We start from the raw sequence: 140,797 nt of genomic DNA, 5'->3' as shown, positions 1-140,797 counted from the left end.
TATTCAGAGATGCATCTGTATCTGCATCTGCATATGTACATGGATTTGTTAAATTTGTCCTCCTCCTTGGAGTTGTACCTTTAATCTTTTTTTCCTCAGAAAACCGGCTGTACCTTCAGTTTGCTCGTCGTCTTCCCCGATCAGACCTTGGCTCTTTATTATTTCATTCCCACCATTATATTGGCGCTTTCCTACCTAGCTCCTGACTCTCTCTCTCTCTCTCTCTCTCTCTCTCTCTCTCTCTGCAACAGAACAAATTAAAGGGAGTTTTCCCATGCATAAAATATAATCTTTCTTCAAGGACCGTGCCGTTCTTCTTCGTTCTCCTTTCCATGATCTCCTTTGATTTCCTGAATATCGTGCTAACAGAGGAGGACCGCAGCATAGATAGCCAGAGAATTCTCTTTTACACGTGTGGGCTACTGTATGTATCCATGCATGCAAGTCGTTATTCTCCGATCCGTCCACTGATTCCTTGTTGACCGCACTTGGTTCCTCTCCATGTATCATCCAAACAAAATTAGCAACCGAATCGGTTCGTCGAAAAGAAATCTGTTTGCCACCTTTAAGCTAGCCAATTCGATACTACTAGTACCACAGCTTTTTAGACTAACAATAGTAGAGATCGAACTTCACATATATAGCACCAGCACCAGCACCAGGACGGTAGCGTTACCTCAGATTTTATATCAGACAGCGGGCACACAAATTATAAACCGTTGAGACCAACGGAGGTGTAGCTATCGCCTGGCTTCCGGTCCGGCCGGCGACCCTGAGGACCCTCGGCAAAATCAGTGGTTAAACTGTCACTACTATTAAACCCCTTTCACTACTTAGTTTCAAAACTCCTTTTACTGCTAGTTTTAGGGTCGACGGTGGGCAATAGATAATGATAGTCGAGAACTATCACTACTGACTCGGTGGACCGGTAGTGAAAGGAGTTATCACTGCCGGCTGAACGATTTGACCAACAGTGATACCTCGGCTGAAGTCTTCGACCGGCAGTGATTCATTGGAATCACTACTGGCTGAAGATTTTAGCTAGCAGTGTTTTCCCTCTCCTCCCTCCTGACCCCCTCTCTCTCTCATCTCTGTACTATCTCTCTCCTCGATCTCTCTGTCTCTCTCTCAATATATGTATACAATGATACATATATTTACTGTAAATCAATAATAAAAGTACATTCATTGATACATAGTAATTAACACATATTACATGTCAGACATCGACAAACACATATATACATAATAGTTCTTACAGGTCATCCCTAAAAAGTCGGTCAAGTTGAGCCAGTCCAGTATCTCTCTACCTCTCTCGCGATGAGGACCGTGTCTCCGCACTTACGACTGATGGTGTGTGTACGTCCGGGGACGCCGGAAGGCCAATGGTGGTGGAGCGGAGGATGCGGCCACGCCTGGTCGACTGCAGCATCGCCTATGCTCCAGACTCGCCGGCGTGTCAAAGACATCAAAGTCTGACGCCTAAACGTCTCTATAGTTTGAGCCTTTGATCTCCTCCGCAGCACACTGATGGGCCACTCTCTCCTCTTTCTCCTCCTGGGAACGCTTACATTGTGCTGCTTCTTGCTCCTCCGCAGTGCACAGCTGATGGGCCAGCCTCTCATCCTCCTCCTCATGGACACGCTTACGGGACGCTGCTTCTTGCTCCTCCTTCTTGTCATGTATGTGCCTTCCTTCTTGTTGCATCCTCTCTACTAGAAGGTACGGTATCATATTAAGGTCTCTCATATGTGGACAATGTGATTGGTTCATGAAACTCGCCGTTTGGATAACATATTCCAAGAAGAACCCGGTCATCTGTTCTTGAAGGGCATGTATTTCTGCAAGTTATAGTACACTTGTCCATAGTTTGGAGTATTGCGTTTGAAAAATTGAAAGAATTAGTCCTTGAACACGTGTAGAAATTGAAAAGAAGTCACTGATATGTTATTTCATACCTCAAGATCATTGAACCTAACAGTGTCTATGTCCGAGATGAATGCGTGCATGAAAGTAAGAACATAAAGTGCATAGAGATTGTTGTTGAGTGGCTGTCTCATACACTTTCAGAGGAAATGATTCGTCAGTCGAATGAATTGAACCTTTTTATTCAATAGGAAATGCAAGACATGAATATGGATTATGTACTGAAAAGTCGGTTTTTACATCGTATTGCTTCCTGAATGAAAAGTGGATAACACTCTTTTTGCGGTATCTTATGTATGTCCTGTACGTGAATGTAGATACAATCGTCGAGAAGATTAAATGACTGAGTTAACATGTTTAGCATGTCGATGAGGTGTTGGTAAGTCATTTTATCTCTATTTTATGAGTCCAAGATAATGATCTTGCTCAAGTCTGGGTGGATAACAAAAAGGATCCAATAACAACTGCAGAATATATCACCATAGCAAATTATTACTAGAATTGAGTTGCCCATAACATGAAAATGCCCTAATGCGCAAACACGTACTTATAGTTGTAGGGTAAGAGTATGACTTTATTGTATTTGTGGTAAAATAGACACTTCAATAAGTAGTCCTTGGTGAAGTTTGAATTACTCGTTACAAGTTTCTGGTTCAAAAACCCAGGATCAATGAATTCTACTATCTTATAAGTCTTGTTCGTATGCTTGGATCTCCATTCTACGAAACAGAGAAGTTAGCTATGCAATTTCAAAGTACAAGATCATATAACGTGAATTATATGCATAAATCACTTACAAAGCCCACGCTCTGACTATAACCACATCGAGGACATCTTCCTTATACAGTTTATACAAATGAAAGAATTCCAACCAGAAGAAGTCATCCCCATTGAGGAAATATTCATTTCTGTATCTTACAGGGAACGCCTAAAAACCATATCTGGACTACTCCAAGTACCACTGATGTAATTGGTGCATAAGTCTTCATCTTCTCTACCAATGTATTGCCCTTTTTGTACGATCTCAGCTTCACCGTGCTCGATCCAACAAATATAGTAAGGCATAAAGTCCCTTGGTATCAAGTGAGAATGTATCTGCTGGGTAGTGAAAAACTGTTTATTGCTCTCGCAATCGATATATGAATAGTATATGTATTGAGATTGTGTATTTGACTTGTGCGCCACGACTTGTACAAGGAAACAATCCATATTGTTCTTGTACTCTGCGCTCACACACCCCGTATCATACATCCATCTTCTGTCCATCTATAATTATATAATTATTGTAAATCCAAATTCATAATATTTATAAGATTTTGCGATCACCAACAAATAAATTACCTCATAATTTCTTAACAATAATTGATCTAGGTTGGAGGAGCCGCCTTTTGCATGTTTTTATGTCCACTTCCGATGAGTATTTGTTGGTGTCATCTCTAGATTTGTTTCTTATTATTCAACCATTTATTTATGACTCATTAAGAAAGCATGAAAAATAAATACGCTCATACATAAAGTTTATATATTAGAGCTTGCTAATTAAATAAAATATCAAAAATACAATTGGATCTTGCTACGTAACTAAATATCATGGCGAAATTTACTAATTCATTAAAATCAAAATAAGAGATAAGATCAACTTTGAGATAAAATTTTGAGTTAAAATGCTAAATATAGGATTTAACGTGTAGATTTCAACTTACTTTAGCTCAAGAGGCTTTAGAAGCTTGTTTGTTGTTTAAAAAAAATCCAGAGTTCATTTGCCCAAAAATGAAGAAAATTCAAATGAGCAAATGGAGATAAAAGAAGGGATTTTGTTTGGATAGCTAGAGAGAGCGTTCATCTACACCTTCTTCTTGAACAAAAATGGGCTTGAGTAGTGAATGAATAAAATGGGGAGAAGGAAAAAATAGGTGTTATCATATGAGAGTTTGTGAAATGGGAGAGAAAGTTCTGATCGAATTTTTTGATAGCTCGAGCTTAGAGAAGGTGGGGAAGGAAGGCATTACTGCCGGCTCATTTAAACAGCCGACAGTGATAGCATACTATCATTGCTGGTTAGTGGATTAAGCTAACTGTGATGAGGGAGCAGGGTATCACTGTCGGCGCAATCCATCAAGTAGTAATAACACTTACCACTACTGGTTCATAAGTCACGATAATTGATTCTTCCTACGTGATTTATGAATCAACAACGATATCACATCACTATCAGTTTATTAGAAACCGATAGTGATATGGCAGCATATAAACCTGGTTTTATAGCAGTATAGTTAATTTACTTTTTGGTAGCATAAGCCACAACTATCAAAAGGGTCCTTATTATTTTTGGAAAAAGAAGGGGTCGTAAGGATGTCAAGCATTGGGGGCGTATGGATATATCTCGTCGACTTCTTGTAACGTGCCAAATAAAAGATTAACTTATGCAAGCGAGCAGAGCGTAAGTTCCTTTGTCAAACACCCATCCATATCATTTTTTTTTTTCTGAACGAACAACACTCATCCATATCATGAAGTAAGGCGAAGCCTCACTTATTCTGTTGGCCAGCATATATATGCACCATGAAGATTGCATCAGTTTCAGCACTTGTTTTGGTCGGATATATATTATCTGCATGGCTTTCATGAGTGTAGGATCAAGATTGGTCGGATATATATTCTCTAGGATCAAGATTGGTCGGATATATATTCTCTCCATTGTCGCTTACCCCAACGTAAAAAAATTATGAGGGACAAATGATAATCGATATTAGTGAACGGTCTCGTACCCGTTATTCTTATCGTATCACTAATGATAGATTATTAGTGACAGATGATAACTCGTTAATAATAAAGTCATTAATGACGGGATGTAATCGTGACCCACCACTATTAACTAAACATTAGTGACGGGTTGCAATCTTGACCCGTCACTAATGACCAATGAATATTTTTTTATTCTTTGGAAAAAATCAAAATAATATTTTTTTTCACCTGAGCCATCCCAACGCAGGCCTATCTCATATGCTTCACAAGCCACGTTTTTTCATATTATTTTCAAGTTTACGTTCTATGGGAATCAAAATCATGAACTCCTACTCGCGCGTGTAGCCACCTTACCACCTCTGCTATCATATAGATGTGATAAAAACTAGATATTTTATTCTTTTAACCTTCTTTACCGAAGGTTATTAGTGACGCGTCATAATCATGACTCATCACGAATGACTAATTTTGCCAAATTTCGTCGAGGGTTATATTTTCATATGTGACTCAAAGTGCATTTAATAAAACGGGTATAACTTTTGCATACGGACTCGGATTTTGACGTTTTTTTACTCTACGAACATCTAAAAAAAGCTACATCCGTTTCTCCCTAACCTCGTCGGGTTCGGAGAATTTTTTGAGGTCAAAATGGATTGGAAGATTGAGTTCTCACCTCTGGAAGTTTCTACACCGTTTTCGGAACGCCCGTTTGTATCCATAGCCGCCACAGCTTATATCAAACTTGAGCAGAAATGTACAATGGTTTCTATTCTAGTGCTTCTGAGGTGGGAAAAACTAAGAGAAAATATAAAATAAAAATAAAAAATATTTGCGAATACCGTCATTATTGACTGGAGTTGGTCACTAATGACTGGTATAGGACGACCCGTCACTAATAACTGGATCATTAGTGACGGGTCAAGTTGTGACTCGTCACTAATGACTAGCCTAGAATGACCCATCACTGATGACCTAGTCATTAGTGACAGGTCACAATTTGAACTGTCACTAACGATTGGCCTAGGACGACCCGTCACTGATGACCTAGTCATTAATGACGGGTCATAACTTGGTCCGTCATTAATAACTGGTCTAGAATGATTCATCACTGATGACCTAGTCATTAGTGACAGGTCATGTTACGATCTGTCACTAATGACCACTCATTAGTAACACGGGTCTATATCTGGTCCCGATCAGAAAGGACATTAGTGACGTGTCCTTATTAGACCCGTCACTAATAGGACATTAGTGACGCGTGTTGAGCAGTGTCAGTAATGTGGTATCTCCTTTGCTGGTTTCTTACGTAGTGTACGGATCACATAGCTGGTTAAGATTAACAAGTAATCAAACCAGATCTAATACAAATTGTAGAACCGAGATCAGTGACTAAAAGGAGGTTAATAGGCGTCTCAATATATTTCTTTCAAAACTGATGGTCTTCTCCTATTTGATCACCAACGCACCTTAAAACTTCAGCAAAGCAAAAACTCGTACTAGTGAAACTATTTAAGAAGGGAAAGTCCGATGTAACATGACTCCATGAATGATATATTACCCATAGATTTTATTTAAGACCATTACATATGTCTTTGTACATAAAAACTTACAACTTTGAATCAATATGAGTTATCTAGAGAAAAAACCCCAAGTTGATGGAATAGAGATGAATTCAATACTCACTTATACATATATGTGTGCAAATTTTATACCTCTAATAATAAGGAGAATAGCCTCAATAAGGTAAAAATATTAAGCTCAAACAAACAAACAAAAATCGACTTGAAAGCCGGAAAGACTTGCACCCGAGGCAAGAGACTCAAAAGAAGGAGACTAAAAGGAGATGAACATAAGCAAATACGAGAAAATAAATTTCATTAAGTATAGAGATCAGCTATAGTTTAAGCAGATTATATAATATTTTCCTCTCACAAAAGCTCTAACTTATTACAAAGGCTAAGTCTATCTTCTTCTCTCATCCAAACCTATCACAAGGCTCTCAAATATCTAGCTTAGGTCTTCCCTACAACCCTACATCTCTATTTATAAGCCTAGGGAGGTAGCTCAACCTTTAAGCTTCTTTGTTCCCATAATAACCCGTGCTTACAGTGGCATCCTACCTACCGTCGGGGCATTATGGTCCATTTTCCGCTCCATCCATCGAACAGTCATGACACCTTCACAACATAGCTTTGCCTCGACGCTAGCTCCACGTTGATGCCACATGCACTTCACCCCTCCACGATTTTGAGACCAAACTGCAAAACTGTATTGCACGCATCTCAAAGCATGACTCACAACTACTTACTTTGACCTCAAGAAAGCATCCCAATCTTGATCGTCGATAAGTCTCTTCCACTCTCAATCCCTCAGGTTGTCATATCACTTGCACCGGTATCCTCTTCACTTGACTTTATCAATATATCATCTTCATCATTCCTTTTAAGCTTTGCTTGACCTCCATGTGCACAGTTTAGATCACTCTCAACTTCGCTTGGCCTCTTCGATCGTCTGGCACCAAGCACCCCGCTCGGACCCGATCATCTTGTCGTCGGCTGTCAAGTTGCGTCCATCACCTACATATCATGAGACAAACAAACATGTATCTCCAAAACACTATGTAAACTTATCAGAAGTTAGTTCAAATCAAATCCCTATTGAAAAAGACAATCCAAAGAAAAACATGAACGCTAGATGTTCCGATGTGTAGTCTCTGAATATCGGACCATCTGGTGAGTACAATAGTTCCTTCTCTAGAAACCTCTTAGAAAATCCTCTGGTGAGTATCAAATTTATCACCGGATCATCTGGTGAGAACAATTGCATCATACCTCATTTTGTAACATCTCTGTTAAATGATCTGATGATGCCTCTAGTGCTCACACAGCTCATCATCGGACTATCCGGTGTGCATCTTCTCTCTGGCACCAAAAACAGACTTCTTTGGAAAACTGTCCGGTGTTCACATCCCCTGAACACCGGACCATTCGGTGCAACATTCAAATTTTACCACCAAAGAAAGAATACTCCTGCGAGCACTGCCTCTGATCACCGAAGTATCTGGTGTATACAGTTTCCTACACACCGGATCATCCGGTGAGTACAATTTCTCTAGACTCAGAAACAAAAACAAAAACTTTATTTTCTTTTCACTTTAGGTTAGACATGATTGCATTTACAACATATAGACATGCTCAAGCAATTTCAAATCATCAAACCAAATCTACAAACTTGTCAATCACTCGTCACAATAAATTAAGGCACATTTTAACTTAGTTTTTTAATGAGAAAAATATATATATCAAATTCATTGCTTTTCGTCGGATATGAGCTCAAGTGGTATTGACTATCCAGTAGAGCTGAAGTTAACCAAAATAGAGATGCACTGGAGCTAAGAGATTCTGACTAGACTTTCAGTATCGATACAGCCATGCTGGACCACAAGATCGATGGGAGCTAGGTAGCTGCAGGCGGAAGCAGGGAACCCTATGCGGAGCCGAGACGACGATCACGACTTGTGTACATATTCGGGGGACATCGACACGTGGTCACGACGCTGATGGAGTGCGTGATCTTGTGCTGCTTGCGAGCCCGGACAGCATGCATGGTGATGGAGATCAGCTTCATTCTCTAGCTTGGATATCGGAGCAGCTCGAATATGACATCTCAACTGCATGATCATCATGCCCTTGTCCGGCTCGATGGTGATTGCCTTGGTGAATTATATAGATCATGATACTGGGAAGGTGATATACGGTGATCGGCCGGTGATACTACTGCCTACTACCTGTTAGTCAACGTTCATATCCTTGTGTACTAGCTAGTAGTAGCTAGTACTGGATGCCATATGTGCATGATTTGGCGTGGTTATTGTTGCCGAGTCGGCAGCGAACAGATCACGGACTATCCTGATTCAATTTGTATCAGTTTCGTAAGGCTGAGCCCAACAGATTTCCTTCGGACGAAAATTTCATCGTGAAGAAAATTTCGTTTCCTTCAGCGTTTCAATAGTTTCTCTTCACGGTTCCCTTTACAACAGTATTCTCAGGGTCATTCCCTTCAAAACGGGATTCTCTGTCCTTTCCCTTCGCGATTTCTCTCAAAGGGAAGCTGTTGGAGATGAGAGAAAATAAAGGGAATAAGAACAGGGAAGGGAAGGTTTTGTTTTTAATTCCTTGGAGTCAAATAAGGTATAGGTATTTCATCCCTAGCTTGCATTTTTTTAAGTTTAGATTTAAATTTAAGGTTAAATTAGGGTTTAAATGTGATCTAGGGATGCTCATGGTTCTCGCCATTTAAATCATAAAATTAGCTCAAATTTGTTGCCAATATTAATTTAATTGTGAAGATTCACATGTGTCGGTGTATCAAGAACCGGGGGTCCCTGAGTCCCGAGGCCAGGCCAGCCATCCGCCACATGGCGCCATCCCGCGAGGTCCCTCCTGCGGGGTGAGGAAAGTTCAAGTCCCGGGAGAAGGTAATCGGGGTCACAGTCTGTGGTTCCCAAGCACCCCCGTTCCCCGATGATCCGCGGAGTTTAAGTACCGGGAAGAAAGTGCTCGGGGAGGTGCCCGGTCACCCCCGAGCGCCCTAGTCCCCCGACGATCATAAGAGCCAAGTTCCGGGAGAGAGTGCTCGGGACTGCGTGTGGCAGCTCCCGAGCGCTCGGTTCCCCGAGGATCCGCGTAAGAGTGCTCGGGGCTGCACGTGGCAGCCCCCGAGCACGCCGTTCCCCGAAGGGTCGAGCAAGAGTGCTCGGGAAAGAGTGCTCGGGGAGGTGAACAGTACCCCCGAGCACCCGGTACCCTGAGGACAAGGATAGGCATTCTTGGGAGAGAGTGCTTGGGGAGGTGAACAGTACCCCCGAGCACTCGGTGCACCGACGACCCAGAAAGGCCCCCGAGGCACCCGCCGATGAGGTGTCAATCAGTCAGAGGTCCGAAGCCGCATTTAATGAGCGTGCGTGGCCTGACATCCCCAACTGCCCCCGCCGCAGTGTCAGTTCCTGCCATGTTTTGGCAGAGAGGCGTGGGGCTATTAATTGCACGAGTCCCGTCCCATATCATCTGGCGTGTCTCGGGATAACATCGCCAGGATCAAGGCGTTCCGTCTGCCGCCCTGCTGTGGCAAAGGAACAAGACAGGGCGGGCACGTCAGGTTGCTCTGCGGTTGCCCGGTGGGTCCTCTCTACGGCGCCCGTTGCCAGGGCATTTATGGTGACAGGTGACCAGGCGTGCGCCGCGTTTTCCACCCCCCGGTTACTTCACCCAGAAGGAATGATGATGCCTTTCCCAGTCATGGCGTCTTGGAACTTGTGCCCCTTCCTTCCCGTTCGGGGCATATCGCAGCCGGTGAGTAATTAAAAGAGCCGGCAACACAGAAGAGAAAACAATCGAATCCAAGAATCGAACAAGAGACCGCAAGCAACCAAGCAGTGAGAACGGAACCATAGACGAACACAACGCACAAAGGACAGTCCCTGCCCAAGAACAAGGAGCCTCAAGCTCTTAATTAGACAAATATTTTTGTAACCAGCACATCCTGGAGGGACTTCCTCAGGATAGTTATTACATCCATACAGGAGTAGGGTATTACGCCCCCGTGCGGCCCGAACCTGTCTAAATTCCGGTGCATTTACTTCTCTTTGCACTAGATCATCACCCCCACCACCAGCCGTTGCATTTACTCTCATTCATTTCTCCGACGAACTTATTCAGGATCATCCCCCGGTCGAATCTCTAAAAATGGGTCTCTCGGGATCCCTGCGACAGGAGTTAATCCTCCGACAACATGATTCTAACATTATATTTTAAAAATGTGGCTAGAATTTGATGTTTTTCAGCCTTAGAAGGTTTCATCATGAATGAGGATTTTTTTTTCTCTAGATCTAGATCTAAATTCATATTATTTTGAGCCATAAATTTGTGCCAATGTAGATTCAATTATGTAGACATATTACAATCATAACAAGCTCATTTTTTCTTTTTAAAAAAATATTTTTTATCCTGATTTTCAAATTAATTAATTAATGTATCTAATTTTGTGGTTGAAGTTAAAGATGGACAGAACACGGATGTACAATGCGTCGAGATATGGAGAAATATACATCAAAAGACTCTCTGCTTTTATTGAAGCCGCCGAGAATGACATTATGACTAAGAAGATAAAGGAAATATACTGTCCATGTTCTGACTGCAAGAACCAGAAATTGTGAGACAAATCAAGCATAATCAAATCACACTTGATCTAGAGCGGTTTTGTTGAGGATTACAAATGTTGGTCCAATCACGATGAACAACGTACAAGCGAACCAAACGAGGACATCGCTGCTGATCAAGTGGATGGTGATGATGAGGGAGCAGTCGAAGGCGACACTGATGATATGATGGATGATGATACTGATTTTGATCTGGAGGAAATGCTGCTCCACGCAGAACCGCATGTTTTAAGGGACACGAGAGGTTTAGATAATTTCGGGACATTAAAGAAGGCATCGACAGAACTTTTGTATGAGGAATTGAAGGGCTGTGTTAAGGAGTTTACGGTATTGCATTCGGTGCTTGAACTTCTAAGGTTGAAGACCAGTAATGGATGGTCAGACAAGAGTTTCTCGAATCTATTGAGTCTCTTGGCAAACATGCTTCTGAAGTCTAACTCCTTGCCCACCACCACTTATCAGGCGAATAAGCTTATCTGCCCGTTGTCATTGGATGTGCAAAAAATACACGCGTGTCCAAACCACTGTATCCTCTACCGTAAAGAGTACAAAGCCTTGGATAAATGTTAAGTATGCAATGCGAGTTGGTACAAGAGGAATGATGATTGTGAGGACAAAGATATTTCTGCCAACACGAAGAAGAAGAAGAGTAATGCTGATCGTGGCGAAGAAGACACTTCTTCCAACACGGAGAAGAAGAGAAGAAGTCCTGTGTTGGTGATGTCTGGTGTGTTCATAACTTGTTCCTCTAAAATAATATTATTGCATATTTCTATGTAACAAAAATCCAGTTGTCGAGTAAGTATTATGGAGCCTAAAAAACCAGAAGCAAGTAGGTCGCTCCCAATAGAGGACGCCCCGGCACAGAGGCCGCTCCCAATAGAGGGCGACCCAGCACAGAGGCCACTCCCAATAGAGGACGTCCCGGCACAAGATGGGGCGGATGCAAGCAGGAGGTTGGATAGGAGCCCAAGCCCGCACCAGTCGTCCTCCAACAGTGGCGAAAGCTCGGGCTTGTATCACAGCCCGAGCCCTGTTCCGTGTGATCAGGAGATCCAACGTCAGGAAAGTGACAACGACTACGATCCCGCTGAAGAGGTATTTAGTTAAGTCAATGTATTTTATACTTCTTAAATGGAGGAATATATTTTATTTATGTCAACTCTCCTTTTTTTTCTCTAGAGGGTGAGGGTGCAAAGATCTTCGCGTAGATCATCTGCGCCACAATATTCTGCGCCACAACCAACCGCTACCTCTGTGCCCGAAACTTCGGGTCCCTCTAGGCCTACGTTGAAACGAAGAAGGGGTCAGCGTAGCGGAAACAAGTTGTCGTCCGGCATTTACACAATAACACATGTCGGTATTGAAGGAGAGCCTGTTGCACCTCACGAGGCTTGCGCTAAATTCCACAACAGTTGCGGATTTCTTGTCAAGGAGTATGTCCCAATCACTATAACTGATTGGCGGTTGCTGCCAGGTGAGACGAAAGAGTTCCTGTGGGCAACATTGCAGAGAACCATCCGATTCCCCTCGGGAACAGAGGAAGCAGCCAGACAGAATGCATTGAAAACTATGGGAAAGAGCTTCCGAGGCTGGAAGAGTGAGCTAAATAAGGAATTCGTGAAGAAGTACCTGGTACCCTTTAATAAATTCGGAAAGACTACGCCACACCAATGGGCAGAGTTTGTTAGGCAGAAGACCACACCTGAGGTCATCAAACTAGGTGAATCGTTCAAGCACCTTGCGAAGAAGAACAAGCACCACCATCACCTGGGCTCGTTTGGGTACACCCCCAAAATTCCTAATTGGAGGAGGCAAGAAGAAGAGGCTGCCCGGGCTGGGAAATCTAACCCTTTGGAGAATTGTGATGAGCGAAACAGGAATTGGGTCTACGCTCGGTCACAACGAACCGAGTCTGGGGACTTAGTCTTTAATAGCCCCGATACCATGGAGGTGACCCAGACTATCTGAGGGATTGCTAATGAAGGGTCTCTAGAGCACGACAGGGAGAATGACCTGCTTACCAAGGCCCTGGGGAACAAGGAACACCTGGGTCGCACTCGAGGCATCGGATCAAAAGTGGGCTAAAAGCATGGGTTCCCAGATGCCGCGGGCCAGTACAAGATCCGTAATAGATATAAGAAGACCCTAGAGGAACAGATACAAGAACAGATCAAGATCCAATTCATGAAGATGTGGAATGAAAAGGAAAATGAAAGGGCGGTATTAATGCTGATAGAGCAACCAACCAGCCCAGGCTTTCAGAGTAGTGTCGGGTCCACGCATGTTGATAGCCATAGATATCATGTGGATGATATCACAGAGGCTACCCCTTGCATTCTACATGTTTCGGTCAGAAAGAGAGACTTCATTGTCGAGGCTGCCACTGGCCAGGCCATTCCAGGCTGTGTGTTTCACACTCAAGATATTCTGGTCAGTTACGCCAAGGTACAAGTCGACTCGGTGCAGCCGGCTTTCATGAAGTACAAGCTTGACATTAGCACACCTGAGGGTATCCAGATTCTCGATGAGGCTATTGACAACTTCATTCTGTGGCCCAAACAGGATATCATCTTCAGTCGTCAGAAGTCACAATTGCCAGCGTCACGGCTGTCCCAGCGCACAGCATCTCTGCCTCACGCACCTCCGCCCCAGAGGCAACCCTCTCTGCCTCAAGCACCTCAGCCTCAGAGCTAAGTCTCTCTGCTTCAAGCACCTCAGCCCCAGAGCCAAGCCTCTTCGCCTCAGGCACCATCGCCCCCGCGCCAGGTATCTCCGCCTCATGCAACTTCGCATTGTGATTCACCGTCTACAACTCCGGCACCTCCACTTCCAGCGTCTCCGACTCCGGCATCTCCACCTCCAGCATATGCGCCTCCAGCACATCCATCACATGAGCATCGGAGAGTACCTAAAATGATTACCCCATACGAGAAGACTCTACCTGATCCGGTGAAGAGGTGGCTTCTATCCTCAAAAGAAAAGACATCATCCGCTCAAGAATCTCCAGCGAAGGGCGATCTTGCGAAAGAGACCGGCAAAACATTAAGTACCACTCAGATGAATTTCTTACCTACACCGGATGTTCCTGAGATATATGAGCATGGCAAGCCATTTCTGTCACCGTTTCAACTCCAAGCAAGTTCATGGGAGATGAGGAAATTCCACAAATGGTACATGAGGGCATGTCGCGTGGGGTTCTCTGTAATCACTGCTTCTGTCCCCGCTAACGTTTATCTAAGCAGAGACTCCTATCTCATATTGGATTTTAAGGACATGCATGCTTTGTTCTGCTACAAAAAACTCGACATCAATCTCATAAGCGTGTGGTGCCTGTAAGTACCTACAATCTACCCCTACGTTCATATATCTACCAATATATGCTATAGAAGCTAATGACTAGTGACTTGATCTGTAAGATGCAATTTAACGATGCGGAAAAGTTGAAGAGGCCCATTGGATTCATTAATCCGCAACGAATTTTTCAGCCCAACATGGTCGTGAACTTGAGGACTGATGACCCCCAGATTAAGAGGAAGAGTAAAAAGGATAAAACAAGGGTTCTAAAAGACTTGACTAAATCAAAAAGGCTCGAAATGTCAGCCTAAATAGGAAGGGCTATGCTAGAAATGCAGGACAAGGACTGTATCTTGGCTCCCTACAACTTTAAGTAAGTGTGATACGTCATGAACCTAACATAAGTATTCAACTTAGTTGATCTATCAAAAATCTAACATAAGTATTCATGTAGCGACCACTATATTTGTATAATGCTGATACCGAAATCGAGCAGACTCGTGGTTCTTGACTCAGCCGATTTCTAACAAAAATCCTACCAAGATTTCATTGACGTTATACAGAGGTAAAATAAATCCCCATACATAAAATTCTTATAAATCATTTATGAATTGATAATTAATTATTGGCATTTGAGTAGGGCCTACAAATGATACGTAACGAAAGGTGGGATACACGATATGGCCAGGCTAGATGCGATGACAGTCCATACATACTTTCCGGTAATAACACACTTCTAATGCTTGCATCTCGCTATTTATGATGAAGAGTCTTATTGAATTAACGAATACGTTGCGTTTTTATTTGAAGTGCCACAAGCAAGGTTTCAATAGCGTTCTTTGTGGATATTATGTTTGCGAGTTTCTTAGGGTAAACAGGAGGTACACAACGAACCCTGAGGACGTAAGTCATCATTGCGCATGCACATTCTTATTTGATTATATTTTCGTTATCAGTAATGTTTTAACTCTTTTAGTTGTGTTTTCAATCCAGGCACGGATATTCCAAAATAAAACCGACCAATCTCTCACAGACAAAGATATCCAAAACGTTCAACGTGACATGTGCTGGTTTATTATGCACGAAGTCATCTACAAGAACGGCAGATTCTTTGATCGCGGATGCGAAATAGCTAACCATCCTAGGCTTTGTGAGTGGGAGAAGAAAGACTTTTAGCAATATAGGCTTGTGATGTTGTAAATATTATTGTACTTGTGTTAAATATTAAAATTTGTGAAATCTGTGATGCCATGGAATGCTATTGATATCTGTGATGTTATTGAAACTGTGTGAAATCTGGAAGAAAAAATATATATTCTAATTATTTTTTTTAAAGAAATACATACTACAGGCGGTTTGTTAAGTCAACCGCCTGTGAAAATGTATTTTCACAGGCGGTTGGCATAAAGAACCATATGTGGAAATAAATTTTCACAGACGGTTCCTTATGCCAACCTCCTGTGGAATACATTTCCACAGGCAGTCAATTTTGCGCCTGTGAAAATTGTTCATTTCCACAGACCTTCGTTCCCAGATGGGTGCGCTAAACGCCTGTGAAAAAGTATTTCCACTAGCCTATACAGCAGTGTTGTGTACTGTGTAACTCGCTCCATCAGCTTGAGGGGCTGAAATAATTTTTTTTGGGGGGGGGGGGGTGTCTAGAATACCAAGGAGAACTGTGTATCTGTATTAAGAAGACTTCGAAACGGTACAAGCGGCGATACAACACGACGCGCTAGAAACACGAGAGACCTATACTGCAAAACTAACACTGAGGGAGCAGGAATATATACAAAATCAAGTGTGCATGCATGAACCCTTAGTTATTAAGCTGTAGCCCAGCCACGCATGCAAGCGGCCAAGCCATGCCCATGCATGCGTGGCTTGCGTGCACGCCTTTCTGGCGATGGCAACGCGACGACCGAGCGAGAGCCGGCACAGGCGCGCGCACGCCTTTCTGGCGATGGCAACGCGACGCACAAGTCCAACTCCAAGCGGCGAGGGGAGGCAGAGTAGAGCAGACCGTCCGACAGCCGGCACTATAGCGGGAATGGCGTCCACGTAGGTCGATCCGCACTATAGCCGGCACTATAGCGGATGGAGGCCAGCCCAGGTGAGGTGCCTCCGTCCGTCCGTCCACCCAGCTAGCGCTCCTGTAGCTCCCTCGGCTCGGCCAAATCGAGAGGCTGATGCCTGCCTGCCTGCCTGCCTGGCGCGACAACTGGGCAGGAAGGAAAGCGACTGTCGACAGTGTGTGAGTGTAGCCGCCGCCGGAAGGGACAAGCATGTAGCCAGCCGCGCTACGCTCCACGCGCGCCGATGCCCCGGTCACGTGGCAGGTCGCGACGCCCCACTGGTTTTTGGCTTCGATCCGCACCGGCGCATGCACGCACGAGGGGGTAGTGGGCGCGCGCGCGGACGCGACGAAAACGCCACGCCCTCCTCTCCGTCGTTCGATTCCGCGGCCGTTTCCGTTCCCAGACCGCACGCGCGCCCATTCCGCTCGGCTCTCGGTTCTTCCTCTTCTTCTTCTTCCCATCCATCGCCTCCCTACAGGCAAAGGCAAATAGGCAATCACTATACTACCGATGGGCCAGCTGAGCCGGGCTGCTGCTCGCGTGGCCGACCGACCGCGGCGGATGCCCCTGTCTCCTCCGCTCCATCAATCGCGCCACCCCAAACCACAGTTTTGTTCCGTTCCGTAACTGCACAACCTTCCTTCTCTCCATCTGCCAGACATGCAAGCAAGGCTCCTTGTCCGTGCGGCGACAGACGATGCTGTAGGTCGGGGCGTCGATCGAGTGCAGTCGTCCGACCAAAAGAGGCGAGAGAGAGGGACAGGATTAAGCGTCCGGGGTTACATACAGGATCAAGCGTGGTACTAGTAACTAGCGCCATTGCCCGCGCATAGACATAATTCAAACTTGGTCTATTATTACAACGTTTCTACCTGTTTGATCGGGCGCTATATCATCATCTCTTTTATCTATTTCATATTAATTATGCTTACGCGTACACTTACTCGTGTTTTTATCTGCTATTCTAATCATTTTTTTTATTTGGGTTGGAAGTTCACACTCTATCATCCGCGTGGCCTGCCGACTGTGTTTTTCCCTGTCACTTTTCTAACGCCACGACCTTAGTTACATGATTCAAGCCTAGTATAGCGGAGCCCATATCCTTCTATATCGATTCGCTCTTAGCGTCTCCGCTCTGCACATCAATAATTTCATCGGTGTTCCTTATCATTACCAGAGATTGCACTTTCACCGTATCCAATCTGCTCAGAGGGCAAGTTGACACCATGACCTTCAACTACGGGGTCCAAGCCAGGCGCAACAGCGTGTGTATCCTTCTTTACCGATCCTTGTCTACTCGATGTCGATGTCAGAGGCTTTTTTTGGCCAATTAGTAATATAAAGATTAACATGCGATATGACAGCATTCATGCTCGACCGACCACCGATATGATCACTCTGCGTGCGCGTCAGCATTACGTCGTCATCGATCATAAATTAAGCTAAACGGCCAAACGTAACACCCATTATATATCTTTTTTTAGAGGACCCGCTACCTAAAAATGAAGGACCAATCTAGGAGGCACACGAGTGCTCTAGGCCCAACTAGCACTCGATTCTTTTTTCCTGCTAGATGCTGATCTAACGGCATATATGTTCTTCAGCGCTCCATCCGCTGCCACCACCGGACCATCCCTCTAAACCCATGGGATATTGGCAGAGAAGCTTCACCGGAGATGGAGAAGAAGAGGGCCGACCGTAGCGCGAGTCGCGGAGCGTATCTGGCACGCCAAAAATGGGTATTGGCAGCCCGGAAAGTAGTCGAGTGGGTTTTACAAGTTAATCCTCGGAGTTGCATGCACGTACGACGTCCATCTGCTAGTCTGGCCAGGCCCAGCCAGCAGCTATAGCGATGTGCCATAAACACGACGCGTGACGACGGACCTGACGTGACGCCACGATCCGCACGGGATACTGCAATTATTATGCGTGTCGGTACTTCATTTGTTGGTATCTACTGTACTGTACAGCAGTATATACGTGCCACCGCTCACCAGGTACTAGTAATAGAAACATCGATCGTGCGTGTTATATGGAGGCCAGGCCGGCCGTATACGTACGTACATCTATCTGCAAGTGACCCATAACTGTTTCGATGTGCCCATTCCTACATATTCATACTTTTTTTTTGCGAGAACTATACGTTTAATTAGCCATATATAATTCGATTATATATCCGTGCAACATCATAATCGATCCCCGTATACACAATCGATCAAATTGATCGGTACGTATCTACTCACGACAAACTCGATATTGGAATATATGCTCATCAGATCATGTGAGCGGTGGTACAGATTAAGGGCTCTAGCTTTCCAAGCAAAAGCGATCGACAAATCTTTTCGTGCATGTCGATGCAGCTAGCACTCGTGTGTTGATGGCACTGGCACTGGCACTGGCACGCGTCGGGACGAAGGACGTGGAAACCCATGCATGCAACTAGTAGCATTATTTGTAGCGACTGATATCGATGGGTCGATGTACGTGGCACGCACGATGCGAGTTCGACGGTGGGGATGGAGACGCACGCTTGCAAATGCAGCATGTGCGTTTCCAAAGTTGCATGGAAAGCAGAGGGCGAGCTCGACACCTAGCAGCTTTGGGCCGGCCAGTCCTTGCTTGGATCGATCAAACCCTCACTTACGTACGGCCAGATTCCCTCTCGACGTCTGTCTGTGTGCAGGTCAAGGACAGTAATGCCTTGTACGTGACTACCGCTGCACGGAATAGTACGTGCAATGTGCGATGCGATATTTTCCCCTTCGCCTCGCTACTCCGATAGAAATGATTCCAAATATTTGGATGAATTCATCCATCTCCAATGCTAGCTGCAATCATTAATATATATAATCGACTACAGTCCATCCTGCGTCTACTCACCTTATTAGCTTGCTCGGCCCAGCCTCTAGCGATAACATCACGTACGAGTCCAATCTTTACGATTGTCCTCGCTAGCTAATCCTTAATTTCTTCACCCTAGCTGTAATCATTAATATATATAATCGGCTGGATCCGCAAGTTGTCGTTTTCTCTTGCGTGTGCGCATGCATGAACACAAATTTCCTATTAGGCCATACGGATGTAAGATTTATCAGAAACATTTATTTATGTTAAGATTCATATTGATAAGATAGATAAAAAAATTATAGTGATATATAAAAGAATCAATTGATAGATAAATATCATATAAGAATCATAAGGCATATAAAAGAATCAATAAATAAATAAATATAGATAGTAAAGATAAACGATACATGTATATTTCATCCCGCTACGTGTGACGTCGGGTACGTACATGCATGCATGGTTGAATTTGAATCAGTCGTTCGACACTTGAACCTAGCTACTTTTTTGCGAACTTTGAACCTAGCTACTTGCATGCAAAGTGCCAGAGAGCAAGACTATTAGCAAGCAAGCACTAGCTTGTTTTGCATACAGCAGCTAGATCATACAGTATATATATGGAGCTGATCGATCATACACGACAAGTAGATTTACTGTTGTGATATTAGGATGCAATCACAATAACGCTAGTGCGCGCGCGCGTGTCCAAACTAAGCCGCACATGAAGTGCCTGAAATGACACAGGTTAGGGTTCGTGTATGCAAATTGGTAGCAAGCAAGACAATTAACATATGCCGCGGCCGGCCATTAATCGGTAATCTAGACCGTCGAAGCAGTGGCGGAGCTTCGAGAAAAATTGAAAAGGAACCAGCTTAAATGTCACATGCTTAGATAACTTGTTCAAAAGAAGCCAAACTAGTATTTGCTAAAAATTAAATAGCAAAATTAAGTAAATTTTCAACAATTTTTCTTAAGCAAGGGGGCCATGGCCCACCTTGGCTACAATTCGCCATTGCGTCGAAGCCACTTCCACCGATTGGAGCAGCCGCCGGTGCTTTCCGCATATAGACCGACCGACTAAGCCATGCATGATTAAGTACGTCCAAGGCATGCATAGTAGCTAACAAGAGTTTGGTTAGATTCTCAATGATAGGTTCTGGAGAACTACTCTCTCGATCGTCGATGCACATCAATATGAGAGGTGGAGTGGTCTATTTGTGGTAGAGCAATAGAAAGTAAGAGAAAAAAAATACTAACTTGTGTATGCGTTGTGGCAGTAGTCGATAGGTATATATAGAGAGAGAGAAAACCCCGCATGATTGAGACATCACCATTAAACTCTCAACTGATGGACCATCCCATGTTGCAAAATTACAAAAGAAAACCGCACTGTGCAAGGCATTTTTTCTATTCATCCCCTCCATGTATGCTAATAAGATAAAGGATGTAACTCTATTAAAGTTGGTTTTTCTCTATCTCCACTAGCAAGATAGTACTAAAGAGGAGCATCTCCTTTGCATGGTTGGACTTTAAAATTTTCAAAAATTATAAATTAATAGGCTTGGTCCATATATCTAATGCTAAATACATCTATCTATCAAATTGAGGCCAAACTTAGCCATATGCTAATGTTCCTCGTCATCCTATGTAGGACCAAGGAAAGCGACTTGAGCAGGATGAATAGGAGCCTCGTCAAATTTTTGGATGATATATCTTAATCTTTCACCCAACATGCCTCAAATCAAAACACGGAAGCTAGAAATCGAGAGAAACAAGAATAAGTCACACCAAACATTTTTGAAAAAAACTGAGAAACCAAGTTCAAATGTGCCTTGATTTACTTGTAATGAGTGATTGACATTGTCATTTATTTGGTTTGATGATCTTCGATTTTGCATGAGCTTTGATGTGATTTGAATTGATTTGATATTTCATTTGAGCATATTGATTATGGACTAATTAGAATTAGAGTTGGAGATATTTGTTTGTTTGTCTCATGGTGTGCAGGTAATTGATGCAATTTGGCGATCGACGGTGGGATGATCGGAGCCAAGCGGAGTGCTTGGTGCCAGACAATCAAAAAGACCAGGCGGAGTCAAGGGTGATCCTAGCTGAACACGTAGAGGTCAAGTAAAGTATTGAAGGCGGATGGAGACGATGTGTTGACAAAGTCAAGCGAAGGGGGTGCCGGTGCAGGTGACAAGGCGGTCCGAGGGATCGGGAGCGGGAGAGACTTGATGACTGTCAAGATCGTATGATGGAGTACACGTATTGACATCAAAGCACTTGCTTAAGGTGTAAGCAAGGTGGTGAGTCACGCTTTGAGAACCGTGCAGGCGGTTTTGCGGTTTGGCCTCAAAACCGTAGGAGGAATAGAGGAGTATATGGTACCATCGCGAAGCTTGCGTTGAGGCAAAGCTAAGTCGTGAAGGCACCGCGATCATCCGATGAATGGAAAAGAAAATGGATCAAAATACCCTCGGTGGTAGGTAGGAGTGTACTATAAGAGGGGGGTATTTTGGAAAAAAATTAGGAAACTTAGGGGCCAAGTTTTCTAGACTTATAAATAGATGAGTAGGGCTATGGGAGAGTTTAAACCAGCCACTTGAGGCCCCTTGTGTCACCTATTTGAAAGTCTTAGAGCTAAGGTTTTAGAGGAGAAACGGATGAGTGCTTAGCTTATATAATATGTGAGAGTTTTGAGAGATAAATATTTGTAATCCGCCTAAAATAGAGCTTACCTTTTTGAGTAATGAAGTTTATATTTTTTGCATATGCTTGAATTCCTCTCCCTATAGTTTCCCTCTATTGGTTCCCATGTAAGTTTACAAGTTTTTTGGTTTTCCTTTTTTATTTTTGTTTTGGTTTCTGGGCTGAAATTTCTTATTGCTAGAGGCATAAAAACTCATATACAAGTGTATGTTCATGGATCTTGAGTACCCTTGACTCTAGATCATCAACTTGGAGAGATTCTTTACCTGATAATTTTTTCTTTGAGTTGCAATTTTTCACCTTTTTAGGGTTGTTTTTCTTGATGCTAGTGGCTTAAACACTCACATATTCATGTATTTGAGCGGGTCTTGGGTCTCTTTGCCACTAGACTATCATCTTGAAGGATAACCTTATCTGGTGTCCATCTTTTCTAGTTTCTTTGAAAGTTGCGAGTTTTTTAGCACAGAGACACATGGAATGGTCTTGACTGAAATATATGGTTCATATTACATTCGTGGAGTCATGTTGCTATAGAACTAGTCTTCTTGCTTTGTCTCTCTGATTCTTTTGCTTCTGCTTGAGCGTTTTGAGGTGCGTTGGGTGAGAAATAGGAAAATACCATCTATTTTGAAAGAATTTATTGAGACACCTATTCACCCCTCCTCTAGTCGTCATTCTTGTTCCTACAAGAATATAGCTCCAATGGATGGATTTGAACACTAGGTTCCATAGAAAACTAATCCAAATGTCATAGCTCACAAAAACTTGCAACTTAATAAAGAGACACTTAGATCCAAGACCTATCCACTAGGTGAAGAAACTCTCCAAGATGATGAATCTAGAGGTAAGGATGGTTCAAGACTAACTCATAGATGATTATTATCCCTCTAGCAACAAGAAGAAGTTTAACATGATAAAAAAAAAATTAGTTCTCCAACAAAAACGAAAATCACAATAAAACCGAAAAACTTGCAAACTCACAAGGGAGTCAAGAGAAGAAAACTAGAAGAAGATGAATACAGGCATAAGAGAAAACATAATTTTCATTACTTGTAGAGGAACGCCCTATTTTCAATGGATTAACACCTCTCACCTAAACCATAGTCTAAGCTCTCCCCTCTCTCTTCTAAAACCCTAAAACTCGACTCTCAAATGGCTGGCTCAAGAGACTCTCACAACCCTACCCTCATATTTATAAATCTTAGGAGCTTCCTTTGATGTCAAGTTTTCTAGATTCCTTGCCCCCAAGTAATCTAGATTTCTTGCTCTACAAGTAACATTCCAGATGATGAGACATGTACTCTGTATTGCAATCTCAATCACCGGTAAGTCTCTCCCGCTCCTGATCCCTCGAGTCATATTTTCACTTATACCGGCATTTCTTTCGCTCGACTTTGTTAACACGCTATCTCCATCCATCTTCTCACACTTTGCTTGCTCTTCACGTGTACAACTAGGATCACCCTTGACTCTTTTCGGATCTCCTTGATCGTTCAGCACCAAGCACCCCGCTTAGCCTTAATTATCCCGTCGTCGACTGCCAAGTTGCATCCATCACCTACACATCATAAGACAAGCACATAAGTTTATCTAACTCCATTTCTCTTCATCTCTAGTTAGTCATAATCAAAATTCTCTATCAAAAGCTCATAAAAAATCATGAATACTAGATATTCTGGCATTAGCAGTAGCACAAGCACCAGAACATCTGACATGTACAACCCAATTTCTCTCATCGAACCGAAGGAACACTTCTAGAAAATGCTCCAATGAAGCATCCGGTATTTATAACTTCAATCACCGGACCATCCGACGTGTATAATTCCATCTTCCATTGAACCGAAGGAATTCTTCTGGAAAATACTTTGGTGAAGCCTCTGATGTGCACAACTGCAAGCATTGGGCCATCTAGTGTGTAGAACACTTGAATCTTGACTTATGAGATACTCTAGCGTCCATACTTTCTCTATCGTCGGATCATCTGGTATGTACAAACGCCTTCTGAGAATGATTCGGCGTGAACAAGCTTTTGAGCGTCGGAGCATCCGGTGTGTCCATATTTTTTTGGACTTGTCCAATTTAATCCAATCTTTATCCCGGTTTTGTTGGTATTTTCATGTGTTGCATCTATAAAACCTACTAAAATATATACTTGATAAACATATTAGTCACATAAACTATATTATCAATAACTCATCATATATAAAGTAATATACATACCAACTTAGTTTCTCATCCTATATAAAAAAAAAGAATGCTCAATTACACATCGGAGATTTTTTTTTCCCTCCTCTTTCTTTCTGAGTGGCAAGCTGCTGCTAGCGACAGACAAGAATACAAGATAAGAGGGATGAATAAGCTAGCACGAGCTGCTGCCTAGCCTTTTTTTCGATCGGATTGAAAGGTACTAGCTACCCTCTTTCATGTTCATCATCCTGTTGCAACCAATGCAACTTCGGTATCGAAATCAAAACCAACTTCATCTCCTATATATGCTTGAAAGGCAATCGATCGAGATGCTGAAAAGTCGCATTGACACGTGAAATTCGAACCCAACATATGCATGCATGCATGCATGTTGGAGTATCATATCGTAGCTAGTAAATGCCACTGCCTTTAGTGAAGACGACGAGTAAACAACGATGGATCGTGGAAGACAAGATTAATGAACGAGCGAGCGAGGAAGGAATTAAGCAGCATCTCTGGTGTCCTCTGACATATGCATGCACCGATGGATCGCACGGCGGGTCCGATTCCGATATATATGATGGATGGATGGATCGTTTGGAGCAAAAGGGTGACGAGACGAATAGCACAATAGAATGGTATCGATCGTCGTCTAGATTGACCATGACATGAGTGATTTCGTTATAGTGCGCGGCCGGCCGGCCATTCTTGCTCCCTCCATGCCTCCATGGCGCAACGACAAACAAGCTAGCTAGCTAGGACTCAAATTACCTGGCGTCAGCAAACGGCCAGACATGCGCGCGTGGCGTCCATTCGTCGTCAACAGCTGCACCGAGCTAGCCGTCAGCGGGTACATACATGCATTGCATGACGTTGTATTGCTAAGCTAACCTCACCCAGGGCCAGGCCTCAAGCTGCATCAATCCATCGGAGATAGCTGTCTCCTCCCACCAATTCATACGCTTGAATTATATCATCGGAGCAGCCATTCAAATTCAAGGCTTGATGATGCCTATGCGTGTGAATGTATATTCAAAACAAAAGGGTAGCTTATACTACTCATGGCGCATGCATGACCCATGCCCCGATCGAGGAGACTTACGAGTGTAGGTTATACGGATCGATTCCCTTATCTCTCTCTGGTGTTGTGAATTACTCCATGTGGGACAAATTAAAAAGGGATTGGCGCCAAGAATATGACGCATGCAAGGCAGATTCACTCTTTCTTTGAAGACCAGAATGGATGGGCCATCGGCTCAGGGTATGTCATACGGTATATAGTTGGGCCGTTCAATGCATCCCCGTTGAGCCCTCTTCTAAAAAAATGCAGGCCATTGGTGATGGGCTGCTACCGATCAGTGTGTCAGCAGCCCCTGGCACGAGACTCACTCTCGAGTGGCTGCCAGCCCCTGGGTTTTGCATCCTTTGTCTGTGCCAACACTGGACAGGAAATGCTACTCAGGTAATTAAGACATCACTTGTCATCAGTGCCGATCGATTACGCGTCCTACTGACAAATTGAAGGACAGACAGTGTGTTGTAGTAACACAGACAGAATTGAGAAACCGATCGGATCGATCAGGGTGGGTCGACGATCGAGTGCAGGGCCGGCGAAGGCTGCTGCTGCAGTAACTAGCTAGTTATTCTGACCGTGCCCGGCGAAGGCTGCTGCTGCAATGGTCTCCTTCTCGACGTGTCCGTCCTCCTTGGGGATGATGAGCCCGTACCCGCCCTCTTTCCTCTTGTACAGAATGTTTACCTCGCCTGCAATACAATCCAGATGTATATGTGTAGGCCGTCATAAGCAACAAGACGTACTCATAAATCTGCGTCAGTGCTGTACAAACTCAAGATAAGTACGTACTAGCTAGTAAAGCAAGCAATTTAATTACCTGTCTCCTCGTTCCTGAAGGCATAGAAGTCATGATCGACGTTCTCCAGCTGCTCCAGCGCCTCGTCCACGGCCAGCGGGGGCATCTCGAACACCTTGGTGCGCACCACCTGCAACGCAATGCTCTTAGTTAGATGGAGACACAATAAAATTGCTGCGGCAGATCAGTGGATCGATAGTAGCAAGAATCAAAGACGTACCTTGGCGAGGACGTTCTGCTCGTCCTCTGCCCCGACGGCCTCCACCAGGTCCTGCTCGGCCGCCGCCTCGTCGTCTTCTAGGTCCTGCTCGACATCATCCAAGAGGCCGGCGGCGTCATAGGTCCAGTCCTTGGTGCCCTTGAGGTGGCGCACCTCCGTCTCCTTCTCCTTGATCTTGCGGAGCTTGCGCTTGATGATGGAGGCGGCCATGTCGATGCTCCCGTAGCTGGACTCGGAGTCCTCCTCGGCGCGCAGCACCCCGTGACGCTTGCTGAACAGCGTGATCTCGCAGCGGGAAGTCTTGGGTCCCCTGCCGAGCTCGCCTCCCCGGGCGGAGAGGCGGACGTCGACCTCCCGGACCAGGTGGCAGTGCTTCGCCACCGCCCTGCCCACCTTGTCCTCGATGTGCTCCTTCAGCTTGTCCGTCAGCTGCGCCACATCCATGCATTCCATTCACTCCCGGACGTCGTGCAGATACACTACACTCTACGGCAGTAGCTAGTACAACAATTCTACTGCTATGTTGGGGGCAGGGCCAACAAAACATGATAACATATGCAATGCAGCTGCAGGCTGCAGCCCAGATGAAGAGAAGAGAAGGGAAGAGATGATTCGAGCCTGCACTGTGGAAATTGTTGGAAAGCCAAAGGGGTTGATGAGCAGAGAGTAGCCGTGGTACCTTGACGTTCCTGCCCTGCATGATGAGGCGCACCGAGGAGAGGGAGCCGTCCCACGCCATCCGCACCGACACGGACACGCCGCCGCGATGGGGCTCCGCCGCCACGGGCTGTGCGGCGAGCGCGCGGCCCAGGAAGCCCGAGCGGAGGGGCGCCGAACCAGCAGCACGGGCGGAGGAAGGCTTGGGAGCGAGCGAGACACGGTGGTGATGGTGGCTGTGGCGGGTGATTGCTGCGGCGGGGGGCATTGCAGTTGCCATGCTTCTTCTTTCCTTGTTTCTTGCAAGGATGCTGCCGCTGCTACTCTACTCTCCAGACTCTGATGAGATTGTACTCTGGCACACCCTTTAGAGAAGATGGGGGACAAGGGATGAACCGCTTGCTGTAACAACTCAAGGGAGAGGAGGACGAACAGAGTTTTATTCAACTAAAGGGAATGGATGGATTCCTTGAATCTGCTACAGAGACAGAGAAGGCGAAACCTAGGCTCTTGGCGTGTGTCCATGTGTATTGGTCTTATCCTCTATCCACTCTCTAGATTTTTTCACTCAAGGACAAGCCCGTGGGGACCCAAACCCGCCCGCCGCCGCGTTTTGCATCCACTACTGCATTTTTGACAGCAACAGGGACGGGTAGATTTCGCTTCCACAATACTCAGTATCATCTTGCTACAACTACGACGCCAGGACATACTATAGTTGATCAACAAGATTGATTATTCGCAAATCATTCCCCGCATGAAGATGGAGCCGGCCTAAAGAAAGTACAACTTTTTGGTTCGGACACATAAATGAGGCACAATTTTACATTCACCGATCCCCCAGAGGCAAGAATTTGGTCCAGTAAAAAAAGTCGCCTGTTCCGAAATCTAAAAGAGCATAGCAAGCATCTGATAATTCCTCCTTCCATTGTTCCAGAGCTGCCCAACGAACACGGTTGTTGAGCAAACCAACACACGGCCTCTACTCACTACAGGTACAGAATCAATTTTGGAACCGTCCCGTCCCGCCTCTAATTCTTCTCTTCGATGCCAGCAAGTCTCTAGCAGCACTATCTGGAACAACTATGTAAAGCTAGCTAACCTCCTGTCCCTAGGGACTCGGAAACCGAGCAAGCAGGAAAACAATTCAATAAATAAAAATCACCGGATATTTTGGTAACAAAGGGACAGGAAAAAAAAAAGGAACTTTACAGATCCCTGAATGGCCATTATCTGGAAAGACAAGCCTCCAATCCTGTCATATCCAAAAGCCAGAGATCCATGGCGGCTTGACACCTGTTTGCAACTGTTAACTCTGGCACTTGCCACAACAAAACAGAGATGACGATGACGGCTCGGCATTCTCACAAGCTCAGCAAGAACTTGAAAATGTCACTCAGTGATATTATGCCTTCCACACGCTTGCTACCAGCTTCCACAATGAAGACTCGCCGCACCCCTACCAAGAAAGTAAAAAAGGTCAGCTTGTTAACTGGGGAGTACATCTTCAGGCAGCAGTAGCATCCATGACCACATGTACTTACCAGGGTTAGCCAGTCGCTCCATCACTTTCAGCAAGGGATCAGACCGGAGGCACATCTGGCATCTCTGCCCGTTAAAAAATCCAAAAGGTGTATTAGCATCCTGTCCAAGCTGCAAAGCCTGAAATTGACAAAACAAGAGGTTGAGACACAGATCAAACCATCTGGACAGAGAAAACGTGCATGATTCATGAGACGGCCCAATTTCGAATTACATAACAGAACCAGTTCTAGCCACTCGATGTTGTTTCACTATTCTGTTCATCTTTACCTAGTTTACATTTTACCAGCAATGGGCTGTTATCAATAAATCCGTGTCAGCCACAAAAAATAAGAATTGCGATTGGACAAAGAGATAGAAAATTCATTATAGATGGAGCAGACCACATAAAGCTAGAGAACGAGCCGTAGCTCGTTTGGCAAAGTTGCCAGGTGAGTGACCGAGCCCGCCCGCGTTCGAAGCCTGCCTTCGGCACGGGTGCTCACCAGGGGGTTTGCTCCAAGGATGGGTCCCGGGCTAGGGTACGCACATGCATGCGCGTTAAGTAGGATGTGTGTGCTCGCACACTGAGTTTAGTGTGTGTTTAGGACGCGCATGTGTGCATGTGGGGCGTGAGTGTGGTGTGTGTGGGTCGTGTGCATACTCAGTTGTACCCTAATAAAAAAAGAACACAATGCTACATGGTAGCGAAATTTTTTTATTTCTTAAACCTTTTAAAAATAATATTTTAACAATAAACCCTCCTGTAATTTATTTCCAGATCTAAACCTTTTTGGCCACTACTACTTCAGAGACTACATGCAAAGGCGATACAGACATGCATCTGTGCGCACAAAACAGAGGGTTGGTTTGCCTATCAATTTCGCTATCAGATCAACTATTTTTCAAACATGCTTACAGCATACATGTGTACTGTGGGTATTGACATCTATTCTCATGTCATACACAGAGAACATTGTGAACTAATCATAGCTCCACAAAATAAACGTTCTAGACCAACACCTTTTTCCATCTTCCAAATTACCAGCTCTTTCCAAAATAATTCCTCTAACCAAGTAACCATATTGCCAGAAAAGGCCAACTAACGCAACTATAGGTTTAAGGCTTTCAGACAAAAACTTGTTCAAGACAGGTATTGTATAGCAAACCTGATTAATGGTCATCTCATCAAGGCGAACACGAGTGTAGACCTTGTCTTTTGCTAGAGCTGTTATGTCACTATAAGATGGAACAAAATCGATGAATATAAGGACAAAGGAAAGGATCACAAACACAGCCAAAGAAAAATATGAATATATGCGAGTGAAAATGGCATACCTTCTGGAATATGTGTCAAGCAGCGAGTCATTCTCATCCACAATCGGTATTGAGCTAACTCCAGCTGCATGAAACAGTGAGTAAATAACAAGAGTAAGAGATTAGTTTCGCAACATAATAGAGCCAATGCCCAATAGTCACAAGTTAAACGGAGTTTCAGTGGAACTGGTGTTGAACTTCAGTATTGGAGTAATAAACAAGAGCTGCCTTGGGAAATGCAAGAAAGAGCTCCTTAATGACTTCTGCATTTTCTAGTTTTAGTTTTCAGTTGCAGTAAAATGAACAGAGAACATACCTTGAACCAACAAGTTAAGGGCAGAGCTAAGTGATGCATTAGGTCGCAACATAACCAATGGACGGCCATTTGGATCGCCAATTTTTGGAAGCCAGGAACCCAGCGGAATTGTGCACACTGGTTGGTTCAGTATAGGCAAATTACCAGTAGAGTTTTTAAAATATCTACAGATACCTGCAAAATGTAAAAAATGTTAAGATATATTGCAACAAGTTGCTTATAATATAAATAAGTTCCACTCTTCATACAGATACAGTGGGAAACGTACATTTCAAAATTCCAGAAAGGGATGCAAGATGCAACAGCTGTGGAAATGATCCATCTGATGACGGTGAGTAAATAACTGGAACTGTCGAAATGCCATTTTGCAATATCTTTAGAGCAATGTCCCGCAAGGAATCATAAGGCGTGGCCTAGACAACAGATCCAATTCAGTACGAGTGCATTTGCCACATAAATCACAGCAAAATTGAGCTTAGCATAGTGAATCAGGGATGGGAACAATAGAAAAAGGAAAAGGAAAAAGAATAGTGAAAAAATTTCAACGCAATAGAAATCATCAACACTTTAAAATGAAGGTTACACAAACTCTAAAATTAAGGAATTCACAACAAACTTGTATCAAAATGTTAACCCTACACCTACTCAGCCCACTTCTCCCACCTAACACTCAGCTCAAAGCCCACCAGACACCACCCCATATCACCATTTTCCCCCTCCTCTCTTACCCTACTCAACCAGAGTAGCCGGCGGCGGCCCTTCTCCCTCATGCTACCCTTCCTGTATCATTCACTCTTGATCTCATGCACTCCACCTCCCTCACAGCCTCTCATGCCTACTCGTCTCAAGCTGCTGCCGCTATGCTTCCTAAAGCTGCGACCGACAACACCAGTGAACCTATGGCAGGATCCGGCAGCAGCGGCCAACCTAACTGTTGCCCACGTCAATACCCTCCCTCCCCATCTGACTAGAGGAGCCATGGCGCCCATCCCCCAACGCCGAGAAACTAAGCGACTAGGTGAAACTGTGACAGCTATAAGTGTGAAATGGTGGGTGGCAGAAACACCCACTCATACATCACTATTGTTAACCACAACCTGCATACGCAATCAACATCATGTAAAATATAATTTCATCCTTCGATATGCGAGCGTCAGATTGTCAATTTCGTGACAATATAAAGTCTTAAACTCAAGATCCAAGTCGTCTGATTCAAACTGCATACAGATTCAGAATTCAATTGTCAACCACCACCAAAAATGGGCACCGACTTACATGCACCAGATGCTGTTGTGGTCGCCACTGACCCTCGTTTCTTCCATAAGTTTGCCGCTTAGCCTCTTTCCATGCAGATATAGTGTGTGTTTCAAGCTGTTCCTCTGTCAAGTTCGAGCCATGAGTTTCAAGCTGCAACGAAACCAGAATAGTATAAAACAATTCAATTGAAGTAACATCAAAAAAATATTTTTTAAAATAAGATCACATCACAAGAATCTGATAGCTAGTCTGTAACAATTTCGTGAAATGAATAATAACCAAAAAAAGTAAATCGAAATATCCTATACTCCACAGATACATCACCTGTTCATATGAAGCACAAATCAGTCGAACAACATAACACTGAGTATAGTAAAGCATCAACATGCAACCATACGATCTACAAGTGAAACAAACTCTAATACAACTAAACCAAACCAAGATTGGGAAACTGCTACATCTTGCACTGGCCCATATAGAACTCTTAACATATATTTTATGAAAAAGATATGGCTTTTCTGCTACAAACTTATTGAGCTGTCAAAAGGTTTGACAACGCATATTTGAGGCCAGCATCATCATGCATATCTTCGGTTAATACATCATCATCATGCATATCTTCGGTTTGCCAGCATGTTCACTGCTGATCTTCAAAGACCACCTTCTAAAAATGGTTGTTGGTCTTTTTCAATAACTTTATTTCCATATTTGAGGCCTACTACCAAGCATTTTGAAGGTAAAGAGAATTGATTTTAGTATCAGCATGATAGTCCAATCCAATTTAACAAATTTTGCAGAACATAACACAGCATAAAAAACCTAATATTCCAGCATCCCATAAAATGAAAAACACATATTCAAGTTCCCAATATCTAAAAATTGGCACGCACATGGTTTGAGGCATTGCCTAGGCGACAAGGCGCTCCAGGAGACCTCGGCGTCCCCAACACCTAGCCCAAAGCAGTGAGAGGGAGGCTGGGGGGGGGGGGGGAGGAAGAGCAGGCGGGAACTGACCAGCAAGGCTGAACACCCCGCCGGCTCCAGCGCCGGCACAGCAGCCCCTCAGGTCAGAGGCAGCGGCAATCGATCTGGAAGGGGGCGCTGGCGTCAGTCGATTTGAGGGGGTTCGCACAGTGAGGTGCAAGGGAGCGAGAGGGAGGAGTGGCGGGTTGGCAGCACAATGGAGAATGAAGGGAAGGCAAGCGAGCAAGAGAGAGAGAAGCGAGGAGCGTGGCAGCGCTGAGCAAGCCTGGGAGCGGCGCTGCACCTGGGAGGAGATATCTACGGGAGGGGAGGCACTCGTGGGCTGGCTAGTGGGCTGGGCCACCAACCCCCTCCCTTATCCCCCTTTCCCCTTTTTCTTTTTGCTTTCTGTTTTTTCTTTCCTCCTGCTGCTGCTGTTTGGCTGTTTCTTAGGCTAGTATGGCGTTGCCTCGCATCATGAGCGCCTAGGCGTTTGGAGGGGGGGGGGGGGGGGGCTGGGTCACCACGCCTCGCCTTATCGCCTTAAAAACCATGGGCACACATGCTTATAGTTCATTGGAGTTCCTAAAAAATGGGAACATTCTTGTTCATCCAAGCTATGTTTAATTGGTACTAGCAATTGGAGCTCCTAAAACACAGACATATATTCTATTCGACTGTAAGCATGATAGAAGAAAACCAAGCATCAATGTAATAAAAGATTTAAAGAAAACTAAGAGCAAAGAATTAGAGCCAAAATAAGTTACCTCTCTCAATATAAGTATAAAATCCAATGGGCTCAGAAGGCCAACAAACTGACCTCTGTATGAATCCCACAGAGGAGCTACAGGAATTCCCTGCAAGGTGCACCAGAAATGAACATTTTTCCAACTTGACGAGTATTGATGGTGAATGTAATATATAACAAAATCAACAACGGAATCACCACTAACAGGAACCCAGAAAATAACAAATTAAAACTTTGTTTGCATCTAGATGACAGCTAAGAAAGCATCATAAGTATGCTTTGCCTTCTGATAAGCTATCTATGTGGAAATAATAAATGCAAAAATGGTAGAAAGATCCAATATGTCCAACCACTGGGGCCAGAACACAGCTCTCACCTAGGGAAACTAACAGAAATACAATACAGGAAGCAATAAAGACAGTAACAATTGAGATCACTTAGTTTGTAAATTTTAATCATGTTCATGGCACTGACTTGTATTACTGGCAGAGAATAGCTGCATATCTAAGAATTTAAGAGTGCAATTTTCAGTTTTCCATCAATTACAGTGGGAACTCAGCTAAGATAAATTAAAGATGCCCATGGAAAAAAAATTACGATTATATGACACTTCTCCTAAATGTAGCCAAAAGCCAGCTAAGAACAGAGTCTAAAATGCAGGTGACACATCGTACTCTTATGAATGTTGCATTGTAAGACACAGACAGAAGAAATAATGGAAGTGTGCAGACTCAACCAAAAATACAGAATTGGAAGAGAGAAATCATGTAAGATTGAATACCTGTTCATGCAGGATATGAAAAGATTGCTTCACAGGTAAATTAATGTCCAGAGCAATGACCTGAATTGGAAAATAATAATAATGACTTAATAGGAATAAACCTTACACCAATAAAAATTCTTAGATGAGCAGCTGGTTCTCCATACCTTGCCCGAATCGGGAAGTAAATCATATCCAGTATGCAAACTCAGATACTCAGAAACCTGACACCTAGAGATCTGTATGGAAGCCTCTGAAACTCTTTGATGACCATCCTGAAGGGCGCCATCCGACAATGAAACCTGATTGTGAAGACAAGGAAGGTCATTGTCACTAAGATGTTATCCCTCGTCAAGAAGTCACCATTTTATTTACCTTCTAAGAAACATTGGTAGAATCACAAATAAGAGATTAAACATATAATCACCAGCCAGGCATACATGGATTTTTGGGTGCACATTATATAATATGCATTTTCATATGAATATCCAGCAAAGAACAGAGTGTGTTTATCTCTTGCACAAAAGCACTGATGATTGAGACTCCATCCTACCCTCCCACAGAGAATATCATGTGTCAAGAAATCACAACGATGAGATGCTTGCATATATCAGAACATTTGAATGCTTTAGAAATATATCATCCAAACCACCACCATCAGATCACAGCAAGAACAGCTAGCCCACATGATGTGGTCATTCACTCACATGTCGATCAGAGATTAGCATGTGCTTCATCAAGTATTATGGAATTTCTAACAAAGATAAGTGATCCTTACCGTACGCTGAAAATTTTCATTGTCCACATCCATGTTCATCCTGCTTCCAGGTGTGCTTGGGCTCAATACTGTGTTTATTTGGTTAATGTCCCTTGTCAAGTACAAAGTGTTAACCACCCCATAGTCTCCTGTTATAGTTGGTTGCCGCTCATCATGCCGCCACTCCCCGTCCACAAAGAACTTGTACTGCGTATCAATAATCAAGTAAGAAAGTTTTTACACTAAAAAAATGTAATGTCACGTTTATGGGATGCACACTTTATTCACAACAATAAAAAAATTATACATGAGAGCATACAGATAAGTTTGCATGGTATTCAAATGTTGTAATATATACCAAGTTCCAACACAAAAGAAAAAAAAAAGACATGTGAAGTCCATGTAGTTTACAAAATTGCAATGGATAAAAAGAACTACAAATAGCAGTCTTGCCAAGATAAATGGAGAAACATGACCCAAAAAAAAACTAAACAGTAAACAATATACAATATAAGTTGTTAAATAGCATGGTGGGTACAGGACAACTGTAAAATAGCTAAATAAAGAAGGGCACCTGGTAAACACCAGGAGACAGGCTGCAAATAGCTTGAAATACGGTGGGACAGCCTTCAACAGGAGACATTGGCAAATGCTCTGACCACCTACGACAAAAGTGTGGCCGTTAGGTGCACAGTAACGACAATTCACGGATGTTACGAGTCAGTGATTGGCGGGAAGGCGGAAAGCTAAGCAATTCCATCTTTACGTCATCCGAACAAATAAACAGATAGGTAGCTGTTTAAGGGAGCTGCATTGAATGAGTAAGCCCTAGGATACTATCATGCATGGCATCAAGATAGAGTGCACAGAAGATAGAGTGCACAGATCTATATACTGACCAGACAGCTCCCAGCAAGGGAGCTGAGAGAGATAATCCATTCATCAATTGCAGGAAGCATAAGATTAAACCTTAGGAGGAGATCAACTATGCATATATATACAAACTGAAGAGATTCATTTGGAAACCAAACCACACAGCAGGCGATGGGACACCCATCAAACTAGTTGGCACGATTCGTGGCAGGGGTGAACATGCTATCACTAATACAGTTGGAATTGTTTCGAGAAACTAGTGCAATAACAAACAATTACTCCTACAGTAGGGCAATAACAGGGAGGAGAATGATGGCAGTAAAACGCAGGAGCATAAGATATCATACGACCGTATAAATGAATAAGTAAATGAATAGTGAGAAATCAGCCAACCTCGTAAAGGAGCCTGATAAAAAGACCCTCTTCCCGCCGTAGGGCCAGACGAACCTCGTTGGGACGGTGGCTCCACCACTGCTGACGCCAACGCCCCCGGCGTCGTGGGCGGAATCAGCGCCGTGCGAAAACATGGCGAGTGGGCGCGGAGGGGGAGCAATCGGAGGGGAGGGGATCGAATCCCCCCAGGCAGGAAGGAGCAAACCCTAGAATCGAGCAGCGCGAAGGAAAGGCACCAGCCGCGACGGGATCCTCCACGTGCGGCGCGAGAGGGCTCCCCGCGCGAGAGAGATCACCCGCGCAGGCCCGGGCAGCCGCCGCCCCTAGCCATCCCAGCCGCGCGAGACGAGACGAATCGGCGCGGGGAAACGAGGCGAGATCGAGACGGAAGGCGGGAGGAGGAGGCGGGAATGGCGAGGACGCGGAGGGCAGCGGCGAGGTGAGCGACTGGGATCCGGAGATGCGAATGCGGCGAGGCGATGAGGGAAGAGGGCGGAGACGAGAGACAGAGAGAGAGAGAGGAAAGGAGAAACTTCCAAGGGTTGGAAACGAGGCCCAGCCCCCTTCCCCTTCCCCTTCCCCTACCCACGGGATCTTCTGCGCTCCAGCTGTGTGCGTCCGGGTCCTGTTGCTTTGCTTGGCTGCCCTGCCTGGGATATCTATCCGCCTTGTCCTTCCCTCGCTCAGGGCAACAATCGTGTTCTCTTAGAGTGTTTATCCGAGGCCTGATTAAATTTTTATTATAGTGTTAGTGAATATTATAATAATATTGTATAGTATAAATTTTTAAAATATTTATTAGAGAAGTTACTATTTTTAGTGTAATATTATGTACAGTACTCTATATATTTAGAAATAGAACGTTGTGGACGAAACTTAATTTTAAAATGAAATATTCCCAATGTAACCGATGAAATATTTGGTAGTATAATTGTCGGTGTATCAGGAATCAGATGTCCCCGAATCCCGAGGCCGAGCTAGCTATCCGCCACATGGTACCATCCCGCGAGGTCTCTCCTGTAGGATGAGAAAAGATCAAGTCCCGGGAGAAGATGCTCGGGGCCACAGTCAGTGGTCCCCGAGCACCCCAATTCCCCGATGATCCACGGAGTCTAAAATACCGGGAAGAAAATGCTCGGGGAGGTGCCCGGTCACTCCCAAGCACCCTAGTCCCCCGACGATCAAAAGAGCCAAGTTCCGGGAGAGAGTGCTCGGGGCTGCGTGTGGCAGCTCCCGAGCGCTCGGTTCCCCGAAGATCCGTATAAGAGTGCTCGGGAGAGAGTGCTCTGGGCTGCACGTGGCAGCCCCCGAGCACTCAGTTCCCTGAAGGTTCGTGCAGGAGTGCTCGGAAGAAAGTGCTCAGGGAGGTGAACAGTACCCCCCAGCACTCGGTGCCCCGAGGACAAGGATAGGCATTCTCGGGAGAGAGTGCTCGGGGATGAATAGTATCCCAGAGCACTCGGTGCCCCGACGGCCCAGAAAGGCCCCTGAAGGGCCTTTCGATGAGGTGTCAATCAGTCAGAGGTCCGAGACCGCATTTAATGAGCGTGCGTGGCCTGACACCCCCAACTGCTCCCGTCACAGCGTCAGTTCCTGCCATGTTTTGGCAGAGATGCGTGGGGTTATTAATTGCACGGGTCCCATTCCGTGTAATCCGGTTTGTCTTGGGATAACATCGCGAGGATCAAGGCGTTCTGTCTGCCGCACTGCTGTGGCAGAGCAACAAGACAGGGCGGGCACGCCGGGTTGCTCTGCGGCTACCCGGTGGGCCCTCTCCACGGCACCCGTTGCCAGGGCGTTTACGGTGACAGGTGATCGGGCGTGCGGCGTTTTTTCCACCCCGGTCACTTCACCCAGAAGAAATGATGACGCCTTTCCCAATCATGGTGTTTTGGAACTTATGCCCCTCCTTCCCATTCGGGGCATATCTCAGCCAGTGAGTACTTAAACAGCCGGCAACACAGAAGCAAGGGTGAGTCCAGACGAACAGGGGTCGATACGAACAACACGAAAGAAGCACTGTGAGCAAGGTTTAGCACAGTTCCAGCAGAAGAACAAGAAGCTTCAAGCTCTTAGTTAGGTCACAATTTTTGTAACCAGCAACATCCTTGAGTGACTTCCTCAGGAAAGTGATAGCATTCATACAGGAGTATGGTATTACGCCCCCGTGCGGTCCGAACCTGTCTAAATTTCGGTACATTTATTTCTTCTTGCACTAGGTCGACACCCCCCCACCGGCCGTTGCACTCATTCCCATTTATTTTTCCGACGAACTTATTCAGGATCATCCCCGGCCGAATCTCTAAAAAGGGGTCTCTCGAGATCCCTGCGACAGGAGTTAATCCTCTAACAATAACAGATAAAATATCACGGGTATATATGATACCGATCAAATAACAGTAATTTAGGAAAAATTATTGCCACAACATATTAATTGCAATATGACTTAATTTATTTCTTTAGCTAATTTTGGACATTTGCACCTCTTATCTTCCTCGAATCCGCGCTTCGCTACATTCATCCACATCTTCATCAAGGTGTCTTGCTCGTGTCACGGCATAGTTGTTGGCCTTTACGATTGCTACCGTCTTCTCTTCCAAGAACAACCCAACATCTAGAACAAAGTCGATGTCTCAATGACGAAGTCCATAAGTACACAACAATGAGAGTTTGGTCTGTAGGAACGGACTGTGGTGATACATCCCTTTATTGTTAAGCTTTACACGAGACATTCTTAATTATATATCCTATTTAGGATAATGAAGACTTGGACGGCATGAACACTATAGTATCAAAAGAATTGAGCTCCCAATATAAACATGCACATGCTACACACACATGCAATTATCAATCACCGCATTTGTAACAATGATGCGCTTAACATCATGAAATTATATTTTTCAAGCATCTATTAGTTACGCATACTGAAATAGTTTTACAGCACCAAGAATAAAAGCTGAAAGATAAAACAATAAATAAATAGTTTAGTACATTATGCAAAAAAATAACATCGAAACGTATCATTCATTACATCTAATAACGCCTTATGCACTCAACAACTTCAAATAAAACTCTAGAAATATTATCCTTACATTCATTCCTGCTATACTTCCCCCCTGTATTTGATGTGAGACTAAAAGCACATCACATGTTAATATCAAGATCAAGAAGAATAGTAATTAGACACGTTTCGATCTTATAATTACACCATACGATAAATAAAATTTACTAATTTGTTACTTGATTCATTACATGGGAAATAAGAACTGCATTAAGAAGTAAGTTATTTAATAGAGAAGTAAGACTTCAAAAATTTAGACTAAAGTTATCTCAAAATTATATAACGTAATTTTTTTTAATATTGAAGGAAAGACTAAAATAACATTTTTTTTTTACACGAAGGGATTATAACGTAGTTTAGGGTTTGTCAATGATCCAATAAAAACCCTTTTCTCTTAGTAAAATGATAATTTTTGGACAAAATTTGACTTTTGTTTAAGGCGTGATGCTATCTCCAACCGAACCCGTCACGGTTTCTGTTCCCTCAACGCTCTAACGATTTCTCTTCGCAGTTATCGTTACTAATGGATTCCTATCTTTATCACCTTCCAACTTTAGGATTATCTCTCTCTTTTTTTTTACAAATTCTTTAAAAAGAGGCTATTGGAGAATGGTAAAAATAAAAGAAAATAAGAATGAGAAAAAATGGAAAAGAAATGAAATAAAGAAAATATGATAAGATTATGGCCAAGGGTTTCCTTTCACGGCCCAGATTTCCGTCGTGAAGGGATTTTCGTTTCCTTCAGCGCTTTAACAGTTTCACTTCACAGTTACTGTCACGAAAGGATTTCTAATGTTATTCTCATTCCCTTCAGGACGAAATTCTCTCTCATATTCTTTCGTAATTTCACTTAAAGAGAAACTGTTAGAGATGAAATAAAATAAAAAAAATGAAAAATGAAAAAATAAATAAAATAAAAATAAAATGAAGAGAATATTGTTGAAGACTGTCTATGTCTGGCAACAAAGTGTCCGTGTTCCTTCCTGGTTCCCATCCCTGTTTTGATTGATCTCCCATGATACGGCACAAATGGGGACAGGGGGAGCTGGTCGTCCCGAGGACGCATAGCTTACTCCTCCCCGTCTCTTTCAATCGTGCTCGCTCGCTGCGGCCGCCGCTGGAACATGGGAGTGGATTCCATCGACGGTCGTCGATACTAACGAGGCGACGCCGCCTCCCCCGCAATAAAGCACCCGCACCTCAGCTCCCACTCATTCCTCTCCCTTGCACTCGTCGCTAGTAGCAGCTATTCTTCTCGCTCTCTCCGCTGATCTCCCGGTCGAGTCAGCCATGGTTGCTCCCGTCACCGCCGCCGCCGCTAGATCGGCCATCCTCGCCTACTCCCCTGCCCGTCGGGTTCAGGTCGGGAGCTTTCTTGGACAGTTCTTCTAGTGTTCCTTTTGTTTCATTTCTTGGTTGCTGCTGTAAAGTTCGGATCTTGATTCCGAGAAACGAAAGCCTTGCTTTTTCCTGTCACTGTAGGGAATGGATGCAGTGTCGTTTCGAGTATCGGCATCTTTCGTCAGGCAAAGAGCAAGCTCTCCATCAATTCGGTTGCAGCGGATTCCAAAGCGCTTTCAGGTGTCATGTTCGGTACGTATCGGTAGCATCTTTGTGTTATTCCATCCATCGCACTGTGCAATTTAGTTCATTTTGAATCTTTAAAGATGGTGTGTGGATTCAATGTTTCTCGACAAGCTTGTTTGCTGTGGCAAAATGTGAGCTGAGATGAAATGCTGGCTGTTCTTCCTAGATGCATGGTTGCTGAACGGGGAGCTCGTTTCCTCGCTAGCTGTGCTTTCTTATATCAGCTATGTTCTGATGAGTTATGCCAAGCACTTCAGTCTATTATTCTTAGTGTAAATAGTAAAAAGGGAAGCAGAGAAGGGTGTGCGATACATATTTGTTGTGTTGAAAAACTTGCTTGTATTCTGACCTGATATACTGCTGAACCATTATCAACACCTTTTGACATCAAGCGCACCATTAAATCATCCTGCACTTATCTTGTTTCTTGCAATAACTGCAGTACTGTAGAATGTCAACGTAACAACAATTTTATGATGGCAAACTCCATACAACTAGAAAGATGCCATTTGATGGCAATTTCTTGTGCTAGTCTCTGCGAGAGCTTCTCAGCTTGATTGTAGTTTAACTTTGGGCCATTCGAGGAATGCAAACAGCTATATCTCTTCACTTCAATCTACCTGTAAATTTTCTTTTGAGAACAACTAACTGAAGATTTCCAGAATGTTATTCTGCTTGTGACATCGCAAAAGAGCCCGAGTTTCTGAAACTATAATTAATAGGGAAAATTATGAAAATACCATCGCAAAAGAGCCCGAGTTGAAGAATACCATCGGAAAGCTCACGAGTTGGAAAGTGCCATTGCAAAACGCTGAAAAATGCTACTGCCGTTTATTTCTCCATCCAACACCTTCGCTAGCTGGTTCTTTTGTGAAAATACGACAACCTTGCCCCTGGCAGCTCCTCCCGTTCTCCATTCTCTCCCGTCTCAATCCTCTGCTCTTCAGTCAAAGCCCCACACGAGTGTCCTTTGCTCTCCGCCGCTCCAACCTGGCAAAATGAGGTCGTGAGTGCTCCAGAAACTCACGCCTGGCCTTCCCGTTGCACGAGCCGCCGCGAGTCCATGCCGCGCATGTCTTTTTCCTCAAGTCCGGCGGCCAAGCCTCATCGTCACCGGAGTAGTCCGCTACAAGGGGTGGCACTTCGTCGCCTCCTTGGTGGTGGTGGAGTTCGGGGAGGCACGTAGAGTCGTAGCTAGAGGCGGCCCCGACACGTCTCTGGGTAGCCCATGTCGCACACCACCGGTCCACGCTCTAAGCCTCTGATGAGATCCCGTCGGTGTCCCGGGCATACCATGACTTCCAGAAGAAGTGGAAGCCGCAGCTCGCCTCATTCATTCTATGTTCTTGATTGATGTTGCAACTCAACTACAGCCCGGCTTAAAAGCTCCTTTTTTGCAAATTTACGCTACTGCAACCTATTCTCAGTTTGGGATACATGTAGCGGAAACACTCGTAAATCATAACGGCAATTTTCTCTGATGTGTTGCTATGTTCATGAGCTTGATTTTGAGGTGAGGCAGGTTGAATTGCCATTGGTGTGGTTCAGATTTCATCACTGTTGTTCTAGGCATTCGATCGAATAGGTCAAGAGTGTCCCCTCGCCGCGGTGCCGTAGTGAGTGAAGTGCTCCTGCGAGAAGAACCACGCGCTGACAAGCTTCATCCTCAGCACTTTCAATGCGCTGGAGACCCGTGAGCTAGCATCGTTCCATCGCGTCCTCACCATCTCGGTGTTCGACACCAGCCCGCTGCACAACCTGTCTAGCGGCGAGTCTGCATCATAGCCGCCCATTCTCCCGGACGGCTTTGACGACACAACGCGCGGCTAGAGCGTGGTCGTGAGCTGGGCCCTGTAGGACGAGGTACTTGCTCACTTGGCCATGGGTGGGTTCTGGATGCACACTGGTGAGCTGCACGCCAGAGCTCGCTGTCCAGACGAGGAAGGTCAGGAAAGGAGATAAAAGAAGGGTAATAATGGCATTTCATATCTCTAACGGAGCCTTTTGAACAGCAATAGCATTTAGCAGCTCACGTCGCGTTTTGCCGCGACTTTCCAACTCGTGAACTTTCCGATGGTATACTCCAAAACTCGCTCTTTTGCGATGATATTTTCATAATTCTCCCTAATTAATACTATGTAGCTATAGTTTGAAGATTTTACACGAGTAGTTTTTGCACCTCCTAGTCTGACGGTGAAACAAATTACCACGGTAATCATGTGATTCCCATCTTTCAGCAATTTGCTTGATGCCTTTGTGCTATTTCTTGAGACTGTATAGCCAGTTTTCTGCAGTATTTTTTTGGTCCAATGCTGACAAGTGTGGTGGGTAGCAGACCGCAGTACATGGTCAAATGCTTATAGTATATCTCTGCAAACTACTTTGCTTAATTATATATTGTTGACAAATGCTTATAATTCTTGAATAGGCTAAACAAGAAACCATTGAGAAGGTTTGTGAAATAGTGAAGAATCAATTAGCGGTAGAGGAAGGCACCCCTATAACAGGAGAGACAAAATTTGTAGACCTCGGGGCTGATTCACTTGACACGGTAATTACTTGGACTCATGTGTGGTTGTTTAACATCATCCAACCATTTTGACTACTTGAAAATTGGGAGTAATATATATTAATTTTTACGGTTGTAAATTGTAATGATCACAATTTGCATCGTCAACATCAGCCCAGGATTCTTCGACATGCTAATGGCAATGAAAATTTCCAGATTCTGCGGTCGAAGTGGAACACCTTTTATTGTCGTTTTGTAGATAGCGTGATGTTCCCATAGTGGATAATGAACTGTTCTCTGTCTTGTTGTCTTCTCCCTGAAACGTGTGTCCTAATCCCTGGTTAGTTGCATACTGTTGTGTATTTAATGTAGGTTGAAATTGTGATGGGCCTTGAGGAGGCATTCCAAATCACGGTGGATGAATCTAGCGCTCAAGTGATCCAGACGGTGGAGGACGCTGCTGCTCTTATCGACAAGCTTGTGGCAGAGAAGGGTGCTTAAAACGACGCCATGGTTCTGTGCGATTAGTTTTGCGGGCACCGAGTTCACCTACTTTGCTCTCTGGATGGTCAATGGTTCCTTGCATCCTCTTATGCGTGCTGTTTAGTTTTGGGATCAAAATAAAGTCTTTTGCGCTAGAGAGGCAGTTGTCCCCCCTGGAAATTTATGAAAGACGAGTACTCCGTTTATGTCACTCAGAAATGTGCTGCAGTTCAGCACAGAGAATTCTCAAATTTCATCCATAATTTCCTCGTCAGGGATACTGATGAGTTTGTCTCAAAAATGCTGAATCCTTTTGTCTCAAAAATGCTGAAGGTGATTTGGCTGGGTTGGTTCCCTGACCTGACCCTTAGCGGCAAGCAAAGCCCAGGGGAGGAGAATTTTGTGTCGAGCGGGCCTTGTGCGTAGTGGGCCGAGGCCTCGCTTTGTTCTCATCCGGGCCGTGGCTGCCAACACAGGCCCCATTGCTGAGCCAACCAAACTGGCCCAATCCACCCCAGGCACAGAGGGGCAAGGAAGTAAATTGCCCACGGTGCACAGAAACAAGAGAGTCGTGCAAGCTGGAAACCACAGCAGCAACTCTGAATTTTCCACATACAGAGAGTAGTGTTGGTAAACCCAGACAGTCGAAGAAACTGTCTTGTTCCACCTCCCTCCATCCATGAACAAAGCCTCAAAACATAACATGCCGTTAGGACTTAGAGGGTAAGGTAAGCTCTAAGCTAGCTACCGTTAGGAGGGTAGTTTTGTCTTTCGTCACCCAAGCCCAACTGCTTCCAATTTCTTTCAGCTGCCTGCTACTGAGACGCCGCTTCTTGTTTCAGATAGAATCTTCTTGCCATCTCCTCCGTCACGTTACTGCACACACACAGATGGAGAAAATCAACGGGAAAGGTTGAAACGAAAACCATGTTAAGCAGATTGGTTTTCTGCAATAGACGCAAAGAGAAAAGCTTGCAAACCTGTCAGCTGCTTCCTCTTCACTGATAAGTGAAATATTTTTCGACGAAAGCAGGTGAAAGAAGTTCGCAACATCACCTGTCTTCAATCTCTCGTAAATATTCTTTAGGAACTGGTTGAATTCCTGTGGTTCCTGATCACAAATAACCACTGTAAGCACAGATAACAGATAACAAAGTGGCAAGTGCACCGGCAACTGTCGAATTTTAAGGGGCAACATTGCTTCCATGTCTATGTGATCAGAGATCACTTATTGCGCTTAAGAGTTATAAGCAAAATGTTCCAGGCCTACTGAAAGTATATGTATGATAGCTTACCGTCAAGTTTGAGTTGCATGGATTTAGTAGCTTACCGCAACAGATGACAAACATGCATGTTCATATGCGTTTAAGGGACGAAGCTGAATAAACAGAAAGGGCAATACTGCAACAGATGGCCACCATGTAAGGAATATTACCTTTTTCTTGAGCAGCATCATAGGTTTATAAGCAGTGGGTGTTTTTAAAGATGATGAGAAACAACCGACCAAGCATGCTAAATTACCCATGTGGCCTTAAAAATGAATCTTAGGATATTGGCTCACCTAATTATTATGCCCTTACGAAAATAACATTTAGAGTGATTACCTGCTCAATAATGCAGGCCTTACGCAGAGCAACAAAACATTCAAGTGCCTTTTGGTAATTATCCCCATCCCGAGAGTTTTCTAACAAAGCTGTTGTGTATTTCTGCATCTCTTCAATTGCCTTCTGAACCCACGTTGAGTTAGATCTCTTTGCCAGCATGGCTTCAAAATCTTGAACAGGATTTAAATCTCCGATCTCCCCGACATCCTCTGTTTGAGGATATAAAACTCCAAGAATCCCATCCTTCTCTACAGAAGGCTCTTCTGTTGATTTAGCTTGATCATTTCCACCAGTATATGCCAGTTTGTCCTGCGTTCGTGCTTTCTTTTTCTGTAATCAATTAGACAATTTTAATGATGTAGCAGCTTGACAGATTGGACCAAAGTCGATCAAACAAATGTTTGAATTTAACCTTGGGGTTCTCCTTCAGCTCAAAAGATTTGCCTAAATTTTGGATTAATGGTGTTTGATGATCAATGACAACAGGATCAGGTTCTGTTATCCTCTTTAGACATCTATCAAGTGGCGGGACATTTGCATCTGGCTGCTTTGCCTTTAGATCAAGGTAACTGTAGAATCTCTGAAAGGGAACAATGCACCATAATCAACAAAACAAGTTACATACAGAAAAATAGCAAAATAAAAGCGACAGAGGGAGGGAGAGAAACTGCCAAGTGATGGAGAATCAAATAGTGCAACTATTTAGTGAATCAAACAACTATATAATCTCTAAACACAGGTCAACTCCACGCACAAGATTCAATGGTATTGCAAAAATGTTTGATTATTGTTAGATGAATTGAACTGCAAGTCCTTTTATATGAAAGATAATCCTCCATCCTTCCCATGCCCCTCTTGTGCCATAAATACCTACTGCTATTGTTCTTAACTTCTTAATTCTCTAAGGTTGGTCAAACTTCTCTTTGGGATGGCAATTGATGCAGAATGGACCCAAAAACAATAATCATCATTACTATTTGACCTTGAAATCCATTTCCACTTTTAAAGGAGCATAGTAAGTCTTAGTAAGTCATCAAAACCTACATCAGTGCGCATCTCATATCATGATTTTTGTTGAACTAAAAGGAACAACCACAATATTTCTCTACCAGATCAAAACCTTTACTGAAGATACACCTATGAACCAGAATGAAAGGAACAAGTGAAAATAAGACGAAAAATAGCATAACATATATAGGCATTCCAAAAGAATGAAGAACAAAATAAATAAATTCGGTTTTGTTGCTAGTGCATTGAGATGTTCTACGACAAGAAAAATACCTCCAACACGGGATTCGGTGTGAAATTAGGCTTGAGGACCTCCCTTCCAGCTGGTGCTAGGTCTAACATCTTCACTAGATTATCTGCAGCTTCTTGTTGTTCTTCAGTGGGCTGAGATGATGACGGCAGGCTGCTAAAGGATCGGAACTGAAACTCTCTGATGTCCTCAGCAAACGGGAGTACATTGAAGTAAAAAGAATCTGGCTGCAGCGCAAAGCAAAGAACTGATTGAGCACACACAGTCTTCCATCAAAACTTTCGAATACAGACCATATAAACAACATACTTACAACATTATTCACTGATGAAATGTTTGGCGTCAGTACACCAAAAGCAACATTCCCTTGACCTTGCCTCCACACGCATCGCACAATAGCAACCTTGTTCATTTGTTGCATTGCTCTTGCTATGGCAGAAACTGCAAGAGTTACTTTCGTGTTTCCTGGTTCAGATATAAAGGAACATACATCTTTCATAAAATGGTGCCTGTCAAAGTAGAGAAAGAGGAAGCATTACTGGCACACAGCCATGAACGTTAAATGATTGACCTTGAAAACTCCAAATAGATATAATGTACACCAGCAATGTACAAGTTTTGTCGATATAGTCCTCATGACTGTAGCTAAAATGGAATAGCAAAAAAAAAACAACATTTAAGAATATATCATACTTGGTCTTGAGACTTATCTGAACGTACGCTAAATCAATAAGAAAAAAAAATCACCAATGATGCATCGGGGTAGTACAAGAACAGTTTGAGGATACATGGTAACAAAATTTAAGGATAATGTGTGCCATAGATTAAAAAAAACTAATGATAATGCAGAAAGCACAATAGCAACTACAAACCAGCAAGTGCCAAAAAAAAATGTAACCTCGCAAAAAAGAAAGTTAAGGTTTACAGCAATACCGCAATATGCTGGATCTATCTGTAAAGCCTAGAAGCTTCACACCTTTCTCTGGCTTGAACTTGACAGCCTCCCATTCGGCAGATGATATAGGGACAACCTGAGGACCATAAAGATACCCTTTAATTCTCTGATCTGGTGGAACAACTTTGTCTGGTTCGATGACACTTTTGTACTCATAGTCCACTTTGACTTCATGAGAGGCAAATTTATCACTTGGAGGAGCCTTGTCAGAATACTTCTTCAAAGTGGGGAATTTCTCCTCAGATGTTTTCTTATAGACCCATACCTATTTACAAGGGCATCCAAATCAGCCATGATTATGAAATATGTATGCTAATGAGATCCTCTCAAAGCTCTTAGTCTCAAAAAACTTGCAAACTGATGGACAGGTGTCGAATTAGTCTAAACTCTTGTAACTAATGGAAACATTACACGGAAATGATAGAAAACCGCCTACCTTGATTTTAAAATTGGAGCTCACTTCCAGATCTCCCCTGAAGACAGTAACTGGAAGCACATTTCTTGTCTTGAGAGCACCTAAGAGTGATGTTGGGCTGTCAACCTGGACCACCTTTGCTACTGATTTATCTCTGAACTGATACAGTAGTCGGTCATTTTCTTCCATTACAGCATTATGGACTCCTTGTTCTCTGAAGACAATACAGTTCATCTTAATATCATGTCTTTTCATCTGGTCTGCAATGGTGTCCACCTGATCTTCTTTAGTCCCCTCGGGTGGATCTCTTAACGGATGCTGTGCACTGGTGATTAGACAGAGACGTTGCTTCCCTTTGGTATTCCCAAATTTCCTAATCAGCATATCCAAACCAACAACAACAGCATCCAGAACTTTGCCTTAGTCAAGGAAATCCAATGCTGTTTTTGGTCAAATTACACAAGAAGACCATATTTGAAACAACACCACAAGAATAATGTAAATTAAATAACATACATATATACATAACAACGACAGAAAAAAATTCAAGAAGCACGTGAAAAATCAGTTTGGTACCGTACTGTCCAACCCAATAGGCAGGAACCACTACATAAAGGACCAAAAGTGTTAAGTATAATTCATTGATGTCAACATAACATAGGGAACTACTCAAAATGCAAGCATTCAAAGATGGCTGACCAAAGAAATGCTACTTTAATTCTAACTGTGTACATATGATTTAGCTATCTAGCACATATAAATTTAGGCTATATTAAAAAAGTGAAACCAGAAACTTACATGATTAAATAGTAATCATTATTACACGAACAATCAAACACTAGCACCTACTGCCATTTCATGGATACAGTCACCAGGGACAGTTCCCAATGGAAGGTTTTGCAGAGCACGTGCTGTCCCTTCATCTACAACTTTAATATCGTGTGCAACCATCACATGCTTATAGCCCCCAAGTTCCTTCGCAAGCTCATTGCACGTTTCTGAATAGATCAAGGGAAACCAAGTCCGTCATTTTTAACGTTCGGAAGCAATAAATATAAAATGCCGAGAGTGTTCTTGACTGATGTACAACAACAACAACAACAACAAAGCCTTTCAGTCCCAAACAAGCTTGACTGATGTACAAGCAATGAAATTTTGAATATCGATGTCTAACTAGAACCCTAAAAGGCTTCTAGTGGGTTTCATCTCTAATTTGTTGGATCTTGTGGGTTTCATCTCTAACCTACCCCAACTTGCTTGGGACTAAAAAGCTTTGTTGTTGTTGTTCTTATTGACGACAACGATGATGACTTGATCAGAATCTCCACCGATTCTAGATGCATACCAAAAGAAGTATTACACTGTGTGAACCTTTCCCATTGTAAAGCATACACATGCTCAACGTAACTATGGGCAGTTTCATAATAAGGATACCTTGAAGTGACATAATCAGGAAATATAGTAGGACGAATAGGTTTCTTGTTCACTCTATCCTTCCATAATAGCCCATACAATAGCAAAAAGATGTGAATTAATATATTGGCAACTGACTCTGAAGTGCTCTGTTCAGCATGAAATGCTGATATCATGCTGATTCCTACCAAGTAGAAGCTAATGTCTCAACTCATGATTCAAGTGCACGAAAAACCGGAATCCTGTCATTGTACACAGTTTTATTCTCTGACTAATTTATCTGAAAACACACTGTTTCCATACCTTTGTATTGAAAAGAGAGAATTCCCAGTCAGAGAATGAAAAGATCATATCTAAATTTTCCGTCGTTAGTAATAAATGGTTATAAAGTGTTTACAAGACAACGGTCCAGTTGCAACCCCTTCAAAACAGAAAAGGTAGCTCTATTGACAGTTTACAGAATCTAATCAAAATACCAACACATAAGATTCGAAGTACAAATAGAAATAGTTCATGCAGCTGGCAATAACTAACCTTTAGTCCCAAAGAGTACAATACCAACCTCATCGCTCCTGTTATGAACTAGCTGCAGAAAACAGAGGTACACAGGAAATTATGTTGATCTGAGATGGTTTGCCCGTGAAACGACAACCCCTAGCATTTGAACTGAGGAAACTGGATGATACAAATGGAAGAACACGTGCTTGCCTTCTTATGCACAAGAGTTGAGCATATGTTCTTGACCTCCTGCAGCACCCCATGCATTGAGGGCCCAACATCCAATAGCAAAACCATTGCTTCCTACGAAACGATTACGTAATTAGCAAGAACATAGGTATTACTACCAGTACCAGAAAGAATAAGCCCATTCACGCAATATTGAAAAAGAAGTTCCGAAAAAAGTCAGAGAAAAAACTCTTTAATGTGAATACTTTATCACACAATATTTTTCCTGAGGGAAATATGGCATCCAAATTGATAAAGATAACACAAACTTGAAAGAGCAATTCCATAGTTCTTTAGATTATAAGCTATGTTATCCAGATTTGTGCAGCATGCAAGTGGTCAATTTTATGCATTAGTTATCACTAGTTCAACTCATAGCAGTAGTTAGGGAATCATGCACTGCACCCCTGTGGTGCGAACAAAGAGCACGCAGGATCACGGTTAATCCTTACCATTTTCTAAGACACGAACTCTGACTTGGGCATTAGATTCGGATGGCCCCAGAAACTTTTTTTTCGCTCGATCAAACCCTAGAATAGGTGAGGGGATTTATCGCACGTTTTGAAGCCAAATGGCTCGCGCATTATTTGGAGTCGAATCAGGAAAACACGGGACTCCCCGTGAAATAAATGGGGGGTTAAGACGAAAGAGCGCACCTTATTGCGAGCCATGGCGATCGAAGGGAGGGGAGAGAGGCCGCCGGAGAGAAGAAGAGTTTATGCTGCCTCCATGAGAGCCCACCCGAGGTCCGGGACTGGGAGAATAGGGTGGGAGTCGACTGACGGTGAAGTAGCTCAAGTGAGCCCAATGGTCGGGTCGGGTCGGGTCGGCCACAGGGAGACGAGAGGAAGACGGAGGAGGCGAGGAAGACGACTGCGGACTGGAGTGTGGTAAAATAAAAGAAAGGAAAAACGCAAAAAAAAAAAAAAAAACCGGAGAGTGGGCCCACTAGAAAAAAAATTGTGTCCGTCAGAGGCCCAGCTCCTCCAGAGGCCCAATCTCGTTGCCGTCGCCCAGCTCCTCTCCCTCCCTCCCCCTCCCGCACCGCACCGCACCGCACTGGAGTCACCGAGGAGAGGCCCGACCACCGTCGAGAGAAGGCCTGAGACAGAGGGTGAGAAGATGATCCTGGCGGTGCTCTTCGCCAACTCCGACGGCAACATCCTCATCGAGCGGTGCGCCCCCCTCCCCCTCCTATTGCTACATAGATCTCATCCCCTGCACGCGTTGCACCCTCCAGATCTCTCGCCTCTCCAGATGAGATCTGCCAATTCAGTGCTGCTATACGCGTACTTGATTCGATGAGTGATCTTGTGGGGTGTTGGAATCCGCAGGTTCCATGGGGTTCCCGCGGAGGAGAGGCTTCACTGGCGCTCGTTCCTGGTGAAGCTCGGATCCGAGAACCTCAAAGGGTCCAAGAGCGAGGAGCTCCACGTTGCTTCCCACAAGTACGTATAACAACCCCCCCCCCCCCCAAATTTTACTGGCTACACACCAGATTTACTTACTTTGCTGCAGCCCGAGTAATCTTACTGGCTGCTCTTTCGGTCATGTTATGAACTTGTGGTCGCTATTGATGGAAATTGCCCTTATCCTGATTGAGATCCGTGCTGCTGCAAACTAGTGTTATTTGATTAAATACATTATGCCCTGTGCATAGCGCAGATCTTATCATTCCCTTGTTGAGAATTAGAGTTCGGATGCTTGGTGCTTTAGTCCATGCTGAGATTTCAGGTGCAAGGTGGTTTAACTATTACTCACAGAAAGAAAAAAAAGTTGGTCTAACTATAGTCTATAGTTCCCAACTTAACTCTTCTTCAAGCCCGTCTCCAGGAAACATATATCATGTCTCAGTGTTACTGCTACGCTCATGTTGCACCCTTGTACTCAACCTAACTCTTTCTATCCTGTTGGTATGCATTACACTATAAGTTCTTGTTTATGCTTGTTTCTACGCTTTTGATTGTGCTAGTGGCTCTGAGGAAATCTGTCTTTGTTAACTGAAATGGCAAAATGCTGTCCAACAATCAACAACCAACTAATCTGGGACAGTATGATACTGGGATCAACAATTAACAACCGAGGGATCAACTGATTACAAGATGGAAAAGAAAGAACTTTTCTTCGATCTTCTAATCTATCATTCGTGTTACTTCCTATTGATAATGAGCCCAGCAAACCTCATGGTGTTGGTTTCTAGAATTAACCTTCATCCATCCTTATAGTCAGCCATGTGCTGGAGGGATAGTGACAAGTGAACTAAGGTACATGCATTTTGAATGCTAGTCCCATCGTTGCCATGACTTTGGTTTTATCTTTTGTCATGTCACTGAATCATGCTTATCCCATCCACTACTACCTCTACTAAATTATTTTCTCACTCAAAATAATGGAGATGGTTGGTCATCACTGTTTATTTTTTACTCTATCCCAGGTCGGTCTCTATTGTTTATACAATGATTGGGGACGTCTGCCTGTACATTGTTGGCAAGGATGAATATGATGAGCTTGCTTGTGAGTGTTGAGTTTCTGATATTATTCACCTTTAAGTGGTCTTCTGTTAAACCTTTGTCTACCATTATTTCAACTTGAACCTGCCACCATTGTAGTGGCCGAGGTGATCTTTGCGATTACATCGGCAGTGAAGGATGTCTGTGGAAAACCTCCTACTGAGCGCCTCTTCCTTGACAAATACGGGAGGATCTGCTTGTGCCTTGATGAGATCGTTTGGAAGGTAGATCGTCAACTCAGTTTTCTGGCCTCACAGTTTATATATTTGCCTGTACTCTGGGTGTAAGTGTATAACTATTGAACACTTTAAATTGATCACAAACTGCTTAGCTTATCATTGAGTGATGATATTATGTTAAACAATGCCAGCTCTGTGCTTTTTCCTGTCTCAAAGTATATATACAACCATCCAATGTAAACAATGCTCCAGCATCTCCCATGATCCCATTTTGACCTAACTTACAAGCACCATATCTGCCCTGATGTTCAGTGGCAATGTATTGCCTTATGTCTATCAAACTTCACGCTGCGATTCATTAAACTGCTAATGGTTTTGTTCTCTTTATCTTCCATGATCTGCTATCTTTGTAAAAAAAACTCATGTTATCTGACCGACTATCTGTGTTTATCATTCATGCAGGGTCTGCTTGAGAACACGGAGAAGGACAGAGTTCGGAGGTTGATCAGACTAAAGCCCCCTGTTGAGCCATGATTTTCATCTTTGTATCTTGTGTATTTATGTTTTTCAAACTCAAACTCATTTAGGCAAAATTTTCAGTTTGCTTCTGCCGATATCTGTACTGTATCTACAATACTGTCACTTCGATCATCAGTGGATTGTGTACATGACATTGCAAAGGATAGCATGATGATCTGTGAGTCTGTTGTGTTGTTACATGACTGCTACGGCGTTGTATTTCTGCTATTGCAGTTGATACACCCCGGGTATACCCCTTACTGCTGAGATGGATATCATCCTACTACCTGACGCATTCTGGTTTGTAGAACGATGTCCTGGAGAAACGAAGGTTTCAATTTTCGAGTATCATGCATCGTCCATTCATTTCCAGGGATATATGATGCACCTCCGAAGTCCACGTAATTACCCGGTAGGTCTCAAATTTTCACCCCGTAAGTACTTTCAGTGCCTCATCTATAGTACAAACTCAACTGTCATCTATTCTTCTTTGTGCAAAACGGCACAAACAAAATGAGTTAGGAGGACAGGAAACTGCAGGTAGTACATGAGCTAGGCATCATACTGATGGTGCTGGAGTTGAAAAACTACTGCATTACAACCCCCAATCCTGCAGCTCCTTGTTTAAATTTGTTGTGCAGAGAACAGACCAGCTGTAATAAATACTGAAACATATAACACAATCTGATGGAGACGAATTAGATCCCTACTAAATTTCAACAGTTTGAAAGCAGTATGTTAACAGCCAAGTTAACTCAATGTGCGCAAGAAGGAAAAAATTGTTCAAAAATATACAATGCCTTCATCGAGATAATAGTATTCGAGATGTGGCATTCAAATTTCAGATACAAAACCATCATTCTAAGCTTGAAGAACCGCCCAATTATTTTCAGGGTGCCTACACCTCCCTGCTAACTTTGTAACTCATGGAAGTTCTGTAACGATATGCATTCCAGTTCTCTTCCTACAAACTATAATGTCAACCAATGCATTAGCATGGAGTGTGTAGAGCGGATCATGAATCCAACACCATCCAGTTTCCTCATTCATCCTTCTTTCGGAGCATTCAACAACTGAACCCATAGCAACTATGTTCAGTCATCCGGCAACAACCGTTGATGAACTGTTCATCTGCAACCATGAGACCAGATCATCCCTTGAACTGATGAAGCTGCCGACATGAGACTCACTTGGACGGAATGGCACCGCCATTTGCTCAAGATGAGCGGCGAAAGCACTTGCCAGCCCCTGCGCGAACTTGTGGGTGCTGGACCCAGTGTACACGCTGAAGGACTCTGGCAAAGCCTTTTGCTGCACCAAGCGCTCTGAGACGGTCTTCATCCAATCGTCGAATGCTGTCTTGGCTGCACCAACTGAGAGCGACCGCAGGTCCAGCGACCACTCTTCATCCTTTCTGCTATGAAGCTTGGAGTACAAACCATAGGTCTGGGCAAGATGGAAGACTTCTCTTGCCCTCTGAGGAGGGAAGCCATGGTTCTGGCATATGTCGATCAAACAGTTACAGTAAGGCCGGCGAACTTCAGGGGCTGCAGCGTTCAATATGCCCTTTAACTCTGCCTTAAGATCGTCAACACCCACCTGGGCATCGCCGAGCATTCTGATCAGCTTGACCAAGTTTTTATTGACCCTTTCCAGGGAAGCAAGCACCATTTCCATCTCCTCGTCGCCGCTCAGAGCCACAACAGAGAGCAAGCACCCGCACAGCCGGTCATCAGGCTTGAGACCCCTCTCCAGCCCCGCCTCAAGCACCTCCACTGCGTGCTGTATCCTCTGTGCCTTCCCCAGGCATTGAATCACGATGGTGTAGCTCATTATGTTGGGCTCTATCCCGCCCTCTAGCATCTCCGCAAACAGCTGGAGCGCACGGTCAGCGTCCCCGTTGCTCCCGTGGATGTTGATCATGGCCGTGTAGCTCCACTTGTCCGGCATCGGGACGTCACGGCATTCTGTATCCTTCATCTCATTGAACAGCTGCTCGGCTTCGGCCACCAGCCCTACATCGGCGCACATGCTCAGCAGCGTATTGCACAGGATGTTATCGGCGGGCAGTTTCTTCTCCCTCATCTGCTCCCAGAGCTGGAGGGCGTCACGCCCCCAACGCGCCCTCCCATAGATCTTGGCTAGCGCGGTGAGCGTGCGCGCGTTGGGCTCGACACCCTCGGCGGTCATTTCCTCGAACAAGTTGCGAGCGAGGCCGGGCTTGCCGGTCTTGCCCAGCGCCTCAAGCAGCGCGTTATAGACGAAGATGTTGGGCTTGACGCCGACCTCCCGCATCTCCTTGAAGACGAACTGGATGCCCTCGTAGTCACCGGCCTCGCCGAACATCTTGGCTAGGACAGCGAAGGCGACGTGGTCGGGCTTCCAGCCACTGCCCCTCGCGCGGTCGAAGAGCGCGAGCACCTCCTCCTTCATGCCGAGCTGGGCGTAGACATCGAGCACTGCGGAGTAGGTGACCTCGTCGGGGAGGACGCCGTCTGCGGCGTACATGCGCTCGAACCACTGGACGGCCTTGGCGAACTGGCGGCATCGGCGGGCAGCGGTGATGAGGGTGGAGTAGGTGATGTTGTCGAGTGGCACGCCGGCGTCGAGCATGTCGAGCGCGAGGCGCTCGGCGTGGGGCCACTGGCGCGCGGCGCGAAGGGACTTGAGCGCGACGTTGAAGAAGATGGTGTCGAGCGGGAAGGCGCCATCGGGGAGCGCACGGAGCCAGTGAAGGAGGGAGAGGGACTTGCGCCATGAGGGGTGGAGGTAGTTGAGGAGGAGGAGGGCGTCGGAGAGGGAGGGCGGGGAGCCCATGGGGAAGAAGGTGTCGAGGGTGGCGGCAAGGTCGGCGTCCTCCGGGAGCGCGCGGATGGCGCGGAGGAGCGGCTGGAGCGGGGCGGAGGAGGGATGGGCTGAAGGGGAGCGGCGGCGGTGGCGGCGGAGAGAGAGGACGGTGGGCTTGGGCTTGGAGGGGTTGACCCAGGTGGGCTCCGGGGTGGGGCGGTCGGTAGTCGGCGTGGGCTTGTCGTGGAGGAGCGTGCGGGAGAGCGGCTGGAGCTGCTCCGAGAGGGAGGGCGAGCCTGTGCCTGCGGTGGCGGAGGAGCAGAGGATGGTGGCGGTTGCCCTGGGCTTGGGCTTGAGGTGGGTCCGCCTCCGCGGTGGGGTGAGGAAGAGGAAGGCGGAGGCGGAAGCGGGAGCGGCGGTTGGTGCCTGCAATGGCGCCATGGCCAAGACGGGATGAATGAATGGATGGCGGGGAGGGGAGGGGAGCGGGGGCTGGAATTTGGATGGGTTGTGCGCGGTGGATAAATATTCGAATAGGATAACGTACGTATAGCGTTCGGTACCTATAGATATATTTATAGGTAATATTTAATATCTGATCGATACATGGAGTAAATATAGATAAGACGTATTTATATTTATGAAACTCGTTTATTTGTGAAACTAATTTGACAGGTGAAGCTAATTATTTAGTCTCTCTCTCCGAACCTGATCCAACAGCCAGCCACCGTTGTAATACCCCAAATATTAAGAAAAATAAATCACAAAAAGTTTAGAAATAAGATAGTTATCACGTGAATTTTCAAAGTGAAAAATTGATTTTGAGAAAAGGGACAAAAGAATTCTCAGCTAAAATAAATCTCTTTCTCTGATAAATAGATCACACCAACTAACTCACCACCTCCTCTTTCTCTTTAGCTACAGCTCCACTTCCTCACCCTTCCCTCGTGCCACTCTCTCCCTCTCCAACCGAGTAGCAAGGACATGCTGTTCCCTCTCCTCCCTCTCTAACTCTCTCATTCTCCCTTAAATTTCTTCTTCAATAACAAGGATTTGAGGTATGCATATCACACAATTGAAATACCTAGCTCCTTAGCTACACATCCACCCAAGTTTTTCTTGCATGCATGAAATTTTGGACGAGTTTCAATCAATTTCGTCACCTTTGCTCCAATTAATTTACAGCCGCAGTATTTTCCTCTTTTGTGAACTTTCCCCTCCGATTCTTCCTTCGTTGAGCCGCCTTGGCCGGAGCTTGCCATCGTCGGAGACCTCGAGTCCATTGGTTGTTGCCTCGGTGCAACGAAGCAAGGAACAAAGAAGAAGCCATGAAGAAAAGGAAGAAAAGAGAAAGGAGATAAAGGAAGAAGGAGATTTTTTTTATTCCGTCGGCTTCGTTCTAAATTCGTGGTTTACGTTGCAAAGGTAACCTCTAATTAGTCCATAGAGTGTGGTGGATTAATTTGGATAGAGTTTTTTATCGTCAAAATTCATAGCCGGTAGATCGAGTTGGTACATGTTAATTATGCCGATTTATTCATCAAATTTTGGGGATTAAACGGCATAGAATCTCAATATGGTGCCAAAATGAAAGTTGTAAGTCTTGCTGATGTCTTTTCGATTGCGCTGGTCTCGTTCAATTTGGATAAGGGGTTTGGAAGTTATCACCGAAACCGTACGTAGTCTTGAAAAAAAAAACTACGCAGCAAATCTTCTTGAGCAAAGTCCCGTGCTTGTAGCATGTCCAAAGACTCCGGCAACCCACAACATCCGGGTCAATCCGGAGCATCCAGGTTGGCTTAGAAACCAAAATTGAGCACCCCTGCCGGAGGTAACCTCGGAGACCAAGATCAAGCCTAGACTATAGCTAGATGCACACTTACTACTCTCCAAGCACTAATGATATCCTTAATCTTCAATTAAGAACTTAGAAATCAACTCAAGTGCTCTCTCTTGCTTTTTGATGACACACACAGTGTATAAACTCCTCTGGATCGCAAGTATACGGAGTGAAACCAAGTGGAGGGGTATTAATAGGCTAGAGATCCAAATTATAGCCATTGTCTAACCAACCATTTTTTCTGTTAACATCGGATGATCCGGTGAGTATCTCCTTACTTACACCGGACAATCCAGTGAGTACAAACTTCCATTTCCTCTGTGCCAACTGTCATTATCCGTTACTGTTGATAAATGGTCCGGCGATAACATTCGGTGAACACATACTCAACACCGGACTATCCTGTGAGTGCAACCCAGCAAAAACTGACATTGCAAATCTCTCTATAAAATATGCTTCGGTAATGATTTCACTGCCATCATCGGACTATACGGTGGGTTAACCTTTTCTGTACTTGCATCCTTCTCTGGTAGAAAAGCTCCGGTGAGCATATGTTTCTATCATTGATCAATCTGGTGAGTAGAACACCTTCAGTCCAACCAAAAACACTCCTCTCTGAAAATATTGCTCTGGTGATCCATTCTAGCTTTCACTATACCATCCGGTGAATGAAGTTTGTTCTGCTTCAAGAAATTATTCTCTGCATGAATTTGTCCGGTGTACACACCATATTCACCGGACCATCCGTTGAACTGAGCTTCAACATTTTTGCCTTGGAATCGCCTCTACAAGAAATGGTCCGATGTATTCATCATTGCATCACCGTATAATCCGGTGAGTTAAACTTCACTATTTCCTGGGCAATTCCACCTCAGCTGAGAATAGTCCGGTGAACTTACTGCACTAGCACCGGACCATCCGGTGTAACACTTCTAACAATTTTGTACACGTGTCACCCAAAAAAACATCCGGTGATTTCTTAGACTTCTACATCAAAGCATCCGGTGAACCTAACATCTTTCTGACTAGATGAGCAAACAAAGCTGCGGTGAGTAGATTTTTTGCATCACAGGAACATCCGGTGAGGGTAAAATTCTCTGAGATCATCCAATTCAAACTTTCTTGAGCTATAACTTCTCGACATCTCAACCATAAGCTTCTATGAGCTACCTAGTGTTAGAATTTCACAAGTGTGCATCAAACCAAATTTAGACTTACTAGGTTAAGCTACAACTCTTAGCCCCTCTATGATCAAATGACTAAAGAAAAACAACTTATACTACTCTAAGTGTCCTTCATCTCCTTTGTGATACTTAGAAATAGAAGATCCTTAATCTTGATGAACATATTCTTTGATCGTCCACAAAGTTGCTTTAGGGACCAAGCATACCCAAATATCATTGTGAACTAAATTTTTGATACCCTTCAAAATAAATTATTAGTCACAATGATATGGTTGTCATTAATCACTGAAATACTTACCACTTACCTAGGGGCCTAGATGCTACAAAACCCCGACAAGATCAAGTCCGTCGATCATATGAGATCCATGACCAGGTTAAAGGAGGTCAAAAAAACTAACATGATGCGTAAGAGCTTTGAACAGGTTCATCTCAAGGCTAGGAGAAAAGAGGTTACCACTCTTCAAACTTCTAAACAAAAACAACCACTTAAAATGGATGTCAGAGGCGGAGGCCGCTTTCCAAGATCTCAAAAGGTACCTCTCGTCGCCTTATGTACTGACCGCTTCTCAACCAGACGAGGAGCTTTTGCTATGTTTTTAGCTACCCTTAGGCCGCTAGCGCGATTCTGTTTGTGGAGCAAGAAGGTCTTCAACGACCAGTATACTACGTTAGTGATGTCCTATATGACGCGAAGGCTTAATACCCACAGACTCAGAAGCTGATATACGCAATACTGATGGCCTCTCGCAAACTCACACTACTTCCAGGTCTACAAAATCAAGGTAACCTCATCACTCCCCATTTGAGAAATTCTCCATAACAGAGATGTGGCAGGAAGAATAGAAAAGTGGGTAGTAGAGTTTGGAGAGTTCGATATTCAATTTGTCCCCCAAACGGCTATCAAGTCCCAAGCACTGGTCGATTTTATAGCCGAGATGTCGTCCGTCAAGCCCAAGTAGGAACAACAACCAAAGGTTTACGAGCACTGGACCATGCACTTCGACAGATCCTTCACACTGAAGGGAGCAAGGATTGGAGTGGTCATGACTTCACCGATCAACAACATTCTCAGCTACGTAGTTCAATTATGTTTTCTGGCCACTAACAATATTGCAGAGTACGAGGGCCTCTTGTCCGGAATGCGAGCGATCTTCGCACTTAGGATAAAGTGTTTGATAGCAATAGGGGACTCGTTACTGGTCATGAACCAAGTACAAAAGGAGTTTCAGTGCTCTGATCCGATAATGGTGGCATATCTCACTGAAGTGAGAAGGCTGGAGTGACGCTTTATCAGGTTCGAGGTCTAGCATGTCTCTCGCAAGGACAACCTCATGAGCTAGTCCGTCTAGTTTCTTCTCGCAAATCTGTTCTGATCGGAGTCTTCAAAGAAAGACTCACACGACCATTCACTGCGGCTTTGAGCCAAGGTAAAGGGGAGGTTCGCTTGGAAACATGGTACCGGAGGCAACACCTTCTTTGGTGTCGTTGACCTCAGGTGGCTATCATGTGGTCCCCTGCTCGAATTCGGGTACGAACTGGATGGATCAGATCTTAGACTACCTTCAGAATCAAGCAGTCTCTGAAGATGATGCGTCAGCAGAAAAGGTTACGTGGCTAACCCGAAGATACTCCCTGATAGAGGGACACCACTGACCGCCAAAAACGTTGATCACACACCTATCATCTGACATACCCCGGATACATTGTCAAGAATAAATGCTCGATAATATCAAATGATTTTACGTAGTGGGTTACGTATAGGATTTAATTTGTATTAGTGGTATTAGATGGAGTTAGATTACAACTCCCGTAACGTGAAATCCTTGTAAATATGAGAGGTGAGTTGCTATTGTAAGTATAAGACCATCTCCAATCATATTCACTTCATTTTGTTCCTTTCTCTGTTCCCATTTTCTTTATTTTCTCTCATCTCCAACAGCTTCCATTCGAGAGGAATCGCGGAGGGAAAGAAGAGAGAATCCCGTCCTGAAGGGAATGATTTTAGGAATCCCGTCGTGAAGGGAACCGTGAAGAGAAATCGTTAAAACGCTGAAGGGAACGAAAATCCATTCGCAACGGGATTTTGATTCCCAAAGCAAATCCGTTGGGGCTGACTTAATGATATAACGACAGTCTCCTGGGGGAGACAACGGTTCTGTCTGGATCCGTGTATCAGCGTGTTTGGATATGACAAATTGGATGCAAATTCCTATGGTTTAGTACAAGTTTCATCTTCGAACTGTTAGAGAAATCCACTGTTGCAAACAACCCCTAGATGGTACAAAGCAATAGGGATGACTAAATTTGGCCCCTGTTCTAAAACAAAATCCTCTTTTGGAAGCATGACATGAACTTCTGTTGAAAGTGCTGCAGTTACAATGTGCAACACAGCGTAGTAGTATCACTTTTGGACGCCGGCACCCCATCCGAATTGTTGCTATATGCAATTTACGGTGATTAATTGATTGGAAACAATTTATAGCAATTTCATACTATTTTATTTTTAATTCTCTCTAATAAACTCGATACATCATGTTTACTAAGGATCCAATAAATTTTATTTATCGGTAAAGAGAACCCTGATTACGATGTCCAAAACAGTGTAGTAGTATCATTTTTGGACGCCGGCCGGCACCCCCATCGGAATTGAGCAATGGCACAAGAGCCGAATTGTAATTGTGTGAGCATCAAGGATTGATCTTCGTGGCGTCCATGATGTTCTTGCCCTCAAGCTTACTGGACAGGACCAGCTTCACGTACTCCTCCACACTTATGGTCTTGTAGCGCGCCTCGCCGCTTCCGACGATCTCCTCAAGCGGCCCGTACGTCCCGCCGAACTTGGCCACGTGGAACGCCGCGATGGACACCCGCTCCTCACGCGGGTTCACCACCGCCCTGTGCTCGATGCTCTTAAGTACCTCCCGTTCGTCAGCACCTCGATGACGTCGCCGACGTTGGCGACGAGGGCCCCTGGCAGCGGCGCCACGGGGATCCAGCCGCCATTCCTCCTGATCTGCAGTCCGGCCACGGGGCTCACCTGCAGCAGCAGCGTCAGCCCCACGGCGTTCGAGTGCGGCGGCAGGCCCAGCACCTTGTCGTGCGCCCGCGGGCACGGCGGGTAGTAGTTTATCCTCACGCTCTGCGATTCGGCGATCCTCTTCATCTTCTCGGGATCCTTCGCGCCCTGGTTCTTGGCCATGATCCTCATCAGATCGGTGCCCACCCTCTGCACCTCCGCAGAGTTTCGCTCCAACGAATCCCTGAAAGAAACAATATATATGATCTTCGTCCGTGATGCATGCACAGTCCTGTAAGTTTCTTTGTGCGCATCGTTCTGACCGCCGGCTTGATGATTACCTGAATCCGGAAGGCTGGGAAGGCCAGAACTTGAGGTCCCGGTACTCGGCGGAGAGGAAGAACATGTCTGCCCAGTCCAGCTTCTGCTCCTCAGAGACAACGAACGCCTGGCCGTACCATTCGATCCCGCCGGGCTTCTCCGCGAGCGGAAGCTGGAAGAACCCCTTGAGGCTTTCCTTCACGCCGTCGATGACTTTTGTCAGGTACCCCGTGGTTGACAACCTGGAAGAAGCCCCAGTCCTCGCAGGTGGCCTCCTCCTCGCCGAGCCCCGGGTCGAGCAGTCTGCTGAGATCCACGACGGGCACCCAAGTTGCTTCGCCGCCGTTGACGACGGACAGGACGGGGGCATCGGTCTCGCGCAGGTAGCGGTCGAGGACGGGCGGCGTGAGGTCGCCGGGACGGGCGGCGAGGTCCTGCAGGTTGGGGACGGGCAGCGAGCCACCCAGGCTCCGCGGCTTGGCTGCCATGCTGCTTGGATGCTTTGTTGGTTAGGTGGCTTACCTCGCGTTTTCTGCTTCATTGATTGATTTGCCGACTGACTTATTATACTATAAGTGGGTGACAAAGTGCAGATGATGGATTTCAGCTGTCTATTTATCCTAACTGATATTCATTAATATGTTGATTTTTCTTATATACTTTTGATTTTTTTAGCTACCAATCTTAATGTAAATAAATGATTTCACATTCCATGAACTATATATTATTTGTGATTGATGAGCCGCAGGCAGGTACGTTTTGTCCCGATTGATGACCGAGCTAATTACGATTGGTTAGCAGCTAAATTAAAGCGAGGTGCCTACTAGTTCATGTGTGGCCTCCATTTGGCTCCAAAGTACGATCGTGCGAACCAAACATACTCTATTCAACAGGTTGAGGGTGATGCCTTTGTCCCAACTGACCCGGCCAAAAATCTTTAAATGAATCAAGTGAAGGTATTTGCAAAAGTATTTTTGTGATGGTGACTTTGAGTTATGCCATCGCTTTCGATTAATTTACCGCCATGAAACAAGTTTCCAGAAGATCAACGGGATGCTTTCCTCAGCCCACCGAATCAGATGTGGGCCCATTCAAAAAGAAAAGGAAAAAGAAAGAACCAGATATGAGCCTAATGTTGCAGAATTTAGCAGGCTATTGATCGATTGATTGCCCAAACAGATTAATGCTGCAAAAATATCGAATCCCCTCACTCAAACAGAGACGAATGGTTTTGGATTAATCACTAATCAGGTTAAGGACTTGGATGCGATCGATGGTAGTGAAGGGCGTCCTCTCAAGAGATAAATAATAACACGCGATTAAGGACTAGGCATGCAATGCATGAGATCGAAGTACACTTGATCACCAGTACATACGTCAGTGCTCTTCGCAAGCTGCAATTGCAAGCGAGACACCACTCTCAACATGCATGTTATATAAATATATATTATCAATAGTTGAAATTAATTCATTACAGGATGACTTCAAATTAGCAACAGTTACATTTGCATACGTAGGCGGGCGGAGAGCGTTACTTGCACCCTGCGCGCCGCTACATGCATATATTCAGCTGGTACACGTACACAAGCTCATTGCTTCCATACAAGCACGGACCAATCCACGTACGTATACGTACACACCAAATGTATATCACACACATTATAGTGCTCGCTCAGCTCGTACTACGTATATACGAGTACAATACACGTGCATGCGCTACCATGTCTTTTCTTTTCCCGGCCCCCGAGAACGTCATGCTGTAGAAACTAAACTTGTACGTACGTAACTATGTATATATAGGATGATACCCTTATACGTATGTAGGCAGTGCAGTGCAGAATTAGCCTGCATCATGTCTGGGTCCGATTGGCTCTGCGATGAAGCACGCCATTAAATCGATCAGTTAATTAAAGCGTAAACGTACGTACAAAATTCATGCAAGTATTCGTGTACTGACAATACGTATACGTAGCACAGCACACACGTACGACGCATGCAATGATGCGATACCTGTTGTTATTGCCGCCGTTGTTGTTGTTCCTGGCCGTGCCGTTAGCGTTGGGGTAGCCGGCTGCATCGGCGTCGTAGTGTCCCGCCTCGATGCGGCGGAGGTCGTCGACGAGCTGGTCGTAGTGGCGCTTGACGTCGTCGGCCGTCTTGCCGCCGCCGACTGCGGCGGCGATGCGCTCCCAGCGGCCGGGCGTGTCGCGGTCGTACGTGGCCAGCGCGCGCTCGAACCTCTCGTTCTCGCTCAAGTTCCACGACATGTTGTCGTCTCGATCGATCGATCGATCCTGCTTATGTTGGAATTAACGATCCTTCTTGTAATATTTGGACTGATCGATCAGTAGTATCGCTTGAATTGCTCCTCGTCTCACAATTAAACTAGGTGCCTGCCCAGCTCGTATTTATACTACAGGAACTGAAGAAGGGCTGCTCACAATTACTTTGTTGCTCAGGCAGCGGCTAGCAAGAGAATCAAAACAACGGAGTACAAGAAATGCAAATGGGCGCGCAATGGCGATGGAATTTCTGATGTACGCATGGTCAAAAAACAAAGAGAAAAAGGAGAAGAAGAAATAATGCAATTTGCAGGACGGCCGGCCAGGGAACAAAGCAATATATGGCGCTGAGATGATCCATCGATCGAGATGCATGGAGATTAGTTGATCGAGTACGTTCAGTACTAGTACCTGTCTAGCAAGTACCAAGCCAGCGAGCAAAACTATTGGACGGCGTTTTATTCGATGGAACACGATGCAACAAGTAGAAAACGCCTACTTATATAGTTGACATCTGAAAGTTAAAACTATACTTAGCGTTGTCCATATCGTGGCATGCATCGACTGTGGATTCTCATGAATTCCTCTCTTCATTTTTTAACAACACAAGTACAGGAAAGAAAAAGGTACCAATATATGGTGCCAAACCAATCTTTTTGGCCTGCCTTACACTGGAAAAGAAGAGGGAGAAGCCAATAATCATGTACAAATTTGGCATGGCCCATGACATGTACATAGATTCCGTCCCATCACCCAAAAAATATTGCTTAATAACTTAATAGTCAGATCTGCCTTTATGCCCAATGCAACACTAGAGATTCTAGCTAGCTAGAGGAGCTTAGCTGCTGTAAATCCGGCCCATGAGTGTGTATCTACACACACTATACTGCTATTTGACAAACACCTTTCTCCTCTTAGAAACAAGACGACAAAGAACTTTCTCGACTCACAGCCTCGCACCATTTATTCTTCTAGATGGCCTTGAGCGCCAGTAGACCCTAATGAGAGTATAACGTGCTCAGCGTTTGCAGAGTTAGAGGTTTTGTAAATCTCTTTAAATAGATGTTTGTGTATAGATTATAGTCTAACATGTATCTTAGGGTGTGTGTAGAGTGTGGTGTGAGTTTAAGCGTGTATTCAGATACTACAGCTTGCAGCCAGTGTTGAGGTTTAAAAAAAAAAACTTTCACCCATAAACAAGGTGGGCCGTACCATTCATCGTATATTGTACTTCCTCTAACCGTAAATACTTAATGTTTTTAACAATGTCATGCATGGTCTTTGAAGTGAACATTCAATCACTATTTTCTATTTAAATATATTTATATAACACAATAAAATTATGATATTATAAAAATATTACTCAAAACGAATATATACATATGATTTTCATGTTTTGAGTCTAAATATTTTGAAATATATTGATATCCAAAGTTAACGTGATGTATTTGCATTGTGACTCGAGGGAGTTCTGTTATGATATAAGAGTTCTATATATCCTCAATCTCTCACACACATATGCTACCTCTGCTCAGATATTACTTGTTCTCAAGTCGGCACGCTCCCTATTTGAATACTTATTACTACTTGTTTTAAACCTATATGGGCATGTAACAGGCCAGAAAGATACAAGAGGAGGGCACATTATATTATTGAAAAACTTATGTAATGAAAACGTATTCAAAGTTCTGGCCTTTTGGTTGGTTACTAAACTTGTCACGCCTAACTTTAGCGTTAGCCACACCTGTGGCTCGCCTAACTCTGTAGCAAATTCAAGTTGTTCAGTTGCTGGACAAGCCTAGCTACGTTTAGCTGTGGTAAATTTTATGTGGCATCTGTTTGGATAGTTGTGTAAGTGTTTTGGTAAAAACTTATGGTAGCTATTTGGTTGGAAACATGGGTGGTTAGAATATCACTTAAATCATAAAATGGTGATGAGATTCGCCTCTCTTAGCATGAAGCATTTGTTCTGAAAAAACAGACAGAAGTGTGATGTCATTAACTGAATAAACAGAAATGCACAAGTACAATACAAAGTGATTTTATGGTTACACATGCAAGGAAAAAAGTTCGTTGTAAGATTTTTCAGTTAGTGCTTGCCAACTGATGGATTCAGCAAAAATGTTGAACCAAAGAACACCATAGCTTATGATAGAATTATCTAGCACATGTTCTAGAGTGAGTTCATTAGAGGAAAGAAGTTCAGTATGGATAATTGGAGTGATAGTTAATTAGAGCAAACAAACTAAGAGTGTGTTTGGTTCATGGGATGGGCATAGATGAGAGATGGCCATCTCGATTTTCAGGGTGTTTGGTTGGATGGATGGGATAATCATCAATAGAAAATATACTCTGAGATGTTAGATGGGGGAACCGTAGAGGAACAGAGAAGAGAATCAGAGAGGTGACTTTAACTGGAGCATCTAGGAATCTTTTGAACTTGTGGCACTCGTGTTTGCTGCCGCACTTGCGGCAAAAATATCTGTGGCAAATCTATCAAACCGTGCCTAATGAAACATGGCAGCCTAAAGTTAGTAAGAAACCAAACACCTACCTATAGAGTTATGGCATGATTAATCTTAGGTGTAGCAACCTGCCTATGGTATTCTTTAGCTTTTTTTGAACGAACGGCACATGACAGTATCGGTTCTATTGATAAAGCAGAAAAAATACAAGTATGTGGCTCTGAGAGGTTACGTATAGGTGGAGAAAAACAACTAGAGAAATAGCAGCAGTAGCTAACAACATCGGCCTATTGGATCACAAGACGCATTGCTCAACAAAGGCAACAAGGCATGGCATGATAGCCGCCGTACCACATAACCGAACACCGGCCTAAGCAAACAGACCCTCACTCCGTCACAATGTCAGACCGCCATGCATGTGCCAAATTAGCTGCCGCCGTGCCACCATGCCGCTGTCTGCCTAAGCACCATCGAGGTCGGGACAATTGCCCCGAGTCTGGCACATCGAAGCTGTGCCAAAATGAATGCCGCCATGCGGGACTGCCCGCTGCCACATTGTCGTGTATCTGCATAGCTTGCCACTCCTAGCAGCCACGTGAACACGCCACCACGTCACCCCTTGTAGCCGTCAATAGGCGCATCGACCATGACTCGTGTGCGCAGAATGTCCACATGGCCCTATCTTCACACTGATACCTGAACACGACCGCACAACGTCGGAAGGCCACCGCAGAGTAGATCACACGACACCAAGAAGGTTGTCACTGTGCGGGACCCTTCGTTGTAGTGTTGCAGTAGCATCGCACCTAAAACGCCGGCCCAAGCACACCACCATGTCCAATCACCTCTAAGGCCGCCGCATACTCTCATCGCCTCAAGCACTGTGCGCGGATACCACCCCATACTCGCCGCAGGACACCACACATCGAATCGATGTGCCTCGCCATTGGGGATGCACGGCACCACCCTGCAATCCGTGTGCATCCGCCACCTGCCGCGTCACCGCCAATCTCATAGCTGCACCACGCGCGCAGCCACCGGATGCTGCCAGCTGCATCGCCCCATCCCCCTTAGTCGCCATCCACTATGCTAGCCCGCAACCTTGTCGTCATCGCTGCGCGTGCTAGCTCCATGTGCGTAGATCTACACGTCCCCCGCACGGAATCGGCACCACCACTTTGTCTCATCCGTAGCCGCAACGAACAGGCTGCCGATGCTGTCGCCTCGTGAGCCGGCCCAACGCATAGATCCGACAACTCGCCATGTAGATCTGGTTGCCGCCACGTGGATCCACCCACCGCTGACTGAATCTGGTCGCCACATGCACTAGCTGACAACCTGCACCACCACAGCACGCCATCCTCCTAACTGGACCGCACCGCCTCCTCTCGGGCCGTCTAGATCCGCAGTCACCCCCACCCCTCCCCCCTAAGCCACTTCCTCCCGTGGATCTACGGTCATCTCAACTCAGTCGCGGCCTCCACACTCGCGACAACTTGCTCCGGTGGTGATGAGGCAGAAGGGAGAGGGGGAGGGATGACGGTGCGCGGTGGCTTTGGGAGCCGTCCGAGCTTCCAGGCCGAGTCGCCCTGACAGCGACGCGGGGGCTGCCGGCAGACAATCAGGCGGTATTCTCTAGCTTGCCTGTGGATCTATTCGACTTGTCAAAAGTGCTATTGCGTCATAGGACGGAGCAATACTAAATGACAAGTACATCTAACTTTGAGACCGAAGATTACTTGTGTTGGATATCATGGACCCAAAGGAAAATTCGATTGATAAGGAAGAATGCATTAGTGCTTTGTGGGACGGACCATAATATATTCCCCCTATCTTTTGGAGTAAGTTAATCAAGCAAACAAGTGGATAATTAGACATCGTATTACCTGGTGGAATATAATCTTGCAACAATATTGTGAGCAATATAATGTGTGCGGTCTGACATTAAGAGATTAACGACTGTGGACGAGGACCAACGAAATTAATGCACGCATACGTTGAGAATTTTCCGAATATGCAATTTTCAAAAAGAAAAAAGATTTGAAGAAATTAAGCCCTTTGCGATCTAATAATATATATCGTCTGCAATACTCAAATTTACCCTTCAGATTATGTGGGCTCCGAAATGCCAGATGCTCGTGTTTAACTAAGAGAATTGCGCGTATCACATCATCGTTCACGATGCAAGCTACCGTGATTACGAAGCCTTCCTCTTCGCTGCGATATATTCTTTCGTATTGAGAGCTCTGGAGTCGGGACCGTCCTAGCTCTGAGCCTATCTGATGCCGGCAGTGCTGTCGGATCGGCTAACGCACGGCATGCAGTCCAATGCAATTCTCTGCGCCATTCATCTCTTGCCCAATCGGTTTCAGACAGCATCATTCCATCGTAATGGTGTACGTCTGACTCTGCATCATTAATCCGTTCCTTTCTCAGTCTCCTACTACTTTTGAGCTTTTATCTGACTTGACCTGCCTCCCGCTCAAACATCAGATTCACCGCATCTAGCTACCCTAGTGTCGATCAGCTCCTGCGGTATTATTTTGCAACCGCAGCGGATTCGATCCTGCTTTCATCCTGAATCAAGAAAAGGAGTAAGCTTGAGTACGGTCGTTCAATTGTGAAATCACTTCAGTATGTCTTACTGTTACAACACACATGTACATAGTCATATAGGACCTATTCTCTACGATCTTAGCTAGATTGTAGCTGACCTTCTGTAAGTCGGTTATAGCCTCAACGGCCTCACGTGTATATGTACATCGCAACCATCATCAATGAATTGTGTGTTGCATCAAATCTCTCTCTACAGTTCCACATGGTATCAGCCTTCCGCTGTTCTTTCTCCCTTGACGCCATGAGTGTCTCCTCTTCCTCCTCGGGCGAGCTCAAATAATGATAACTTCATATAAAAATTTCCAGCTCCTCCTGCTGGTGTACTATCAAGTGCTATGAATCTCTCTTGTCCTAGCTAGGCAGGTCTTGATACCAACAATGCACACAGTATGCAGGGTCATGTACAATTCAGCAACTCAGCTAGAATGATTGATGCCAGCACACAGCTTGAACAAAGGTATCTGAAGTCGATGAGTGAGCTGTTATCACCACCATCTCCGTTCCCTTTTTGGGCTTTCCAGGTTTTCTATAAAGCATGACCACTCGCCATATATTCCTTTCCTGCGCAAGATATCGATCGATCAAGTGTCGATGCAATACGATTCAATGCAGCTTGGATATTCAGCACCAATTTGAAGAACCTGATGCGTACCAAAGAACAATTAAAGCATTGCTTCAGGAGGGGAGAACATGACCACTAGTATTTTCCTGTGATAAACACCGCCACTAGTATATTTTCTTGAGGGCTAGGCAAGACACCCTTGTACCCAACCAGCTGCCGTTTTAGTGAGCTCCTGCGGCGAGAAACTTTTCTAGTGTTTTGCCTCCTTTCCATGGGTAATTTGGTTGAAGAATTAATCCAGTAATCCATATCTTTTTTGGAGAGAATTTAAGGATGTTTGTTCCCATTTAGCACCAAAATGCCGCAACAATAAAAAAACAAAAGAGACACGCTCCTACGCTCAAAAACCCCACAAACACGACAACCATGGTCTATAGAAAGACATCTACGACTTAGTTTGCAAGACGCCAAGCGAGAACTTATTCTAACGTGCTCGAAGACCGAAGAACAAAACACTACACAAACTAACTTCCGACGGACGACATCATCGTTTTATCAATTACCCCTAAACCACTCATCCAAATCGAACAAGACTAGCACCATCGGAAAGATAGCGACTATATCTACAACTTTTGTTTTTAACTTATGGTCGCATTCAACTCCGATTAACCCTCTATTTCTAATTAATTGTTGCATGCTAAATAGATCGCCGAAACACTAATCTGATGACAGAATCGTTCATCCCCACACATCTACAAGCATCTAAGGACTAATTAAAAGTTACCTTCACGACAAGAAACTTGAATAGACGAAACTCCCCAAAATCATCCTTTCTTTTCTCTTCTCCTTCCTTCTCCTTTCTTCTTCCTCTTCCTTTTCGTTTCTTTTCTTTTCTTTCTTTATTCTTCCTTTCCTTTCCTTCTTTCTTCCTTTCTTCTTGCTTCGGCAGCCCCACCTTCCTCTATGCTCCACCTAACCCCCTGTTCCACGGCGGACCCCATCGGCCCCCATGCCCTTGGTCGGCCGTTGGCGGCACTACGCTAGGGGCAGTGCAACTAGGGCTAGGAGATGGTCGACAACAGGCGGCTAGCGAAGGGTAGCTCGGTGACAGACGACTTGGCGACTGGCGGGGTGGTTGGTGGCGACCGACGTTGCCTAGGGTGAGGACGAGGGAATCAAACAACTCGGGTGGGGATTAGGGTGGTGACCGATCTCCTGGTCTTTTTTTTTCATCTATCGGTCTAAATTTTATTGGCCTCGTTATGGTTTCACCTAGTGTCCAAACATGATGTTAGATAGAAAAATAGATTCGTCTTGATGAGATCTACACATCCACAGTCTCTGATCATCCATCCGAGCAACGGATCAAAAAGACAAATTTCGCACCCCTCGCGGGTCCTGTGGTCAACTTATAAATTTCTGAAAAAAGATTCTCGGGTATTACAGTATGCATACCGTAGGATCGAGAATGATGACTAAAGAGGGGTAAATAAGCACCTTACCAACTTCTTTGATAGTATTTTTCTAATCTTTCACCCAATGTGCCTCAAAACAACATGCGGAAGCAAAAACTCAAGAGAAACACGTTGCACCAAAAGATCCTCTAAGAAAGCATGTCTTTCATGGATGAAATTGAACACTAAGTTCCATTTAAAACCAATCCATACATCATTGCACACAAAAGCTTATAATTTGAGAAAAAAAAATACTTACATCAACGAGATAGTCACTGGGTAAAGAAACTCTTCAAGTTGATGATTTAGAGGTAATAAAATTCAAGACCAATTCTAAATGTGAATTTTATGTCTCTAGCAACAAGATGAATCACTTCAACATGGTGAAAATTTTTAGCTCTCAAATCAAAATGAAAATCACGATAAAAGCAGAAAAACTCGCAACGAAAAAAAAACTAATAGAGGGAAACTAGAAGAAAATGAACACAAGCATAAGAGGCAACATAAACTTTATTACTTGCAAATGATAGTTCTATTTTTCGGAAAATTACAAAGTATTTTACATAAAAATCTCTAACTTAATATATAGGCTAAGCACTCATCTCTCTTCTAAAATCCTATCATATAACTCTCAAATGGCTAGATCAAAAGGCTCAATCACCCCTACCCCTTAGGTTTCTGGACCCATAAGTTTCCTAAATTATTCCTAAATGCACATCTCTTTCAATACATTCGAACCTATCACCAAGGGCATTTTCATCCATATTTATCCTTGTCCATCGAACGGTCATGGACTTCACGATAATGCCACATGTGCTTCACACTTTTCCCACGATTTTGAAGCCAAACTGCAAAACCGCCCTACACGTTTCTCAAAGTGTGACACGCTTCTCAAAGTGTGACTCACTACCACTTGCTTATACCTTAAGCACGCAACCTGATGTCGATGTGTGTACTCCATCTTGCGATCTCGATCACCGGCAAGTCTCTTCTGCTCCCGATCCCTCGGGCTGCCTTGTCATTTGCACCGACATCCCTTTCGCTTGACTTTGTCAACACGATGTCTTCACTCACCTTTCCATACTTTGCTTCTCTTCATGTGTACAGCTAGAATAACACTTGACTCTACCCGACCTCCTTGATCGTACGGCACTAAGTACCCCGCTTAGCCTCGATCATACCATCGTTGACTGTCAAGTTACGTCCATCACATACATATCATAAGACAAGTAAACACGCATCTCTAACTCCATTATAGATTAGTCAAAATCAAAATCCTCAGTTGAAAAGCTCATCTCAGAAAAAATTATGAACACCGGATAATCCGGTGTTGCAAACTCTTCATCGTCGGACCATATGATGAATGCAACCCATTAGACAAGCCACTTTGCAACCTCTCTAGAACAAATACTCCGGTGAATTCTTTAGCGTTCACAGATCTAATCGCCGGACCATCTGGTGTGTACATTTTCACCAGACACGCTTTGCAACATCTCTGAAAAAATTATTCTGGCGTGCCTAGCTTCCTATCATTGGACCATCTGGTGTATACTTAAAATCTTGCTTCTACACTGAAATACTCTGGCGTGAAACCTTCTAAGCGCCAGACCATCCAGTGAGTTCACTTTTCTGAACTCCGGATCATCCTCTGAGACAAATTTTCCTATACTCAGAGACAAAATGCAACTATATTTTCTCTGCAACTTTTATTAGTCATGATCATAATTACAATACATAGACATGATATTGCGATCCTATAAATTATCAAACCAATTCAATAACCTTGACAGTCACTTATCACGTACAAACCAATGCATATTTCAACTTAATTTCTCAATCTCTCCCTTGATGAGTGCATTGACAACTCTCAAAGCATAAAGATTTTGGTTTGAAGAAATTCAACAAGAGAAACTCATCCGAGTGACAAAAACTTAAGAACGAGCAAAAGAAATCACTTGGCATAAGATAAATTGCATAAGTCCGAAGAGAAGCAAAGACAAACAAAAAACACAAACCCCCTTGATGAATGCACATTTTTTATTATACAAGATTATTCTTTGTGATTTAGTACATATTTTTTCTCTATTTGGCAATGTAAACATCAAGGACAAAATACCTTGCAATGTATGAATATGTAATTATAATGAGCTTTCACAAGTATACCACAAAGCATTTGCAAATGCTAGAAACGTCAAAAGGCTATGTAGAGTATAATGTGAAGCTCACAATCGCACAAAGGCTCAAAAAGATACAATGTTACAATAGCATGAAGCTTTATAAGCTAAACCTAAAGAATTATTGATGCATTTAAGTTCATATAGTTGAATCATGATTAAAGCGATCACAACATAAGCATTCACTTGTGTTGAGGCAAGACAAGCATTAAGAACTAGCAAACTTTAATCTCGAACTAGGCAAATAAACATTCATGACAGTAGGCTTTGCAAACGCTCACATATGAAATCAAGACTTAATTAGATCTAGTGATTAAAAAGATTGAGCATTTAAACATAGTTATTTGCAATTCATTTTATTCTCAATTTGCCTCTTATTTAAGCGAAGTATTGCATGACTGAGAACGACAAACACTCGAGACTTCAAGACAACCATATTAAATCTTGCTTCTGTACTGAAATACTCCGGTGTGAAACCTTCTGATCGTCGAACCATCCGGTGAGTTCACGTTTCTGAACACCGGATTATACGATGAGATAAATTTTTCTAAACTCAGAAACAAAAATACTAACTCCGTTTTCTCTACAACTTTATTTAGTCACGATCATAACTGTAATACATATATATGCTAATGTAATCCCACGAATCATCAAACTAAATCAACAAACTTATCAATTACTTATCGCATATAAATTAAAATATATTTCAACTTATTTCTCACATATAGGAAGAGTCGATCTGAGGTCTTCTCTTCTGTAAAATTTGACACGCAAAGCATTTACGCGTTCGCAAAAAATATGAGCATGCATGCAGGAAGAGTCGATAGGCCCTGGTAGGATAATAGGAACACGTACCGACGGTTGGGACGGTGGTGACGACCTTGCCTATCTTGAGCTTGTAGATGATGGTGTTCTTGCCGGTGGCGCCAAGCCCCAGCATCAGGATCCGCGCCTCCTGCTTCCACCCTCAACAGCCGCCACAGGTTCAGGTTCAGGAGCCACGCCCATCGCTCAAGCCAAGATGGAATATACGATAGATGGTGATTTCTGCTCTGCGGAGAAGATGATGGAAGAAGATTGAGTTGAATTTTGGTGGGGATGATGAGAGATTAAGGCAGAGGCAGTAGCGTGCATGTGCATGCAATGCTAACAAACAAGAACAGGCACGAGCATTTGCATTTTATATAGGGTAATAACTACTGTGTTGTTCGTTCCCTCAAATCACCAGCTACCATGTAATCTAAGAAGTCAGAAGGGGGGGGGGGGGGCAAAAATTAAAAAAAAAAAAGTCACCTGCTGCTGCTTCTTCAGTCCTAAGCGAGCGAACCACTTGTTTGACTAACGATCACGACATGACTATCCTGATTATATATCCTTTGTTGTCATGTGCAGCAAAGTCAGCCTCGTCTGGTACTTAATTGAGCATTAAGCAAATTAAGCTCAGTAAACTCAAGCCAGCCGTTGCCGGCCTTGTGTCATCGCTAGCTAGGTGATGCCGGAAAAGGACAAAGTTGCAAAACTGAAACCCAGAAGCATAGATACCGCCCAAACCCAACGGGAATCAATAGTTGATGCGTCTCTAGAGGAGCAACTTTGTGTGCTTCATTATGTATTTTTGGTGGACAATGATAATTTTGCTGTACAACTTAATTAAATGGCCACTATATCTTTTTTCTCACAAAAGAATTTAAGGATTCTTATTTTTACTACTCATCTATCACCTAGTGGAAATGTTTGCATGCTCTTCGCTTTAGATTTGATTCAAAGAAAGAACAAATATATACATGTACCAAAAAATCAGCCCTGCGTCACCTGGTGCAACCATATATATATATATATATATATATATATATATATATATATATATATATATATATATATATATATATCATGTTGTATATACACAAATACAAATGTCATGTTGTTTATTACATTAACTCTAGCTCACAACTGTGCACAGATCTGAACGTATACAACTTTATCAGGCAACCACATGATCCCTGGATATTTGGAATGTGCAGCATCTGGTGACCCCCCAGCACACTGCAAAGCAAACATAACACCAACCCCAACTCCTGTACAACGTCTGCTGATCTGAAATCCTTAGGCCTGCACAAGTGTAAACACTAAACAGAATGATTCAACTGGCGACATAAAATAGCCTCCTATTTATATATAGCTTATAGGATCATGTTTAGCAGTCTTCCATTTTGTTTATTGAGAAAAAAAAATGTAAGGATGGTGCAAAGAATCATAGAGGCTTTCGTAGAGGCCTTCACCTCGGTTGCAATGTTGGTGGAGAGCCAATCCAGCCCTTCGCAGAGGCCTTCACCTGAGGTTGCACATCCACCCTGAATGTACCTGCGAAATCATTAAGTATGGCCAGAGACAAGTGAAAGTTTAATCTCTGAATTCATTGGACTCATATTCATATAACTGAGACCAGAGGTAACTGCAGGAAGAAATGAACTCAAGAAGGCAGAGACCATCTACGGTGGCGAATGGACTGAAGACCAAGCTTTTCTACCATCTCTGCTGCACTCATAGCATTCGGAAGGTCCTGCTTGTTTGCAAACACAAGCAGCGCGGCATGTCTAAGCTCCTCCTGTCATCAGTTCAGGATGCATCGATCTTCAGAAGCCAAACCATCACTAACTGACTTGACTACTTCAAGACTGAAACATGGTATATATGTACCTCGTTCAGCAACATGTTCAGCTCATCCTTGGCCTGAAGAATGCGCTCCCTATCGCTGCTGTCGACGACGAAGATCAGGCCCTGGGTGCCATGGAAGTAGTACTTCCACAATGGCCGGAGCTGCAGAAACCACAAGTGTAACTGATAACCAATAACTTAAGTCACGGTAGGTATTGGGCTAACTATTGGCACAAGCAATTAAATCGAATACAATGCATGTAGACATATACCGATCCTTGGCCACCGACGTCCCAAACGGTGAAGCTGATGTTGTTATACGCAACTGTCTCAACATTGAACCCTGCGAAGGCAAACTATAACCCATCACTATATCTTTTAGTAAGGTGAGCGACTAGCTTAGCTTCGACAGGAATCATATGGAACTGTAAGTACATTTTCAAAGGTAAAGACCATAGATGTGTGAAACTTCAGCGCAACTATCTGTGGAAATCAACTCGAATCGACGAGGCTGAGTTATGCACATCTAATACATATATAATCTAGATGAGATGAATTAATTAATCCAAGGCAATGTAAACTTCTGCTTCTGCTGCGTAGAATGAGATATCGTCAGATGTGTAATGCTCGTAGCTTTCGGTTCTAAAAAGATTCAGACATTCTTGCATCTTCCTTCTCTTGGAACCAAGCCGGATCGATCATGGATGGGAGCATTGAGCGCGTTCCAGGCCACAAATGTGAGCAAATCCAATGAAAAGCAGCAGAGGAAAAGCAACTGCGCCCCAGCCTTTGTGAATTTTCCTAGTCATTTAGGCGTTGTCACTATGAAACACCGACTAAGTTGTCTCAAAAGTTCCCTTTTTTATCTCTCCCTCTACGGAATATTTTTTTAGTAGGAAACTTTGCAGGATTCTGCGCCACGGTACTCCCCGCCTATGTAATCTTTTCTAGAATTTTTTTGGTGATTTGGATCGTAACATCGTGGGAGAAATCATTTACTGGGGTGGTCGTTATTTCAAATGCCGACCACCCCATGAACATTTGTCTTTTTTAATTCTCCCTCCTCTGAATTCGGTTCACTCTAAACTTTTGTAAGACGCTTATTTACCGCAATCCTCGCCTGCAAAATTTTTTATATATAGAATTGTTCGTGGCAATTTGTAAGATACCGACCACTCCGTGAACATTTGTCTTTTCAATTCTCAATCTTCGTCATTCTGTTAAGTCTGAAATTTTGTACTAGGCTTACCCGCTTCAATCCACGCCTGTAAAAAAAATTCTAGATATTTTGGTGGCGATTTTGGACGGTACCATCAGTGAGGAGACGATTTAGGGTGTCAATATTTGAAATACGGACCCACACCTTCAAAGTTTATCTTTTTTACTGCTCTCACTGCTGAAAGTATTTTAGGATTAAGCTTTGATGATTCTCTACTTCAGCACCTGTTTATTCTCTTAATTGTCCCAGTTTTTTCGGTGGTGAATTTGGATGGTGGGAATTGATATGGGGTGGTGGGTATTTGAAACAGCGACCACCCCAAGAACATTTCTCTTTTTCAGTTCTTCCTCTTCTGAACCCCTTTGAGTGTGGAATTTGGTACGATGTTGGGCCAATGAAATCACCTTGTGTACTAGCTTTCGTTGAATTTTCTGTGGTGATTTGTGTTGTATGAAAGTGGTTCGCTGTGGAGGGTAAATGCCGTGGAGTTTGAAGCTGCACCATTTGGATTTTGGATGAATATAATCAAAGGGTCGCTCATTGGCCACTAAGGAGATCCTTTTTTTTCTTCCGAAAAGAGAGCAAGAGCTCTGCCATTCGTTAAACAAGAAAAGAGCCACTAAGGAGATCGAGCAGGGATTAAATTAAAGTGGCTTAGAACAAATAATTCACAGTCAGCTCCTATTAAACATCCTGAGCTGGAACGAATGAGCGCAGAGTCGGCGTTGGCATTGACAGGTAGGAGAGAGCATGCAAAGACGTAGGGCAGGTACGTACCGATGGTTGCGACGGTGGCGACGACCTCGCCCATCTTGAGCTTATAGAGGATGGTGGTCTTGCCTGCGGCGTCCAGACCCAGCATCAAGATCCGCGCCTCCTTCCTCGCGAACAGACGGCTCAGGCTCACGCCCAGCAGCCGCCCCAACGCCAAGCCCATGTCGCTCCTTCAATTCTGCTGCCGAATTACCGATTACTAGTGTAGCTATAGTACTCGTGAATGATGTGGTGAGGTTGATGATGGAGGCAGGCACTGTATATCGTGGTGCATGTAGGAGGAGTACTTGTAAGAATGAAACAGGAGCAGGCACGAGGATTTGATTTTATACTGTATATCTCCTGGTTGGTTCCCTCACCAGGCCGGCTGCTTCGGTGCGAAGCCATTCAGATTCAATGGAGGTGAAGCGTTTTCTTAATTTGACCTAGTATATACTGACGCTCACGACCATCTTTCTTGATGAATGATGATTCTTCTTCTCCGCAATACTAGTATAGCATTGTCGCCGTCAGCCTCAAGCATGCTCGGCTGGTACTTGAGCACCAAGCAGACTCGACTCAGCCATTTCTTTCCCAGGCTGCTATCTCTATTTATTCTTAAATAGATGATGTTTTATAATATGCGTAGTTAAATTTTAAAACTTTGATCGTTAATACATATAAAGTTATTAGGATACGACACATGTAAATAATATGAGTAAATTCGTTATGAAAAATACTTTCATGTAAATGTATGTCTAACAAATTCTCGATAAAAATATTATAAAAAATGATGTTAAAACATATCGATAAAGACCTGTCGCTGTTCTAAGCGACAATTAAAAAAGACATACTGCATGGCGCACAACGCAGCTAACATTCTCATACCTTGCTGACGTGTTTCTTTCACATAACAAGTTACAATCTACTAAGACATACTGCACCTTAGTATACGCATATTTAGATCGTAACTAAGTTTGTTACTTATGTTATAGATTTTTAAAATAACTGTTTGATTAACTGCCAACTCTTTCATCATATACTTAGTTTTTATAACTAATTTATCATACTTATAACTAAGAATTTATTAATCATACCTTTTATAATAAGCCGTATTTAATTAACTTTAGATATAACGAACTTAAACACGAACCAAATAGACCCTTCGACACCTAGATCCACGAGCCACGAGCATTCTATACCGACCATCCATGTATGTAAGTCCCCAACTCCAAATACCGCCCAAACTCAGACCCCCGATTGCATCGCTGATAGATGTTCTTCCACTCCACCCAAAAGCTTTACATGCTCCCACAGCAAAACATCAAGCATTTCCACAGAGAAACATCAACACCAAACACCAATGCAGAGATTTTCTTTGCCACAAGACACTCGTGTTCATCACGCGCATATAAGAATGTCATAGCACTGAATCGCCAGTGAAAACTCCCGTCGCATGACAGGCAAAAATGAATAACATAACCAGGTATAAACCATGGCGCACCCTAAAAAATAGTACCAGACACAGTAAACAGTATGAGAAGGGTGCTATTTAGGAAGGAGCTGCCTGCTGATAGAGGCAATCATATCTCATAATTCCACGTGCTCTCCGCTACTAGCTTTGGTGCTTTGCTTTGGTCAGACAAATCAAAAGACATCGCAACCTGTGGAAAGAAGCATGATACAATCAGGATTTCTGAAGCGCCACGTGATCAACATAGGAAATGCTGTCCCTTTAATAAATGGTGATCGCAAACAAGGGCAACAACTAATCAACATATCGAGCCAAATATTTGATCATCTTTGACATCGGTGCTTCAGGAGCACAGCAGCAGCACTAAGCCACCCATTGTAGACGCACACAGCATATTTGGTTGGCCATCTTCAAGTTCTAAACTAGCCATTTCCTAGCTAAGTCATTCCAAGAATCATTATAGAAACGACCATCTTCATCTCACAAATATTAAAACTAATGCCTTCCCTACAAACGATTGTCTAGTTACAAATCTAAACCAGAAAAAAGAACTTCAAAATAACCCACAAAATCAGGTAATTTGATTTCTCCCTGAACAAATGGTTGCTATTTAATCCATTAATGAGTTGCATCCACACATGGAAAAGATCCAACCTACAAATCTATACACCCAAATACATATTTACAAATATATACCACAGTACCCTGTGACCTCACATATTTCACCTTATTTAGCTATTTCAGTCCAAGCTTTCTTATCTGCTCAAGCAACTAGCAATTTTTGAATCGTAGAGTAACTTTAACTTCTAAAAAACCTCTTATACCAACTACTAAGACGACCAAACTTAAATTCTAACTATTACTAGATAGAAATTATTTTTTGACAACTTTTTATGGGTTTGTTCTGAGATTTGTATGCTCAGCTGAACAAAATTGCCTGGTTGTCTCATCAAACTTGGGTAGAATAGTATCTGCATGAGTTGGACTACCAAACTGTCTATGCAAATCTGCGAATTGAGCAGATGGTCAGGAGGACACAATCGGCACCTATATTTTCTTTTAACTAAATAACTCAACTTCTGCATACAACAACACTGCTACAAATGTTACTTCTAGGCAACGTTTGGGGAGCATGACCTTTATACGCCCAATATTCAGATAGGTCTTTAGGAATCATTAATACAACTCGACTCTCCACTTGATCCTTTTTCCAATATAATATCAATAATAAACACGGAGCTTTGTCTCATGTTAACTTCATCATTCTTTAGAATGATATCTGGGAGTGTTTTAAGGGACAAGCAAAAGATCTTTCACAGATTAAACTCTTCCCAAGTTCCTCGCCTCAATTACATTATAATTTTGTAGGGTGAACTCACAAAGACTAAAGAAACCAAATTTAAACAAAATGCAGGGCCAGTAATGTTTCTTGGACGACCTGGGATTAATAAACCATGTACGGATGGGAGGATTTTGATTACAAAATTTCCCAAAAGCAATCCCAATCATACAAAACATGCAATATACAGGGCACAAAAGATGTTTCCACTCTCTTTCCTGTTAGAAAACGAATGTCAGCTTGAGTCGGTGTATTAGGAGATCGTGTGCATATGCTGTTGTAAGCTCCGTGGTGACTGTTCTGCAGAACGTGGTGACCACGTCCTCTGGCGCCCTGTGCATGCGCTGAGTCTGTTCCGCACTAGCTGGTAGATCTCCTAAGATTGTGGATCAGAGATTGTTGTGATCCATTGTAATCTTGCTGCTATAAATAGAACATGATCCAGTGTGGATCGGTGCACTTGATTCTCATTATATGGTACTAGAGCCTCGATTCGTCTCCACCCTTTGCTCGCCATGGCAGGAGCTCAATCCCAGTCTAGCAATAGCCGCTGCACCACTGCAACTCAAGCTGCTGACCTCCTACCTGCTCCTTCCTTCAACCACATGATGAACATCAAGCTTTCGCACGACAATTACCTTCTTTGGTCTGCGCAATTGCTGCCATAGCTAAGAAGCCAGCGTCTTCTCTGCTATGTTGACGGGACCATCAGTCGACCTGCGCCAACAATCACACAGAACGTCGACAGTGGCGCTGCGATCATCGTCAATCCAGAGTACACTCTCTGGTTCGAACAAGACCAACTTGTCTTGAGTGCCATCCTCTCCTCACTGACAGAAGAAGTGCTTGCATCGATTGTCTTTATGACAACCTCGAGGGAGGTGTGGAACACACTAGAGACTATGTACTCTCAAGTTCGAGAGCCCGCATCATGCAAATTCGGATGTAGCTCGCCACCATTCAGAAGAAAGACCTCAACGTCACCGATTATTTTCAAGGCATCGTCGATACACTATCTGCCATTGGCAAGCTGCTCGAGCCCAAGGAAATCATCTCCTACATGCTGCGCAGTTTGGGTCCTGAGTATGACCCTCTGGTGACCAGCATCACCACACGCGTCGACTAGGTCATGGTGAGTGATCTTTATGCCCACATGCTAAGCTTTGAGATGAGGTTCGAGATGCTAAGCTTTGAGATGAGGTTCGAGCACAACAACACTGTGGTACAATTGCCTTTGGCCAATCAAGCAACCCAAAGCCAAGGCCGTGACCAAGGCAACGGTGGTAGGACTCCTGGTGGGCGCAACATCAACTCTGGTGGATCCAACAACCAAGGTGAACCAAGGGCGCAGTGTCAAGTCTGCAAGAAGTTTGGGCACTACGCACTTCGCTGCTACCAAGGTTCTACCACAACTACCAAGCCGGCGACGCCAACAAAGTTGCAGCAGCCGCCATCAACAACTACACAGTCGACCCCAACTGGTACATGGATACGATCAAATCCAAGTAGCTAATGGAGCAAGTATGTCCATCACACATGTTGGAAACTCATCTATTGCTGATTCTAATCGACCCCTTCTCCTTAATCGAATCTTACATGCCCCAAAGATATTGAAACGCTTGTTGTCCATGCACAAATGGGCCTCTGACAATGATGCTTTTGTTGAATTCTATCCCCACATTTTCCTTGTCAAGGACCAAGTCACGAAGATAGTTCTTCTCAAAGGAAGGTGTAGCAATGGCCTCTACATGCTTCCATGTAATCGCTCCAAGACTGCCTTGCTGTCTGCCAAAGTGACTCAAGAATAATGGCACCGCCGGGCTAGGACATTTAGCTCTTCCAATTAGTCTTCGGATCTTGCAAAATAACAAAGTTGTTGTAGCTCCAAATAACTCTTGTCATGCTGTCTGTGATGCCTGTAAGCAAGCAAAGGCACACCAGCTTCCTTTCAGTCAATCTACTCATGTATCTACTATTCCATTAGAAAGAATTCACACTCATGTTTGGGGTCCAACACTTCCCTCAGTGAATAATTCCAAATACTATGTTTCCTTTATTGATGATTACAACAAGTTTGTATGGATATACTTTCTGAGATGCTAGTCTGAAGTAGAACACATTTTTCTTCAGTTTCAAAAGCATGTAGAGAGACTCTTGAATTCTAAGATCCTCTCGGTTCAGTCAGATTGGGGAGGGGAGTATCATCGCCTACACACCTATTTCAAACACACTGGCATTGTCCATAGAGTGTCTTGTCCACACACACACACCAGCATATTGTTGAGACAGGCCTTGCCTTGTTAGCTCAAGCCAACATGCCCCTTCGATTTTGGGATGAGGCTTTTCAGACGGCTTGCTATCTGATCAATAGATTGCCCAGTCACACAATTAATCATGAGACCCCTATGCACAAGCTCCTTGGAGCCAATCCAGACTATACCTTGCTTCGTGTATTTGGATGTGGATGTTGGTCGAATCTCAGAGCCTACAACTGAAGAAAAATGAATTTTCGCACTAGGCAGTGTGTGTTCTTAGGCTATAGTGACACTCATAAGGGATATAAGTGTCTATATCAATCCACAGGCCGAGTTTACATCTCACGGGATGTTGTATTTGATGAAAGCGTCTTCCCTTTTGCCACTCAACCTTTGTCTGAACATGTGTCGCCCAAAAGGCCAAAACATCTCATCATCCAACCATTCTGCCAGCCCTATCCAAATCCTTCCGGTATAATGAAAACTCTCACTGATCATTCCTATTCCAGTAATCCAGCAATAGAAAGTTTACATATGGATGATAGGACCACTAATCCTGTTGCAGATACCACTGGAGATATTGCTTCCTAAGCAGATTCACCTAACAATGTGCATGTCCAAGAAAGTTCGGTTCAGAGTGCTGCAGATTCTGAATTTCATGATTCTGGTGGTCAGTCGGGATCTCAACAACTCAAGCCATTAATCGAGGTGACAAGAAGGCACCCAATGTGTGCAAGGCTCAGGGATAACACATTACAACCAAAGGAATTTAGAGATGTGACAGTTTGGTATTCAGAGGAAACTCGCGTATTCTCAGCCACTGTTGTCAATCTGGCAACAGCTCCTTCTGAACCCCCTCGGCTGTCTCTGAACCCGCTAGCCTTCAGGAAGCTATGGAACGTGCAGATTGGAGGAGAGCTATGGACATTGAGTATGCTGCACTTCTCAAAAATGAGACTTGGGAATTGGTGCCACCAAAGAAAGGAATTAATCTGATTGACACCTGTTGGGTGTATAAAGTCAAAAGGAAAGCAGACGACTCAGTGAACAGATTCAAGACCCGACTTGTAGCAAAGGGACTCAAACAACGTTATGGTGTTGATTACCTAGACACTTACTGTCCCCTGGTCAACCCCACAACAATCAGAGTAATCCTATCACTAGCTGTGCCCAGAGGGTAGCATATGCACCAAATAGGCATTCAGAATGCCTTCTTGCATGGAGTGTTAAAAGGAAGAGGTATACATGAAGCAGCCACCAGGTTATGCAGCTCCAGGTCATCCATCCAATTGCATCTGTCATTTGAAGAAAGCTTTATATGGACTCAAACAAGCCCCTAGAGCTTGGCATTCTCGGCTTACCTGCAAATCACAAGCTCTTGGGTTCAAACCTTCTTAGGCTGATGCTTCTCTATTTGTGTTCAGACAAGGGGGGTTGACTATCTACATGCTCATATATGTGGATGACATAATCATTGTAAGCTCTTCCTCTTTAGCTACCAAGAAGTTGATTCAAGAACTGAAGGCAGATTTTGCTGTTAAGGATCTCGGCCAATTGGAATATTTTCTGGCCATTACAGTAAAGCTTGATACAAGTGGCGTATTGTTATCTCAAAAGAGGTATGCTCTTGATCTTCTCAAAAGAGCAAACATGGATAAACGCAAACCCATTTCTACACCTATGGCTGCTGGTGAAAAGCTATCCAGAGATCAAGGAATGGCCTTGCAGGACAAAGATCAGTTCCAATACAGAAGTATTGTTGGGGGATTGCAATATCTGACAGTAACCCGACCAGACTTTTCCTTTGCTATGAATCGGGTTTGCCAATATATACAAGCACCAACTGATGTTCATAGGGCTGCAGCGAAATGAATACTTCAGTTTGTGAAAGGTACACTGGATCAAGGATTGAAAATCCATAGATCAGCCAGAGCCACCATCAATGCGTTTTCAGACGTAGACTGGGCTGGGTGCCCCGATGACCAAAGATCAACAAGTGGATTTGCAGTTTTTCTGGGTTCAAATCTCGTGTCATGGAGCTCACGCAAACAGCCTATTGTATCTAGATCGAGCATAGAGGCTGAGTACAAAGCTATCACTAATGTCACCGTAGAGATTATTTGGATTCATTTGTTACTAAAAGAGCTAGGCGTTTGTCAGTACCAGATACCTTTGCTTTGGTGTGACAACCTTGGAGCAACCTACCTTACTACAAATCCAATGTTCCATGCTCTCATGAAGCACATAGAAGTGGACTTCCATTTTGTCCATGAACAGGTAGCAAGGAAAGCCATGGAAGTCAGGTTTATCTCATCCAAAGACCAAGTTGCTGACATCTTTACAAAGCCGCTGACAAGATCTCCATTTGATTCAATTTCGCGCAATCTCAACTTGAGAAAACCGAGTTGTGATTGAGGGGGGCTGTTAGAAAACGAATGTGTCATCTTGAGTGTGTTAGAGGTTGTGCGTATGCTGTTGTAAGCTCCGCGGTGACCGTTCTGCAAAATGTGGTGACTGCGTCCTCGACGCCCTGTGCATGCGCTGAGTCTGTTCCACACTAGCTGGTAGATCTCCTGAGATTGTGGATCCCAGATTGCTGTAATCCGTTGTAATCTTGCCGCTATAAATAGAACACGGTCCAGTGCGGATCGATGCGCTTGATTCTCGTTATATTTCCATCAGTGCTCTCTTTGTCCCCAATTACACACCAACTTATCCCCTTTCCCTGCCCACAGAACAACCTGTGCTCCACAAACAACCCTTTTTAGCCCCAAACACCCAAAATCTGCATTACTTCCCTTGGAAGATTGTTCTATAGAAAAGTGCTGAATTGAGATCACTATTGCGAGAAATTGGCGATTCCATTTCTACAAAAGAAATGGGCAATTTCTTGTGTGATTACATTTGAGAGTGCTCTGAGCATCTAATAAGGGGTGTAAGGCATGTGCCATTCTTAGCTATAATGAAGAGGTTCCTTTCCTAGTTCCAACCACCTCCGCCAGCGTCCAACCCCGCACAACAAATGTGCACACATGTGCAAATGGGCCGTGCATACCCCATTTCAATTTTCACCCATCCTGAGTTCGTCCTTGCACGGCCGGCCTCTGAGTGGTTAGCAAATAGCAATAACCACTAGTACAATAGAAAACTATAAATATGTTTCTACCACACATTTGATTGTTGTCCTAGACAAGAAGACCGGTTCTATTCGATGAAAATTCATCATTTCTGAACTACGATTCAGAATCCCAAGTGGAGCACATATGATGAAGCATAACGAAGTATTGAACAAACAGTAGTAACAGAGCGGGGAAGAGCAGACGCACGCACCTTGAAGGATCCGCCGGCCTTGGAGTCCCTACTCCACTCGAGGCCAAGAAGCTTGGTGGACGCGTGGTAGGTGCCCTTGACGGCGTCCCCTGCCTCGAACTTTCTGGTGACGGCGAACTCCCAGGCGTTCTTGTTGGTGTCGACGAGGGGCTCGATGGTGGTGAGGCGGTCGGTTCCATGAGCGTAGGTGTACTTGACGCGGCATCCTCCTGAGCCGAGCGCGTGGGAGACGTTGACCTTGTTGGCCGGATCGAAGGTGACGGTGCAATCGAGCGCGGTGCGGGAGGGCGGCGCGGCGGCGGGGGCGAGGCTGGTGGAGTGGATGTAGGTGAGGCTGACGCGCTTGTCGAGCACCTGCGCCGAGTTCATGAACTGGAAACGCACATCCTGCAGCAACCAGACGATTGGTGAGGTCGAGGGTAGGTGAGGGAGGGGGAGGTAGGAGAGCATATACGTACTTGGTTGTGTGGCTTGAGGTCGATGAGGAAGGCGCCGGGCTTCTCCAGGGTGAGGGTGAGGCCGCGGAGGGAGGGACCGTTGGAGAAGGCGGCCTCGGTGGCAGAGGCCTTAAGGCGGAGGTCGCCGGCGGCGGGGACGGCCAGGGTCGTGGCGGCCGTGGCCTTGTCGCCCTCGAAGCGCCCCTTCAACGTCGCCTTCATCTCGCCTCTTGTCTTGTCTCTCCTAGGACACTCCGCCGCCGACGACGACGCTTTTGCTTCGCCCCTTGGACAATTTGACCCCCCGAGTGAGAGTGACCCCTATCTCCTCCTCCTCCTTTGGTGCCTTCCCTGTGCCTGCGCTTCTTGGTATTTCAAAATCCAAAGTCTCCCGAACGAGAGCGTGCAGAGGAGCTGCCCTTTGCATCGTTCCAATCGCCGTCGCCGTCGTCCAATCTTGGGTTGTTGTTGGGCTCCTACCTACCCACGCCCAGGAAAGCTCGGTCGGGCTGCAGAAAAAGCCCCGTCAGTTCAAGCCCAAATTGGCCCTCAGATCAAGCTCCTCGGGCTCGGCTAATCCTGCTGATAGGGATGGATTTGTTCAGCGTTAGTTGCGACTGGTCTCGGAAAAAGAAGAGAAAATCCAGCAGTGTCAACCACAACAACAACAATTTCCTGCTGCAGATTGCCATTGCACATACGACCAGAGTTTAACGCGAGATTACAATCACAAATCTTACTACACAATACGATTCCAATGCCGATATCCCAATCCGGACAACATTATTTGGGGAAACAGAGCAAAGAGCAAACATTTCAGCCGAAAGCTTTCACGATTGCTGGCTACGGCTCCAGACAGTCTTTGTTCCTGCATCCCTTGACCGACAAAAGATGGGATGGGATCGAACATCCAAGCATGTTCTTGCATTTTGAACCATGGGCCAATCGATCAGATGAACGGGGAGATCCAGACGGGCTCGACGTCGACGGCGTGTCCTCCGGCGACGGGAACGCCCCTCATCTCCTCCTCCAGCAGCGAGTACTCGCAGATGGCGTGCGGCGCCAGCATCTCCACGTCCCGCCGCGCGAAGTAGACGCAGCTCTCGCGCAGCCCCGACGCCGCCGCCGCGTACAGCGCCACCGGCACCACTGTCGACACCACCGACCCCACGAACAGCGCCTGCCCGGGAGTCTCCACCAGCAGATCCCACCTGCGCCGCTCCGGCGACGCCAGCTGCCTCACTTCCACCTCCCAATCCACCTCGTCGCCGTGGCGCGACACCTTGTACAGCTTCCTCACCACCAGGAGCTCCCCGTCGCCCTCCACCAGGTACAGCTGCCACCGCCCGCGCGTCAACAGGCCCAACGGATGCTCCGCGTCCCGTAGCAGCGACACTGCAGCCGCGCGCACGCGCAGGTCGGCGCGGAACGCCAAGACCGCCCCATCGTGGCCCAACGCACACAGGCGGCCGCGCCAGAAGACCATGTCTCTGAAGCCCCCGTGCTCGGCTCCCTCGTCGATACCGATGGTCATCCAAGCGCCGGACACAGCTAGCTGGAGCAGCACAATCGTGCCTGTTCGGCCCAGCACGGCGGCGACCCAGCCGGGGGAGGTGGGCGGAGCTGAAAGGACGATCTTTGAGATCGGGAACACCGGAGGCGGGGGAAAGGCCATGGATTGGCCGGAGACGGGGTTGCAGAGGACAATCGCGCGGTCTGAGTCCAAGGCCATAGCGAACCAGCCGGCGATGTGACCACAGCAGCGCCCGGCCCTGAGGCGCGCGGGGAACTCGAAAGACAGGATCTTGCGGTGGTGGAGGCTGAAGAAGGCGAGCACACCGCCGAGGCCCGGTCGGCGGATGAGGAGTCGCGGGACCTCGAATGGGAGGTCGGACGGGAAGGATTCCCGCACGTACGCGCGCCAAGAGGCACAGACGAGGCGGACGGCGACGCGGTCGCGTGGACCGAGGACGGCGACGATTCGCTCCAGCAGCTCCGGCGGGAGATCCGGCCAGGCGGACTGCCTTTCTTGGCGGAGGCCGGGGCCGTGCGGGGACGCCATCACAAGAATGGACTCGAGCACAGAGTCTTTCTTGTTCTTTGCCCCCTCCCTCCCGGTTAGATCCTGCGAGGTGGGTGACGTCGCCGTTGACACTAGTTCCACTGAAAGTTAGTCCGTGTATCAGTAGCACTAAATCTCATAAACAGATTTGCTAGTTCTTATAAGATTGAGATATTGCAAATCGTCACCTCAATTTGAACTGGTAATTGAGATTATGGGTGGGGATTTAGGGTTTGGAGTGGAGATTAACTTGCCCGGTGGCATTAGGTCATGTTTGTTTGTTCTGAATTGTTGATTATGGATTGTGAAAATAAATGGTCAGATGCGAGTAGTGGGTTCTGCAAATATATGTATGTATTATGGCACAATTCATAATCTATTTAAAGTGAACTTCTACAATCTGCGATCCACGATCTAGAATCTGGTGGGGAAACAAACATGGGCTTAAAGGGATGGCCGAGGGAGTTTGGTCAAATTGGTTGTGGTAGCTGGCAGCGCGTGAAAGGATAGAATACCCTAAGAGTGAGGTGAATTGGACATAAAATTAGAACTTCTACTGATTTTTAGAATAAGTAGCAATTTTAACTTAGATGATAAAAATGTGACTATATAAACAAACTAGGACAAGGTAACTAAGTAAGTAAGAAAAAACTAAGAACATGCGAAAATAAGAAACTTGCAAGTATGAAAATGTTCAAAGTAAATGTGGAATATAAAAAGTTAGATAAGAGAACACCAATTTTTTTTTTGAGATATCGAGAAGTTGGTACTCCTCTTAGTTCTTGTTGGAGCATCCAACAAGGATATAACTCTCTCTTAAGCCACCAAGACTCAAGTGCTATCTTATGATTACCACTTCTCTATCCGGATTGGCTGGCATCAAACCAAGCACAAACCTTCTCTTAGGGCTCCCACAAGATCTCTAAGAGCTCATCAAGACACCTTCAATCTTCAAGTCCGGCTAGGTATTTGTCGGAGGATCAACTCCAGTCGCAGGGATCCCGAGAGACCCCTTTTTAGAGATTCGACCGGGGGATGATCCTGAGTCTGTTCGTTGGAGAAATAAATAGGAATGAATGCAACGACCGGTAGTGGTGGAATTGGCCTAGTGTAGAAAGAAGTAAATACACCGAAATTTAGACAGGTTCGGGCCGCAGGGGGCCGTAACACCCTACTCCTGTATGGATACTATAAATGCCATGAGGAAGTCCCTAAAGAATGTTGCTGGTTACAAGAATGTTTGTCTATCTCAGAGCCTGGGGTTCTTTGTTCTTCAGCCTGTCTCGTGCTGCTCACTTCTTAGCCGTGTTTCTCTTGCGCTGTGTTCTTCTGAGCTTAAGGATCTATTCCAGATGTTTCCTTCGGTGCCGTTAGCTGCTTTAAATACCCGCCAGCAGCAACGTGCCCCGAACGGGAGGGGGGGCACGAGTTCCGAGACACCATAAATAGAAAGGGCGTCATCATTTTCTCTGGAAGAAGTGACCGGGGGTGGAAAAATACGGCACACGCCCGGTCATTTGTCACCATAAATGTCTTGGCAACGGGCGCTGTGGAGAGGGCCCACCGGGCAGTCGCAGAGCGGCCCGGCGTGCCCGCCCTGTCTTGTTTCCCTGCCACAGCAGCGCGGCAGACGGAACGCCTCGGCCCTTACGACGTTATCCCGAGACGGGCCAGATGGCACGGGACGGGACCCGTGCAATTAATGACCCCACGCCTCTCTGCCAGAACGTGGCAGGAACTGACGCTGAGCGCGGCGGGAGCAGTTGGAGGTGACAGGCCACGTACGCTCTTTAAATGCGGCCTCGGACCTTTGACTGGCTGACACCTCATTGGTGGGCCCCTCGAGGGCCTTTGCCAGGGGGCTTTCTGGGTCGTTGGGGTACCGAGTGCTCGGGCGTACTGTTCACCTCCCCGATCACTCTCTCCCGAGAATGCCCCTTCTTGTCTTCGGGGAACCGAGTGCTCGGGGGTACTGTTCACCTCCCCGAGCACTCTCTCCCGGGCACTCTTGTACGGATCCTCGGTGAACCGAGTGCTCGGGGGCTATTGCACGCAGCCATGAGCACTCTCTCCCGGAACTTCCTTCGATGGGTCCTCGGGATACTTGGGTGCCCAGGGGCCACCGCCGGCGGCTCCGGGCACGTTTCTCCCGGTACTTAGCTCTCCTGGTCGTCGGGGGACTATGGTGCTCGAGGGTCACCGTACACCTTCCCGAGCACTTTCTTCCCGGTACTTAGATTTCGTGGATCATCGGGGAACTGGGGTACTCGGGGGCCACCGACTGTGGCCCCGAGCGCCCTCTCCCGGGACTCGATCTTTCTCACCTTGCGGGAGAGACTCCGCCGGATGGCGCCATGTGGCGGATGGCTGGCCTGGTCTCGGGATTCGGGGACCCCCGGTTCCTGATACACCGACAGTGTTGCTAACCACCAAGAGTAACAAGCTATAAGCTTCACTTGACCAAGATCAAGGTTAAACTATAGCTGGATGCACACTTGCTACTCTCCAAGCACAAATGAAGTCCTTAATTTTTAATTAAGACTTTGCTAATCACCCAAATGCTCTCTCTTGCCTTTAGATGACACACTAAGTATATTGGTTTCTTTGGGGTCACAAGAGATCACAGGGAGACGAGATAGGGGGTATTTATAGGCTAGAAGTTCAAAACTAGTCGTTGTCCAACAACTCCCATTTTCTATGAACGTCGGAAGGTCTACCGTGCTCTGTCTCCCCATCACTGGAACATCTGATGCTAATTGCTCCAAAATTTAGCCGTTAACTAGCCATTGAAATTTGTCATTAGTCGTTGTAAAACACTCCGGCGAAGCATAAGTTCCTAGGCCAGATCATCTGGCGAGCACAAGTCCATCAACCACAGCTGATGCAATCATCTATGAAAGATTTACTCTGATGATATACTCCGGCATCACAACACCAACCGCCAGACTATCCGTTGAATATAACCACGTCGAGTGAGCTGTTGCAACCCTCTCTGGAAAAAATACTTCAGCGTGTACTGCACCTCAACGCCAGACTATCCAATGAGTATAACTCTTCAAACCGGCTATTGCAAGTAATACTCCGGCGATATCCAAACCGATCGCCAGACCATCCGGCGCAAACTTCAAAAAAATTGAGTTCCAAAATGTATAGGAAAAGCTCCAGCGAGTTCAACTAGAAGGTCGCCAGATATTCCGATGAAGACAATTTCCTTAAGCTCGACCAATTCAACCTTTCTTTAGCTCTATCTTCTCAACACTTCAACCATGGGCTTCTATTAGCTACCTAGTGCTAGAAATTTACAAGTGTGCATCCAATCAAGTCTAGACACAACTAGGTCAAGTGACTACTCATAACTCCTCTTTATAGTACGGTCAAAAGACTAAAAATAAAAGGGACCTATACTACTCTAAGCGTCCTTCATCTCTTTGTGACACTTAGAACTAAAAGATCATTAAACTTGATGCACATGTCATTTGATCATCCATTGAGTCGACATAGGGACCAAAATTACCCATATATCATTGTGAACTAAATTTTTTGATACCCTTCAAAACACACGTGTTAGTCACAATGATATGGTTGTCATTAATCACTGGAACACTTACCACTTACCTAGGGGCCTAGATGCTACAGCGGGGGCATTGTTCGTTGTCACACCGGATTTCAAAAGAACAAACCAGATACATTCCACATGTATGCCAGAATCAAATTTTCATACATACGGTGACGTCATAAGTGAAATCATTATAGTATCATTACATAACGATAAGGCTCAAGACAGAAGGACCCGTAGGTCTTAAAGAAAAACACTAAGATAAACCAACGGTAGTGGGTCTTCCCTCAATCCGCAGGCGTTGTTCGGGGGAACGCCAGCCTAGAACATCTTCTCCAAGTTGAAGTCTTCCTCTTCTTAGAACTCAGCTACATCGTCCAGGAGATCCTCAAAGGCTTCTCCTTCTGAGCAGCAACAAGAGGTTGGGAGAAAGCAATTGTGAATACATAGAGTACTCTGCAAGTGTAGGAAGGTATGATATGAGGGCATAAGACAATAAAAGTTTGACTCAGGTTTACTGCATTTATGTCATCCTAATATAGGACTCAAAAAGACATAGCAGTCCTACTTACTATGTGTGACAACACTGACTTCACATGAATAGCTCATCATATACTATCCGACAACAAACTCACCAGATACAGACTACCAACTCATCGGGTTACTACCACCCAATTACCAAAACCAATCATCCAAGATCCCCACTAATCATGAAGAAGTTCAAGCCATCTCTTAACCATGAGCACGGCTGATATATCAGTTTTACACTCTATAGGGGTTGCACACTTTACCAACGAGTCGTGATCTCCGTGTTGCTTCACACTTCCGAGGTGTATAGTCGGGGTCTCACTACAAGGCATTTACAAAGCGCCTCCAAATTTTTGCACACCCACTAAGGTTTCATCGCTAACAGAGATCTCATCTACTGCAGAGGCCCTTCTTATGTCACTCAACCGCCAACTAGTGCATACAGAATAAGGAGGACATCTGATTAATTGGCCAGATCGTACCCATATAAGCCTCGTGGTAGTGCTATTGTGATGGGTTACATGTCCATGAACTGGTCCTTAGGATCTAAAGCAGGTACTCACACATTACCAAACGCGCACACAACAACCATATCAACCAAACTAACCTGTCTAGATCCCTATGATTCGTGTTGCTACAAAGATTACCCAAATTGGTTCATGTTGCATAGACCATTTAACAGATTAACATTTAAACCACCTGACTCGATAATATGACTAAGTATTTCTATCCTTGACACCCAAACTACAATACAAGCGACAAGCATAATCATGGAAGAATCTAGTAAACCCTAGCAATGAGATTCATATTGACAAGCATGCAAATTAAAATACACACTTTCGTACAGTAGGGTCAATGTGATCAAGGACACTTGCCTTCAACAGCGGTTGCTCAAACTCTTCAAAAGTTTGGTTCTGCAGGTTCACGAACTTCTTGTCTCCTATTGAATTCACGAACACCACAAACAACCAAGTACAAACATCTAAGAACAGTCCACCAAACAGTAGCAACGCACTATAAAAAGCTTACTAACGAAAAGTACTCGTTACTACAATCGTGTGAGCGCAAGAATCAAATAAAAAAAGAGCTATAACAGAAAAGTTATAAGGGTTTGAAATTACAGGAGTCTTTCTGCAAAAGAACAAGGGCTTTTGGTAAAAACAAAAATGTTCTAGGGACTTATTTGTAAAAGTTAAGGGACCTATATGTAAATACATAAAACTTTAGGGGCTAAAATGTAAAATAACAGTATTGATTGGGTCCTTTTGTGAAAGCAGAAAAGGCTAGGGGTTAAATTGTAATAAGACTTAATTTTAGAGAATAAAAAGATTTGTTTTTTAACTGAAAATCCTAATTAATGACTTCATGACATCAGTATGCTGACTAGGCTACACGGGCTGACGTGGTCGTGCCATGTGGGACGAAGGTGCACGCGTGGCATGCACATGTGGCAGCACTGACTAGGATATATCTATTTAAATCTACACATCCGATCTCAAATCTGATGGTCACGATCTAACTGGGCGAAAGGGTATGTGGCTTCTAATCTCGATCGTTCATCTATGATCAGATGGTCAAGGGCGATTGGGCAGGGTTTGGTGGCCGGTGGTGATAGGAAAGCGGCGGTGTCACTGCAGGCATGGCTGGAGCATCACCAGTGAGACACGATCTATCACTACGGGCTACCAAACGCGGTAAGAAATGGTGAAATTGAAAGAGATGACGATGGGAATTCTCACCGAGGACTTCAAAGCGGCTAGAGATGGCTCGGCGGTGGTCAGTGACGGAGAAAAGCAGTGGTGGAGGTCAGAGCTCGACGGGAACTCAGCTACAGCAATGGGGAGAGGAATTTGAGAGGCGAGGAGGCATGTTAGTGGTCTTGCAGTGTCGAAAAGCCAATCAGTGGGCCTCACGACGCAACAGGGAAGTCCGGTGATGGTGAGATGACGGTAATGCTTACCGGAGCTCGACGAGAGGCAGCTTGCGGTAGCGGAACGACGCTGTCGGTGACACAGGAACCAGGGGTCCCCGAGTCCCAAGGACAGATCAGCAGTTTTCCACGTGGTGCCCTCCCGCGGGGATCACCTCCGTGAGGTACGAAAAGACTAAGTCCCGAGAGAGAGTGCTCGGGGCCATGAACAGTGGTCCCCGAGTACCTGAGTTCCCCGATGACCCGAGAAGACCAAGTACTGGGAAGAGAGTGCTCGGGGCTGTGAACAGTGGCCCCCGAGCATTCAAGTCCCCCGGCGACCAGAAAAGCTGAGTACCGGAAAGGGCGTGCTCGGGGCTGCGAACAGTGGCCCCCGAGCACCCGAGTACCCCGAGGACCCAAAGAAGTTAGTTCCGGGAGAGAGTGCTCGGGGCCATGAACAGTGGCTCCCGAGCACTCGGTTTCCCGAGGACCCAAACAACCAATTCCCGGAGAGAGTGCTCGGGGCCGTGAACAGTGGCCCCCGAGCACTCGGTTCCCCGAGGACCAAGAAAGGGCATATCCGGGAGAGAGTGCTCGGGGCTGCGAATAGTGACCCCCCGAGCACTCGGTTCCCCGACGGCCTCAGAAGTCCTTCACCGGTGGCCCCCACAGAGGTCCAGCGGTGAGGTGTCAACCAGTAAAAGGTCCGATGTCGCATTTAAGAGGGCGTGTGGCCTGTCACTTCCAACTGCCCCTGCCACGCTCGGTGTCAGTCCCTGCCACGGCCTGGTAGGGAGGCGTGGGGACATTTAATGCACGGGTCCCATCGCGCATCATCCGGCGCGCCTCGGGATAACATCGCGAGGCCCAAAGCGCCCCGCCTGCCGCCCTGCTGTGTCAGACCCGCTCTGACCGAACGGGCACGCCAGGCTGCTCGGTGGCTGCCCGGTGGGCCCTCTTCGTGGTGCCCATTGCAGAACGATATCATGATGAACAGACCGGACGGGGGCGCATTTTCAACCCTCCCCGTCACTTCGCGCAGCAGCCCATTATGGTTGCTTTCCATTTATGGCGCCTTGGAACTCGTGCCCTCCCTTTCTGGGCACGCTACCACCGGCGAGTATTTAAGGCGGGGTGGGCTCCCCGGAGAAGACAAGTAACAGAAGTTGGAGGAAAGGAAGTCGAGGAAGAAGACAGAGGTCCAATACAAGCACAGAAGCTGAGATCATCGAAGAACAAGGAGCCCGAAGCTCTAGGATAGACAAATATTCTTGTAACCAGCAACATCTCTGAGAGACATTCTCAGAGCATTTATAGCATACACATAGGAGTAGGGTATTACGCTCAGTGCGGCCCGAACCTGTCTAAAAAATCCCTCCTGTGCATTTATTACGTTCTGCATCTGATCCTTCCATTCCACCTGCCATCCTTCGAGTCCTACCGCTTGGGCACGAGTGGTCAGGACCGTCTGGCCCCTGGCCCCTGGCTCCCTCTCATGCTTTCCAGTGCTCGGGCGCTCTGTCCAAGGAAACCAAGTTCTCGGGCACCCTGAGCTCGGAGCGCATACCCCTCCTGGATCGGTCGGCCAAAAGGCCGACCGCTATCCGGTGAGTGGCTAAAGTCACACGAATTTACATTCTTACTTATTCAGCAATCTATTATTCCCGAGCTATCCTCGGGACCCTCGCATTTTAATCTGCTCGGCGAGATGGTCTCCTCGCGCACAAAACCCTGCCCACGTGTTCGCTTTTTCCGGAACAACATAACGAACAGTAGTCGAGTGTACCGTACGAACGACGATGTCTAACCGAAGTCCTTCATGGTGGTCGTGGTGTTTGGCCCGCTTGGCAGTACCCCGGGCACTACCGAGCCTCTGGGGTTCTCGGGTAATCCTACCGCTTGAGCAAAGAGCGGTCGGGAGCCTAGACCCTGGGGCGGGCTGTCGGTACTCGGTCCCGTCCGTCCTAGCTCGAACACCACCAAACCGTGGGGACTCTTGGTCATATTTCCGCCCGCATGTGTCTCTGGTCTGCTTGTTTGAGTGGTCGCAAAGTGGAAAAGTGTTCACTGGTTGTGGCGTGCTCCGTGCTGGATCGACCTATCTCTCGAGCAAGGAAATTCGTGCCTTTGTCTCTTGACTTAGCCGTTGCGGGCTCGCGAGGGCTCGGGGGCTGAACGCGCGGATTGGTCTCACTACTCGGACGATGAGTGGTTGGGGTGACTTCGTTCTCGGGGGAGGGGGGGGGGAAGGTCGGGCTCGGTCCGGCTAAGTACTCCTCGAGACATCAAGTGAAAAGCGAAAAAGACTTCATCAAGCATCAAGACGAACACTGGAGTTGCGATCCCAAATAAAGGCTTCCATTATATTCAAAAAACAAGAGCCATTCAGAGGGATCACTTCCATATTTACAACAGGTCAAAAAACAAAAAACAAAAGCCTAATCTAGGTCGACGGGCTCTGAAGGCGGCGAGGAGTCTTCGCTACTGCTGCCACTGCTCGGTACCGGCGGCGGCTCCCGCGTGAAGCAAGCTGCCACCTCGGCGGTGATGCCCCAGACAGCCTCCCGAGCGGCCCCTTCCTCGGCCTCGACCACCCCCTGTCGGGCTGGCTCCAGCGAGAAGTTAGGGTCCCGGCTTCGGTAGCAGGCCAGGATGTGCTCGGCCACCGCTTGGGCCAGAGCGAGCCCTTGCCAGGAGGATAAGTCCTGCACAGCCCGAGGAAGAGCCTTCAGTCGCCGGTTGATCTCCTCGAAGCCGAGGGCGATGTGGCCGATGGTCCCTTAATCCATCCCCTTCTCGCCCACGTTGACTCGCCCGAGCCCGGCCACCCTCACGGACCTCCATGCTTGCCGAAGAATGTCTCGCATCATCGAGCTCGTCCTTCGCGATCTTCAGCTGCTCCTCGAGGCTAATCCCCTCGGCCGCGCTGGTTGGGACGCCGTTGGTCGCTGGGGCTTCGGCTTGGCCCCGCTTCACCTGCTCGGCGAGGGCAGTAAGGGCTTGCTCCCGGGCGGCCAGCTCGGCCTCCCATTTGGTGTCCTGCTCCTCCCAAGCAGTTAGGGCCGCTGACGCCGTGGTAGCCTCCTCTTCGCGCAGGGTTAGCAGCTCCTCCAGGGCGTCCTGAGTTGTCGGCGTGATCTCGACATCAGTCTCGCGGACCGCCACCTCCTCCTCCCGATGGAGGACTTCGGCGCGACTCCGCTCGAGTTCGTCATTCCGGCGGGCTAGGTCTGCCCGGGTGGTCTCCACAGCCTTCTCACGCTGCACGATGGCCTCCTCTCGTGCACGGACCAGCCGCTCCCTGGCAAGAGGTTCCGCGGCCCGCCGCTGCGATATCTCCCCCAAGCGGGTGGCCTCCTCCTGAGCGGCGACAGCCTCCTCACGCACCTCCTCCAGGGCCTCCCGGTCCTCGGCCACCGCGAGCATCGCCCTCTCATGGGTTGCGCAGGCCGAGGCGATGCGGGCCTCCAAAAGCCGGCCAACCTCCTCCAAACGCTCCCTCTCCTCGACGAGGGTGGGGTGGTCCATCTCGAGCTACGCTCGCTCCCCCGCCACGGCCACCTCCAGCCGCTCGATCACCTCCCGGGCGCTCCCTAGCACATCCAGGAGGGGTTTTACGGCCTGGATGGACAACGGCCGGGCACTGGGTCCCCTGCGAGCCCTCTTTGCAGAGGCGCTCGGGGTTCCCGATTGCTGCCACACCGGCACCACCCTTGCTGCGGCCATTTGTCCCCCCCTCGAAGTGCTCGGGGCGGGCTCGGCCGGCGCCGGCTGCTCGGGTGCGGCCGCTGCCCTCGGCTCAGGGTAGGGCGGCGCCTGCGGCTCTGGCTCGGTCGGCGCGCTCGGCTCAGAGGCAGGAGCCGGCCTTGGCGCCTCCGGTCGCCTTTGGTCTCCGGTTGTCGTCTTTGGGCGGCCTGAAAATAGACAAAGGTTATTTTCCTAACTTACGTCCGAGCAAAATGCGCTCGGGAAAAGGAGAAGACTCACGTCGATTTTGGTCCGCGGTACTACCACCGGGACTACGGGATCTTGAACTCCGGGCCCTGCGGCTTCGGCCCGGGGTCCGCCTTCCTCCTCTTCGACGGGGGGCTCTGTCCCTTGGGCCGTTGAGGGGCCGCCGTGGAGCCAGTCTCCGACGGTGGGTCGGCTTGGGCACTCGCGGTAGCGCCGCCGCGCCGGCCTTGGTCTTCGGGCTCCCGCACCCTGGACCTCACCTCCGTCGCGGATTCCACGCCGGACGACTGGCCTCCCCGGCCCCCCTCCTTCGCGCCGCCCGACGACGGCGCTGCCATGGAGGCGACGACGACGACGAGGACGAGGGCTGAGGCACGAACGTCCGGGGGCGCTTTCCCTTGTCCCCTGGGGCCGCCGCTCCACTGCCGGCGGTGCCTCTCCCGCCGACCTACGTCCGGTCACCCCAGCCTCCCTGCCGCCCGCGGCGTCCCCGCCATCGGTCCTTCGCGCGCCACCCGCCTCCTCGTCTACCCCAGGAATCTGAATGGTCTCGGGGTTCCGGCACCCCGGTCGGTCGACCAAGCCCTGGGCGTTGAATTCGGGTAGCGTCGCTTGTAGCACCACCCGGCCTGGCTCGGTGCAGAGCGCCAATTGCTCCCGGGGAAGGACCGCCCGGGTGAGGTCTACCACGCCGGTCACCACCCGCAGCAGGCCCGCCAGCGCTCCCTCGTCCAGGTCCCCATCCTCGCCGATCTGGGTCCAGGTGATGTCACTGGAGCCGGTGTACATCCAGCTGGGGCGGACCCGCTCCCGCAGGGGCGCCAGGCGGCGGCGCAGATAGTCTGCCACCACCATCACCGACGTCAGCCCCGCTTGGCGCAGGTAGTCGATGCGGTTCAGGACTGGCTGCATCCGCTCGTCCTCCGTCAGAGCCGCCTCCCAGATCGACCTCTAGGGCTCTGCCACCACCTCCGGTAGCGAGAGGCGGTCGTGGGGGCTGACGTCGACGTAGACCCAGTCGCGCCGCCAGTCGTTCTATTTGCTCTACAGCACCTAGGGGATGAACATCTCCGCCAAGCCGTCCCGCAGCCGAAAGTTGCAGCAGCCGGCGACGTCCGCGTTGGAGGAGCCTCTCTTCTTCCCGACCGGCTGCAGCACGAAGAAATGGCAGAATAGCGTCACCGACGGCGGCACCCCCACGAACATCTCGCAGAAATGCGCGAAGATGGCCAAGATGACCACTAAGTTCGGGCTGAGGTGCGCCAGCTGGATCCCGAACGTGTCAAGGATCTGGAGGAAGAATGTCGAGAATGGCGGCACCAGCCCAACCGCCACGAAGGAGACGAAGATGACGATGCGCTCCGGCCGGTCTGTGATGTGCAGGAAGTTCGTCGGCCTCACCACCGACTCCTCCCACTGGCCTTCAGGCACCATCAGCTTGCGCACCTTCTCCGCCCCCTCCTCATTGACAATCTTCGACTCCGGTAGTATGCTGTCAGGGCCCTTGTCACGGCGGCTGCTTCCTGGCCTCGGCATTGTTTTGGGGTGGGGAGTGTGCTGGAACGGTGGGGAAAGAGAGTGCGCTGCGGGCCAAATGGAGGGCGAGAGCTCTCGAGCGTAAAGAAGAAGAAGGCAAGAAGGTTTGATCGCAAAGATGGCGTAAAGGGGCAACGGTTCGCTCCCCTCTTCCTTTTATATCCTAGGGATTTCAAACGACGTCTGCCGCGGCGCGTTTGGCGAGAAGAATTTCCTCGACCGGCGTGGGCGCCAGGCAAATCTCCCTCGATCTGCGCGGTTGTCAGGCGCACTACCCTTGGTCTGCGCGGCTGCCAAGCGCGCCGCCTGTCTTGTTATCACGCGCCTCGGGAGTCGGCTGGACACGCATCCGTTCGGCTCCCCGCTGGGCCGTACCAGAAGCCTGGGCCTCAGAGACCAGCACCTGAAGACATGCCACGTGGCGTCGGTGCTGGGATCGGCCTCGATGAAGACGAGGGCCCCATCCGCAGTCTCTGGGCCATCGCCTGCCAATGGGCCCAGGGCCTGCTGTCGGTGACACAGGAACCAGGGGTCCCCGAGTCCCGAGGCTAGATCAGCAGTTTGCCACGTGGCGTCCTTCCACGGGGATCATCTCCGCGATGTACGAAAAGACTATGTTCCGGGAGAGGGTGCTCGGGGCCATGAACAGTGGTCCCCGAGTACCCGAGTTCCCCAATGACCCGAGAAGACCAAGTGCCAGGAGGAGAGTCCTCGGGGCTGTGAACAGTGGCCCCCGAGCACTCAAGTCCCCCGACGACCAGAAAAGCTGAGTACCGGGAAGGGCGTGCTCGGGGCTGCGAACAGTGGCCCCCGAGCACCCGAGTACCCCGAGGACCCAAAGAAGTTAGTTCCGGGAGAGAGTGCTCGGGGCCATGAACAGTGGCCCCCGAGCACTCGTTTTCCCGAGGACCCGAACAGCCAATTCCGGGAGAGAGTGCTCGGGGCCGTGAACAGTGGTCCCCGAGCACTCGTTTCCCCGAGGACCAAGAAAGGGCATATCCGGGAGAGAGTGCTCGAGGCTGCGAAAAGTGACCCCCGAGCACTCGGTTCCCCAACGGCCTCATAAGTCCTTCACCGGTGGCCCCCACAGAGGTCCAGCAGTGAGGTGTCAACTAGTGAAAGGTCCGATGCCGCATTTAAGAGGGCGTGTGGCATGTCACTTCCAACTGCCCCTGCCACGCTCGGTGTCAGTCCCTGCCACGGCCTGGCAGGGAGGCGTGGGGACATTTAATGCACGGGTCACATCCCGCGTCATCCGGCGCGCCTCGGGATAACATCGCGATGTCCAAAGCGCCCCGCCTGTCGCCCTGCTGTGTCAGACCCGCTCTGACCGAACGGGCACGCCAGGCTGCTCGGTGGCTGCCCGGTGGGCCCTCTTCGTGGTGCCCATTGCAGAACGATATCATGATGAACAGACCGGACGGGGGCGCGTTTTCAACCCTCCCCGTCACTTCGCGCAGCAGCCCATGATGATTGCTTTCCATTTATAGTGCCTTGGAACTCGTGCCCTCCCTTTCTGGGCATGCTACCGCCGGCGAGTATTTAAGGCGGGGCGGGCTCCCCGGAGAAGACAAGTAACAAAAGTTGGAGGAAAGGAAGCCGAGGAAGAAGACAGAGGTCCAGTACAAGCACAGAAGCTGAGATCACCGAAGAACAAGGAGCCCGAAGCTCTAGGATAGACAAATATTCTTGTAACCAGCAACATCTCTGAGAGACATTCTCAAAGCATTTATAGCATACACACAGGAGTAGGATATTACGTTCAGTGCGGCCCGAACCTGTCTAAAAATCCCTCCTGTGCATTTATTACGTTCTGCATCTGATCCTTCCATTCCACCTGCCATCGCATTTACGTCCATTTATTTCACCCGCAAAACAAATTCAGAATCATCCCCCCAGCCGAATCTCAAAGGGGGTCCCTCCGGATCCCTACTTGAGGAGTTCACCCTCCGACAGACGCCGAGAAGCGACAGAGAAGGCTTCCCATGCTCCTACGATTCTGGCAGCATCCTCAAACACGACGAGGAGGGCTCGGGTATGGCGGACGGTGCTCGATGGTGCTCTACGCATCAGCAATGGTGCTCGACGTGTTTGGGCGATGGGGTGAGGGAGAATGGGAGAGCAGCGAGGTGCTGCGGAGGCCATTTTGTAGCATGGGGAGGGACCGGGGACCATTGCGGAGTCGTGGGATGCAGGATCATGGGAGTACGCCGACAGTTTTGGCATGCAGTTGCGAGCGCAGCGCGGCACGGCTAGAGCGGAGCAAGGGGATGATAGGTAGGCCCGTGCTGTCAGCGGGAAGAAGAGAGGGAGAGAGTAGTGGGCTGGGCTGGGCCACGCACACGGGGAGATGGGCCGACCCGGTAGGAAAAAGAAACGGCATCAAAAATGTACCCCCTTAGGAGGAATCTCTTCCTCGAGATTTGAAAAGGTCGGTGAATAGATGGGGAAACTTTGTCTTTGAATCTTCTTCTCTTTCCCATGTGGCTTCTGTTTCTGAGTGATGTTTCCACTGCACTTTGCTCATACATATCCTCTTATTCCAGGTAACACGTTCTGGTGTCTCAAGAATCTTAACAGGGTATTCCGAATAAGATAGGTCCTCCTGTACATTCAGTTCCTCCATGGGCAGCTGCTCTTCTAGAACTCTCAAGCATTTCTTTAACTGTGAGACATGAAACACATCGTGCACATCAGAGAGCTAGGGTGGTAATTCCAAATGACAAACGACTTCTCATCTTCTTTCTAGCACCTTAAATGGGCCAATATATCGAGGTGTCACTTTACCCTTGACTTTAAATCTACGAAGGCCTCTGATCGGTGACACCTTGAGATACACAAAGTCTCCGACTTCGAAGGTCAACTCCCAACATCGATTCTCCGCATAACTCTTCTGCCTTGATTATGCCATCTTTAGGTTGTTCCGAATTTCTTGCACTTGTCTCTCTGTTTCCCTTAGAACTTCTGGGCCAAACACTTGGCTTTCTCCGACCTGATTCTAGAATAGTGGGGTTTTGCACTTCCTTCCATATAGTGCTTCAAAAGGGGCCATCTTTTAAACTTCCTTGATAATTGTTGTTATACGAGAATTTGTGAGATCATGTGATGAAAAATTAGTTTGATTGATGAAATTGGCAGAGCAAAGTGATTTAGCATAATGACATTTGGTTGATGTTCATGAGTTGCTAAGATTTGCTTGGATAGCATAGTTGGTTTGATGCGCTATCAATAGTTGGGTATGCTTATGTTAGCGTGTTGGTTTTGTTTGGAGTTTGTATGGTGTTGCGTGAACTGGTATCGTGTCAAGTCAGAAAGAACTGGTGCTCGTACTCGATTGTTGTTTGATTCATGTGCAGGTGTTGCTCGAAGGCGAATGTGGTCGATGACGGATCGACGAACTAGGTTCAGGGAGGAACTGAGGTTCGACGACTATGTTCAAGAGGAACTGAGGTCGTGGTGATCGAGGATGTCATGCAGGACGTTTGAGCTGAGAGAATAATGCATATGGAGACAAGGCTTCGTGATGGACGCAAGAGATGATCTAATCGTGAGAGGACGTGAAGACTAATTTGTGTTCAAGTCGGAGCATGCACGAGGGAGTCGTGTGGTGGCTGGACTTGAGACAAGAGTTAGTGTTAGAGATGGACTCTAAGTTGGTTACGTATATGCATGTATGCATGGGAGATGTGGATGCATGATTACGTAAGAGTTGTTGGCTAATTAGATTAATTAGCAGAAGTTGATTGTCCTTTTGTGATTAGAAGAGGATAGAGATCAGATTGAATTAACCCCCCCCCCCCTCTTATTGGGCAATTTGCGTATATTCGATCCTACAATTAGTATCAGAGCCTTAATCTTTTTTAATTGATCTTAATCGGTAATTAGAAACATGGCTTCAGATAGGTATCTCATAAAACCTTGTGCTTTCAATGGAGTTGATTTTCAGTTCTGGAAGGTGAAAATGGAGGCCTACATTCAAGCACAGGGTTTTGTAATTTGGGAAAACGTCTATAAGCCATATGTAGTCCCTGAGAATAATGAAGTGACAGCACAGAACATATCTCATGTCGAGGCGAACAACAAGGAAAGAAACCTGATCATCCAAGGCTTGGGAAGAATCAAGTAATACATCTCAAATCGGCGTACGAGGTATGGAAAATATTCTGTGATTATCATGAAGGTTCAAATACTATTAAAGCGTACGTCAAGATTTGTTTAAGAAAGATTACATGCGTTTTGAGATGAAGCCTGATGAGTCACTAGATTATTTCTTTGCTCGGTTTAATAAAATTCTTAGTAATTTGAGTGATATTAATATTACATATACTGATGCTGAGAATGCATATCAATTATTAGGAGCTTTAGATATGTCGGTGTGGGAGATAAAAGTTACATCTATTAGAGAATCTACTATCATGAGTTCACTTATATTAGATGTATTTTATTCTAAATTAAAAAGTCATGAGCTAGATGTTTTTGCTAGGAAGAACGTTAATAAATCAATTGTTTTGGTCTTTCAACCTAGCATGTCTCATATTGAATCTTTTTCATCAAGTTTTTCATTATCTTCTATATCTTTACTAACCAATGATCAACTTGAGTTAATTACTGAAGAAGATTTAGCACTACTTTCTACTCGGTTCTCTAAAGCATTGCAGAATGTGCGTATGAGGAAGAAAGGAAGTGGATGTCCTCAAAGATGCTATGATGTGGTGATCTCAACCACATTCATTCCAATTGTCCTAAGCTTGCATATAAAGCATCAAAAGAGGAGAAGGAGAAATTAAGCGATCGTTCAACAACAAGAAGAAAAAGAGCTTTCTCAACCGCAAGGTTGTGTATCGAGTTCTTTCAGCGCTTGAACAAGTCAACTTGAGTGACGTTGATTCAAAGAGCAGCGAGGATGACACAACACCTAAGAGCAATATACTGCGTGATTTGACTGGATTGTGTCTAATGGCAAGCAACAAAGAAAACTCAACCGAGGATGAACTTGATAGTGACAGTAACGAGATATTACCTACTTATGATGATCTATCTAATGCTGTTGTTCGTCTTGAAACACTCTTAGATAAAAGTAACAAGAAAATTAAGAAACATGATATTTTAATTAATCGCCTAATTCTGAAATTGCAAGACTTAAGACTTTAATTCCTGATGATGATGCTTGCGGGTCATGTGACTTAATTTATTTTGAGCTCACTTCTCTTAGAGATGTTCATGCTTCTACTCTTGAGAAACTTAGAGAAGAAACTGATAAAAATGAGAAACTTGTTGTGTTGAATTGTAAACATGTTAAAAATACAAGCTGTTCAACGTCTGATTTGCATGATTCAATTTCCTGTTCTAATTGCTCAATTCTTGAATTGAAGTTGCATGATGCTAATACTAGAGTTTCTCAAATAGCTAATGATATGATTACTCATGAGGTTCTTTCATGCTCTAAATGTCATAAACAAAAGAAACATATGAGTGTTGCTTATGATAAGTACCCAACTCTTTCTAAATAGGTTGATTACTTGAAAGGAACTTTAGAACGTTTTTCTAAGGGAAAGAAAAATCTGAACTTGATTTTGGATTCATCTAAGTCAAATATATGTAAACAAGGTTTAGGTTTTGATCCTTATGCTCGTTCTAAGACAAATGCACCCACTATTGTTAGAGCTCTTGGATGTGGCAAATTTGAAACTTTTGCTGAATCTGAACCTAAGAAGGTTGTTTTTAAGTCTTCTGGATTTTTATTCTCTTCAATGAATGCAAATGTTGCTTCTTCTTCAAAATCCATACATCGAATTAAGTACACTTGCACTCATTGTGGTAGAGATGGACATTTAGTAGATTTTTGCTTTACACTAGCTAAACAACAAAAGAAAGAAAAATCTAAGGCTTGGTCTAATTTGCAAAAGGCACGCTTTATCCCTCGTGAGGTTGTGTCACCTCATTTTGTGCATCAGGTGAAACAATCATCACATTTTACTACTCATGTAACTCAAGTTGAACCTACTCAAGCTTCATGAGTTGAGATTACTCGAGCTGCTATTGCTTCTCGAGTTGAACTCACTCGAACTTCTCGAGTTAAGTTTACTCGGGCTACTCATGTTTTGCCTACTCGTGTTGTTAGTCGAGTGACTAAATACTGAATTCCTAAAAGCTTTCTTACTAACCCCAATACTGAGCCCTCGACATCTTCTGTTTCCCTGTAGACTTCTCGAGCAAGAAAGGAGAACATTTGGCTTGTCAATTATGGATGCTCGTGCCACATGTCCGGTGATAAAAATTGGTTCTCCTCCCTTGTACGTGCATCTCGTGCTGAAAGTGTTATTTTTGGAGACGCTTCTTCTACCTCAGTTGTTGCAAAAGGTACAGTGCAAGTAAATAATAGGTTGTGTTTAAGGATATTGCTTTAGTCGAGAACTTGAAATTTAACTTGCTTTTTGTCTCACAAATGATTGATGAAGACCTTGAGGTGCTCTTTAACAAAAATGAATGTAAAATATTAGGTGCTTCAAGTGATCTGGTTTTTAGAATCTCATGTTTTGGAAGAGTTTTTAAGTTTTGATGCATCACCTTCTTCTAAGCTTAGATGTCTTGTTACTAATGTTTCTAAAGATTTATTCTTTTGGCATCGTAGACTTGGTCATGTTGGTATAGATCATCTCACTCGAGTTAGTGGTTTAGATCTTATTTGTGGCTTGCCTAAGCTTAAGGGTGATAGCGAGTTAGTTTGCTCTTCTTGTAGACATGGTAAAATGCATTCAGGTTCACATCCACCTATTACCATGTTTATGACAAATGCACCCGGTCAACTTTTACATCTTGATACTGTTGGTCCTTCTATAGTACAATCTTTTGGAGGTAAATGGTATATGCTTGTTATTGTTAATGATTACTCTAGATATTTTTGGGTTTACTTTGTGGCATCTAAGGATGAAGTTTTTGTTTATTTTAGAAGTTTAGTTCTTAGATTGTCTGTTGATCTCTCAGGATCTTTGAGAGTGATTAGAAGTGATAATGGAACATAATTTAAGAATTCTTCTTTTGATCACTTTTGTGCTGAGAAAGGTATTGAACATCAATTTTTATCCCCTAGAGTTTCTCAACAAAATGGTGTAGTTAAAAGGAAGAATAGAACTCTGGTCGAGATGGCTAGAACCATGTTAGATGAATTTTCTACTCCTAAAAAATTTTGGACTGAAACTATATCTACTACTTGTTATGTTTCAAACCGTGTTTTTTTAGATCTAAATTGGGTAAAACTTTATATGAGCTGCGGTTCGGACATAGGCCTAGTGCTTCTCACTTTCGAGTTTTTGTCTACAAGTGCTTTATGCTGAAATCTAGAAATTTGGATAAATTTGAGTACAGATCAATAGATGGTATTTCTTGGATATCCTGCTCGTACTCGTGGCTATCGAGTGCTTGTTTTAGAGAGTAACACAATTGTTGAAACCCGTGAGGTTACTTTTGATGAGACTAGTCCTGGAACTAGATCAAGTGATGTAGGTACATGTACACATATTCAGGGGGATTTCGAGAGCATTTTTGTGAATGACGATGAGGTCGATGAGGATGAGATTTTAATTCCGATGATACAATTAGCTATAGATCCCTTGACACCTTTGATTAATTCAACTATAGTTGGACATCCTCAAGCTACTACATCATCTGTGCGTATTTAAAGAGAAGAAGAAATTGCTTCTCGAGTGATAGCTCCTTTGCACACTCAGCGGAGTCATCCATCTGATCAGATGATTGGAGATTTAAATGAGCGAGTCACACAGTCTAGGTTTATAGATTCTAAGTCTCATGTTCATTCAGCTTGTGTTGCTTCTTTTGGACCCAAAGATATTTCACATGTATTAACTGACAAATCTTGGATCAATGCTATGCATCAAGAACTTGAGAATTTTGAACGTAACAAAGTATGGAAGCTTATCGCACCTCCTCAGGGTCATACACTTATCAGTACTAAATGGATTTTCAAAAAATAAACAAAGTGAGGATGATGTTGTTGTTAGAAACAAAGCTAGATTTGTAGCTTAAGGTTTTACACAGGTAGAACCGTATAAGGGCTAGATTTTGAGTAAACTTTTGCTCCAATTGCTAGACTAGAAGCCATTAGAATTCTTTTAGCTTTTGCTGCATCTAAAGACTTTATATTATATTAAATGGATGTCAAAAGTGCTTTTCTGAATGGCTACATAAATGAAGTGATTTATGTTAAGCAACCACCTGGTTTTGAAAATCCTAAATATCCAGATTATGTATACAAGTTGTCTAAAGCTTTGTATGGTTTAAAACAAACCCCTAGAGTGTGGTATGATAGGCTTAAAACCTTTTTGCTTGAAAAGGGTTTTTAAATGGGAAAAATGGACAAGACATTGTTTGTGCTCAAGCATGGTAATGATCAACTATTTGTTCAGATTTATGTAGATGATATCATCTTCGGTTGTTCTTCTCATGCTTTGGTGTCCCAATTTCAAAAACGATAAGCAGGGAATTGGAGATGAGTATGGTCGGTGAACTAACATATTTTTTAGGACTTCAAGTCAAACAAACCAAAGAAGGTATTTTTGTTCATCAAAGTAAGTATACACGAGACCTGCTACGAGGTTTTGAGATGAAAATAGCAAGCCGATCATGACACCTATTGGAGCAACACTGACACTTGATCCTGATGAAGATGGTGAGCCAGTGATAAAAAAGAATATAGAAGTATGATTGGATCACTTTTGTATCTCACTACTTCAAGGCCATACATACAATTTGTTGTATGCTTGTGTGCACGATTTCAAGCTTCTCCACGTGCTTCACATCGACAAGCTGTCAAACGTATTCTAAGGTATCTTCATGAAACTCAAGTTTTTAGCATCTGGCTTTCTGCTTCTTCATCTATTAGCTTAAGAGCTTTTTCTGATGCTGATTTTGAAGGTTGTAGAATTGATAGAAAAAGTACATCTGGTATATGTCATTTCTTAGGTAATTATCTTGAGCATGCATTAAATGTCCCCACGCCTCCCTGCTAGGCCGTGGCAGGGACTGACAGAAAGCGTGGGGGGAGCAGTTGGAAGTGATAGGTCACGCGCCCTCTTAAATGCAGCATCGGGCCTCTCACCGGCTAACACCTCACCGTTGGACCTCTGTAGGGGTCACCGGCGAAGGACTTCTTAGGCCCTCGGGGAACCGAGTGCTCGGGGGCCATTGTTCACTGCCCCGAGCACTCTCTCCCGGATATGCCCTTCTTGATCCTCGGAGAACCGAGTGCTCGGGGGTCACTGTTCACGGCCCCAAGCACTCTCTCCCGGAACTGACTTCCCTTGGGTCCTCGGGGGACTGGGTGCTCGGGGGCCGCTGTTCGCAGCCCCGAGCATTCTCTTCCCGGTACTTGGCTTTTCATATCGTCGAGGGACTTGAGTGCTCGGGGGCTACCATTTGCAACCCCGAGCACCCTCTTCCCGGTACTTGGTCTTCTCGGGTCATCGGGGAACTCGGCTACTCGGGGACCACTGTTCATGGCCCCGAGCACCCTCTCCCGGGACTTGGTCTTCTCGTACCTCGAGGAGATAACCCCTGCGGGAGGGCACCACGTGGCACTCTACTGATCTGGCCTTGAGACTCAGGGACCTATGGTTCCTGTGTCACCGATAACATCGATCACCGGATCGATAAGCTCCTTACCTAGAAGCAAAAACGATTATACTGCACATAGTATGCAACACAAAATATGCAAAATAAAAATTGAACTCAAATGAAATATAACTTAAATAATAATGCATAAATGAAACACAATATTAAAAAAACACAATATTTCTAACTATTTAGAAAAAGGAAAAAAAACTCAACATACTCAATGTCGTGCCGCTGCTCGTTGGCCTGCCACGCGTCTTCACTCGCTGCGCAGCACCACCCGTCACTGCACGCCCACACGTCACCGCCTGCCGCTCGCCCGCCGCACGTCTATTCAATCGGTCGCACGTCGAAGATGAATCGACGATCGAGGAATAAATATAGGCATGTAGACACTCTGCATGTGCCCATAGGTCCTAGACCCACTATCAATAAAATGTTGGCATACAGAGAACCGATAGATCTCTAGTCGGTACTTCGTATGCCGACAGATATCTATTTTTACAATTTTGTGAAATTAACTATTATTTTTATAATTTTTAAATAAAAAATATTATTAAAAAAATTCAGCAGCAAACCCCTTCGTTTCTAATGCTACCACAGCAATTTGTTCTGTTGTGGCCCAACTCGCACCACTCTACTCTGCAAAGCGTGACAGGGGCCACTAAAATCCCCAGCATGCTTCAAAGGTATCAGGTTGGATTAGGAGAGATTAAGATTTTTTTTAATGCTTGTTTAAAAAAACGAGTTTGTCTTCAGGTTTGTTTGAAAACAAACGTGAGTTTTTTTTTTATTTGAGTGGAACACCAGTAAAAGGCCTTTTTTGGGGGGAATCAGTCAGGCCTAAGGAGTAAGGTGTGATTGAACCATCATTTGGGCCTGGATCCTAGCTACTATTTGGTGGGATTGCCCTGCAAAAGGAAGTATGGGATGTCCCTCTAGTCACGGACTGGGCGGGCCGGCCCATAAATGGGATTTGAAAATCACAATGCTCTTTCTGTTCTCGCATGCAGCTGACGACCGGTCATCACGAGCACGCAAATACACCAAGCTTGACAGTGCCCCCAAATGGAGTGCCATTGCTTCATGCATGCATCGTTCTTCTTAGCAAAGCTCTGTACCAGTAAATGCTTACCCTCATCTCTGTTACTCTACTTATTCGGTATCGTGATGATCGGTCACTGCTGCTGCGTCACCAATGGCGAACTGTGAAGCTAGAGATGCTCTCAACCTGAGCCATCTGCAGGCATGGCAGCGCTCGCTCGCTGCGCTGGCCGATAAAGCTGGCTTCTTCTCGTCGGAATGCATGCATGAAGCGGATGCATGCATGCATGCAGGTGGTTGCAGCTTTCAAAACTACTGTGATAACACGCACAGTCGCAGCTGAGAGCGTGCTTGAGATGAAATTGCATGCATGCAGATGCAGTGCAGCCAAATTTGTCTTCATCTTGTGATGCTCCTGTTCCTGAGTGGCTGTGCGCCCCACGGGAGCAACAGCACTAAAGTCTTCGGTCGCATGCTTGACAGCTTGAGTGATGAAGAATTCTTCAGGTGAGAGATGAAGAAAAAAGCACAAGTAAGCTAGCTAGCATCGACCCTCTCTCCGGTCTTCACTGCCAGTTCCCTGACCAAAAGACATGGGTTGCATGCATGCACAACAATGCAGTACAGGCAGCAGAGATGCCTGCACAGCAGGCCCGGAGAGACTGAGAGAGAGAGACCGGGTGGGGGGGGGGGGCATGCATGGACGCAGTATCATCCATCTAGTCACTTTCCAGCAGTCTCGATCACCCTTCACCGGCCTTTCTTTGCGACCTTCCCACTCTCCATTACTCCAATTATACGATGCTGCATGCCTTCATTCTTTAGCTCAACAAGTCTTGTTGGATCGTACACGTACATAATATTCCACCTTAACAGTTAAATTTAGCTGGTTCAGAAAATACCCTAGCAACTAGCTAGCACGCTTGAACTGCACTCCTGCGGATTGGTGACCTATATATCAACCACACATAGGAGAAATTTGTTGCATGGACATCACGATGTGTTGGTCACTGCATCTTTCACTTCAGTTATGATTACGAACAGTTGCTTTGCTGTGACATGAGTTTCAGGCATGAGACTTGTGTGGAGCAGCTAGGTGCCGAACAGTTTAGCTAAGGACTGCTCAAAAGTCAGCTGTGTTCCTGTTGTCCACAATCACCGTTGTGAGTGTATAGAACAATATTGCCTATACGTGTGATCACATGGTAGTTTCAATCCCACCCACGGCTTATCCAGTGTCTTCCAAGAGAACCATATCTAGCCTAGTATAAGTGTCACATCAAAATTCTTGAGATTCAGGACACCTAGACCCTTTTGCCAGTAGACTCGGGCCCATGCAATTTTGCATTTTGCTCCACTGGCCTCCTTGGTGTCCGCCCATAACCATGAGCGCATGATTTTCTCAAGGCGCTTGTGGATGGACACCGGAAGCATATGTGGTGTGTATACAAGCAGTACTACGAGGATGCTTTTCAGAGCACTACTCATCTAGACGGGGTGAAGAATCTTCCTTTCCAACCCGTCAGACCCTAGCCGCACGGTCGACCAGTGGTTAGAGCTTGACATGTCGTAGCTTCCGCAGGGACAAAGGCATCTCCAGATACTTGAAAGGTAGTGATACAAGTGGGATTTGCAGATGTTGAAGGATGTCTATCATGTCATTATCGAAGCCGACCGATCTATTTCGTTCTCAGGGAGCATACAAATTAAGCAGTTGCTTGCTGTGAACTTTACGAACCATGGATCAGCTAGCTAGCGAGCCGAAAATTGAGTTGACGAGTGAACAGGGAAAGGCAGGAGTGTAGTGTGACTTACTATTTTCATACTGAAGCAATGTTCGTTTGTATGCATGCATGCATGCTCCATTTCTTCTTCTTCCCTTCGCATGCAGTCAGCCATTGACTTGTCACGTCATCGTCGTCCACGGCCGGCCGGCCGGCGTGAGGCCAGGCGAACCTGTACTGCGTGTACTCAATTCGCGCGCGTGTATAACTCAATCACGAGCTGGGGTCTACCACAGATCTGCATGTCTCGGTTAGCGGCCAACTCACGGTGGCAATATCTCTCTTTTTGTCATGTTTTTCTGCTCACAATATCTCTTGCCGCAGCAGAGAAAAACTTGAGTGTGCCATGGCTAATAATTTAGGACAGCTGGGCACAGCAGCTCTAGATGCAAGCTGCATATAAAGTTTGTTTTCTTTCTATCTAAGAGTTTCACACTTGCATGTCCTGGCCGGTACCTCAAGCTCAGACACGTACGGTCCGCGCAGCCCAGAACCACTCACACATTCCATTCAAGTTTATGACATTAATTCAGCTGAAATTCCATCGACTATTTGGTACAACTTGACTTACATTACAAAATCAATTGAAGCCAATTACGGCTTAACTATTCTAATTTAGCATTGGTGCACTATTTCGCCTTATAATTAATTGACTTACAAAAGAATGATTGGTTCTCAAGCTTCCATCCCAACAAAAAGATATGGTGACAAATATAAGGCCACGATTTAGGTAATTGAGTCATCATATATATAATTAACAGGTTCACCTCAAATGGTACAATATTGGATTATTTGTATTATTCCGCTACACAACAAAAATATATCCTTTGGGCACTTATAACAAACATATATGACCGAACCCATAATACAAGCACATCGCTCGGACAACTGTGAACCACTGCTTACACCTTCCTAATGGCTAAAAGAAACAGGTGCAATACAAAAAATAGCTACAGCACTACAGCAGTGCGTGGTGCACATTAACCTTTCTACATTCTCAACTTGCTTTAGAATATGTGTTTCGGCAATGTTTGTATCAGTAAAATAATGATGATTTCCTTATATATCATATAGTCTAAGAAACCAATTAAACATAGTTTTCCTGAGACCATTTAAACCCTTCCCATACCACAGTTTTGATAATTTATATAGTACACCAGTAAATGATATTTCATGGGCTATGCACATTAATGTTCCAAAAAAATGATTCTGTGCATAAACTAATCAACCATATACGCTACCTCTTCATACATATAAAGATTTAATTAGGAGAGATTCTAGTTAAAAGGTGGTTTTCAAGCATGAATAGAGTATTCATTTCCTGAATATAAAATGTCATTAAAAAACTGCGGCGCTACTTAGAACCATATGAACGAGGTCAGGTTACATACTTCCCAAAAAGAGGGAGTCACAGAATATACATATATGTACTACGTACGTACTTGAATTTGAATCGATACAGCTGGTTGTGGTAAACTTCACACACGCATATACAGGAGTACAGGACAAATTGATGTAGGCAACAATAGTGTAGAGGCATATATTTTATTTCTAACTTTGTAAATATATACTATCTTTGAATTAATCATAACCACAAAGATATATTGTTTTGCCACACCAATTAATCAAGTAAAACTTGATCGTGCTTGTAACCTATTTTTAAAAGAGAAGATATATAAGCCATATAGAGCCTTGCTTATACCTTCGGCCCGCTTGTTCGATTAGAACTTGTGCCACTCGTAACTTACCCCTCTGGAGTAGACGTTTGCATTCACAGGATTGCTAGGCTCCAATTCCTCCAGCTCTGCAAAAACCTCATCTGCAGTTTGGATGCCGTTGCAACTGGTCGGCTCATGCATCACAACACCCTCCCCGCCAAGACCACCGATTGCGCAGGCGACATACCCAGCTGCATTACCTTCAATTATGTTCGTCTGTAGTTGGAAGTCAAGGTCGCCGCCAACGAATACATTCTGCTGAGGATAATAGTTGATGATGTTGGATGATGATGAAGATGACGATGAACTTGCCGGATCAACCCTGCAGCTCTTCTTCTTCTTGCAATTGGGGGACACGTGAGTGTGAGGGCGGGAGTATCCAGCAAGTACATTGCGTTGCATTGGCCAAGGGTGGTTGTGTTCTGCCGTGTAGGTGATCACCAGCATGTTCGGGTCACTGCGGCTGCGCTCCACTTGCTTCCTCGCCATACACCCCTTGGAGCTGCTGCATCTATAGTAGCCTCTGTAAAAAGTAAATACGTCATATATATGAGTGTCATAATCGCAGCGATTAACTAGTGAAAATTCTGTTGATAAGCCTTTCGCATTCAATTAATGGATATATAGAAAAATATTGATTATTTCAGTTTTATAAAAAATATACAAAAATTATATCAGTTTCTATAAATTAGCACACAGTCTGAGCGTCAGTATCAGAGTTCATCAGACAATATAATAATGGATTGATTTTAAGGTGGCAAAACATAAGGTAAAAGAATCACTTTAATGGCATAACATACATGTGCGGATTAGAACATTATTTTGGAAAGAAGCACATCTTGGGCTTAAAATAGATTAATGCGTACTTTACTAAGTCAGATAATTGGTTGCTAGTCATTGTAATATCTTGTTGAAAGTGATTCCACTTAGATATTTTGTTGTATTACTTCGAAGGTCTGTTACATTTTCAAGGAAATGCAGAATTGAATTATTGACAACAAGTAAAACTGTAAGCACACATTTGAATTTCTAAAACAACCGCAATTAACTTATCAAATTTATTTGTATGCAAATAAATTTAATAGGGGCAGATCCACCTTCACTATAATTATCGATTTGAAATTTCAATTAAGATGAAGGCTAAACATAAACACTTGGGCTGGACTTTATGCAAAATTATTTTCTCATAAACTTGGTAGAACCAAACTAGAACAAACAAGTGTGAATATCCTTAGTTTTTAGAGAATCACCCCTCTTGTTAAGATGAATGTCCTTAGTTTCAGATATTTTGCCAAAAACTTTTTCTATTCTAAATTAGACAAATTACATCTTTTTTTTGTGTATCCGACAAATTACATCTGATTCATGTGATCATCTAGTTATATCTTATGACTTCCACAAGCTTTTTACACAATTTGATCTGCTAAGGCATCCAAATAAAGGTAGAGAGTAAATTAGACACAATTTAATTCTCTCACTAGAATTGCAATGTTATCTTCTCTGCCATATATATATTGTTTTAAGATTTTTACCATCCTTGGAGAGGTACCACTTATTATTATAACTAAGGATGTACCAAAAAATTTGGTACCTCCAAAGTTATAATTTTGTTACCTCCCAAGAACTGTAAAAAACTCAATTTTTTAACTAACAAATTTAAAATGGATTGAATTTTACTATTTTCGGTCATAGATATAGTAATAACTTGGACCATTCTTATACATATAACTACTTAGATTAATTTGTGGAATGGATGATAGAAGTAATATATAGATTCTTCATAAATAGTAGTTTTTCAATGTTTTCTTATTATTTTTTGAAATGTTTTCCTTATTATTAGTTTTTAGTAGTATATAGTTAGAAAACTAGAAGTACAAAGTGAGTATAGAGACCATGTCAATGTTCTAAATGACATGTAAATGATAATACCATGTAGCGCTGTATTTTTTTATTAAAGCTGTATTTTGAAATGCCTATTTGCTGGACCACTTAAGTACTAATCAAAGAATATTGGAGCTGACTTTTATATAATTTGGCCATGATTTTTGTTGCTCTTGCCATGATGCTGATCTAGCACGTACCTGCACACATGAGCAGTGGATATCAATATTGACACATTCTATTCACATCTACACCTGTGCTGATAAAAATGTAAGCACCGAAGAAAGAGATCTGATGCTGATAAGTATTAATTGGATCGTTAATACGCATAAACAGGTGCTTCTTTGCCAAAAACAAAAACAAAAACAAAGAAAAACCATATGTAAAAGTAGGCACCTTGGGTAAGGCGAGCCTTTGATGGGTTTCTGGCCATACTTCCTCCACGCCCAAAGATCAGATGGAATCACCTCTCCTCCTCCTGGCCGGCTGCTTGTCGCCGGCAGCGCCGGGATACACACCACCTTCTTCACCTCGTTATTTCTGCAGTATACATACAGATGCAAACTTTCAGAAATAAATTCAGGATCATATAAATAAATAAAATTTATCGATACTGTGCTATCGTGGGAATTAAATTAAGGAACACGTACACACATCAGCTTACACATTTCCAAGACTATATATAATATAATTCATCAGTGAACCACATGAGCAAAAGGGAAGAAAAACTCTGATTGGATAAACTTGGCTTAGAGAGAACATCAACACATACTTTATTGGCTAATTAAGTTACAGCTACCAGGGAGAGAATATATATATCTCGTTGCCCCAGTTAATTGGTACCTGCTAGCTAATGTGTAGAAACGTCGCCGCAGTCTCTCTCTCAAAAAAAAAAAAAGAAGGGAAAAAGAAAGGAAGAAACCTTTGCAGGAGAAAAATATTTCAACCAGCATATATATATGCATCAAATGACAATGATCAATTTAACTCAACTAGCTTATAATAAATACTCAGGATGACCAAATCCCCAAGAATATACCCTCATGAAGTTTTTTGAGCAGACAAAAGAAATTTCGAGCTTGTATTACATCCTAAAGCATTTGATAGCCCGCAGCTAACCAAATACATAAATGGCAATTCAAATCCCTCATGAAGTTGGTTTCTCCAAGAAACTGCAACAATGTTCAAATCAGAGAGACCGCGAAAGAAGGCATGCATTAACATGAACTAATAGTAGAAAAGGCAAGGGATTGACACAAAGAGGGGAATGGCAAATCAAGTCGAAATCTTATGTATTAAATGAAGGATGCATCGCGAGGAAGGAAAAACAATCCCAAAGATATAGTGCTCCTAGTTAACCTCTTCATCATTTGATGAGCAGCTGGTGTCACTGGAGAGATCCTCATGGCCTCGTCGCCGTCGACATCGGTGACAGCACCACCCATCGCCACGTCGCGGCCGTAGCAGGCGTGCTGGGAGATCTGGACCGCCAGCTGCTGCGGCGGCAGCCAGTACCCGCCGCGTGGCGCCGTCGCAGAAGACAAGTATGGATCGGCCGTCGATGGCGCTCCCTCGAACATCATCGCGTCGCTACAAGCGATGCTCACAGCAAGCCGCCTGTCCTCTTCGTAAGGGGTCATGATCTGGCCGGCCATTGCAGGAGATGACATGTGATCTGTTGCAGGAAAGGGAGGGGGTGGCTGTAGGTGACTCGTTGAGGGAAGTGCGGCCATTGCACTGGCCCGGGCAACGACGTCGGAGAGGTCGCCTTGTGCAGTGCCGGCTAGGGCCTCCTCCATGTCCATGGTGGTGTGCTCACTCTTTCTACTTTCCACTACCAGCTAGCTCAGCTGCTAGCTAGCTAGCCACCCTGCAGCTGGAGCTAGCAGTCAATGTGCATACAGTCATATACACTGCTTCTCTCTCCCCCTCTCTCGTATGAGAGCGCATAAGAAGCAGTTGGAGAGATAAATGGACGGGATGTTTTTAGATTCTAGTAAGAGTGTGTGCGTCAGTGCGTGTCTTTTCAGTCACAGGCTGAGGTGAGACCAAGCGATCCGTATTTATTTGGGCACCGGCTACAGCTTCAGCAACTGTTCATACTAACTGTAGGCAGCTTATTGCACCACAGTCCACAGAGACTCGATGTGCAAGGCCAATGAGACGATGGCCATCCATCCATATGGCCTTTTCATCCATCCACATCTCTCTGCTAGGACGACTGATGCCTTTTTCTCTCCTCTCTCTCTCTCTTCCTCCTTACTGTTTCTCTCCTCTCTCTCTCTCTTCCTCCTTACTGATCCTTAGGTGGGAGTGTGAGAGAGAGGAAAACGACAAGGAGACATGGACATGGTGGCACTTATGATAGAGAGAGAGGCAGTAGGGCAACCGTTGCCTCATTTGTTGGTTTTTTCCTCCTCCCTTTCTTCCATCGATCACCTTTTGTTTTCGGTTGCGTCCATTTGCGATAACTTTTTAGCTAGAATAGTTCAGACATAAATGTGCAATCATATCGATAGCTAGTTTAATTAGAATATGTGTGTGGTAATTAGGACAGTTCCAATAAAAGATTAAGGAATTGAATGGGATTATAGCGAAGCCCTTCATTGTCTTCGTTCAATCAATGTGTACTTTAGATTATTTACATTTTAACTACCTTAAACGGTTTTTTTCTGTGGTAATTAAGCAGGAAAAGGAGATTGATGTAAGTGTTGGAAAAGTTGAAGCGCTCGCAAGAGAGGGTCATTTCAATTTATCAACCACTTCTTCCTTACTTACTTCTTGTACTTAAAATGTATCTGGATCGATGCAAAATTTTAATTTGTGGTGTTTGGTTTTGCTGAATGAAGGGAGTTAAGTTGATTAATCAGCACGTCATTCCTCACGGGCCACCACATGTACAATACCACAAGTAGTGCCAACCCTCCCCAAATCAATTATTCGCTATTGCACATTATATTTCTTGGAATGGCATGTCGTCCTTCTCTCCCATACATTTCTTCGTGCAACTAGAGGGAGGCAACATTTCATTCTATCTACATCACCTAGCTATTAACAAAGTAAAACTTTGCGATCTACCATTGCTCGTGGCTGGCATTTGTCACATTTTTGTCATGGCACACTTTCATAGGAATTTTGGCACGTACGCATGATTGACTTACACATTGCCTAATTTTGGCACAAGTGTAGCAAGCAGTTAACATGCCACCAGGGCTAGCCACATGCATGCTTTTGTTTTTTTACAAAAATATAAATTACCATACCAACGTTTCATATATACGAGACTAAGTTATTTCACCTTAATCGGCTTAATTATATCCATCTTGTTGGCTGGTACCCCATATATAATTAATAAGCAAATCGATCAAGGATTCAATATAATTTGCTGTCCGTTATATGTGATCTGTGCAGTTTAACAAATGAGGTAGCCTAGAATAAAAGATGAGCTTTGCATGCATGATGCAAAGTAGTGAGTGGCCGGCCTGATGTGATGGATCGATCAAGCGACAAAGGAACTGACATGGTAGGAGAGAGTACGTTGTAGCCAAGCCAATCACCACCAATGCTCTCTCTCTCTCTCTCTCTCTCTCTCTCTCTCTCTCTCTCTCTCTCTCTCTCTCTCTCTCTCATACATTTACATTACAGCTCTCTGTGGATTTGCAGGAGGAGCAGTCAAGAAGCATGCATCTTTTGACGGATTTGCCATGAAAACAACCAGAATCGATCCCAGAGCATGCATCTATCATCCAACCATGGTCCTCCCCGGGGAAGTGGCAGGATCATATCAGATTGCATTTACAATTGGGGTGGGAAATATATCGATCACTGTACGTGCATTATGTGGTGATGAGTGCAGTGGCTGATTTAAGTAAGATGTATACATGCATTCATAAGCTAGATGCATGTTGCTGAGCAATGCAATCATGGCCATGGGAGTAGTTGAGTGAGAAGGTAGAGCGTGGCCAAGTGGGGGCCGCAGCCTGCAGGTGGTTGTCGGCCGGCCGGCCGCCCGTCCGTGGTGCATGCCGTGCCGTGGTGGAGGGAGGGAGGGAGGACGTACGCACGCGCGCGCGTCCGGTGGTGGTGAGGACGACGTACGCCGTACGTAGCCTGCACCTCCACCCCGCGCGCCGTGTGAGCATCATATCTTCCCTTCCGCGGCGCCGATCGATCGAGACGCCGGAAAGCCAGGGCACGGCACGGCGGCGCCGCCTGGCGAGACGAACCGCCGATGGATGGACGCCTCTTGACCCATGCCTTTCGCTTCCCCGTGGACCGGAGAGAAGAGTCAGGCCCATGCTATTTTATATACGGCCCATTGGGTCGTTGGGCCCGGTGCACGTGCTGACCCGGCCCATCCAGCATCGTAAAATGAAACGCGGCCCGTGTCACTCGCTGCTTTTATTATCTCCTTTATTTATACGGCGACAAAAATTTGGGTGCAATGCATACAGTAGCTTCAACAAATTCATCTAAAAATTAAAATTAAAGACGATGGTTAGAAAAACTATTTAAGATGCGCCAGAACTACCGTCAAGCTTGACGCTATCACTCGCAATTCAAATCTCCACACGACGGATCATGACCGTTCCATTTGGCGACTAGGAGAAAGTTACGTATGAGTCAAGTCATGTATGCAGGCCAACCATCCAGAAGCACAAACGAATGATCGACTAGTTACCATATTTTTGTCCCACCTGTCCTAAACATGGAGCTACATTCAGTTAAACAGTTTAGTCTTTCACCAACAACCTATATTTTTTTAACACAATAGATAACCTACTTGGAAAAGAAAAGGTAACTCAAAAATAACTTACCAGTTGGAGTACTAAGTTCAAAAGGGCCAAAGATACTCGATTTTTAGAATAATATTAATTTAATGAAAAATTACAAAAACATTATATATTTTCATAAATTTGTAAAAATAGTACCATGTCGGCAATTGATTTGTCGATATGTGCTTTATGCCTGACACGTCAGGGCAGATCAAATGCCGACAGAGTACTTTTTGCAATTTTTCAAAAATAAGCAATATCTTTACAAATTTTCATTAAATTAATATTACTTAAAAAAAACCCTGGAGAAATGAAAGGCGGAAAAGACCCACCACGTGACCAAAGCGGTCAGGTCCACGCCCCCCTCTCCAAGAAACCCCCGACCTGACCTCCTTTTCCCCTCCAAACATATCCTGGACCGTCGGATCTCGCCCACAGAACCGACTCGACGGCCCGATCCGCGGTTCTCCCTGTCGGCCTCACGCTACATGTACCCCGCCTCGCTCTCCCCCTTTCCTCTCGCCTCCTCGCCCACCGGAATAGGAAGGGAAAGCCGCAGGAGCCGACCCACAGGAAGGCGGACGCCGCCGCCGCCCCCCGTCGCGTGCGGCAGCTTAGAAAAGGCGGCCTTGCCTCAACTATCCATCCATCTACTCGCAGTCTGCCTCATCTACTCTGCTCGGAGTGAATCGTATAATAAGTAATAACCGCTGCTGCTTGCCTATCTGCCTACATCTATCCAGTCTTCCGCGGCGGCGGCGATGAACTATGGCTGGTACTGATGCTACTGTACCCATACTTCTTCTGAATTCGAATTCCTGCTTGCTCTCTCATATCCTTTGGTGCTTGTGGTGTAATTTAGCTTCATCTGTTGTAGGATCGTACCTGTTGTTGTGCTCTAGTCCGGGCTTGGGTTAGTTACTTGATTTAGATTACGTTATGTGATGGAAATGGAATAACTTAATTTTTAGGAGTGGAGTAGTAGTGCTCGCATGTATTTAGTTTTCTAGACCTTGTCCTGCAGATATTTCCTTTCCTTGTCATGCGTTTGTTGTCTCATGCTATCATGAACATTGCATCGCAGAGCAAATTCATTTAGTTTAGTGACCCAAACGGGTGAACAGAAAAGAGATTTTTTTTTTTGTCCCCAACGATCTGTTGAGTGACACATTAAGATTGTGCTTGTTGTCCGTTCTTCGTTCTAGACACAAATTTGGCACGCGTAAGCGTTGATTACTCAAAGTTCACCCGGCCCTTTTGTGCTCCAGCAGTCCAGCTACTTGTACTTTTCTTCGTTACCAGGTTTTGTTACACATGCATCGCACATTGAGTTATAATATGTGATCTGACTAGTATTATGCGTAGTTTTCCAGCATTCCTTTATGATACCATATTGTTCAGTGCACAAATGATTTTAAACTGAATGAAGTTATACTTTCTCTTTAGTGTAAGTAGCAATTATTGTCAATTATATATGGCCTTCTGGTCAGTGTATGTCTGTTAAAGTGTCAAGTAGCAAAGTAATGTACAATTGCTAAACAGGTGTTGGAAAGTTTATTATCAAATGTTTCAGTTCTTGCTTAATAAGCATAACAAGCTTTGCGCATCAGGGCCTCGAGTGTCATCATCTATCTATATATGAGGCTATTGTGGGGATGTGATAAGGTGCTTTTAATTCTGTGGAACTATTCTGTTGGTACCGCCGTGGCCTCTGTTTCGATGTCCTAGGCAATGGCCGCAGAGAAGAGTCAAAGACAAGATGCTTTTTTACAGCACAGAGCCACAGACATGCTGCTATTGTTTGTTGTGGAAGCAGCGTCAACTTCTCTCTGTTATTGTCTGTTGCTGCCTTCTTGTGTGGCTGCACCAGCCATACCAGCAGGAGCATTGTCCAGAGAGATGGTGTGAAGCACACACAATTCTATTCTGCGTGGGGTAAAGAATTGCACTGGCAGAGTTGTTTTACTAATTGCACTCAATTTGCAATCAAGAAAATTCCCTGGACTGAATTAAATATAAGTGAGTTTTACATATGAAACCAATATGGGCATTGGGAAAAATATTTAATTCCCGTAGCAGAAATAGAATACTAGCAATAATGTGCGAACAAGGAAAAAAATAGTTTGGTGGTGCACTTTGCGTCCTGTAAGAGTAAATAAATGTTGTATTGCACAATATTCCATTTTGCTCCTCACTTCTGCTATACATTTACATATTTTCAAGCCATTTTTATTCCTTTTCCTTTTTCCATTTTGGTCGCAGGTCCATTACATGTGCGCTTTTGGATAATATGGCTCATTTTGGAATTAACTTTATGCTAACATAATCTAGGTGTCATTAGCTAGATTAAGTTAACTTTTTTGACTTAGTAGTGTAAATCTGTAAAGAAAATTACCTGGTTTGGATTGAGTCTTTGTAAAAGAAATGGAGCAGAGGAACGTAATGGCATTGGATGAACATGTGCTGAAACCTACTGTTCGCAAGCGAAAGCTTGAGACTGCTATGGGGTGCTCTGAGGCCAATGATGCAATAGTGTTCTCTCAGCATGATCCAAGGAAACACCTTGTGACATTTGCTGATGAAGCTGAACGTAATAAGTCTAAAATTACTTCCTGTGGGAATGGTAGTATACTAGAGTCCTATCGAAACTTTAAGACAAGTGGGTTGCCTATGCGTGTGCTTTTCTACCAGCATGGTGACTGGAGTGATTTTCCAGAGGATGTTATCAATCTGGCACAACGGGACTTCCAATTGAAGAGGCCGATTACTACCGTGGTGTTCCAGAACAAGCACATCCTGTTGGACTTCATTCACATGATTTGCCTAGATTATGCAACGACCATAAATAACCCAATAGCATGGGTTGATGATCATGGCAAATCCTTCTTTCCAGATTTATCTGCCGGATTGTATACATCTAAATCATCTCAGCATGAAAAAGGTGAAGCTGATGAGCGTGCTGGGATGTCTACAAGTGTAGCTGAAAGCTCAAGTTCAGTGTCTGTTGGGGAAGCAGTTTCTCATGATAAGAGAATCAATAATATAGTGGAGGACAAACCGAAAGCGCATAACAATGATGAAGCTATTGGTGAAAATAAATCAAGTCCTTCAGCCCATTTGAATGAGTACTCTAGAGGAATCATACAGGCTACTGCCAGCAAGAAAAACAGTGGTCAACGTGTTGATTCAGCTGTGCAGAATTTGTTACTTAAAGGATTAGGCCAGCCTTTTAATGAAAAAGATATTATCGGTATCTATAGAACACCGCTGCTAGATCAGCAAGGGCAAGTTCGTTCTAGTCTTTTCCAGAAGGAGGTAGAAGCGACCAAAAGTCGTCGTGGGAACGCAAATGTGCGTTATGCATGGCTTCCTTGCTCAAGAGATACTATGGAGGAGATGATGATGCAAGGTTCTCTGGAAATTGCAAAACCTCAGCAGGGGACCATGTATGGTGTTGGGACTCATCTTGCTCCAGCAAATTGCTCAAATTCATGGTAAATATCCGTTCTGTCTCTGGCTTCCTTATTCTATGGTATACTCAACTATTTTGTTTGTCTTTAGATCTCCAGTTCCTCTCTTTCATGCGCTTATTCATTATAACAGCTTATTTAGCTGTTCGATATTAAACTTTAGCTTTGCTACTTGTATTGTTTCTCTTGCTTTGAGTAACCAGTGCTTCTTGTAGTCTTACTTGAAGTTTATTTACAGTGCCAGATATTTAGATATTCATGAAGATGGCATCATCAGAATGATGTTGTGCCGTGTGATAATGGGTAATGTTGAGCTTGTTTTTCCTGGATCAAAGCAATTCCAGCCAACCAATGAAAGTTTTGATAGTGGTGTGGATGATCTCCAAAAACCAAAGCATTACATCATATGGGATACTAATGTGCATAATCACATCTATGCTGAATATGCTGTTATTATCAAAGTACCTCCCATGACCAATGGTACTACTCTATGGATTTTTTTTCATCTTCCATTTTTCCTTCTGTTTTGTTGTTTGCCCAAGGCAATTTATTTGTTACTACTGCAGAATATTTGGTTTCGAAAAATAGCGCGTCCAACATATCTGAGATCATAAATTCTGGTTCGCCAGACAGTCTAGCCAAGGTATGCTTGTGGTTCAGCTTTCGTGCTGTTGTTCATAGCTCAGTTTTTGCATGCAGCATGTTAATCATGGAGTGGCGCATGTATACATCGTATGGGTTGCATTCTGCACATTTGATAACACATAGTACTAGTACCTGAATGCAATGATCTATAACATGATTCAGTGCAAAGGCATGTTCCTATGTTTGTCATGGAGTGGCGGATCCTTTGTGGCGTTTACTTGTTTTATTACAAAATCTTGAAGTGACATTTAAATAGGTTCTCATTTATTGATATATTTTATCTAAGTCTTTAAATGATCCTGTAGTTGCCTGGCGTACTTATTAAATTCCTTTTTTGTTATATTGCCCAAAATAGTCGTAAAAGAATTGCCATAATTTTCTCCAGTTTAATGTAAGTAAGAAATGTTAGTCATGGAAAGGCATACTTTTGGAGTTGAAAATGAACCAATGTCAGTATGTCACTCATCTAGTCCTGAAAACATGGGGGCATTATGTACTGAGCAAGTTTTTTATATTTTAACAAAAGCACGTGCTTCGTTCTTTGCTTTTGGTCTTTCATGTTATTTAGTTGTAAACGAGAACTATTTTTTTAAAACATCTGACCGGAGTTCTGTAATGTGAACTATTGGAATGATTGAAATGGATTGATGCTCTTTTAATCCAAATTCCCTGTGTTGAAATTGGAAATCTAATGGGGTAGTTATGATGTCCACAAAGCTGATATATAGTTGAATAGTTGATAATCTAATCGCTGAGCTTAGCTGAACTTTGATTTTGATTTGGAAATTTCCGTGTAGATTTCAGCTTGTCATTTTCTTCCTTGTTTGTTTCGATTAGGGCGATAGCTTCCAAACCTTGGCATCTTCAGCTGTTCAACAACAAGCACCTATGTTCGGGCGTGCTCCAAGGGCTCCCTCCTCACCTTGGATGCCCTTTTCAATGCTTTTTGCTGCCATTTCCACAAAAGTGCCTCGTTCAGACATGGACTTGGTCCTTAGATACTATGAAGAATTCAAGGTTCTTAATGTTCTATATTTCTTTTGAGATTTCCTGTTGCATTCAATATGCTTAATGACATGCTAACCATGGTGTGCCTCTTAATTTTGGAATAGAGGAGAAAGATAAGCAGGGCTGACTTAGTGATTCGGCTGAGGCAAATTGTTGGTGATAAGCTATTGGTTTCTACAGTAATGAAGCTTCAGCAGAAGGTATCCTTTCTTTTTTTTGTTCTATTGATGTTTCGTAAGATGTATTTACTGTTCCAAGTCTCTCTCATCTTGAATGAAGCCTATTCTGCATAATTGAGATTTGAAGAACCATAATTGATGAACTGAGGCCTTGAGTCGCATAATCAGCTATGATAAGTCTTTCCAATGGTTCACATATCGTATCATGCTTACATAATCAAGCAGCAGGCTTTTTAGTTGTCTGTTATTGGAACCTTAATGATTGAAGTTTTCTTTACATACATTTTTTAGAACTAAAATCTGGCGATGTTAAACTAACTAGTGATGATGACTGTTGCAGTTGCCACCGATGGCAGCAGCTGGACTACCAAGAGCGCTTGGAAGGGGAGGTAGTCTCCAGAAATAACAGTCTGTCGACATAGCAATGCATGGAGTCAAAAGGATAAAGGAAGCTAAGGAGGTCCGTTACATGGTCTTGTTGTAGTTCTCAAACTCAAAATTTAGGTTTTGACAAAACTCGGGATAGTATTTCGGTTGGTCGATTGGTCTGTGAAATCCAGCAATTTGCCTTCTGTGTAGCCCGTTGTTAACCTTCCTCAGTGAGTTCACCCGGCCTGTAGGTTGTACTCTTATATTTTACCTTAAAAAGTTTACTCCGTGTTTCCAGCATGAATTTTGCTGCTCATTTTGGTTCATATCGTTACTGTGCTCTCCATCTGTTTGTTCCGGTAGCTATTCTCTTGTGTAGTTCCTTCTGTACTTGTTAGACTTAAACTTATTGAATATCCAGCTTGCTCAAGATCCCAATACCATCAGACATCAGACATCAGTTTTAGTTGGTGTGCTACCTATCGCAACAAAATTTTGGTGATTGGGGTAGCCTATTGCAGAACCCAAGCAAAGCAGACGAATTTCCTGCTTGTGTCTTGTTTGCCTTGGTCACGCACACCAAAGCTGAGCTGCGGTTGCGGTCTTGCGCATGTGTCAAGAGAGGGGTATTGGCAAAGCTGATCCGCCCATCACAAGTTGTTGCGCATGCATTCAGATGGCTGATCCAGTCAGTCATTAGCCAGACGAGCTGCATGATTGAGGCCTCCGCGCCATCAAAGATTTTACCACATGGTTTAATTTCCCGTCAAAAAGGAAAAACAGGATCGGATTTTCCAACATGAATCATTGGACGACACCCCAATATATAGCTTGCTTCGTTTGAGACCTCTCAGGTTTGAAGTATATATCTCTGTTGGTTTCAAGAGTAGAAAAATAGAATGAATCAGAAGCAGACACTCCTGCTATGATATTACTCCATCTGTTGTTTCATCGAGCATGCAGGGTATAGTAAGGCTGGATTATTTGGCTGGACTGAATTATCAGGTAGCCCTTGGATGCCTGGCAATGGCAATCAGCATGGGCCAGTGACAAGCAAGCCAACTGCTTACAAGCTGGCTGGCTGGCTTCTTCAGGTACACGTACGGACCTAACACAAGCTAATTACTCAGGTTGTTGCACCATCACATCCCTAATTATACCATCTTTGTATAGCACTAGTTACCTGTCTGTATGCCTACGCTAGCTTCATGGCGGTTGACAGACACGTACAGGTCTGTGTTTTATATTAGAGGATCCCCTTCGTCTGTACTTATATCCTACAGTATAAATGGACATTTTTTTTCGTATACTGTACTAATCTAGCCACCAAATCGTGCTGATTAGTCTTGTTCCATCTGCGTCTAATGCAAACAAAGAGAGAACAGCTAGACCTGTATACTAGTAGTACTATAACGGGCGGAGCACCGTCAGTGACTTTCCAGTTTGTGCAGAGGAAAAACATCGATTAGTCACAGACATCAAACACATACTAGTATATGACAGAGATAAATTAAATGTTAAAGTAACTGCTGTACACTGTATATCGTCACAAAAATTGCAATCGCACATGCAGTGAAAAATCATAGGCTGCATGATTTGTTCGCTCGCTACATTTACAAAAGCCGGATGTTCATACTAATTTCAGGGATTATCAAGGAAGCAAGGTCATCAACTAAAGCATAACCATAACCCAATCATGGTGGATGCTTCGTAACCGAAAGAAAGAATCTATCTATCAGAGATGGGATGGGAACGAGTGACACAAGATAGATAGATATATAGATAGATATACAATTGCGTAGGGCCGGTGAGAGGATAAGAGGGGCCATAATATGCCCTAGTACGAGTCATAATCATATATGTATATGCTGCAAACAGACGAGACAGACAGACATGCACTGCAGAGTGCAGCATCCCATGTTACACGGGCTCTCTCTTGCCTTGTCACCATGCATGCATGTGAGTGATAGCTCAGCTCAGCCGTGCTAGCTAGCTGGATCAGCACCAGCTTCGTCTTAATTTGTTCTTCAACGTCCGGAACGGAGGATCAAAGCTTCATTAGGTAGCAAATAGTGGTGAAGGCGTTCAAGTCACCATCACGATTTCCTCCTTGTTTTGTCCTGATCGAGAGATGATTTCAGCATGCCTTTTTTTTCTTTGACGGAATTAATAGAATGAACTTCTTTTTATGGTGCACGCTGAATTAATATTGGGTAGTACAGCTAGCTGTAGCGTACGTGACGTGAGTGGTGTCCAATGCAAGTATCGGTGTATGTACACTTGTACTGCGTTGCCGAGTAGGAGGGGTATATTATTTAGCTACTTGTGACTCGTCTCCCGTGAATGAGAGAGACCTTGCACTTCTCTTCGTCCATACACGAATGAAATGGTAGGTTTGCTTTCTCTCTCAATCAGGCCGGCCTCTCTTAATTTCTGCATTTTCTTTTTCTCCCAATTAATCAATGTATCTCTTCAATATAATTAAACACGAAACTTGGCTTATTTCGTTGCACATACATACATACGCATTTCTTAATTGTCAAAATTGTTCAGACTTGGCCACCATACTAGCTAGGTAATAACTAAAAATTAGTGCAGTACGAAGCGCGCGCGATCTCTCCAGTTAATCAATTATCAAATGAATTGTACGTGTTTTTTATACTCGCTTTTTTTTAGAAAGAAAAAGAGAAGAAATAATGCATGGTGTGCTTAATTATCCGGCTCTTATATATGGAGTCGTCGTAATCATATCTCTGGCTGGCTGACTGACCTAGCTACTTTTAAAAAATATACATTTTTTGAGACATATATATCCTAGTTAGGTTGATGGAGCGCTTCATATTGTAGGAGCAGCTGGGCCCCGCCGGATGGACTCGATGACACGGACAATATTTTTTTAGTTCCTTTACTCGATAAGTTGATAGTATCTGTTCATATAAGTACACATAATTTTAACATAATATTTGTATATCTAGGCACACCCTATGTACACATGCAGCTTAGATGATATCTCTAAAGATCGACGGAACCAACCAAAATTATGTAAATAACGGATACGTTACAATCCGACATGTACAATATTGGCAGGGTGTGACGGATGGAGTACGAAAAATCGTTGGGTCGCTTGGGATCGGATGTTATTTGCCATGTAAAGCACAGGACGGGCTCGGATTTTACGTGGTGTACATGCGGCTTCAGGATCTCTTCCACAAAGCTAAACAAGGCACGCCGAAATATGGAACCGGCCATTGGTGCGTGTGGTATCTGCTAGCTGTGGAATGGAGGATGAATATGAATTCCTCCATGCTCTCATTCTTTGCTCTTACATACGCAACGTATCTCAGAGAAGCGATGAGAGAGTACTGGGATTTACCGGATGAAGCGTACGTGCTTCTACTACATAGGTACTACTTAAGAAATTATTGAAGAAGATACGTTATTAGTGACAGTTTTTTAATACCTGTCACTAGTATACTATGAGTGACGGGTTCAGTATCGACCCGTTACTAATATGCGGTTTAGGTTGGGACCTAACCACGACCCGTTACTAATGAGAGTTCATTAGTAACGACGAGCGAATGATCCGTCACTAAAAATATTAGTAATATATCACATTAATATCCGTCACTAATAATTTAGTCATTAATGGTAGGTATATGAGGCACACAATGTAGCATACTCATTAATGACGGTGTCCTTATAACTCGTCACTAATTTCTGCCACTCATATCTGCTCGACCACTCTTATCTGCTTATTTCTCTCTCGACCACTCTCATCTCTGCTCGCCTCCTCCTCCTGCCACCGCTGCCGTTTGCACCTCGCCGCCGACGTTGCCACCATCCTCCCCTCTCCACCACAACCTGACGTTCGTTGTCGCCCCCCCCCCCTACCTGCTAGGGTTAGGGCAATAGATCAAGGTAGTGGCGGGGACTGTTGCTGTCGCCGTGGCGGACTTAGATGGATCCCGACAACTCCTCTATTGGCTCACACACCAGGCGTACACTACCCTCCAGGCGTTCCCCCACCGGTCACGATCAAGACTGATCATAGTAACCTCTTTTTTTTCTCCCTCATTATTAGGCTCATAGTAACACTCATTAAGACACATCAATTTAATTGATTTTATAGTACATTAGACTCAATTCATATCATCCTATTATGTAGGTGTTGAAATAGATCATATGCCTTAAAGAGGTAATCTCTACGATAGGTGATACTGTATCTTTAGTGCAATCCACTCTAGATGGAAAAAATTTTGTGAACTATCTCTTTTGACATATATTCAAGGGGAGAAAGTAATGAGGATATCACTATTAAGACATGTGGCAAGGCATCACCGATTTCGTTACATTCTAAAAAAACATCGTTGAAGGATGCTTGAAAGTGCTTGAGGAGCATGGTTTTGTTTTACCTGACTACAACTATTTTCGAATGAAAACGGTTGAGGAGGGCGAAGAGGATTTGACTTTGATCAGTGAGAGACTTGCTTAGTTCGATGAATATGATATGGTACAGTAATATGTATTTCGGTTGTTTTGATATACATGATTGTTAGTATGTATTATTTTTATAATTTTATTTTTTTATTTGTAGGATACTTTTTGTGACACCTTTGCGGGCGATTAGTTTTCATGCTATCTTAAATCAACCCGTCACTAATATTTTATTATTAGTGACATAATAAGATAACGGGTACCGTAACCGTCACTAATAACAATTATTATCCGTCATTAATATACTATTCTTATTAGAAAAAAAATAAAAAGGTACGGAAATGGATTCCAGAAACCAAATTAATTATTGAACGGATGATAATATGACTGCATTATTTTATTTTATTTTTGTATCGGAAGAAGAAGAATACTCCTCCTATACACCGGTACAAGTTAGAGCATGCAGCAGCCTGGCAGCATATACAGATAAGCTCCGACGATGATCAGACCAATTTGGCCCATCCAAGTTTCCGTCGATCATCAATCAGCCGCTGCGTGCCTCGCGCGCTTGCTTCCTATCTTGCATCAATCTCGATCATCAATCAGCTGACCAATTCGCATCGATCCATCGGTCGCGTATATATATTCGCCTCCTGCAAGAATCCATTGGCGGTCGCTCCCGTCACTTTCCTCACTCCATTTTTCTTTGCTTGTGCCACCTATCCTACTTTCCCTTGCTAAAAGCAGAGACAGACGCGTGCAGTGCGGTGGTGCGCGACCCAAGAAATCGATCGTCTTCTTCTTCTTCGGTGGGCCATGGCGGCGGCTGCCTTGCGGCGGGCGATGGCAGTTGCCTTGGTCGCCGTGGCGCTCTCGGCGGCGCGCCCGCTGGTGGCTGCGTTCGAGGAGGGGTTCTCGCCGCTGTTTGGGGAGGCCAACATGGAGCGTTCCCCGGACGGGAGCACCTTGCGCCTCACCCTGAACCGCTACTCCGGCTCCGGCTTCATCTCCTCCGACTACTACCACCACGGCTTCTTCAGCGCCTCCATCAGGCTGCCCAAGGACCACACCGCCGGCGTCGTCGTCGCCTTCTACGTAAGTCATCTCATCCATCGTTGATCGATCGTTCCTCACTCAAATAATCAACCAATCAACTCGATCACGCATGCATCATCCATCAGCCTGATCGAGACCAACATCCACATCTTACACGCTACCGATTTCTGCCAATTCTTTTTTCTCTTTCCGGCCTCAAAAAGATATATTGTTTCCGTGATCAACCGGTGCATCGTACTCAACTACTGTTATAGCTAGAGTGTAGCTCGTGTGTCAACAAACTAGTCGGCTGGCCGTGTTAACTAGCCACTCCTATTAGTTGGAGTAACTTGGATTCGCTGTCAAGAACGATGAACCGGCCAGAGCTGGGTAGCAGGTAGTAGCTGCTGCTGCACAGTGCATGCTAGCTGCGCGTTTAATTAATTTGTCCGCATGCATGCAGCAAAGTATCTTCGGTGGTGGATCCAGGCCACCACCCACTAAGTGGAGGGTTTTTTTTTTTCTCTCTCTTCTTCTTCCTCCTCTTTCGTCTCTCAAGTGCGCCCGGGTAGGGGAGCCATGGTGATCCACCCCTGGGACAGGTTGGTGTTGGACGCCGATGCATGCATGGTTTGGTAATTTGGTTTAGTTTGTTTGTTCCAACGTCCACATGGGCTAGCTGCTTTGCCTGCCGTCCTGGCCAGGATGCAGCATGGGCACACGGACGGACACTACTGTACGCTCAATGCATGCATGGCATGGGTGGTTGCACCTAATCAAATTGTACAAAACTGGAGTTTATATAGTAGTAGTTAATCTCGATCGCTTGCTTGTAATCATCATCATGAAAGCTGAAAGATGTAGAATCATGCATGCATGGAGCTTGACTTCATTAATTCCAGTAATATGCATGCATGATCCAATATGCTCTATTTGCATTCATAATGCAGCTGTCTAACGGCGACATGTTCGACAAGAACCACGACGAGCTGGACTTCGAGTTCTTGGGCAACCGGCAGCGTCACGAGTGGAAGCTGCAGACCAACGTGTACGGCAACGGCAGCACCGACCGGGGCCGCGAGGAGCGGTACCTCATGCCCTTCGACCCCACCGCCGCCGCGCACCGCTTCTCCATCCTCTGGTCCTCCCGCGTCGTCATCTTCTACGTGGACGGCGTGCCCATCCGCGAGGTGCCCCGCTCTGTTGCCATGGGCGGCGACTACCCGTCCAAGCCCATGGCGGTGTACGCCACCATCTGGGACGGCTCCACCTGGGCCACCGACAACGGGCGCTACAAGGTGAACTACAAGCGCGGGCCCTTCACCGCCGAGTTCTCCGACCTCGTCCTCCGCGGCTGCCCGGCCGGCGCCGTGAGGCACGACGACCAGCCCACGCAGCTGCGGCTCGCGTCCGCGGACAACAGGGACCGCTGCGCGGGGGTGGAGTTCGAGCTGATGACGGCGGAGTACGCCATCATGACGGCGCGGAAGCGGATGGCGATGCGGCAGTGGCGGCAGCGGCAGATGCTCTACACGGTGTGCTACGACACCAACCGGTACCCTTGGCCGTTCCCCGAGTGCGACGTCAACGTGGCCGAGAGACAGAAGTTCTGGGAGTGGGGCGAGTCCAAGGTCGTCCGCCCGCGCGTCCGCGGCCGCGGCCGCTCGCGGCGCCGCCCACCACCGCCGGCGCTGGTCTCGCTGCAGCAAGCCGACTGATCATCATCGGCTTAGCCTGACGTGCACGTTCACTAGACTTGGCCCGTTGCTACGGGCCGTCCGATCAGATTGTACTAGTACTAATTGGTTACCCTACCCATTATCCTGACCTGACCATTCCGCATGTATTATATATGGATTTTTTTATTGGACAAGTTAAACGAGTGACCTCGCTTATTTATGGTTCACAGCTATTGACTCAGGTAATCTTACATTTTATTAATACGAGCGATATCGTAATCAAAGAATCAATTGTTTAAGTCATAAATTATCAATTTATTCCATAATATACACACACGCGGTTGCTTCAAAACTTTCATAGATGGAGTAAGCAAATTTTATAGACCTGATTCTATAAAAAACTCTCTTCTCTGTGATAATATGTGTCCATTTTATCTCTCTCTTTTAATTTAACTTTTAAATTATAAAATAAATAATATAAATAAAATCTCACGAGAATCTTTATGATAGATCATGTGGGCAATGACCGCGTGTATGGAAAAGAAAGCTAGTACTAAGAGCTGGACTAGCCTGACCTGACCTGGTTGGATGGTACTGATATCGTAATCAAAGAATCAATTGTTTAAGTCATAAATTATCAATTTATTCCATAATATATACACACGCGATTGCTTCAAAACTTGATCATGGATGAAGTAAGAAATTTTTATAGTACCTGATCTTTAAAAGAACTCTCTTTTTTAATAACATATATCCACTTCGTTTCTCTTTTTCAGTTAATCTATTGAATCATAAGATAAATAAGATGAGAATCTTTATAGATCGATCATGTGGGCGTGTATGGAAAAGAAAGCTAGTACTGAGAACTGGACTAGCCTGACCTGGTTGGCTGGTTGGGTTGGTGCGCGCCTAACAGAGCTAACCACTAATTTATTGTGCAAATGCAATGCTCTGCTGTACTCCAATTCCCATTCCATTTACTCATAACAGTTCCTTTCCGCACCGAAAGAAAGATTATCCACCTATCTATCTATCCATCGCGTGGGCAACTGGGCATGGATTAAAGATGCATAATCAATTAGCGGGGCCGGATTATTCCTTCCCTGCAATTTTGTTGTCCCATCCGGAATGAATGTCCGTTGCCCTCCCAAATTCACCCAAGATTATTATTATCTGATTGATTAAGGAAGCGACACTGTTAGCACAGGATGAATGTTGCTGTCATCTCAGATTAACCGCATAACCTAACCCAGCGAGACATGCCTCGTGCCAAGACGGATCGTCGTTTCTAAATTGTCAGTCATCCTCTAGGATCGAGCGAGCTGAGCAGACAAGTGAAAGACTCACTATTCATTCAGTGCTTCAAACGTCGCCCCGCCCGTGACTAATAGCAAACAAAACCTAGCATCTATCTGACAGCCAACTATTACTTCATTTGCCAAAAAAAAAATGTTATGGATGGCGTTAAAACTTCAACCCAGAAAGCCCTGACAAAACGCAACCTACTAGTAGTATTTGAAAAGAAGCAGAAAAAGATTTACAACTTGCTGCGATAAGGTAATAATGGAGACAAGCGACCATTTCCAGGCCGGTCTGTGCATAAACTGCTTAGTGGGCACACGGCAGGAGTCTAGCGCGATTACCCTTCACCATGGGAAGAAACAAAAAAAAGAAAGATGCAATAATACATAGTATTGAGTTTTCAAGGTCTTCTTAAATGAGCAATCTGAGGGGGAGAAGGAGAAAGCAATAACATAAGTACTACTGAGTTTTCAAAGTCTTCTTAAGAAATATCTTAAGTCAAATGAGTTTAATGAAGCTAAGAAAACGTCTCTTGCCCCTTTCGGCTACAGTGGATGGAACTAACCCATGCCATAACCAGTCACAAGTAAATACTGACCTCTGCATAAAAAATACAGTGACAGTATTGCCCCTGCCCTTAGTTAGGTGCAACCAGATAGCAGAGCAAAAAACACTATCAGCAACTACTACAGTAGTATTCATACAGATTTGACAAGTTACCACCGTGTTCTGTTCTTAAGCCTGCCAAACCTAGATACAAGCAGGTAAAGCGCCGGAGCATACCAAGATGGATGCATAGGTGGAAGATTGAATCCTCCCATGTATAGGTTCACATTTTAGTATGATTCCGGCAAAGTTGGTATCTTATCATAAATTAAAGGGTAGGCGATGCTGTGGGAGCTTATTACCAGAATCCCAGGCTAGCTTAACATCTTAACATAGGATAGCTATGGAGGTGCACCATTACATTTCACACCCTGTGATTAGATGACAGAAGGCCCATTTGCTCCGTAAGATTTGCCAAGTTCTCCACTTTGTTCCATCCATTCTCATGTGGTGTTTCCATTACACCTGAATCAACTTCATCGTTATCAACAGATATTGGGCTAGCTACCAGGAACTGCTCCCAGAAGGAATCAATGATGCCTGGAAGTTTCTGAGTCTCATCATTGTACAAAATTTCATCAGTCTCGATGGGGACACTGTCATCACCCTCTTCAGGCAGGGGAAATACACCCTCAGGACAAGGCATTCCAAAGCTCCCTCCAGGAATGTTAACAGAGTGTTCAGTTACTATATCTTGCAGATCTGGGAATTCCGGAATAGTGATATCACTTGGACCTGCTGTCATAGGCTTTGGAACAGGAGGCACAGCACTCATGTCGGGAAGTTGTCTTGATGAGTTGTTGTCCAACATAACTGGGCCCTGGATTTCGGGAGTCGTCGAAGGTGAACAAATAGCTGATAGTCCAGAACTCGTAGCGATAAATGGCAAACCTGGGTTAGCTGGAACCTCTGCAAGGGTGACCCCAGAATTCCTCGTCGATGAAGAGCTGTCAAATCCTTGAGCAGTTGGCAAATAATTTTCCAGTAGAAAATTATCTGAATTGCCCACAGATTCAAATCTATGTGAAGCATCTAGCTTTAGGATCTTCCTTAGCATTGCCTTGGCTGCTTCGTTGATCATAGGCTGATATTTGATAATTTGACCATCCAACGAAGCACTTTCAGAGTCTAGGCCACCATCTTGCTTAGGTAGCCTCCTTTTTTTGTTCACGGCTACTGTTCTTCTTCTGCTATTCTCGTTTTGCTGGACAAACTGTGCTAGGAAACCAGGACTTTGCATGGCTTTAGCCAGGAAAGACATCATTTGTTGCTGCCGTGATTCCATCCCTTGAAGACGCTTGCCCAAAGTCTGCAGCTGATGGTCAGTTGTCTGCTGTTGCTGTCTGAGCCTGACAAGCTCTTGCATTAGAACATTCTTGTCCCTTTTGAGCCGTTCAATCTCCTCCTCCAACCCAAACTTACCCACCTCCACACAAGCAGGCAAAGGAGTGTTCTGCAATTGGGGCTGCTGCGGTTGGTTGTTCCCCTGCAACGATGGTTTCCTTCTGTTGATGGTCTTCAGCAGATGTTTTTGTCCTCTCAAAAAACCCTCATTTGCAAATTCCCATCTATCTGGATCAACCTTTCTAAAGCCCTGATCAAAAGGACCAATGAGATCATTAGAGAGGGCGAATGCACATTACACAGAAGCTGCTTTGCTTTTGAGAACTACAAACTTTGTAGCATCAGCCAAAGGTAAATACAAAAGGAAAGGACTACCCAAGCAATCCAAAGCGATGCTAATTTGATCTAAAAACATCTGCAATTCATAGGGAACCTGCTAACTGATCACATCATGAAAGGACAGAAACTACCATAGGTTGCATTAGTAGTGCTTAGTGCCAGAACTAAATGGGTGAAAATGACGATATAAGTAAACAACATATAATATCCCACCGGGTTGGCTGATTCCTACTGACTAGTGGTGACAAGCAAAACTTCAACTGCAAATTGGTAGTCATGAAGGTCAGCAGAAAATGCACAAAATTACGAAGAGTCAATGGCTGAGTTGTAACTCTAGGCAATCAATAGTGTCAACACAAAATCTAAATGTCAATTCCATATGGGTTCTTCGATTAACATGTTTGTAACTAAATACAGTCAACATAAACGGAGAAGGTAAAAACTACAGTCTGATATAGCCTGCATGAAACAAATAATTCTTCACTGTATATAACATAAATATTATATAGAATTGACTTATACTAATGCAGGGGACAGTTTGACAATCAATAGTTCAGAAAACAAGCTAAAAATAAAGAGCAAACTGAAAGAACAAATCAGTATATGTTCCTACAGAGCGACTTTTGAATTTTAATAACTCCAAGGGTTATGAAGTGCAGACAGCTTGTTTTTGCAAAATGACTGATAGTAACATGTTTACTCCGCCTATGTTGTTTCAACATAGCTGGACTCAAGCCTGGATTAAGGATGAGGGTTGTGATAGGCTTGGTGAGCCAACGTAAAAACCCAGCCACCCTTATGGAGATGAAACCCAAAAGAAATCCGTTGGATCTTAAATGCCTCAAAATTTTACAATCTAAATGTCAATCATTCATGTAGTTTCATGCATAGTCCAATATCAGAAAGCTGAGGAGAATACACAACAGTACAGCACGCACCTGAATGGGGCAAGAACTATTTTCAGCTGATAAAGAACAGTTCTACGATTTATATCATTATATGCATGTAAAATTATAACCTTTTGTTTAGGCAGTATTCATTATCTACATACCAAGGGACCATTCAGCATTGCTCATCTAACGAAACAGCATAGCTTGTTCCATAGTTAAATCAAAAACCAGAAAGGCTTCTCATAACTGCACAGGTTTGAATTGGTTAGGGATTGTGGTTTGAGGTGAAAACTTAAATGATAAAGACTATCTCGAAGACATAGACACCCAACCACCATAATATGATGGATCTAGTGTTATGGATCATATGCTGAACAGAAGTTATGAATCCTTTAGGTAACTTTAAGAAATATGTGGTGTGCATTAGATGGAAGGGGAACAAACAGATCTAGTCAGTTCCATGTGCTCATGCCAAGAAGTGACTCTAGTAGGTGTAGTAAACAAATGAAAGCATGCAACAAGTCAAGTATTTTAACACAGACACCGCTAGGCCTACATTATTTATGCCAACAACTAAACAACAAATCTTTGACTTTTTTTAGGATGGTGCTCAATTTGACAAATGGTAAAGTTGAAGACCCTACCAGGCAAGTGCCACACTAAAGTGTAGGGTTAATCATGCAAATTCAGTATCTCAAGCAGATTCTTCCTCTGGCCACAAAATTAGTATTCGAAGCTAAATAGACTTGTCAAAGCAAGTGCTTATATGTTTTTATTGGTCTCCTTTTTTAACATCCTCCTTCAAGAAATATATTGGTAACAATATTCAGAGCTGACGAGCCCAGAGCCGTGTCCTTCAATTTGAGAAGGCAATATTCCAGCTTCAGAATTTCATGCTGGCCTTAAGCAAGGAGTGATGCGGATCCATCCACTCTGAGGATCATACCAACTGGCACCCGGGAGTTTTAGGGGAATCGGAACGCTACCTTAGAAAGCCCTAGTTAGATTTAGATTCCAAATCCAGCTGTGAACTAAAAACTACGAGTCCGTAGGTGCTACCGTTCAGATCAGCTAAAAACATTTTAGAAGCACACATGATCCTTCCCACCAACCCTTACGGGTTTTTGTTTTCAAGAGTAGCTTCTATACTTAGAATTCCAATGGCCGGGCACGAGAATCCACAGAACACTGCGTAAAAGAATCGAGCAAGCAAGCGGCTGCGGGCACTTACGTAGGTGTTGAGCTGCCTGACGAAGGAGGAGAAGTTGCTGTGCTTGAAGTACTTGGGGAGGAGGTCCCTTGCGAACTCGGGCGTGTTCCAGACGACGAAGCTGTTGTTCCCGGCCCCCCAGGACACGACATCGTCCGTGGCCGGGTCGTCCACCATCTCGTAAGTTTTCATCAGGAACGGCGGCGGCGGAGCGGCTGCCGCCCCGCCGTTTCCCACCGCCGCGTGCGCCGCCGCAGCCGGAGCCGGAGCCACAGGCGGGGCAACCGCCGTGGTCACCGCTGCCGCCGCCGCAGCAGCGGCAGCAGCCGCTGCGATACCGCCCTCCATCTCCCGCGCGATCTACGGCCCCTCACACCCGCGGCGCTACCATGATGAGGTGGCGGCTAGGGTTAGTAGGGGGATCGCGCGCGATTCGAGCGAGCGGGTGGGTGGAGGTTCAGTGCTCCGGGGAATTGAATTGGGCGTTCCGTTTGCCTTGGCGCTTCTGGGTTTCGAGGGCTCGCGCCGCCGTTGCTTGGAGTTGCAGGGGGAGGAGGAGGCGAGAGGAATGGGGAATTCCGGAATTGGGCAGGCGAGGGGACAGAGAAGGGAGACGTGGCGTTGGGCACCGCACTTTAAATCGCTTTTTATCCCTTCTCTACTATATAAAATACGGGTTAGGTTCTATATCATATTTTTTTATATATTTTTCTTATATCTAATAAAAAATCTTAATTTTTAATAATTTATCTATTTTTATTATATACCTTTATTTTTCGATCTCGTTATGGCCTACAGATATAGATTTGTTTTGCTAATAAAAATAAATAAAAAAATATGAAGAAAATTAGCAGATAATCTCATCCTCT

At 44.9% G+C, this 140,797-nt stretch overlaps 14 protein-coding genes, 1 non-coding gene and 1 pseudogene across 15 annotated transcripts; 5 read left to right on the top strand and 11 right to left on the bottom strand.

Moving 5' to 3' along the window:
- Positions 1-25,447: 25,447 nt before the first annotated feature.
- Positions 25,448-27,245, bottom strand: LOC133913825 (ribosome-binding factor PSRP1, chloroplastic). Its single transcript, XM_062357092.1, has 4 exons — positions 26,777-27,245; positions 26,098-26,526; positions 25,899-26,007; positions 25,448-25,770 (listed from the first exon to the last, which is right to left on the bottom strand). The coding sequence occupies exons 1-4, from the start codon at positions 27,032-27,034 to the stop codon at positions 25,643-25,645; spliced, it is 924 nt and encodes a 307-aa protein (XP_062213076.1). The 5' UTR covers positions 27,035-27,245; the 3' UTR covers positions 25,448-25,642.
- A 362-nt stretch (positions 27,246-27,607) lies between these two features.
- Positions 27,608-36,231, bottom strand: LOC133913824 (sucrose nonfermenting 4-like protein). Its single transcript, XM_062357091.1, has 13 exons — positions 35,660-36,231; positions 34,968-35,055; positions 34,415-34,600; positions 33,804-33,938; positions 33,658-33,717; positions 32,896-32,985; positions 31,184-31,315; positions 30,177-30,321; positions 29,909-30,082; positions 29,614-29,677; positions 29,445-29,514; positions 28,299-28,416; positions 27,608-28,213 (listed from the first exon to the last, which is right to left on the bottom strand). The coding sequence occupies exons 1-13, from the start codon at positions 35,791-35,793 to the stop codon at positions 28,119-28,121; spliced, it is 1,491 nt and encodes a 496-aa protein (XP_062213075.1). The 5' UTR covers positions 35,794-36,231; the 3' UTR covers positions 27,608-28,118.
- Positions 36,232-39,729: 3,498 nt separating this feature from the next.
- Positions 39,730-43,553, top strand: LOC133913823 (acyl carrier protein 3, chloroplastic-like). The gene is made up of 4 exons (XM_062357090.1): positions 39,730-40,082; positions 40,203-40,313; positions 42,736-42,858; positions 43,189-43,553. Exons 1-4 carry the CDS (start codon positions 40,011-40,013, stop codon positions 43,315-43,317), a joined length of 435 nt encoding a protein of 144 aa, XP_062213074.1. The 5' UTR covers positions 39,730-40,010; the 3' UTR covers positions 43,318-43,553.
- A 318-nt stretch (positions 43,554-43,871) lies between these two features.
- LOC133913821 (ATP-dependent DNA helicase 2 subunit KU80) lies at positions 43,872-50,577 on the bottom strand. Its single transcript, XM_062357088.1, has 12 exons — positions 50,327-50,577; positions 49,653-49,745; positions 49,479-49,530; positions 48,398-48,529; positions 47,553-47,944; positions 47,095-47,381; positions 46,475-46,670; positions 46,185-46,388; positions 45,316-45,483; positions 44,904-45,233; positions 44,280-44,410; positions 43,872-44,175 (listed from the first exon to the last, which is right to left on the bottom strand). Exons 1-12 carry the CDS (start codon positions 50,339-50,341, stop codon positions 44,115-44,117), a joined length of 2,061 nt encoding a protein of 686 aa, XP_062213072.1. The 5' UTR covers positions 50,342-50,577; the 3' UTR covers positions 43,872-44,114.
- A 103-nt stretch (positions 50,578-50,680) lies between these two features.
- Positions 50,681-53,076, top strand: LOC133913822 (uncharacterized). Its single transcript, XM_062357089.1, has 5 exons — positions 50,681-50,845; positions 51,005-51,118; positions 52,105-52,184; positions 52,280-52,404; positions 52,822-53,076. The coding sequence occupies exons 1-5, from the start codon at positions 50,793-50,795 to the stop codon at positions 52,891-52,893; spliced, it is 444 nt and encodes a 147-aa protein (XP_062213073.1). The 5' UTR covers positions 50,681-50,792; the 3' UTR covers positions 52,894-53,076.
- A 492-nt stretch (positions 53,077-53,568) lies between these two features.
- On the bottom strand, positions 53,569-56,181 carry LOC133913820 (pentatricopeptide repeat-containing protein At5g46580, chloroplastic-like). The gene has a single exon (XM_062357087.1). It carries the CDS (start codon positions 56,104-56,106, stop codon positions 53,977-53,979), a length of 2,130 nt encoding a protein of 709 aa, XP_062213071.1. The 5' UTR covers positions 56,107-56,181; the 3' UTR covers positions 53,569-53,976.
- Positions 56,182-61,230: 5,049 nt separating this feature from the next.
- Positions 61,231-62,588, bottom strand: LOC133911310 (2-oxoglutarate-dependent dioxygenase 11-like; annotated as a pseudogene).
- An 895-nt stretch (positions 62,589-63,483) lies between these two features.
- Positions 63,484-64,431, bottom strand: LOC133911309 (protein RADIALIS-like 3). The gene is made up of 2 exons (XM_062353509.1): positions 64,037-64,431; positions 63,484-63,898 (listed from the first exon to the last, which is right to left on the bottom strand). Exons 1-2 carry the CDS (start codon positions 64,291-64,293, stop codon positions 63,877-63,879), a joined length of 279 nt encoding a protein of 92 aa, XP_062209493.1. The 5' UTR covers positions 64,294-64,431; the 3' UTR covers positions 63,484-63,876.
- An 11,056-nt stretch (positions 64,432-75,487) lies between these two features.
- Positions 75,488-78,651, bottom strand: LOC133913819 (ADP-ribosylation factor 1-like). The gene is made up of 6 exons (XM_062357086.1): positions 78,231-78,651; positions 76,507-76,577; positions 76,277-76,396; positions 76,066-76,184; positions 75,859-75,940; positions 75,488-75,688 (listed from the first exon to the last, which is right to left on the bottom strand). Exons 1-6 carry the CDS (start codon positions 78,388-78,390, stop codon positions 75,683-75,685), a joined length of 558 nt encoding a protein of 185 aa, XP_062213070.1. The 5' UTR covers positions 78,391-78,651; the 3' UTR covers positions 75,488-75,682.
- Positions 78,652-79,561: 910 nt separating this feature from the next.
- On the bottom strand, positions 79,562-87,427 carry LOC133913818 (outer envelope pore protein 24, chloroplastic-like). Its single transcript, XM_062357084.1, has 3 exons — positions 87,063-87,427; positions 86,605-86,991; positions 79,562-79,870 (listed from the first exon to the last, which is right to left on the bottom strand). Exons 1-3 carry the CDS (start codon positions 87,261-87,263, stop codon positions 79,790-79,792), a joined length of 669 nt encoding a protein of 222 aa, XP_062213068.1. The 5' UTR covers positions 87,264-87,427; the 3' UTR covers positions 79,562-79,789.
- On the top strand, positions 82,050-82,188 carry LOC133913911 (small nucleolar RNA Z247). Its single transcript, XR_009909146.1, has one exon. It is a non-coding gene; the product is annotated as a small nucleolar RNA Z247 (small nucleolar RNA).
- Positions 87,428-87,721: 294 nt separating the features above from the next.
- Positions 87,722-89,196, bottom strand: LOC133913817 (uncharacterized). The gene has a single exon (XM_062357083.1). The coding sequence runs from the start codon at positions 89,101-89,103 to the stop codon at positions 87,991-87,993; it is 1,113 nt and encodes a 370-aa protein (XP_062213067.1). The 5' UTR covers positions 89,104-89,196; the 3' UTR covers positions 87,722-87,990.
- Positions 89,197-114,426: 25,230 nt separating this feature from the next.
- LOC133911308 (probable WRKY transcription factor 11) lies at positions 114,427-118,658 on the bottom strand. Its single transcript, XM_062353508.1, has 3 exons — positions 118,003-118,658; positions 117,040-117,183; positions 114,427-115,285 (listed from the first exon to the last, which is right to left on the bottom strand). Exons 1-3 carry the CDS (start codon positions 118,446-118,448, stop codon positions 114,766-114,768), a joined length of 1,110 nt encoding a protein of 369 aa, XP_062209492.1. The 5' UTR covers positions 118,449-118,658; the 3' UTR covers positions 114,427-114,765.
- A 3,266-nt stretch (positions 118,659-121,924) lies between these two features.
- LOC133913816 (inactive poly [ADP-ribose] polymerase RCD1-like) lies at positions 121,925-127,405 on the top strand. The gene is made up of 7 exons (XM_062357082.1): positions 121,925-122,193; positions 123,681-124,912; positions 125,127-125,368; positions 125,455-125,531; positions 126,371-126,550; positions 126,646-126,741; positions 127,061-127,405. The coding sequence occupies exons 2-7, from the start codon at positions 123,843-123,845 to the stop codon at positions 127,124-127,126; spliced, it is 1,731 nt and encodes a 576-aa protein (XP_062213066.1). The 5' UTR covers positions 121,925-122,193; positions 123,681-123,842; the 3' UTR covers positions 127,127-127,405.
- Positions 127,406-132,005: 4,600 nt separating this feature from the next.
- LOC133913815 (probable xyloglucan endotransglucosylase/hydrolase protein 30) lies at positions 132,006-134,464 on the top strand. The gene is made up of 2 exons (XM_062357081.1): positions 132,006-132,618; positions 133,509-134,464. The coding sequence occupies exons 1-2, from the start codon at positions 132,340-132,342 to the stop codon at positions 134,274-134,276; spliced, it is 1,047 nt and encodes a 348-aa protein (XP_062213065.1). The 5' UTR covers positions 132,006-132,339; the 3' UTR covers positions 134,277-134,464.
- A 1,749-nt stretch (positions 134,465-136,213) lies between these two features.
- On the bottom strand, positions 136,214-140,559 carry LOC133913811 (heat stress transcription factor A-1-like). Its single transcript, XM_062357077.1, has 2 exons — positions 139,950-140,559; positions 136,214-137,739 (listed from the first exon to the last, which is right to left on the bottom strand). The coding sequence occupies exons 1-2, from the start codon at positions 140,274-140,276 to the stop codon at positions 136,510-136,512; spliced, it is 1,557 nt and encodes a 518-aa protein (XP_062213061.1). The 5' UTR covers positions 140,277-140,559; the 3' UTR covers positions 136,214-136,509.
- Between the last annotated feature and the right edge of the window lie 238 nt (positions 140,560-140,797).

Source organism: Phragmites australis, chromosome 3, assembly GCF_958298935.1.
Source record: "Phragmites australis chromosome 3, lpPhrAust1.1, whole genome shotgun sequence".
NCBI classification, from domain to species: domain Eukaryota; kingdom Viridiplantae; phylum Streptophyta; class Magnoliopsida; order Poales; family Poaceae; genus Phragmites; species Phragmites australis.
Note: the sequence above shows the minus strand (reverse complement) of the source record. Positions and strands in the feature narration are given on the sequence as shown.

Coding starts and splice junctions, on each gene's coding strand:
- LOC133913811 (XM_062357077.1), bottom strand. CDS start 140,276: ATGGAGGGCGGTATCGCAGCGGCTGCTGCCGCTGCTGCGGCGGCGGCA. Junction 137,740..139,949: donor TCAGGCAGCTCAACACCTAC/GTAAGTGCCCGC, acceptor CCTTTTGATCAG/GGCTTTAGAAAGGTTGATCC.
- LOC133913822 (XM_062357089.1), top strand. CDS start 50,793: ATGATCCTGGCGGTGCTCTTCGCCAACTCCGACGGCAACATCCTCATC. Junction 50,846..51,004: donor GGCAACATCCTCATCGAGCG/GTGCGCCCCCCT, acceptor TGGAATCCGCAG/GTTCCATGGGGTTCCCGCGG. Junction 51,119..52,104: donor CTCCACGTTGCTTCCCACAA/GTACGTATAACA, acceptor ACTCTATCCCAG/GTCGGTCTCTATTGTTTATA.
- LOC133913824 (XM_062357091.1), bottom strand. CDS start 35,793: ATGTTTTCGCACGGCGCTGATTCCGCCCACGACGCCGGGGGCGTTGGC. Junction 35,056..35,659: donor TTATCAGGCTCCTTTACGAG/GTTGGCTGATTT, acceptor CTTTTGTCGTAG/GTGGTCAGAGCATTTGCCAA. Junction 33,718..33,803: donor TACTTCCCGATTCGGGCAAG/GTATGGAGAACC, acceptor TTTCCAATTCAG/GTCATTGCTCTGGACATTAA.
- LOC133913820 (XM_062357087.1), bottom strand. CDS start 56,106: ATGGCGCCATTGCAGGCACCAACCGCCGCTCCCGCTTCCGCCTCCGCC.
- LOC133911308 (XM_062353508.1), bottom strand. CDS start 118,448: ATGGACATGGAGGAGGCCCTAGCCGGCACTGCACAAGGCGACCTCTCC. Junction 117,184..118,002: donor GCTCATCAAATGATGAAGAG/GTTAACTAGGAG, acceptor TGTATACTGCAG/AAATAACGAGGTGAAGAAGG. Junction 115,286..117,039: donor AAAGGCTCGCCTTACCCAAG/GTGCCTACTTTT, acceptor TACTTTTTACAG/AGGCTACTATAGATGCAGCA.
- LOC133913818 (XM_062357084.1), bottom strand. CDS start 87,263: ATGAAGGCGACGTTGAAGGGGCGCTTCGAGGGCGACAAGGCCACGGCC. Junction 86,992..87,062: donor ACCTCAAGCCACACAACCAA/GTACGTATATGC, acceptor TGGTTGCTGCAG/GATGTGCGTTTCCAGTTCAT. Junction 79,871..86,604: donor AGGCCGGCGGATCCTTCAAG/GTGCGTGCGTCT, acceptor TTCTTTCCACAG/GTTGCGATGTCTTTTGATTT.
- LOC133913819 (XM_062357086.1), bottom strand. CDS start 78,390: ATGGGCTTGGCGTTGGGGCGGCTGCTGGGCGTGAGCCTGAGCCGTCTG. Junction 76,578..78,230: donor CGCCACCGTCGCAACCATCG/GTACGTACCTGC, acceptor TTGCCTTCGCAG/GGTTCAATGTTGAGACAGTT. Junction 76,185..76,276: donor TGAACATGTTGCTGAACGAG/GTACATATATAC, acceptor AACTGATGACAG/GAGGAGCTTAGACATGCCGC.
- LOC133913817 (XM_062357083.1), bottom strand. CDS start 89,103: ATGGCGTCCCCGCACGGCCCCGGCCTCCGCCAAGAAAGGCAGTCCGCC.
- LOC133913821 (XM_062357088.1), bottom strand. Junction 49,531..49,652: donor CAACTCTTGTGCATAAGAAG/GCAAGCACGTGT, acceptor TGTTTTCTGCAG/CTAGTTCATAACAGGAGCGA. Junction 46,389..46,474: donor TTTCATCAGTGAATAATGTT/GTAAGTATGTTG, acceptor TTTGCGCTGCAG/CCAGATTCTTTTTACTTCAA.
- LOC133911309 (XM_062353509.1), bottom strand. CDS start 64,293: ATGTCGTGGAACTTGAGCGAGAACGAGAGGTTCGAGCGCGCGCTGGCC. Junction 63,899..64,036: donor AACGGCGGCAATAACAACAG/GTATCGCATCAT, acceptor GCTTCATCGCAG/AGCCAATCGGACCCAGACAT.
- LOC133913823 (XM_062357090.1), top strand. CDS start 40,011: ATGGTTGCTCCCGTCACCGCCGCCGCCGCTAGATCGGCCATCCTCGCC. Junction 40,314..42,735: donor GCTTTCAGGTGTCATGTTCG/GTACGTATCGGT, acceptor ATTCTTGAATAG/GCTAAACAAGAAACCATTGA. Junction 42,859..43,188: donor GGGCTGATTCACTTGACACG/GTAATTACTTGG, acceptor TATTTAATGTAG/GTTGAAATTGTGATGGGCCT.
- LOC133913815 (XM_062357081.1), top strand. CDS start 132,340: ATGGCGGCGGCTGCCTTGCGGCGGGCGATGGCAGTTGCCTTGGTCGCC. Junction 132,619..133,508: donor GCGTCGTCGTCGCCTTCTAC/GTAAGTCATCTC, acceptor TTCATAATGCAG/CTGTCTAACGGCGACATGTT.
- LOC133913825 (XM_062357092.1), bottom strand. CDS start 27,034: ATGGCAACTGCAATGCCCCCCGCCGCAGCAATCACCCGCCACAGCCAC. Junction 26,008..26,097: donor AGCAGAACGTCCTCGCCAAG/GTACGTCTTTGA, acceptor ATTGCGTTGCAG/GTGGTGCGCACCAAGGTGTT. Junction 25,771..25,898: donor CTTCAGGAACGAGGAGACAG/GTAATTAAATTG, acceptor ATTGTATTGCAG/GCGAGGTAAACATTCTGTAC.
- LOC133913816 (XM_062357082.1), top strand. CDS start 123,843: ATGGAGCAGAGGAACGTAATGGCATTGGATGAACATGTGCTGAAACCT. Junction 124,913..125,126: donor GCAAATTGCTCAAATTCATG/GTAAATATCCGT, acceptor GTTTATTTACAG/TGCCAGATATTTAGATATTC. Junction 126,742..127,060: donor TAATGAAGCTTCAGCAGAAG/GTATCCTTTCTT, acceptor TGACTGTTGCAG/TTGCCACCGATGGCAGCAGC.